Source organism: Equus przewalskii, chromosome 5 (assembly GCF_037783145.1).
Source record: "Equus przewalskii isolate Varuska chromosome 5, EquPr2, whole genome shotgun sequence".
NCBI classification, from domain to species: Eukaryota; Metazoa; Chordata; class Mammalia; order Perissodactyla; family Equidae; genus Equus; species Equus przewalskii.
This window is the reverse complement of record NC_091835.1, coordinates 18,873,777-19,004,251: the sequence shown is the minus strand read 5'-3', so window position 1 is coordinate 19,004,251 and position 130,475 is coordinate 18,873,777. Positions and strand designations below refer to the sequence as shown.

The following is a 130,475-nucleotide window of genomic DNA, read 5'->3' as shown; positions in this document are numbered from 1 at the left end:
GCATTGAACCTCCAAGTCCAGGAGTGTCTCCTTGATTGACCGGGCATGGAAGAGAGCATGCTGGGAGGTCAAGCTGTCAAGGGCATCTACCCAGACGTGACACCTGAGATTTACATTCACACGTCATAGGCCAAAACAGGTCACGCCTGCGCTGATAGGCAGCTGCCACCCAAAGAGCTCTTTCATCGTGTGCTGTGCACTCTCTAGTAAATTCTATTTTATCTGATGCAAACATTATCAGCCCTCCTTGATTTTTATTTGTGCTTGATATCTTTGCCCAAGCTTTGCTTCTTTCCCTTTCTGTGTAATTTTTTAAATTTTGTTGTGTTTATGATGTATTAGATTAAAATATATGTAATTTGAGACATTTTGCCTTTTAATAAGGAAACCTAGATTGCTCACATTTATTGTCATTATTGCTTATGCTTGAGCCAACTTCTTCATCTGAATCTTGATTTCATGTTTTTTAAGGTTCTTTAATTTTTTTTGGCTTGTATTTTCTCATTTTATTTTATGATCTATCTTAGTTTCTTAACACGGAAAAGTATAAAGATGAAAACAGAAATTAACTATACTTATACCACACACATAACCCCGTGTTGACTAAAAATTAAAATACAAGTAATACACATTTATGGTAGGAAAATTCAGATAGTTCAGAGTTACAAAATAAAAAAGGGAAGTCTCGGGGTGAGTGGTTAAGTTTGCACACTCTGCTGCGGCGGCCCAGGGTTCAGATCCCGGGCGCGGACATGGCACCGCTCGTTAGGCCACGTTGAGGCGTAGTCCCACATCCCACAACTAGAGGGACCTGCAACTATGATATACAACTATGTACCAGGGCAGGGGTGGGGGGCGGTTGGGAAATAAAGCAGAAAAAAAAAAAAAAAAGATTAGCAACAGTTGTTAGCTCAGGTGCCAATCCTTAAGGAAAAAAAAAAAAAGGAAGTCTCATCTCCTGCCTTCCATAATTCCTCTCTGCAAAGCTTAACAAGTGTTGAGTCTTTTTAAAGAACAGTTTTATTGAGATACAATTCACATACTAAGGTGTACAATTCAATAATTTTTAGTATATTCCAAAAAGTGTGCATCCGTTAACCATTTTTTTAACTGAGGCCATAATAGTTTGTAACATTGTGAATTTCAGTTGTACATTACTATTTGTCAGTCACCATATAAGTGCACTCCTTCACCCCTTGTGTCCACTGCCCCCTCCCCTTGGTAACCACTGAACTGTTCTCTTTGTCCCCGTGTTTATCTTCCACATATGAGTGAAATCATACAGTGTTTGTCTTTCTCTGTCTGGCTTATTTTGCTTAACATAATACCTTCTAGGTCCATCCATGTTGTTGCAAATGGGACAATTTTGTCTTTTTTATGGCTGAGTAGTATTCCATTGTATATATATACCACATCTTCTTTATCCAATCATCAGTCAATGGGCACTTGGGTTGCTTCCATATCTTGGTTATTGTGAATAATGCTGCAATGAACATAGGTGTGCATGAGTCTCTTTCAATTGTTGATTTCAAGTTCTTTGGATAAATACCCAGTAGTGGGATAGCTGCATCATATGGTATTTCTATTTTTAGATTTTTGAGAAATCTCCACACTGTTTTCCACAGTGGCTGCACTAGTTTGCATTCCCACCAGCAGTGTATGACGGTTCCCTTTTCCCCACATCCTCTCTAACATTTGTTGTTTTTCGCCTTCATGCTTATAGCCATTCTAACAGGTATAAGGTGACATCTTAGTGTAGTTTTGATTTGCATTTCTAAGGTTCTTTAATTTTTTTGTTCCTTTTTATTTAAATTTTTTTTCTGTAGACTGTTGCGCTTACTTTTATCTTCTGCAGTGATTTGGAAAGTGGACATCCTGCATTTAATTCTGTTAGAGGTTCCATTTTGCTTTTCATGAAAATTATTAAACCCACATTTATATTATTATCAAAATCAAAATCACAAACAACAACTTCCGGCTCCTTCCCAAGGAAAACAAAGAATTTAGTCCATTTGCTTCAGCCCCTGCATCGTCTGCCCTTCCTGGGTCTCGCTTAACGTAATCTGAGAACACTCTCATTAGCTGGACCGTTAAAATCACGAAGACCTCCTCTCCCCCAAATTCCTTTAGCTTTCTTTTCGTTGCCCCATTTCCATCAGATATTTAGACTTTCGACTCTAACCCTCTCCCGCAGACGGGGCCCCGTGGCACACTTATCTCCTAATCTGGGCTGGTTTGCCTGCCCACCCGCAGGCCCGGGGTTTGGATTTCAGCCCCAGTGTGTGGTGTGTGCGCGTGTGGGGTGGGTGTGCAGGGCGGTGTAGGGGCGGTTGGGGCGCTGCGCATCGTACCGGGCGGCAGAGGCCGCGCTTCCTCGCCGGAGATGTCGACACCCCGCTTTCCCGAGCGGTGGAGCCGGCACCGGGTCTGCGCCACGTCCCCGGGAGGAACACGCAGCTGCCGCGCGTGGCTCCTCTGGCCCAGGAAGCGCAGATCCGGAGCTGGAGAACAGACTCGTCATCTCCGCGGCTGGCGGGCTCTCCGAGGCCTCCCTCCGGGGTCTCCACTCCCTTCATCTCATCTGCTGGGGAGCTCCGTGACGCCTTGAGGCTTCTGGTGTGAGCAGGACAAAACAGGGTTCCAGCTGTCCTGTTTGTATGGTCAAGCGGGGTCAGAGAAGGCGCTCCACACCCGGATGGACACTAGGGGGCGCCACGGCTCGGGAAGGAGCAAGGGATCCCCTGGGACAAAGGCAGGCCAGGCGGAGGATGCCGGCGAGAAAGGCAGGGCATCCAGGTCCCGTGGAGCGCCCGTGTATGAGGGCATGGACCCCAGGCGTGGGTGCTCAGGGCGGTGGAGGATCCCGGGTGGGCTTTGAGCCCTCAGAAGCGCTGGGGGCTCCCTCTCCTGGCTTGGTGCTCTGGTCAGTTGGTCTGTGGACACAGCCTGGGCGTCCTTCCTGGACACTGAAGGCCCAGTGCTGGGGTGAATCCGGGGTGTGAGTAAAGAGGGCCAAGGTAGGCTGGCTGCAGCAGCGGCCCCCGGGCTCCGACAGCGGAGACAGCCTGGGGGCCTCCGGACAGCGTCTGAGGACGGCAGGGCGGCTGCTCAGGTCCTCCTCTCCGAGGCCTGAAGCGGGGATGCGCAAACCCGTGGGCTCGAGTGCCCCGTCAGTAAGAACTCGGGTATAGTTATTTATTTGTACGTTATACACATGTCCTTCTGTGTGAATAAAATATAAATTTCGTTAAATATAAGCAATGCTGTGTTAATAAAATTCTAAGATTTTATGTATATGTATATTCATACTTTCTTCCCAGACCCTGGAATAGATTACAGCCCCGCATGCAGAGGGCCGGCAGAAGAGCCCGCAGGCCTTTCCACGGGAGGCCGGTCAGGGGGATGTCAGCCTCCTCCGTGATCCACATCTGCGAGAAGGGACGGGAGAGGAGGAGCTAAACTGAGGGAAAAGGTTTAGATCATCTTTTGAGGCTGGAAATGGGGTGACATCTGGCAGGATGTTTGCCAAATGGTGATAGCTATTATGTCTAGATGTGGGATTTCAAGTTGCTCTGACTTTTTATTTTTTGTACTTTTTGGTTGTACTTGCATTGTTTGCAATGAAGAGATAGTATATATATATGTATATGTATGTATGTATATATGTGTGTGTGTATATGTATGTACATGTATATATGTGTGTATGTACATGTATTTATGTGTGCATACACACACACACACACACACACACACACACAAATGTCCATAGCAGCATTATTCATAGCAACCAAAAAGTGGTAACAACCCAAATGTCCATCACCTGGAGAATGGAGAAATAAAATGTGGTCTGTCCACACAACAGAATATTATTTGGCAATAAGAAGAAATGACGTACTGATACGTGCTACGACATAGATGGAACTTCAAAACATTCTGCTAAGTGAAAGAAGCTAGACACGAAAGGTCACATACTGTATTGTCCCATTGACGTGAAAGATCCCAAGCAGGCTAATCTGTAGAGACAGAAAGTGCGTCCTGAGTGGTTGCGGGGGCTGGAGTGGGAGGTGAGGGGACCGGGTGGTGATTGTGAACAGGGATGGGATTTCTTTGGGGTTAGGAAGACAGTCTTTACTTGATTTTGGCGATGGTTGCACAACTCTGTGAGTAAACTGAAAACTGTTGAAGTGTACACTTTAAATGGGCGAAGTGCATGGTATGTGAATTATATCTCAATAAATCTATTTAAAAAACAATAAGGTTATTCCAAAAGAGAGAAGAATTTCAAAATTTCAAGAAAGAAGACTCTTACAGGAGACAACGTGTGTCAGGGTCTGCTCTTGGCCCCTGGCACATGGAGAGCGAGGAGTCTATAAGACGAGGTGCCTGCACACCCGCCGCCTGAGCACCCAGGCTTCCCCAACTGTGGACGAAACCCCATCATTGGCGGTGATGCCCGGGTGACCACAGCCCGTAGCCTCCTGCCGCCCACAGTAGTCATCCTGCTCATTTCAGGGAAACTCCAGAGGCACCACACGCTTTCTTCCCTTTTCCTCCAGGTTGACAGTCGATGGCTCACAAGTCCTCAGAGGGGACACTGGCCACTGCCACACTGTCAATGCCCCCCAGGGACAGTGCTCTGCTGGGCCCTGAGCTCTCTGGGTGCCCACGTCTATGGCTGGGGTGGGAGAGGCTCTGCATCCCGAAGCGGGGCTGCGGGGCCAGATCCAGGTCTGTGAGCTGCCCTGGCAGCTGCTGCCACCAGCCGCCCTGGCCTGTGGGCCTTGAAGCCAATCCATGGCGGGAAGAGGGCAGAGGCAGAGGGTGACAGATGGCCCCAGACATTCCTCCCTTCCTTAACTTACCATGATGCATCCTTTGCATTGTCCTTATAGCCCACCCAACACCTCCAACACACCCTCAAAACTCTTTCTTCCTCCTTCAGCCAAGCAGCAAACGACTTTGTGCTGATCGACACCTACTAGACGGCCAGAAGGGCCATTAGCCCCTGGGGCCGTAGGAGCCATCCCCCTGGAGCAGAGCCAAGATGCTGTGTTATCCGAAAGGGCAGAGATGGCGTCTCTGTTGTTTCTATGTTCCCAGCATCTAGCCCAGTTACTGGCACATCCTAGATCCTCGACGAAAGTTTGTGGGAGCAGAGGGCCCCCTGGAGGCTCCAGTGCTGATCCCTGCATGTGGGAAGTTGGGCGACTCTCGCTGGCGAGACCCCTGGGGTGATTCTTAGGGGCCACTCCCGGAAGGGACAGGAGGCCGTGAGCAGGCCACGTTCTGTTATCTGCAAGTGAAGCAAAAGGGGCTGGCTGGGGGGTTGGCTTCTGTCCCTTGAGATGGTCTCAGAAACAGAGCGTGCCCAGGGCAGCTCTCAGCTGAGGCACGTGAGTAAGGAGAGCCCCGCCAGGAAGTGCTCCGTCTCAGCTCCGGGCTCCCTCTCTGCACATCTCTGTGCTCCAAGGCAGCAGAGAAGGCTGCTCAGTGTGTTACCGCCCGTGTCAACGTTCTAAGACTTCCTTTACGACCCTGCGAAGCCCATTTTCCCCGGTGCACGGTCTCCATCTGTCTTCTGGCACCATTTCCGTTTTGCGGGCTTTTCCTGTGATGAGAAAGTCTCTCTGACCCTTCGCACTTCAGACATCTTAGGACATGTGTGGTTAAACAGTATCTTTGCCCCTCTGAGCCTCAGTTCCTTATCTGCAAAATGGGGATGACACCTAATTCAGAAGGCTGTGGGGAGGATCAGATGGCCCAGTGAGGCTCTTAGCTGTTGGAACAGTTAATAAACAGCAAGAAGGATAAAGTGTGCATGGCTACCCTGGCAAAGGGCACTGAATACAGGGGTGGATATGCAGCTCCTGGGTTATACTTATTTCAAGTGAAAACATATTTCCCAGAAACAGAATTCTAAGGAAGATACCTGAAAACATCTAAGTAGAACGGTTTTAACTCTAATGTAATGCAGAAGCAAAAGCTGCCTACCTGACCTTCCAAGCACATCCTGGGTCTGACCACATCATGCCTCTTTTCTGCTCCCATCCTGCTCAGGCCACCTCCGTCTTGTGCCTGGACAACCACCAGAGACTCCTCATGGGGCTCCCTGCTTCCAGTCTTACTCCTCTCTCTTCTCCACTTGGAAGCCCAAGTAGCTGTTCCCACCACGGGGCCTTTGCACTTGCTGTTCTCTCTGCTGGACATTATTTCCCCAGATAGTTTCATGGTGCATTCACTTCCCCAACCATCTTATTTGGAACACCTTCCACCTTGCCATCCCACACACCGGGAACCCCCTTTATTTTTTTTCTGACATTATGTGCTTATTTGTTTACTGCTTGCCTTTCCCATTAAAATGTAAATTTTATCAGGGCAGGATTTTGCCTTGTTTAACTGGAAGTCCAGCATCTAGACTCTAGAACACGAGTGCTCAATAGAGATTTGTCAAATGAATAATTCATCATGTGTACAGCTGAGTCTTGCATAAGCACTCAGTTACAAGCAAGTTAAAAAAACACATGAGTTGGGGCCACCCGGTGGCATAGCGGTTAAGTTCATGCCCTCCACTTCAGGGGCCCGGGGTTTGCCATTCAGACCTCTGCACTGCTTATCCAGCCATGCTGTGGCAGGCGTCCCACATATAAAGAGGGGAAGATGGCCACAGATGTTAGCTCAGGGCCAATCTCTCTCTCTCAAAAAAAAAGTAATTTAATGGTAGTAACTTTTAGCCAGTTCTGAAAATCTAATCTGTCCTTTTAAATGTGCATCCTGTTAAAAACCCTGCAAAGTCCTGTGAACAGGAAGAGCGGCCTGGCTATATCAGGGAGGTGTCTGGAAACTTCCAAAGCTACTCAGAGACACCGATGAGGTCTGAGTTGTTCTTAGAAAAGGGAGCTCAGGGCCATGAAGGAGAAAGTCAAAGGCTCCTGGGAGGCGGCAGGAAGCCAGATCCACCCAGTCAGTCCTGGACCCTGGTCCTTCTCTGGCAAGCTCTCAGGAAGCCCCAAAGGGCACCTCTAAGAAGGCCTTCCTCGCCTGGAGCCCTCTGTTCTGAGGTCAAGGTCGAGGCCCTCGTGTGCCAGAACAGCAGCCAAACCCTGTGTTTGAGGGGGGCAGAAAGAGAGGCAAATAACTGGCTCTGTTACAAGTTTCATTTTTTCAAAGTCAGTGGGGTGGTGCCTACGTTTGTCAAGATCCATTGAAGTTCAAACTCATCGAACACTTCCAATGGGTACACTTAATATGTTTAAATTATACCTCACTACAGTTGATTGGAAAATAACAACATGAAAGGTAACCAGAGGGAGGGGTGTTGCTGACGACAGCGGGGCTCTCAGCTCAGGTGACCCTCCGCGGAGAGAGAGGTCAGGGGCTGTAGGAGAATCAAAAGGAGGGAAGGGCTCACGTGGAGCTGTGTCCTGCTTCTTATAGAATATAAATGTTTTTTATTTTGTATTACAATTTATGTTTTATTATAATATTAAACATTATAATAGAATATATTACATTAATATAAACATTATACTTATATAAGTTATTTTAATAGGAGACAATCTTTGTTGCTGACCCCAATGCTTTGACACTTTATGTTCCAAACAAAACAGGCACTGGGGGTCAAAGTTAAGCAAGGACTAGGACGTCAGCACAATTTGGTCCAAACGCGGCGGCATTTAAGTTTAGCCACTAATTCCCAGCATACCGTCAGTCATTCTTTATTAAGAAAAAAGAGCGGGGTGGGCGTCTAGCGAGGGCTTCTCATCTGCCGCACCTGCAGGTCCTTAGAGAATCTGACAGCGGAGGCCACAGGGGAAAACCACAGCCCGCTGGTGCCCTCTGGTGGTAAGGGGGCAGGACTGCATGGGATTCCGAAGGTTAAAGCCGGTGGTTTCGGACCCAGAGCTCTGTCGGATCTCTCAGAACACAGCGCCTGGGCCCCATCCCCAGTTTCTAATTTGGAAAGTCCGAGGTGGGGCCTGAGAATATGCATTTCTAGCAAGTTCCCAGGTGCCGCTGCTGCTGCTGCTGTTCTTGAGGCCATGCTTTGAGAATCACTGGTTTAGGTTTATCTACCCCACCACCTTGCTTCTCTCATATTAGACTGGACGCTAGGAAATTAATTAAAACAAGCATTTTTCTATATCTCAACAGTAGTTTATGGGAGACTTTTTTGATCTTGCAAATTCTGCAATGTGGTTATAAATTTTTTTTTTTACTTGAGGAAGATTAGCCCTGAGCTAACATCTATGCCTATCTTCCTGTTTTGTATGTGGGTCGCTGCCACAGCACGGCCACTGATGAGTGGTGTAGGTCCACGTGGGGGGCCACTGAAGCAGAGACTGCAGAACTTAACCACTACTCTACCAGCCAGCCCCTAGCTTTTTTTTTTTTAGCAAAACAAAAAGACCCAAAGCACATCCACTCTTGTTGGAGAATTGTCACCACAGTGCCCTTCCAAGAGGCAGGCACAGCCCACCTTTGTGAAGATGGACTGGGCACTTCAGACTGGGGCCCTCCTTTGCCTTTTTAATAGCCTTCCATCTGAGGTCCTGTTCTTGCACGGGAAGGATGTGGGCTGTGCCCTGACCCCGCAGGGCTGGCTCCCCAAATACAAGCTGGGCCCTGGAGGAGCCACCTCTCCTCCCTCTGGGCTGGTGCTCTCGCCTTCTGCTGGGGGGACTCCAGACCCACTCCTCTTCCGCCCCCAGCAGGCCCTTGTTCTGCGTTTCTTCAGGCTGCTCCTCCAGGAGCTCTTGAGACCCAGGCCCAGCCCCCGCCCCACCTGTCTACTGCTGGGTCAGACTGGGGGCTGCAGATGAGGACACGTGGCTCCCACTGGCTTTGCAGAAAGGAGAACTCCCAGACACCTCAGGGGCTGGAGAAGACAGGCTGGGGGGTGGGGACAAGGGCTTGGAATCAGCATTGCCAAGACCGCAGGGACTTTCTCTGCATCAACTCTCTGGCTCTCTCTGAGGGTCAGCTGGGTTCTCTTAGACCTGAGAGAACCGTGAACTTGGCAGTTCCCACACATCCCCCTTCCAGCTCTATCATCAGAAAGGACTGGGGGCTGGGGGACACTCTGGAAAGAAAAATCCCAAGGATGGACCCCAGTTGCCCTAGCTGGGGTCAAGGACCCACACTGAGCCAACTGACTGTGGCCAGAGTCCAGGCGGCTTGTGTTAGGCACCCCCTCCCCATGAGGACCACTTGCACTTGGTTGGCTGGGAGCAGGACTCACCCTCCCAAAGGGAGCTGGGCAGAAAGTGCTGCGTGGGAATGGGACACCATTCCCCTGGCTCCTAGGGGTTGGAGCTTGAATCCAGTCCCAAGGCAATGCCCACGGTGGCCCAGGTTCCCTCTGTGGCCGGCTCTCCCTCCTGCTGTGGCTGACATAACCCATCTGGGCTCTGCACATGGCTGCGCTGCCCCTTCCTGGACAGGTAGGGGCGCTAGAGAACAGGGATGCCTCCTGTTCAGAGCTCCCCACCCCTGACCAGAGCAGAGTGCCCCTCCCCCTGCAGGTGCTGGCAGGGTGGACTCTCCTGCTGGAGGACAGGGCTCCTGGAGGGCCTCAGGTGGCCAAAAGGTGGAACCGTCTCCCATCCCTACCCCTTCCTCACCGGAGGCCACAGACACCTTCCCACCTCTGCTGAAACTGGGGAGGTGAGGGAACCCCTGCTCTGGCTGATGCCAGGAGGTGGGCCTCCTGCCCATGAGGGCTGGGCCCTGACTGGAGGCATCTCTGGGCCTGCCGGTGACTAGTTCACAAAGGCGCATGCACCTGCTGGGGGCCCTGCCCAAGCTGCACGCAGCCCCAGACTGACACCCTATTCTGAGTCTCAGCCCCCAGCTTTCTCTCTCGGATGCTTGGTGGTTCCGGCCTCCTCCCCAGACAGAAGTGGTCGTGAAGGTGGAGCACTGTGCATCTTTGCCAAGCAGCCCAGCCCACAAGGCCCAGCCCGCAACCCAGCCCAAGACCTCCCCATGCACATGGTTCTTGCCCATAGATACTTTGCTGGGCCCCAGTGACCCACAAGCCAACCCCCCAGCTCACTGGAGAGCAGATCGAGAGGCAGGCACTGGCCTTGCCCACTACCCACAGCCCCCCAGTGGCTCCTGGAAAACCCCCGCTCTCCCTTTGAGCCCAGGCTGGGCCACGACTAGGTCTGGCCTTGCCTGCACGCTGGGCCCTGGACAGCTACACGGGCTGCTTGGAAGAACTCTGGCCTCTGGAAGCTGAGGAGCGGCCACACTAAGTGCAATTAATCACGGGCCCTCCCCAAGATCTGGGTCCCAAATGCAACTGACTGTTTTTGGAGATGGGTGGAGTGGCTGTAGACAGCTCCAGACTCTCCCGTCATTTCCAGATTTTCTCGGCAGCCCAACCATGTATGGGAGGCAGAATAACGATCTCCCAAAGAAGTCCACATCCTAATCCTGGAACCTGTGAATGTGTCACCTTACATAGCAAAAGAGACTTTGCAGGTGTAGTCACACCTCAAGGGGCCAGACCTTGAGATGGGGAAATGACCTTGGATTATCTGGTGGGCCCAATGTGATCACAGGGGTCCTTAAAAGGGGAGGAGGGAGGCAGATGAGTCCGTCGGGGGAGAGGTGGCTATGAAGGAAGGCACAGAGATGCAGCGTTGCTGGCTTTGAAGATGGAAGAAGCAGCCGTGGGAGGAAAAGTGGGTGGACTCCAGAAGCTGGAAAAGTCAAGGACACAGATTTTCCCCAAGAACCTCCAGAAAGGAACACAGCCCTGCCAACACCTTGATTCGAGCCCAGTGTGACCCAGGCTGGACTTCTAACCTGCCGAACCGTAAGATAAATGCGTGTGGTTTTAAGCCACTAAGTGTTGGTAACTTGTTACAGCAGCCGTAGGAATCGAATATGCTGTGACAGCCTGGAAAGTCTCTGAGCTGCCACAGAATTTAAAAACTTTTTCTAACAGTTTTACTGAGTTATCATACAATTCACCATTTAAAGTGTACAATTCACTGTAAATTTTAAGGATGGGTTTACAACCTCTGGAAATGGTCTCCATTTAACCTCTTTTTAACCTCTGAAACATTCTCCATTAACAAACTCCAAATACATTTCCAGAGGCTTCTATAAAGTATGATTGCATCTTATCAGTGGTTATTAAATAAATGGCTGAAATCAAACAGCTCACCCTTGTCCAGTCACGCGTCCTGAGGCCGAGGTTCAAGTCGAGTGAGAGGAAGCGAACTTGTTCTCAGCTTAACAGCCGGCAGCAGACACCATCTGGGTTGAGGAGCTGTCTTTCTATAGGAAAGCAACTGGACCCGTCGGGGGAGATAGAGAACATGGAAGCTGACGGGCATCCAGTCAGCAGAGCTGGCTGAGTGGTTCTGTCTGAGACAAGGAGGGGACTTGCTTTGCTCCAGAGATGGGGAGAGAGTGAGGACAGAGGGGACAGAAGCTGAGGGGAGGGGATGGCAGGATGGCGAGAGCTGGAGGATCACCTGGGCCAGCAAAGGAGGAGGTGGGACATCAACACAAAGGGGCAGCTCAGGGTCAGTTTGAAGCCGTGTTTGCTGAGACGTCAATCCTCCTCCCTTGTGGGTGGGCTCTTTGGAGGGAGGGGGAATCAGGGGAGGCCTGAGCCTTCCACTTTGACCCCTGCTTGCAGCGCAGCGTCCACACTCAGGAGTGACCTGGGGAAAGCAGGCCCACTGGATGCTGCGGGAACCTGCTGCAAGACTCCTTGGAAACTCCTCAGGGCATGAAATGGGCCCCGGGCCGAGCTTTTATTAAGTTCAAGGGGCCAGAGACACGCCCACCCGACGGACAGACACACACACACATAAACACACACACACACACACCCCCGAAGCTTACATGTACTTGTATACAGGTGGGGAAAGGTCTATAACATTCTAGGTGTGTCACACAGGTTTTTGCCATACTTGAGCCAATAATTAATGTCCACTTCAAAAAAATACAGTGTTTTAAATCACCAAGTAACCAGTGTCCTCGCTGCTCCCTTCCATGTCCCGGTTCAGCGGACAGATGTGGGGTCCCCGCCCCCAACCATGGACTCCCCCATGTGATCTCTGAGACTCTCAGGGCTGGGCCATGGTTGGGGTTGAGCACTGCTGCCTGGGGAAGGTTCCGCTTGGATGGAATCCCGGAACAGGTGAAACTCACCTACAGTGACGGACAGCAGATTAGCGGTTCCCTGAGTCACACCCGATGCTGGGAGGAGGGGATTTGGGGAAAGGTCGACCATAAAGGGGCAGAAGGAACCTTCTGGCGAGATGGAAAATTCTACATTTTGACTGGGTTGATGGTTACAAGAGTGTATACATTTGCTAAAACTCATCTAATTATACACTTAAAATGCATTAATTATATTGTATGTAAATTATACTTCAATTAAAAAATCTGATAAAGCAAGTCTCCTCCTTATTTCATTGCTGTTTCCAAAAATTGCTTTTCTATACTTATATAACTACTCATCCAGGTGAATTTTAGAATACCCTTATAAAATGTTAAAAAATTTTGTTGGGCTCTTGATAGGAATTGTGTTAAATTTATTTATTAATTTGCGGTAGAACTGACACTTTCATATCATTAAGACTTTTCATCCACAAAGAGGATGTATCTCTTTATTTATTTAAGCCTTCTCTGGTAAATTTTTATCATTTTGGTAAAAGTTTGTCATGCACAGGATATGTGTGCCATATACATTTCTTATGAAGTTATCTTAGGATGTATTTTATATATGGTTGCTATTGTTAAAGGATTCTTTTAAAAATCATATTTCCTAACTCATTTCAGATATATGAAAAAGCTCTTGATTTTTGTTTATTTGCCTTGTATCTGGCCATATTACATAAGTTTCTTAGTGTTTAGAGTTAGTACTCTATTAAGCTGATTTTATTTTTTAGGCAGATAATCATATTATCTGGACATCGTCATGGGTTGTCTTTTATTTTCCAATTTATACCTTGACTTCCTTTTTCTTATCTGATTTCATCATCTGAAACATCTAGAGCTTTTGAATAGTTGCAATGATAGTGGGCCTTTCTGTTTTGTTCTCAGGTTAATGAGGTTGCCTCTGTTTTTCCTTTGTGAAGTACAATGTTTGCTGTTGGTTTCTGATAAATATTTTTAAGCACGCTAACGAATTACCCTCCTGTTTTTAGGGTTTTTAGCTTTTTGGTCAGAAATGGATGTTGAATTACATCCGATGTCTTTTTAGCATGTACCTAGGTCTGTGGCTCTCAATACTGGCTTCACATTAGAATCACCCAAAATCTTTAAAAAATACTGTTGCTTGTGTGCCCTGTCACCTGGCTTCTGATTTAACGGGTCCAGAGTGGCGCCTAGGCATCACCACTTTTGGACGCTCTCCTGGTCACTTTACCATCCACCCAGGGTAAGAACCATTGAGCTAGAGCTTCCCTTCTAGACTTCAAGGTGCCTGTGAATCACCTGGGGATCCTGCTAACATGCAGCTTGTGATTCAGGAGGTCTGGGGCTTGAGAGTCTGCATTTCTTGTTACTACAAGTGGGGTCTTTAGGCCATCAGCATTGGCAGCACCCAAGAGCTTGTTAGAAATGCACACACTGAGCCCCAGCCCAGACGTACTGAGTCAGAATCTGCATTTTTACAGGAGCCCCAGATGATTCTTATATGCGTGAAAGTTTGGAAGCACTGAAGATAATTACATATAAGGTTTTTTGACTTTTATCCTATTAATGTGATAAATTACAAGACCAAGTTTCCCAAATTTTCAACAACTCTTGCACTCCAATAATAAGACTGAGGCTAAATATACTCATGAATCCCATTCGCTAATATTGTCTTTAGGATTTTTACGTCAATATTCAGAAGTAAGGAAGATTGCTCCACATTGTCTTTTCGTGCAGATCTGTCAGGTTTTGGTATCAGGGGTGATTTCTCTATCTTCAGACCTAATTATGTGTACTTTTTCTTTGTAAAACTTGCCAGGAAGTTTCATCATTTGTTGATGTTTTCAAGGAATGACCTCTATTTTTCCTCTTTATTCTATGTTGACTCCCTATGTATCCTAAGGTATATTTTTGAAAAAACTAATGCGTTGGAACTGTCTCTTTTTTGACCATTTCACACTGTTTTAATTATTATAGCTCTGTGAAGCATTTTAATATCTCTTACCCAGAGATTTTGGTAAACCCATTGAGTCTCTAAAACTTCCCTTTTCTCTCTGACTTCCTTGCTCCCTCCAGGCTCCTGGTAGAACGTCAGGAGATAATGACATCACTTCGGAAAGGTTTCACTCAGTGCCATCACTTAGTGGCTGGCAGCTGCTTGCTGTGTAGGTATGTGGGCCTTCAATCTGTCAGGCCTGAAACGCATTTACCTTAATAAATGTCTTTACCACATGCTGAGAAATCCTGAAAAGGAGCCTGGGACTCTGGGACCGACCCAGCCAAGAACACTCTGTTCCATCTTCCATCTTAATAATGAAATGCTGACTGCCTGCTAAAAGATGCACAATTTATTTTAAATATATGAATAGGATGATTGTTTAAAAAGAACTCCAGCTGGTTAAATTTAGGTTCCTGCTATAAAACTCTCCTCCGGCACATTCTCTGGCTTTGGGCCCCGGAGGGCTGCAGGTTCTCCCGACGGATGGGAGGCTGTGGCTGGCGTCTTCAGCTTTTCCGGTGGTGGTTTTGATGTCCTGAATCAGGGCGTCAGGAACTGCACTGGCCTCAAGAGGATTCCTCCACGGTTTGAGCGGTCCACGTCTAGACAGCTCTTGCCAGTTAGGAGAAGTTTTATTCGGTAAAATATTTTCAGTGAACCACTGGATAAAAAAATGGGTGGCTAGTTTCCTCTGTCGTGATCAGGCAGGTCCTCTCTCCCTCTCTCCTTTGAATGCGTTGACTTCTTGATGTCCACCTGCCAGGAGCAGAAGGGCCTTCAAGTGCTCTAGGCCACCAGCAGGTGTCCCGTCAGGGCTTTATCAGGCCTCCTTCGCAGGCTCTCAGGTTCAGTGAGCAAACTCGGCCTGACATCCAGGTCAGCCTTCTCAAAGCCCCGAGGCTGCCTGGCCTCTTCCCTTTGTCTCTCTCGCCCCTTTGAGGGTTTTTTCTCAGCTTCCATCATCCCCTCCGCTGTGCCTGGAGTCACCCAGGTCCTGTTAACATAAGGAGGGGCCAGGGAGAGTGCCCAGAGGTGGCTGGGGGATGACGCAGGGCAGCCAGGCCTGCACGTCAGAGGGATCTGTTAGGAGCAGGTAGGGCTGTGCCAGACACTTATTCTAACACAGAAGGATGGAGGGGCAGGGCCCCAGGGTGAGGGGGAGTGTGAGAGTGAGGAAGCATCGCTGGGTCTCTGCTTTCTCTGACAGTCTGTCTTCAGACAAAGGAGGGATGAGTGGAACTGGGTTGGTTGTCTTCAAGACATTTGGGGCTCAATTAGGTGAAGTAGAGAAGATGGGGTAGGAACACACATATGGTTTAAGTGTGGCTAGAATGGAAGGTAGGTAAAGAGAGGAAGAGGGAGATGACGTTGGAGAACTGGTTGCCGTTCAGGTGAGAAGAGCCTTCACTGCAGGGCCAAGGAGAGTGGACTTAGTCCTCCAGGCCCTGGGGAACAGGAGGGATTTAAGAAGTCTCTCCAGGCAGCAGCTTGCGGGATGTCTGGAGCCACAGGCTCTGCAGTTCACACTGTGCTCATCCTTTGAGTTTGAGCACATTGTGTTCAGTAGGTTCCTGCTGAGTCGTGCTGGGTAACAAACGCTCAGAAATCTCAGTGGCTTAGAGCAGCAATCATCTATTTCACATTCACAGGACTGCAGGCCGTCCGGAGCAGCCCTACTGCAGGCTCTGGGTTGCATTCAGTTCTCTTCCACGTCTCTCTGGCACCAGTGGCCACCTGGGGTACGTTCTTCCTATGGTGAGTAGCAGAAAGTGCAAGGGGGGCGGGTAGCAATACAGATGCTCTTTGGAACTGGTACACTGTCACTTCTGCCCATATTCCAGTGGTCAAAGCAAGTCACACAGCAAACCCAACATCCACAGAGCTGAGAATTACACTCTGCCTGCTCTGCTGGGAGGCAAGTCAGCATCTCACCAAAAAGGGTGTGGACATAAGACTGGAAACAAAGATTTGATTACCGCCGTCACCAACCTACCTTCTTCAACAGCTTTAGCTCCTGGCTCATGAGTGGCCATGTGGTATAACAAAAGGAGTGCTGAAGATCTGGAGTCCTGGGTTCTGACTCCAACTCCGCGAGTCATTTCATCTTCAAGACCCTCAATTTCCCTCTTCCTCCACATAAGACGGTTGTTTTGGCTGGTTCCCAAGGGCTCCTCCAGCTCTAGCCATCATGAGTCTTCATGTCTGATGGCTTTGGAAGGGATAGCGACCAGAGGCAGGAGACCGGTGAGATGAGCATACAGGAGAGCAGGCAGGGAATGGAAAGAGGGAAGTGAGTTTGCAAAGAATAAAGCTGGGTGGTGAGGAGATTCTGGTGTTAAGCAAAGGTTATATATTTGATTCCTTTTCCATGGGCCACTTTGCCATATTCTGCCTGACAGATCTGGTGATTCCTTATTGGGATTATGGGTCACGTGGAAGGTTTTTAGGGAGACAGCAGGCCTAAGTGATCCCTTTTAAGCATTCTAATCAGACGAACAAGAATCAGAATACAAACACAAGTTCTGTGACCTTGTCATTCTTCTTCAGCCTTCCATCTGGGTTCCAACTCGTGGGTCAGGAGCTGTTTTGAAACAAGTAGTGGTCTTCATACCCTTTAATCTGTCAGAGCTGTGCAACTGAACAGCTCTCAGTGGAATTCAACAAATGACTGTCAGTCAGAGGTCTCTGGTTGCAAGCAAGAGAGTCTGTGACTCTGGCAGCTGGAAATATAGGAAGGCTATTGGGTAACTCAGTAGGCTCATCAGAAGGTGGAAGAAATGAGCTCAGAACCAGGGCAAGGACCAGGCTGGTGCTGCAACTTCAGTGAGCCAACATTCACCCTTTTCTTCTCTGTCCTGTGTTTCTCTACTTGCCCTGGTATCTCAGAATCCCAGGGGAGTCTGATGGATCATTGGTTCTGTGCCCCCAGGACTCATGGGCAGTCTGAGTTCTGTGATGGGCTCTGAAGACCTGTTTGGTTTCTTCAGCAACGAGGTTAGGAATTTCCTGATCTACTGCTCCCCAGTGACTGCAGCCAGTGGGATAGGGGCAAACCCCCCAAAAGAGATCAGAGGATGTTCAAAAGGGCAATGAACATCTGATGGCCATAAAACAAGAGCCCAAGACAAATGAGGGGAAGATCACTGAACTCTGTAATTGCAGTGGTGGAAGATGACAGTTTACAGAATCACTCTGAGCCATGATGTTCAGAGAGGACTAAGACCCACAGGGAGATGCCAGGGGTATGTTTGCATGTCCCAGACCAGGCAGCCTCATGGCATTCCTTTCTGGGCCTTTCTCTGGAATGGCCCAAATGGCTAAGGCTGTTATCCAACAAAACATCAAGCAACTCCTTTCTTGTCTTCTACTTCACAATAAAAACAGCTGGTATTTATTAAGCAGTTACTATGTGCCAGGCACTGTGCCAATAATTAACATAAATCATCTCATTTAATCCTCACAAGGATCCTATGAGGTGATTACTGTACTTATTTCCATTTTACAGATGAGAACACCAAGGCATAGGCCCGAGCTCACAGCTAGTGAGAAGTAGAATGGGGATTCAAACCCGGACCGTCTTGGATGGAATCATCTAGCCCTTCCATGAACAGTCCTTCTTCAAAGAGGGTGCCATGGGTACAGGGCTCGCTGTAGGAACTTAGGACAAATAATCAGGGCTCTTAATCAGGGGAAACTGGGACTGTTTCGCAGATGTCTGGAACAGGAAGTAACCATGACACCGAAGGAGGAAAAAGAGATTGGGAGAAGGCAGTTTTTAAAATTCATAAAATAAAACAAAAAGGTGGGAAGCTTTAAAACCCTTGCAGATTTCTCTAAGTGTTGAGCTTTGGAGAGCTGGAAGGGCTGCTAATCTCACTGCGTTCCTACTGCAGCTCCCACCTGGCCAGGGACTTGCGTTTCCTGTGGGTTCCCGGGATGGTTTCTATTCCATTCCTGACTCGTCTCTCACGCGGACTGGCCCGTGTGTGGAGCCAGGTGTGAGACTGAGCACAGCTGGCTCTAATTTGAGATGACCATTTTAAGATGACCTCACCCCATTCCCTTGACTTTTTAAATATGCAATTCACGCCACTTTTCTAAAATTTGGGTAATGATTTATTGGCTTTTTTTCCTTGCATTATCCTGCAGTGTGAGGTTTTTTGTTTCTTTAGGGGCTTGATAACTCTTCCTGGTAGAGGGTTTGTAAATGTATCTACTAAAGGAGTGATCAAAAAATAACACTTTTGCACAACCAGAAGGACCTACAACTAGAATATACAACTATGTTCTCCCCAAATATAAGACTGGGGAGAAGAGAAAACAAAAGAAGATTGGCAACAGATGTTAATTCAGGTGCCAATCTTTAAAAAATATATATAAATAAAAAAATAACACTTTATTTACACCATTCTGGCCATATTTTAGTCTTGGCCAAAGGACTTCCCAACCTCCTGTGTCTCCCACATCTACCTTTGGTAGGCCGGTGCAGAATAAGGGGCTGAGGGTTAAGCGGCTTTGGCATGAGCAGACCTGGGTTTGAAACTTGCCTCCAACACTTAACAGGGGATGGGACGACATGGTCAGTCCCAGGAGCAGAGGGAGCCCCATTCTCAGGGGAGTCCCACTCCCTTGGTCCTTTCTGAAAGAGGCAGTTCCTAGTCAGGGTGGCCATGTTCTGGACTACCCTGGCCACAGCTGGTTGGTCAGGGTGGGCATCTGACCTAAGTGTGCCTGGCATGAAAGGAGAGTGGAAGTTAACTAGGCCAATCGAATTCCCTTTCAGAACTCTGAACTGGGAAAATTAAGGAGCAAATCACACAGTTGAAGAGGGGTGGGCTGGGGAGGCGCTGGGGAGAAGCTGGGTCTCAGTAGACAGCGATGAAGCCTGGTGGAGAAGCCCTGGGTTGTCTTATGAACAGACCACAGAATACCTGGTCCTGGTGCCGCCTTGAATCCACAACAGCTCATCTCCACGGGGCAGGCACACTGTGGTACTTGTGCTTGGACTGCTGCAGGACCCCTCTCCGTCCTGTCATAAAAGCAAACAGGTGACTTTGGCCACGTTTGCCTGGGGTTGGGGAGGGGAATGAAGGAGGCTGCCCAATTCCTATCAGTGGGGAAGGAAATCTTTACACAGCTCTCCTCATTGAGGGGGCCTGTGGGGCAGGGAGAAGGAAAAGCAGGAAGGGTAATGCTCTCTGGCAGTCCTTCAGCGCTTCCGAATGGTGGGATGAGAGCCTTCTGTGAAGCAGAGAATATGATTGGGGTTGGGGGTGCCCAGGGAGGCCCAGCACCCAGTGTGGAGGGGAGTTAAACTGCTCGGCGTAATGAGGAGCTGAGTTTGAAGGAGGCAAAGGGAGGACCCCCAGATGGAATCAGGGCATGTTGGGGGTTGGTGGGGGGGGCGCCCTCCTGATGGTCAAGAGAGGTAGGTATAGGGGAAGTTCCTGGTGGTGGAGACCCAGAGGATTTTTAAGACTGTAAAAATATTCACAATGAAACATTTTGCGTCACTGTGAGGTACAAACAACTTCTTCTTCTTCCCAGGACTTCACTTCCCAGCCTCCTTTGCAGCTGGGTATGGCCATAAGACTGAATTCCAGTCAATAGAACGTGGGCAGAAGTGACATGTGCCACTTCCAGGCCTGGCCCATGAAAAGCTCCTGTGTGTCATCCTCATGCTCTTTGCCCCTCGGTCAGCTTGATGTGGACGAGCATGGTGACCCTAGAAGTGACATGCTAAAGGTAGCAGAGCTGTAAGATGGCAAGATACTGGGTCCAAGATCCAGTGCTTACAAGAAAGCCAGCCTGCAAGCACAACACCCACTTTGGACTTTCCATCGTGATTGAGCCCTATATATTTGACTTTATTTGTTACAGCAGCTAGCATTACCTTAAGTAAAGCCAGTTGGAACATATATTTGACCATTAGAGAAAATGTCATTCTGTTCCAAAACTTCTAAACTTAGATGTGTTTGTGGTAAATATCTGTTTCCTTTCTTAAAGCTTCCCAAATGAAACTGATTTTGCAAAATGCTGAAAATTAATATATGCTGCTAAGTGCATGGAGAGGAATAGCATGACCAGCTTCACCAGCTTAGCATACAAAGGGAGTCACATCTCTTTGAATTTCTAATTACATCTCCAGACGCTTCTATTAGCAGGAAGTTCAGTGTTTCCATTTGAGGCCTCCCTGACGCACACCCCACACCAGGCAAAGAGAATCAGCTGCCATCTTTGCCTCTGACGCTGCCACACTGTGTCACTGCTGAAAATGGGTCCTAAAGTCTGCCGGAGGCTGTGGACCACTTCAGGGATGTCCCTACTGGTCCTGACCCCAGGTACCCCTCTTTTGGGCTCCAAGGCCTCAGTTTCCTTGGGTCATCTTCACGAGCTTTGGTTTCTCCCCAAACCTCCATGCCAGCTGGGGGACTGAGCCTGGGGACTCCCAGCCTCAGGCCACATTTGCCAGGAGCAGCACAGCCCTTTCAGCCAGGACACCTTGTCCAGAGCCTACTAGATGACCCCACAGGCCTCCCTAACTTCAGATCTCAGGGAGAAGGGGCTGGGGTCTCGGTTCTCACCTCCTAGGAGGCTTGTGCCAGAACTCTGCACCCCAGAGAGGTCGGCTCCTGCTAAGCCTGCTCTTCACTGACCCCCACCTGGAAAATGGGAGCCCACTCTCCTTCCAGTGTACAACAAAGGGGCCACCAGTGACTCTCAGCAGACCCAGATCTACTCCAAGATGTCCTTCAGTCTTGGCTTGTTCAAAAAAGCAGCTGGGAGCTTTCTCTTCTCTGTTAAAAAAATTGCTCCATATTACACTGAGTTGAGAGGAATAGAGGATGAGCCCCTGAGAAGATATTAATTTCCATTTTGTTACAAAAACATACCAGCAGACTGCTGAGAATCTGATCCCCTCATTTTGCTTGTAAAACATGTTTTGTATTAGTTCATTCTTTTTCCCAGAGTATATTAATTTGCATTTGCTCCTTTTTACAATTTGGCTAATGGCTTATTAATTATTTTAAGACTGACTGTAAGGGAACTTTCCCTTCAAATAAACATAATGTTAAATCCTCTAAAAAGTCAGCCCAGGGGCTGGCCCTGTGGCCAAGTGGTTAAGTTCTCATGCTCTGCTCTAGCGGCCCGAGGTTTGCTGGTTTGGATTCTGGGCGTGGACCTAGTGCTGCTGATCTGGCCATGCTGTGGCAGCATCCCACAGAGAAGAACTAGAATGACTTACAACTAGCACATACAACTATGTACTGCGGCTTTGTGGAGAAAAAAAGGAAGATTGGCAAGAAATGTTAGCTCAGGGCCAATCTTCCTCATCAAAAAGCATACCAAAAAATAAAGGAAAAAAAAAGTCAGCCCAAAAGGAACTTGCAAGCCCAGCATAGCCAGTCTGCCCTCCCTGTGCCCACACTGGTCACCTGTGGCCCCACGACACCCAGCCTGAGGTGTCTGATCTCCAGATGCTCTGGCCCGAGGGCAGGCAAAACCAAGGACTTGACCTTTTCTCCATCAGGGTGAAATGTAAAAAATAATGTTCTTTTGTATTAAAAACAAACAAGACAGAGGGAAAGGAAGATGCTATAAGCAGTGTAGGACCAGATGGATTTACACAGTACAGGTGTGGGCCCCAGGAGAGGGTGCGTTCACTGCTTGCCTTAAGCTTTGCACCCTCCTCTCCATGGATTTGGGGTCTGCTGGGTGCTTCCTGATTTGGAGCATTCTCTATCCCATCCCAAGTACTTCCTGGGTTCTGGTTTTGGCAAGAACTCCAGTCAGGAGTCCATGGCCAGTAGGTGACCATGGGTCCCAAGCCCACTTGCCTCAAGGTATCTGATGGGAAGGAAGAGCCTGGCTGCCTGGCAGGACCTGGGCCCCTTCCTCCATCCTGTCCCTCTTTGCCCTGCTCTGCAGAAGGGCCATTTCCTCCCACGAGCTATTGATTAAGTTTATCAATTCTCTTTCTTCTTCCTCCATTTTCTTTAAATTTATTACTTCCTTTTTCTCCTTTCTCTTGGTTTGTAACTTAAAGGGAACAAAGTTCATCAGGTACTGACTTGATTTATTGTTTCTCTCTTTTTTCCCCCTAATATAAGCGCTGGGAGCAATAAATCTCCTCTAAGTACTGCATTGGCAGCATCCCAGAAATCGAGATATGTTACTTTCATGTTTTTGTCCTTTAAATATTCTGTGGAGTCCTAAATGTCTTCCGTAACGAAAGGCTTATTTAAGAAAGGATCTGCTCTGCCAAACGCAATAAAAAACAGCTGAAAAAGAGATTCAACTAGAGGAAGGAAAAGGAAGGAGATAAAATTATCACTTGTCGATAATGTGATTTTATTCCTAAGATAATTAAATGAAAAATTTTTAGGGCTAATGAGAGTTTAGTTAAAGTGAATGGATACAAAGTCAACATTCACAAATCACTTCCTTTCCTATATACCAAGAATTAGAAAATAAAAGGATGGAGGAAGACCCCCATAGCAACTGTGAAAATAAAGTATCCTAGAAATTAGTTTAACAGTAAACATGCAGAAACTATACGAAAACTGAGTTACAAAAGAAAACAGGAAAGTAAAGACACATCTCATGCTCATGGTAAGACTCAAGGTTGTAACTATGTCACTTCTTTTCAAATCAATGTATACTTTTAAAGTGATGTCAATCAGAATCTTAATGGAAATTTTTGGGAACTGTGTCCAAATGATTCTGAAGCACAGGAAAAATAAAGAGACAAAGAGACATAATTTTGCTGGGGAGGTGGAGGTCTGGGCTGGATGAGGGGGCATAGATGGCGGTGGACAGTGGGCTGGCCACCACCGGGGCCTTGTGGTCCCTGAGCTTTTGAAGTAGTCCCAGGGCAACTCCCAGACAAGACTTCTGGCATTTCCCACCGAGGACGATGCGAGTTCATTTCAGTCGTTCAACAAATAGTCACTAAGCATCAGGCAGGATTGTAGGAATCAGGGATGGAGCACTGGACAAGACGAAGTCCCTGCCCCGAGGAACTGACGTTAGGGAGGCAGACAATAGACAAGGAATCCTGTTATCACAGCAAGGTGCTGCGAGGACTGACGCAGAGCAGGCTTTCAGCCAGAGCCAGGAGGCAGGGGAGCCCTCGCAGGAGACGGGATGGTTGCTGTGGGATCCTGCGGGGTGAGGGCATGCATCTCCAGAACTAGATCCCCGGGAAGAAGGGGGAGGTGCCAGGCAGGGAGAGGCCAGGCTGAACCCCAGACGCCATCACTTCCTCGCGCCTGCACTCCCTTTTTTGGTGAAGCCTTCCTGCCCCAGAGGGTGTAGCTCCGCGTGGCCCCGCCTGGTTAGCGAGAGACACCTGACTTGAGACAGTCGGGAAGTTTCTCTCTCCAGGAGTTTGAAATCCGGACACACAGCAGAGTTCTTGAGTAAAGGGGCACTGAGCGGTGGGGGCGGGAGGGCCAAGGAATGAGGCTGGGGGGTCACTGGGCAGGTTGAACCCACCTGCCAACTGGACTGGAGAGTTGAGTGCAGGAGCCCAGTTACAGAGAGGAGCCGGGGCAAGAGGGGAGAGAGGGGCAGGGATTTGACTGTCCCTGGGAGACAGAGACACAGAGAGACAGAGACAGAGAAGGATAGAGACAGAGAGACAGGGGGACAGAGAGAGACAGAGAAGGGCAGAGACACAGATAGAGACAAAGACAGACAGAGATGGAGACAGACACAGAGAGACAAGAGAGAGAAACTGCCCACGACTTTCCAGGCCCCTGACACCCAGCTGTGGTTCTCACAATAGATTCCATGAGAATCCATTATCTTTTATCTTTTGGTCCCCAAAAGGCCAATTCGACAAACTTAGTTACTACACTGATTTTCCAAGCACCGTTTTAGGGAATATGCTTTTTTAATATTTAATATTCTTCTAAAATATCTTACCAGCATTTTACTAGAAGGTCAATTTAGCCTTTTTAACTGCACTCTTTATATGATGACATTCCCAATTTACATTTCATATAAGAATTCTCAGTTTATACTGATTTTTCTTGAATTCTTTTAAAAGTCATTTTCTGTTTTGCCAACATTTAGCATTTTTAGGATTCTTTTACCAGTTTCTCTGAATGACCAATCTGATGAATTTAGCAAATGTACAAATGTACCAGACTCATTGCTTCTCACTGTTTATAAACTGACACAAGCAATCTGTATTTTCTGGAATGGTTTTAAAAGAATTCGAAAGCAGTTTCGATCTCGTTTTCAGACGGCGTTTTTAGGAATATTCAGTTTGCCTCTGTCTCGGAGCTACAGAGAGAAGCGGAGAAAACAGAAAGGAGAATCGGCACCCAGCACAGCCCAATTCCAAGAAGGGAGGCTGGGGAAGGAGCCGGGGAGAAGAGCAGCTAGCACGGAAGAAAGGGGCGATGGACATTAGGTGCTCCGTGAAGGCTGTCAGGAGCAAGCGGAGGTTAGAGCAGATACACAAAGGAAGCGGAGCGGCCATCGGCGAGACCTGCAGGAAGCCCAGGGAGGAAGGGCAGAGGCCCAGGGCGGCTGGGCCCGGGCCCGCTTCCTGTCCCAGGCTTCAGTCCCCTTGCAACAAACTCCACGTGAGTCTTTCTTCCTTGCAATTGGGAAAACCAAAGTAGGGCACCAGTAAATGAAGTATTTACCTAACGCCACACACATGTATAATTAGGTTGTTTTTGCTTTTTTTCCTAGTATAATCATACTATATTAAATATAATTGGGCTTTTACCATGTTTAGAATTATCTTCCTAGGATAAAATGCCTAGAACTAGTGGGTCAGAAAGGTAAAACACCAATGTTCCTGCCGAAGGACTTCCCCATGTGGGGGAGAGGGATTTTACGAGTTTATAGCAGCAAGGTCTGAGAGAGCCTGTTGGCCTCTACCGTCAGTGCCCAGTGAGTCTTTGCTCTTTAAAATAGCCTATGGTTTAATGATCTACAGCTGCAAACCATGGGAGACTAGTTTCAATTTTGCTCTTGAAACATATATCACGGCCTAGTGCCAACGCATAGCCCCTCCTGTCACTCAGTCACTGATTCTAAACGAGTGAAGGAGCTGTCTTCCAGCAGCACTGCTGCTGCAAATGCTGAACCTGGAGATCTGCATCCAAAAAAAGGCAGTGACTGTGGCAACTGTGTGCCATCAACATTCTCAAGCAGCAGACGGACCAGAAGAGGGCCTCCCATCGTGGGGGGAGAAGATGTAGTGGGAGAACCCCACAGTATATTTTCAAAACTGGAAAGTCTGGGCGGGGAACAAAATCCTTATGAACATTTATTTTGAAAGTGAACAGAGTGGATGGAAGACCTTCAGGTTAGCTTTCCTCTGTTGATTCTACTCTTCTCTTTTCTGTGCTGAAGAGGAGCAGGTCTGTGCAGGTGGTGGTGGCCTGAGTAGGGTTGACAGGTGGGCTGGGCGGGCGCCTCCGTGTGGACTCTGATGTCTTAGTACGAATGAAGCAAATGATGGACAAGTTCAGAAGCCATGTTAACTCTCAATTTAAAAGTTGACAGTTTTCTGCTTTGAAATACTCTTAATTTAGTGATCCTATATAAAGATGTAAATTCTTTCAGAAAACAGTTTTTGTCTGAAGCAAGTACTAAAATTGTAGGTTTTTAATGGTTGCTAGGAGAATTGCTACCTCCAAATCCTGGATTTCACACTCACCACCCCCTCTCAGTAGTTGAAGAAAATGCTCGAGGAAAAGCTTTTGACTTCATGCTGGCCCAAAGTGAGAAACCGTTGTCAACATCTGGGCAGAAAATCCCAATATCCTGCAGGTCCAAGCCCCTGGTCCCAAGGTCCCTGTTGGGATCCTTGGGCTGAATGACATGGGCTTTGTTCCTGGGTCTGGGCAGACTGCCCACACACTGACAGTCGACTGTTTGGAAATCCCTAGGCATCAGGGCAGACTCTGTGTGAGAGCAAGGGGCTTCGGAGGACAAGATTCCCAGAGTGGGCAACAAGGTCTCTCTGCTGGGCCCAGACCTGAGCCCCCAGGGTTCTACCAGGGCCCCCAAACCTCTGGAGAGGCCTTGTCCACCAACCCAGGCTCGCCCTCCCAGAGGCTCTGTCCCTCCTGGTCCCACCTGTCCTCTGAGACAGCAGAGTCCTGGAGGAAAGGCCAGGAACAGGAGGTGAGGAGGCCAGAGCTCAGAGGCTGGGGGATCACAGTGCCCTAGGGAGGAGCTGGCATTTTGTTCCTTGAACCCAGACAGGGAATTTTTGCTCTGCAGAAGGAAGGGATTCACTCATTCACTCACTCATTCATTCATGCAGCACGTACTACGCATCAGAAGCTCTGTTAGGTTGTCGTATAGGGTAAATACGAATCTAACTTAAAAATTAATTTTAGATTTCCCTGATGCCAAAGGCAAAGAGAACTTCCCTCCTCTTTGGCATTCACTTTAGAAAACGTGAAATTGGAATGCTTTTTCTGTCTTTTGAGATGCATGTAAATCTTTTTAAAAGCCGGATGAGCCTCTAGCTAGTTTTGCAGTCCCAGGAATTCCTTTTTGGGGGCCCTGAAGCCATCTCTTTGAGATGTGAACATCGAGAAGGGTGGCCCCTTCTCTCTGTCTCTGTGGGAGTCGTAGCCTAGGTGTGCGGCTCCAGATGTGACTTCCTGCTTGTCGAAGAGACTCAGGGTGTTTCATCCTCCCTCTGGATACAGATGGTGAACACGTATGTAATGGGTTGCATCTGCCTGGCCACACAGACGGGTGAGATTTCTGTCTGTCTTTGCAGTCTCTTTGGCGGATTGCCTGGAATGTGCACGACAGCCTGGTTCAATGTTCATTCAATAATAAAACTGTTTTCTTTCTCTTGTACCTTTGTGGAGAGGTTTTCTGGGTTGGCAGATGTCTTGTTATATCGGGCTGCTATAACAAAATACCACAGACGGGGGGCTTAAACAACAGAAACTTATTTCTTACAGTTCTCGGGGCTGGAAGTCCGAGATCAGGGGCAGCAGGGCGGGCTCTAGGGAGGGCCCTCTTCCAGTTTGCAGACTTCTCACTGTGTCTTCACCTGGTAGAAGGGTTGAGCTAGCGCTCCCGGGTCTCTTTTGTGAGGGCTCTGCCCTCATGACATAATCACCTCCTAAAACCGTCACCTTGGGGGTTAGGTTTCAACGTATGAATTTTGGGAGGTCACAAACACTCAGACCATAGCAGCAGGAGAGTTTATTTTTAATTACTTCTCCAACAATTGGGCTGTAGCAGTGAACGAGGCAAAAATGGTCCATGTGCTTAGAAGCGTACAATCTGTCAGTTAGAGGCAAGATGCAGGCAATGTTTAACACAAAGTGAATATAGAGTCAGGGATGGGGATAACCCTGAACAGTAGGGGGTTCTCTCTCTCCAGGCGATCAGGGCCCCTTTTCCTAGGGGAGAAGGACAGGGAGGCCTGTTCCGCCCGAGGCTTCTCCTGGGTTATTAGCAGATCGGCATTGGAAGTGTTACCCAGAACACAGGTAGACAGGAGGCAGAAAGACCCAAAGAAAACTTAATTGAGTAAACCCTGCTAACAGAAGGAATATACCAAGAAGCACAGGAAGAAATCACAAAGGAAAACATGAACAGATGTGATTATACAGGAATTTACAAGTTCTACAGGTTTTTCTTTTACCCTACCACAATAATAAGGCTTATCCAAGTATGGAAAATATTCACATTAATGTTCTATAAAGGGTTCCTAAAGGTTGATAAAAACACTAAGGCCTTAAAGATAAATGGGCAAGGGGTAAAAATGGGCCCTTCTCAGAGAAAACACAAGTATAGGGAATATAGTCCACTTAGAAATAAAAGCATCTGCAACTTAAACCAACAATGAGGGACCATCGCTCGCCTCTTATCAAATTGAGCACCTATGAAGGGCAGTGGGTAGAGGTAATACAGAGTCTCTAGGAGCCTAGAATCCAGAGCGGGGTGGACAAGGGCTCCAAGAAGAGCTGTCTAACATTTTCGGTAAGTGAGAGGCCCCTGGAATGGGTGTAGGGGTGAGGTAGGGAAGGAGAGAGGCATTGGGTGGAGGTTAGGTTCTGAGGAGAAGTCTCATGGAGCACTTGGCTTTGAAGGAAGGTGAGCCTGGACAGGGAAGTCTGGCAGCAGGAGGGAGAACCAGAGGACAGGAGAATATTCACTTGAGCTAAAGTGTTGTGAGAGATGCTGCTGGGGGCGGGGGTGCTGGGGGGAGGGAGTTGGCCATACTGCAGGGCACACACTTACACTGGGGGTGGGGCAGAGGGTAAGAGGGGTCAAGCTCACACCCTGGCCCCAGTTCCCAATGAAACAACCCTGCCCTGTTACACAAAGGTGCCTCAGACCTCAGACATGCCACATGCCACTCCCCAAAAGTAAGTCCTGCCCTATGTAGGCCTCCACTTGGTAGCCTGAACACCAGCCCCCCCCCCCCCTCAGGAGACAGTTGAAAAGAAGAATCATTGTTTTAGAAACATATTATTTCTAAAGGAATTTAGCTAAGAAAGGAGTGCATTCTTGGTGAAAGTTAGGCTAGTTTGTTTTTGTAGCAGTGTTTGATTCTCCTGTTTGTATTGGAGGGCCATACATCTTATAAGAGCCATGAAAAGAAAGCTTGAGTGCTAGATAATAAACTTTTGTTGTGTCATTAGGTGACAAAGATAAGGAAGTTTTTCCATGACAGTGTTACAGTATAAGTGGGGTATAATATACACACATAAATTATGGCTGAGGCCAGGTTTATTTTTTTCTAGGGTTATGTATGGATGAGAAAAAGGGTGTTAGCACTTTTATGAGGTCACAAAATGTCAGGGCTGACTCATGTCTCTGAATAAGTATCTCATGCATGGTATTGAATCCTCTCCCAGTTGCCTCTTAAAGGAAAGCCCAGCTGGGTGGACAGCCACCCACAGTCTGCCATTCTTGTGTTAGAATACTTTTGGAAAAGTTTACTTTCCAATGTGGAGGCCCTTGAACTCACTCCTCATGGCACAGAATGACTGATAATCACCCTCCTGTCCCTGTGGGATGCTTGACCAAATAGTCAGAAGTGCACACACTTGTGAGCACATCCACTGATTTTGTAGGATTATACAGCCATGTGCTGTATAATGGCATTTTGGTCAATGACAGACCACATATACAACAGTGGTCCCATAAGATTAGTACCACAGAGCCCAGGTGTGTAGTAGGCTGTACCATCTAGGTTTGTGTAAGTACCCTCTGTGATGTTGGCACAACAATGAAATGGCCCAATGACACATCTCCCAGAACGTACCACTATTATTAAATGATACATGACTTTAGGCACATTTCAGGTCCCATACCCAGAGGCCCTGCTATAGTCCTAGATTAGTTATAGATTAGTGTTTTATGGCACTCCTTGGGGCTTACAATAAGGCTTTTCCCAACTACCCAAGAATGTGGAAGATGGGGGAAAAAAGATTGCCCTCCAAGAGTTATCAAAAAGAGCCTGGAGAGGAGTGATGTCAGCATCAGGGCAGAGTGAGCTCCCCCCTTAAACTCACCCCTCTAAGATACAAAAAAAAAAAAAAAATTTCATATACCAATAGAAGACATCCACACAACAAAACAGATGTCTGAGAGACCCATGCAGCCATACGTCTGAAGGTAGAGGTGCTGGAACCACCAGAAGAAGTGGAAGGAGGTAAGGAAATCTCCTCTACATCCCAAGTGGCAGCAACCCTGGGACTGTGTGCAGCTTGGAGAGGAAATGGGAGAGGGGCAGCCCTCCATGGGAACACCATCCCTCTCTGAGGTCCCTCACAGCCAGAGGGGAAGCCCCAATCAGAGGTGACTAGCTATCAGGGGGGTGTCTTCAGCAAGCTTGCACCCCAGGAGAGCAGATAGCAAGGGCAGAGTGAGAAGCCCCCAGCATCATGCAGGTGAAAGAAAGTGCCCCTCCCCCTGCCTGGCATCCAAGTTCAGCCAATCCAGAAAAGCCATGGCTGTGAGGTGAGCTGCGGATCATGGAGAGAGAAGAATACACAACTCTTGACCCCCACCCAGTGGTGGTAGGTGGAAGCTGTGACCACATATTACCACTATGTGGAGACACAAATGCATGCTGTAAAGCAATATGAAAAAATATATTAAATCTCCAGACCAGAAGGAAAATGACAAGTACCCAGAAATCAATCCTGAAGGCACAGAAATCTATCATCTAAATGATGGAGAATTCAAAATAGCTAACATTAAAAAATGGAACAAGTTACAAGAAAATACAGATAGACAGTTCAATGAAATCAGAAACTTCTTCACAAAAGAGACTGAAACTATAAAGAAGAACCAATCAGAAATATTGGAGATGAAAAACACAATAGATGAGATTAAGAAAAATATGGATTCCCTGAACAATAGAGCTGATATTATGGAGGAATGCATCAGCAATCTTGAAGACAGAAATATAGAAATGCTTCAGATGGAGGAGGAGAGAGAACTAAGAATAAAAAGAAATGAAGAAATTCTCTGAGAAATATCCAACTTAATTAGGAAACACAACATAAGGATTATAGGTATTCCAGAGGGAGAAGAGGAGAATGGAACAGAAACCTTGTTCAAAGAAATAACAGCTGAGAACTTCCCAAAACCTGGGGATGGAGCTGGAAATACAAGTGACAGAAGCCAATAGATCTCCTAACTATATCAATGTAAAAAGACCTCAAAGGCATATAGTAGTAAAGCTGGCAAAAGTCAATGACAAAGAAAAAGTATTAAGGGCAAGAAGGCAAAAGAAAATAACTTACAAAGGAACCCTTATCAGGTTTTCAGCAGATTTCTCAGCAGAAACCTTACAGGATAGGAGAGAGTGGAATGATACATTCAAAATCCTGAAAGACAAAAACTTACAGTCAAGAATATGCTATCCAGTGAAAATATCCTTCATATATGATGGAGATATAAAAACTTTCCCAGGTAAACAAAAGCTAAAGGAGTTCATTGCCACAAGACCCCCTCACCCAAGAAATCTTCAAGCAGGCCCTCATATCCGAAAAAGAAAGAAAGAAAGAAAGGGGTTACAAAGTCCTGTAAAGGAGATAAATAAGTAGACAAAATCAGAAAATTGCAGCTCTCCATCAGAACAGGTTAGCAAACACTTTATTATAACATTAAAGATAAAGGGAAGGAAAACACCAAAAATAAATATAATCTTGTCATTTTAACCACAAACTCACAACACATGATGGAATAAGATGTGACACTAACAACTTAGAAGGGGTAGAGGAAAGGGATGGAGTTGGCTTAGTCTAAGGAAATAAGAGGCTATCAGAAAATGGACTACCTCATCTATGAGATTTTTTTATACAAACCTTATGGTAACCACTAAACAAATTATTAGAACAGAGACACAAATGATAAATAAGAAGACTAAGAAAACTATCATAGAAAACTACCTAACTGAATTGGTTGTTTGAAATACACAGGACGAGAAACAAAGGAAATGCAGAAGAACCAGAAAACAAGTGATAAAATGGCAGCATTAAGCCCTCATATATCAATAATCACTCTAAATGTAAATAGATTGATTCTCCAATCAAAAGATACAAAGTGGTGGGATGAATTACAATACAAGATCCAACAATATGCTGCCTCCAGGAAACACATCTCAGCTCCAAAGAAAAATGCAGGCTCAGAGTGAAGGGATGGAAGATGGTACTCGAAGCTAATGGCAAACAAAAGAAAGCAGGTGTTGCTATACTTATAGCAAAAAAAAGTAGAATTCAAGATAAAACAGGTAAAGAGAGACAAAGAAGGGCAGTATATAATGATAAAAGGGACACTGCACCAAGAAGACATAACACTTATAAATATTTATGAACTCAACACAGGAGCACCAAAGTACATAAAGTAACCATTAATTGACCTAAAAGGAGGTATTAACAACAACACAATAATAGTAGGGGACCTCAACACCCCACTTACATCAATGGATAGATCATCCAGACAGAAAGTTGACAAGAAAATAGTGGAATTAAACAAAAAACTAGACCAGGTGGACTTAATAGATATACTAAGATATATATATTAAGATATATATAGAACACTCCATCCAAAAACAGCAGAATACAAATCCTTCTCAAGTATGCATGGAATATCCTCAAGGATAGACTATATATTGGGAAACAAGGCAAGCCTCAATAAATTCAAGAAGATTGAAATAATATCAAGCATCTTTTCTGACCATAATGCAATGACACTAGAAATCAACTACAAGAAAAAAGCTAGGAAAGGGACAAAGAAGTGGAGACTAAACAATACGCTACTGAACAACCAATGGATCATTGAAGAAATTAAAGGAGAAATCAAAAAATATTTGGAGACAAATGAAAATGAAAACACACCATACCAACTCATATGGGATGCAGTAAAAGTAGTCCTAAGAAGGAAATTCATTGTAATATAGGCTCACCTTAACAAACAAGAGAAAGTTCAAATAAGCAATCTCAAAGTACACCTAACAGAATTAGAAAAAGAACAAACAAGGCCCAAAGTCAGCAGAAGGAGGGAAATAATAAAAATTAGAGCAGAAATAGATGAAATTGAAACAACAAAAAACAGTAGAAAGGATCAATGAAACAAAAAGCTGGTTCTTTGAGAAGATAAATAAAATTGACAAACCCTTTGCCAGACTCACTAAGAAAAAAAAGAGAAAAAGCTCAAATAAATAAAATTAGAAATGAAAGAGGAGAAATTACAACAGATACCACAGATATACAAAAGATTATAAGAGAATACTATGAAAAACCATATGGCAACAAATTGGACAATCCAGAGAAATAGGTAAATTATTAGACTCTTACAACCTCCTAGAAATGAATCAAGAAGAAATAGAGAATCTGAATAGAGCAATCACAAATAAAGAGATTGAAACAGTAATCAAAAACCTCCCCCCAAATAAAAGACCAGGACCAGATGGCTTCTCTTGAGAATTGTACCAAACATTCATAGAATACTTATTACCTATCCTTCTCAAACTATTCCAAAAAATTGAGGAAGACAGAACACTTCCTAACACGTATTCTATGAGGCCAACATCACCCTGATATGAAAGCCAGACAAGGACAGCACAAAGAAGGAAAATTACAGGCCAATATCACTGATGAGCATAGATGCAAAGATACTCAACAAAATATTGGCAAACCGAATACAGCAATACATTAAAAAGATCATACACCATGATCAAGTGGGATTCATACCAGGGACATAGGGAGGGTTCAACATCCACAAATCAATCAATGTGATATACCACATTAACAAAATGAAGAATAAAAACCACATGATCATCTCGATAGATGCAGAGAAAGCATTTGACAAGATCCAACATCCATTTGTGATAGAATCTCTCAAAACGGGTATAGAAGGAAAGTACCTCAACATAATAAAGGGCCATATATGACAAATCCACAGCCAACAATTATACTCAATGAGAACAGGAACAAGACAAGGGTGCCCACTCTCACCACTCTTATTCAACATAGCACTGGAAGTTTCTGCCAGAGCAATTAGGCTAGAAAAAGAAATAAAAGGAATCCAAATAGGCAATGAAGAAGTGAAACTCTTGCTGTTTGCAGATGACATGATCTTACATACAGAAAACCCTAAAGAGTTCATCAGAAAACTATTAGAAATAATCAACAACTACAGCAAAGTTGCAGGGTACAAAATCAACTTTCAAAAATCAGTTGCATTTCTATACTCTAATAATGAACTAACAGAAAGAGAACTGAAGAATACATCCCATTTACAATTGCAACAAAAAGAATAAAATATCTAAGAATATTTTTAACCAAGGAGGTGAAAGACCTATACAATGAAAACTATAAGACATTACTGAAAGAAATCAAAGATGGCATAAAGAAATTGAAAGATATTCCATGCACATGGATTGGAAGAATAAACATAGTTAAAATGTCCATGCTACCTAAAGCAATCTACAGATTCAATGCAATCCCAATCAGAATCCCAATAACTTTCTTCACGGAAATAGAACAAAGAATCCTAAAATTCATGCGGGGTAGCAAAAGATCTCAAATAGCTAAAGCAATACTGAGAATAAAGAACAAAGCTGGAGGCATCACAATCCCTGAATTCAAAATGTACTACAAAGCTATGGTAATCAAAGCAGCATGGTACAAGTACAAAAACAGACACAAAGATCAACGGACCAGAATTGAAAGCCCAAAAATAAAACCACACATCTACAGATGGCTAATCTTTGGCAAAGGTGTTAAGAACATACAGTGGAGAAAGGAAAGTCTCTCCAATAAATGGTGTTGGGAAAACTGGACAGCCACATGCGAAAGAATGAAAGTAGACCATTGTCTTTCCCCATACACAAAAATAAACTCAAAATGGAGCAAAGACTTGAAGGTAATACCTGAAACCATAAAACTTCTAGAAGAACATATAGGCAGTATACTCTTTACATCAGTCTTAAAAGGATCTTTTCAAATACCATGTCTACTGGGACAAGGGAAACAAAAGAAAAAATAAACAAGTGCAACTTCATCAGACTAAAGAGCTTCAGAAAGGCAAAGGAAACCAGGATCAAAACAAGAAGAAAACCCACCAATTGGGAGAAAATGTTTGCAAATCATATATCTGACAAGGGGTTAATCTCCATAATATAAAAGAACTCATACAACTGAATAACAAAAAACCAAACAACTCGATCAAAAAATGGGCAGAGGATATGAACAGACACTTTTCCAAAGAAGATATACAGATGGCCAATAAGCACATGAAAAGATGTTCAACATCACTAATCATCAGGGCAATACAAATCAAAACTATACTAGGGTACCACCTTACACCCGTCAAAATGGCTATAATCACTAGGACAAAAAACAACAAATGTTGGAGAAGTTGTGGAGAAAAGGGAACACTCATATGCTGCTGGTGGGAATGCAAACTGGTGCAGCCACTATGGAAAACAGTACAGAGATTTCTAAAAAAAAATTAAAAATAGAAATACTATATGACCCAGCTCTCCCACTACTGAATATTTATCCAAAGAACTTGAAAGCAACAATACAAAGAGACTTATGCACCCCTGTGTTTATTGCAGCATTATTTACAATAGCCAAGACATGGAAGCCACCCAAGTGCCATGAACTGATGATTGGATAAAGATGTAGGATACACATACAATGGAATACTACTCAGCCATAAAAAAGACAAAATCATCCCATTCACAACCCTATGGATGGACTTTGAGGGTATTATGTTAAGCGAAATAAGCCAGACAGAGAAAGATAAACACCATATGATTTCATTCACATGTGGAAGATAAACAAACACACAGACAAAGAGAACAGTTCAGTGGTTACCAGATGGAAGGAGGTTGGGGAGTGGGCACAAAGGGTGAAGGGGAGCACTTACATGGTGACGGACAAATAATAATGTACAACTGAAATTCACAATTTTGTAAACTATTATGACCTCAACAAAAAAAAAAGAGCTTGGAAAGGATACGGCAGAGCTATTCAAGCCCATCTGAAAGATCTAGAATGGCTTTCTGGCCTCTAAGACTCTGCTAGGAGCTTCCCGGATGGATGAACATATCTCAAAAGAGACCATGTCCTCCAGAAGGACACAGACTACACAAAAGGAGCCACAGTGGGGTCTGTCCCACCAAAGTCTTGATGGGTAGTGGCTCTGCCTATGGCCTCTAGAGTTCTTGACCCATGAACAACACCGCCTATTCAAGAGATGGATGTGTCTGGCTACGACGCCATTAGTTGTTGACTTCATCAAGTTTCCCTGTCCTGATTCCATCTTCCCAAAACAATCTTCTGTTTGTGGTTTGCTTTTCCAAATGTGGGTCAGCAAGAGAGAAAGCAGTTTATAGATTGTAGGGCCAAGAGTTTTCCAATTCCTTTGGCAGTAACATTTCTCAAAAAAAATGAACTAAATTGGAATTCTTGGATTGATACATCTCATAAGTTTGACTAATGTGAGTCTGTCCTAGAGAGCAGATGGCCTGGTGTATGGACCCAATCAGGACTCTGCCTGACCCTGAGTGACCACCACCATCCTCAACAGAAATAATGACTAATGTTTGTGTACAGGTTTCTGTGTGGACTTAGGTTTTCCATTCTCTTGGGTATATACCCAGGAGTGGAATTGCTGGGTCAACTGATGGTTATATTTAACTTTTTGAATGCCCGACTATTTTCCAGTGGCTGCACCAATTTGTATTACCACCAGCAGTGTATGAGGGTTCAACTTTCTCCACATTCTTATCAAGTTATTTTTTTTTACTGATAATTGTTTTTTTATTGAGCTATAATTGACATATATATAAACTGTCTTTTTGATTATAGCCACTCTAGTGGGTGTAGTGTGGTATCTCATTGTGGTTTTGATTTGACTTTCCCTGATAAAAGATGTGAGCATATTTTCATGTGCTTATTGACCATTTGTAGATCTTCTCTCAAGAAATGTTAATTCAGATCCTTTGCCCATTTTTAAATTGGTGAGAGGTTTTTCCTCCTAACATCAAATACATGGTGTCTTTTCCAACCTCACTTCTCCAACTCCCCAACACCAACTGGGTGTCATAAAATTCAGTCCTATTCTGACAGTAAGCATCTGGAGTTAGCATCAGACTCCACAGCTTTAAGGGCTCAGTGCCGCAAGACTGTCCTCACTTCAAATGCCAGCCACAAGTATCAGGGCCCCAGTTTACCTATATTTCTCTTCAAGTTGGCTACAAAGTTGGGTGTTCCCACCCCCCACCACCAGTTTCAATAATTTGCTAAAATGACTCAAAGAGTCACGAGCACAGAAGCCTCTGTTCTTGTGGGGTTGGGGTGTGCCACCCTCCTGGCACATGGATGTGTTCCCCAATTCAGAAGCTCTCTGATCCCTGTCATTGAGGGGTTTTTTGGATTTTTATGGATGTATGGTTTTATGTATGCATGATTGTGCCATTGGTAATTAATTCAATCTCTAGCCCATCTCCCCTGCCTGGAGGTTTAGGGGGTGGGGCTGAAAATGTCAAGCTTCTAATTAAGGCTTCGAGGAACCAGCCCCCATTCCAAAGCTACCTAGAGGCGCACCAAGGGTCACTTCTCAGAATAAAAGACGCTCCTATCACCTTTCCACTCAAGAAATTCCAAGGGTTTTAGGAATTCTGTGCCAGGAATTGAAGACGAGGACCAAATATCTTTCTTATTATACCACTGTTGGCTTGTCTTTTTATTATCAAGTTGTAAGAGTTCTTTATATATTCTAGATACCAGTCCCTTATCAGATATACAATTTGTAAACCTTTTCTCCCATTTAGTGGGTTGTCTTTTAACTTTCTTGTTGGTGTCTTTTGAAGGACAAGTTTTCAGTTTTGAAGAAGTTCAATTTACCTATTTTTTTCTTGGTTTCTTGTGTTTTTTGGGTCATATCTAAGAAGGCATTACTAAACCCAAGATGTCAAAGATTTATTCCTGTTTTTTTCTAAGAATTTTATAATTTTAGCTCTTATATTTAGATCTATGATTCATTTGGGGTTAATTTTGTATCTGGTATGAGATAGGTATACAATTTGAATTTTTTTTGCTCGTGGATATCCAGTTGCCTCGGCATCATTTGTTGAAAACGCTATTCTTTCCCTCATTGATTGTCTTGGAACCTGTGTCAAAGTCAATTGACTGCAAACGTGAGGTTTATTTATGGATCTGAATTCTACTCCAGTGATCTATATGTCTATCCTTATGCCACCACCACTGTCTTAATTACTGTGGCTTTTTAGTAAGTTTTGAAATCGGGAAGTCTTCCAACTTTATTCTTTTTCAAGACTGTTTTGGCTGTTCTGGGCCTCTTCAGTTTCCATATGAATTTTAGGATCAGTTTGTCAGTTTTTGCAAAGAAGCCAGTAAGAATTCTGAGAGGGATTACATTGAGTCTGCAGATCAGTTTCGGGACTATCACCATTTTAATAATATTAAGTCTTTTGATCCATGAACATAACATATCTTTCCATTTATTCGGAATTTTTAAATTTCCTTAAAAAATATTTTGTAGTTTTAAGAGTATAAGTCTTATAACTTCTGTTGTCAAATTTATTCCTAAGCATTTAATTCTTTTAGATGTTATTGTGAATGAAACTGTTTACTTAATTTCATTTTCAGATTGTTCATTGCAAGTTTATAGAAATACAATTGATTTTTGTATATTGATCTTGTATCCTGCAACCTTGCTGAACCTGTATATTACAGTAGTCCCCCCTTATCCATGGTTTTGCTTTCTTCAGTTTCAGTTATCCATGGTCAACTGTGGTCTGAAAATACTAAATAGAAAATTCCAGAAGTAAACAATTCATAAGTTTTAAATTGCACATCATTCTGAGCAGCATGATGAAATCTCCCACCGTTCTGCTCCATCCCACCTGGGACCTGACTCCTTCCTTTGTCCATCATATCCAGGCTGTATACACTGCCCGCCGGTTAGTCACTTAGTAGCCATCTCTGTTATTAGATCAACTGTTAGGGTATCACAGTGCTTGTGTTCAAGTAACCCTTATTTTCCTTAATAATGGCCCCAAAGCACAAGAAGAGTGATGGGGCAATTTGAATGTGCGAAAGGGAGCCATAAACTGCTTCAGATGAAAAGGTGAAAGCTCTCGACTTAATAAGGAAAGAAAAAAAATCATATGCTGAGGTTGCTAAGATCTACTCTAAGAATGAATCTTCTATCTGTGAAATTGTGAAGAAGGAAAAAGAAATTTGTGCTAGTTTTGCTGTTGCACCTCAAATATGTATGTATAGGAAAAAACACAGGATATATAGGGTTCTATCTGTGGTTTCAGGCATCCACTGAGGGTTTTGGAACATATCCCCCAGGGATAAGGGGGTGACTATGTAGTTCCAATAGTTTGCCATATATTTTTTTTTTTTACACTATATGAAAACAACAGGAGAAGTTAGGAAAGTTTTCTCAACTCCCTTCATTCTGAAAGTTCAAGGGAACTAGTGTTGCATGTAAGTATCAAAATTGAACTAAAGTATCAATGTCAAATCCCATTCAAACTGTCTGTAAGAAAAAAAGAGAATAAGAAGCAGAATAACATCCACACAGACAACGAGCAAAACTATACCAACTATTCCAGCCAAGAAAAAGATATTAGAAACATCAGGATTAGAAAAATTCAGAAATAAGATGACAGCCCTTAGGACAGATTTAGAAATAAAAGAAAAGGGGCTGACCCGTGGCCAAGTGGTTATGTTCCCACGCTCCGCTTCAGCAGCCGGAGGTTTCACTGGTTCAGATCCTGGGCGCAGACATGGCACCGCTCATCAAGCCATGCTGAGGTGGCGTCCCATGTGCCACAACCAGAAGGACCCACAACTATAATATACAACTATGTACTGTGGGGCTTTGGGGAGAAGAGGAAAAAGAAGAGGGAGGAGAAGGAGAAGAAGAGGAGGAAGAAGAAGAAGAAAGATTGGCAACAGATGTTAGCTCAGGGGCCAATCTTTAAAAAAACAAAAAAAAAAGAAAAGAAAAAATAATTTCAGGTACAAAGATTAAACTGGAAGAAACAAGAGCAAGTGAGATGATGCCTCATGAAAAATAGAATGTGAAAAGCAGGAAAAATTTTAAATCAAAAAGAAAAGAATGCATTAAAAGGGTTCAAGAGAAAATGGCAAGTATTGGAGATAGACAAAGTCTCTGAAAATGAAATTTGTAGCAAGGGAACAGAACAAATACTAAAACTAAAATTTGAGGAAGTTTTCCTGAAATTAAAAAAAGGAAAAAAGAAGATTTGATACATTGCACTAGTCAGGATCCATCTAGAAGGGAGAAACCACAAAGTAATTTGAAGAGTGAACGTTTCACATAAAGAATTACTAACCACAACGTGGGGTTGGGGTAATGGGTGGGAGGAACGCCCAGTAAGGAGTAAAAGGAAATCTAAAGAACACAGTAAGGCAGAAGCCTCCACACCTACCGCTGAGACAGAGGAACCAAGAAAAGGACCCCCACCCCCAGCGCTGAGATGAAGATGTTGTCAGAGAGGCCACAGCTGTGACTCACTGGAAAGTGGAAAAGTTTGCTGACGCTGTGGGGCCACCTAAGGTGGGCACAAGGGACACTCTCCAAGGGGAAGGGCCCTGTGCTGCTGACCACCAGGTGCTGCTGGAACGAAGCACTGCAGAGGCCGCATGCACGGCACGAGCCTGGTGCGTGAGGCCCGCTGGAATCAAGAAGGGAAACCCCCTCCTCCTCTGGCGCCCCTACAGCGCCCTCTATAGACAACAGCGTTGCCTTGTGCCAGAAGAAAGCGCTGTGACCTATTGAAAGGGGCAAAAGGGTGAGCCAAGGATTTTACATCCAGGAAAACTGACGTTCAAGTATAAAAGGTACAAACTGTTATCAGTGTACAAGAACTCAGGGAATATTGTTCTCATGAGCACTTCCTGAAGAATTTACTAGAAAACAAGCCTCAGACTGCTAAAATCTCTAGACATCAGCATAAGAACTAGCAGAGAGCCTTAAATACACAGTTCCTTGTAGAACCAAAACTATATGAAGCTTAAAAGGAGGAGAACATGGTGTCGGAGGGCTATACGCTCTATCGATGTAGATATAGAACAGCTATAAAAGGTGGGGTGAGAACTTCTCAACTATCTGAGTTATCATGCTGGTGGCAGCAGCATTAGCACTGTGATTCCCTGTGGTGTGTGTAATGTTGCCTGAAATAAATGAGTAATTATGGGATATATTAACTATCATCCCCTGTGTCCTAAAAAATCAGGATTCTCAGTGTGGAAGAAAGGAGGTACAGCTGTAATTTTTTTAAAGATTAAATAAAAAATCTGTAGCCCTGATATTTAATTGGAAATAACAGTATGAACTTATGAGGTATTTATCTATCCTTCTACCTATATCTGTTAACTCTTTCCACTGAAAAGGCTCAGAAAAAATGACCAACCCAGTAAGAGCGAGCATCTCTGGAGTCCACATTGTGGTCACGAGATGCCATTTCCCACTAAAAGTCAGGGCTGTGTGGAGAGATGACTGAGAGCAGGTCTGAGGAGGAAAAGTACAAAAGGAGTCTGGAACGTCTTGACATAAACGACAGCATGGAATCCATCACTGATAGGCTATGCGTAGGTGGGGTAGTGTCAAAAGAACACACGAGCCAACCCACAGAGGTTGCCAGTGGGCAAAGACAGCACAATTTGAGCTTTGATCCTAGTCAGAATTGCAACAAATTGAAACTCACCAAATTTATGTAAATCCACGAATTCATAATATATTGTAAAAATGAATTGGTCACTTCCAGAGGATAATAAAAAACTAGTTTGTTATTTTGCAAACTGGTAAATATAGGGGAAGAAGGACACATTTATCCTGCCTCTCCTATATGAGCTATATCACTGGGTAACTTCGTGGTAGATGAAAGGAAGCATCTGTTTATAGAGAATTCCAGCAAGTAAATGAAAAAGAAATGATGGAATTAAAATATCATTTTGTAGCGGTGGCAGCTGTGGTTCTTTTCATTATCTTATGTAAAACACTGGAACAGTCTCATCAATGTTGCCATCATCTGTTTAACACTCTCAGTATATTTTCTCAAAGCCTATTTACTTATAAATTGTGTGGAATGACAAAATTAATAAGCAATAAAATTTGAATCACAGCACAATGAAAACAATATATGTCACTATTTTGGACCCCCAGTGAGTTAATGGATCTAGGGACCGAGCATCCATGGCTATGAACACCACAGAAGGAGAGGCAGCCCAACAGTATGTGGCCCCTGATGAAGGAAAACATCACCACCATGAGTCCTGTGTAAGAGACAGAAGCTGAGTCTGATCAAGCTTCTAGATCCAGCTGACCATGAGCAGTGGAGTCCATCAAACTGTCCCATGAGTGGGCAGCAAGCAAACTCCAGACTGTGGGAAACCCACAGTCAAAGAGCCTGGATTCTTCAACACATGAAATGAAAAAAAAAGGGATGAAGTGAGAAGCTATAGATTAAAAGAGAGGTAAAAGATACAGTTTTAAGGTGGGCAAGACTGAGCTGTAGTTTCTAGGGATGCACACTTGGATGATAAACTATAAAGAAATGCCAGGAAGTGATTACTGTAGAAGCCAGGTAGTGGTTACTCTTGCGGGGGGTGAGGGGGGGGATGCGATTGGGACAGGGAACAGGAAGGAGCTGCTGGGGTGGCTGCAACATCCTATCTCTTGGGTTACAAGAGCTTTTGGGTGTTTGCCTTACACTACTTCATTAAATTCTGTTTGTTTTGTGTATTTTTCTGTATCTCTATTTTATTTTACTGTAAAAAAAGATTTTTTAAAAAGGAATGCTTAAAAACTGATGCAGGGGCCGGCCCTGTGGCTGAATGGTTAAGTTTGCGTGCTCCACTTTGGCGGCCCAGGGTTTCGCCAGTTCGGATCCTGGGCGCGGACATGGCACCACTCATCAAGCCGTGCTGAGGCGGCATCCCACATGCCACAACTAGAGGGACCCACAACTAAAAATATACAACTATATACCAGGGAGTTTTGGGGAAAAAAAGGAAAAACAAAATCTTTGAAAAAAAAATGATGCATATCTATTAAAATAAGTCACATACTGCATATTCATATTCATATTCATATAGCACGTGTGTGCTATTCATATGTGACTAGCATATATTCATATTGACTAGCATATATTCATATAGCACATATGAATAGCACACTTTGGGAAACATTGACCTTTGCCATAAACCTGAGTATAACTGGGAACCAGAAGCCACCTTGCCCCAGGAAAGTCTCTCTCTAAAGCCCTCTGTGCCCACTTGGAGTGGATGGACTTCAAGGTCGGGGGTGGGGAGGAGTACAGCAGGAAACTAGTGTCTGTATTGGACAGCTTGAGGATACAAGAGACAGCCAGTGGGCATGGTGTGGGTGGAGGAGCTCCTATCTAAATACATCCCAAGTCCTACCCAACATATGCGGCTGAAACCCGGGACCGTTTCAACCATAGCATCTCCTCGGCAGCCCACTTTGGCCCCTGCAGAACTGCGCGAGGCCAGTGGGGATGGCCAGAGATGCCACAGCTAGATTAACTTCCTGAGGTACACAGAAACCTGCAGCAGAAGTGTCTTGGAGGCAAAAGCCATGAGTGTGGTAGAGACCTCGGGGGGTACCTGTCCAGCTGTCACCTCTCCACATCAAGAACTGTACCCACAACCCAGTAGACATGCCTGTACTATGTGATCCTGTCCTCCTGGTCCTAGCTGATTTGACCAGGGAGGGACACAAAACCCCTGCTGGAGGTAGTGGACACATGTGCTTTACTGCCCAGCATCTATTTCCCCTCCCTCTGCTAAGAGCACCTCAAATTTCTTTTCAGACACCTCCCTTCTCCCATGTGGTCAGGGTGGGATAACCCCATCTGCAGTTTGAGACTGGATTAAGCCAACAAATTAAGCCTATTGCCAGGTGTTCATGGAGGGGTTAGGAGTCCAGGCATGTGCCACTGTATCTTGTTCCCTTGGCCCGTGATTGGTTGAGGGATGAGCACTTGACTCAGGCTGGTCCAATCAGAATGAACCTTACAACTCCTATAGGGAATGAGACACTCCATTCCCCCGCCCCGCCCCCCCCCCCCCCAACTCCCTATCTTCTGCATGGTGTAGGGTGAGGATGAAAGGTCTGGAACTACCACAGCCACTATTGGGAACTTGAGGGAAGGTGCCCTGAGAATAAAGCTGGAACTCAGAGGTGTGCAGAGCGATGGACATTGCAGAGAAATGGAGCAAGTTCTCTGAAGACATTCTGAACCTCTGGGGCCAGTTCAGTCATTCCTTTGGGTTTCATTACATGAACCAATATTCCTCCTCTTCCTTTTTTTTTCTTTTAATTGAACCAGTTTGCATCAAGTTTTCTGCACCTTGCAACTGGACATGTTAGGAACCATGTGGCTGCAGGTAACAGAAATCTCTACTAACAATGACTTAATCAAATATAGGTATACTTTTTACACAAAATATGAAGTCGGAAAGGTGATGGTCCAGAACTGCTCCCGTAGCTCAGTGGTGTCACGCACACACATGAATGCATGTATGAACGAATGTCATGGCATCCAAATAAGGCCTGGATTGTACCAATGTCAATTTCCTGGTTAAGATACTGTACTAAAGTTACAGGAGATGTTACCATTGGGGAAAACTAGGTAAAAAGTACACGGGGCCTATCTATTATTTTTGCAACAATTTCTGAATCTATAATTATTTCAAAATTAAACATTTTAAAAAAGAAGATATGTAAGTGCATGGACAATTCTGCACATGATTTCAGGGACTTCACAACTTCCTGGGGCTCATCTAGCTTGCTAGGATGAAAGGAGGCCAGGGCAGTATTCACAGGTCCTCCCACACACAACCCCACACCCCACCATCACCACCCAGGCCCTCCCTATTAAGCTGCTTCAATTTCCCAGTGAGACTGAGAACAAGGCAGCTCAAAGAGAGAGGTGAGCATACGTGAAAGCTTTTCAGCTACTTTTCTTGAGGGCGGGGTGGGCATTTGTGCATGCACACACACCCACCCCCGTACTCTGCAACAACCTGAGACTCATGCAGTGCCACAATACGAAAAGTGCCCTCCATCTAAGGGCTCCCGGAGGTCTCCTATCAGAATTCAGTTACCACTCTGGGACCTACACTCTCGACCTTTCAAAGTCATCTTCTTGTTCCTAGCCCATACATAGACTTTCAGACAAATAACTCAGTTGGGAGAGGAAATTATGCACCTTCTCGGCTCTAAGTTCCCCTGAGTCCACTGGTGCCAACGCCCCAGGGCCCCGGCTCTGCCTTTGTCCAAAACGTCTTGTTGAGATTCAGGTTCCAGCACAGCCCCTCAGCACCCTGATGCTCTGCTGCCCTCTGCTGCTGGCTTCTCAGCAGTACTTGGAAACCCGAAGAAAAAAGCCGGAGCCACAGTGGAAAAATGAGTACAGGACAAGAACAAGAAAGACAGAAAAGAAGAAATGCAATGGGATAATAAGCTCATGAAAAAGATTTACTCTCACTGCTAATTAAAGAAGTGCACACTATAACAGCAAGGAGGTACTATCCCCCCTCAATCAGATTCATGATAAGCGAAAAGAATGACGTCTCGGGCTGGGGACTTGGCTTGTCACAACAAGGCATGCACAGAAAGTGATCACCTCAGCCGGGCACCCCCTGTAACCCACCCGGGCTCTGGCGCCCCAGTACCCCATTGGGATTGCACAGCTGGAGTGAGGGTAAGTCGGCAAGGTCTTTTGGGGGAGCAGTTTGGTTCCATGTACCAATGACCTTTAAAATTCCAACCACTCTGAATCTCAAACATTCCACTTCTAGGAATTTTTCCTAAAGAAGTTATCAGACAATTGAGTGAAGAAGTTATAAGCAGAAGAGCCAATCTTCATACTGCCACGTTCTCAGACAAGATGCCCCCATCCTTCTCCCAGAAGCCAACCAAGCAGCCATTTCAAAATTTAGAACCAGGCTGGTGGTTCCTTTGAAGCTGACCGCCAAGAGGCCCTTTGTTACCTGAAACCTTTCCCCCACCCCCCTCCACAGTCACAGTAATGGGGCCAGTCTCCACCTGTTTTACTCTTTCCTTTATTGTCTATCTCCTCACTAGAACAAAAGCTGAATGGAGGCAGAGATGCCGTCCAGGAGTTCCAAGGGGTGGCCAGCAGCGGGGGAGTAAACAGGAGCCTGAGTAGCCCAATGAGCACTGAGGAGCTGCAGTTTAGAACTGGCCCAGGTGGACGTGGGACAATAGCCTGCCCTCCCAAACATGCTGGAGGAAGGTGACAACCTTCAAAAACAGGAGGCTGACATCTGTGTTACATCTGTGTAAACCTCTACATCAACATGGATATTTTTCACAGGGTTACTTATGATAAGAGAAAACATTGGATGACCAGCTGTAGGAGAATGGCTATACAAATTGATACATCCACATGATGGAATTCAAAGGGAGGGAGTGGCACTATTCCTACTGACATCTGTTCCAGTCTGCTAAAGCTCAGTAACAAGCCACTCCCAACCTTAGAGCTTAAATAAGAGCACCATTGATTTTCCTCACCAATCTGCAGTCTGGGAGGGCTGGCAGACAGAGCTTGTCTCTGCTCCATTTGGCACCTTGAAGGCCAGCCGCTGGAATCTCCTGAAGGCTCACTCACTCCCAGGTGGCACCTGGACTGTGAGGACTCCTTGGGCATCCCTCTCTCTCCCTTCTTCCCTCCCCTGTCCTGCCCCTGCCCCTCCTTGTGATCTCTCCAGCAGGGCAGCTTCAGCAAAGCTGAGGGATCCCATGGCATGCATGCCAAGAAAGACAGAGCTGGGTGGAGGCTGTATTGCCTTCTCTGATCTAGACTCAGAGGTCATTCAGCATCACTTCTGCCACGTTCTCTTCAATAGAAGTGTGTCACTTAGACCAGCTCATATTCAAGGGGAGGGGATTCAGGCTCTGTCTTTTGTGAGAGGAGTGTCAAAGAATTTGTAGACATAGAGTAAAACCACCACGTAGAAAGATGTTCACAATATATTAAGAGAAAAAAGCAAATTACAGAACAGTATGAACAGCCTGGCCAAGCTAGCAGCCCCTTTGCTATCCACCCACCCCCAGTACTGGGACCGGAAGGAACCTGGCCACCCCAGCCTCCCAGCGGTACAGCCATGTCTAAGCTCCAGGCGTAGGCTGAGTCACATCCGGATATAATCTCTGTTCCCCCAGACAGTAACTCAGAGTTGTTCCCTTAGTAGTAAAACCAGAGTTCTAATAGTACCCACCTTAGAGTTGTTGTGAGGATCCAGTGAGCTACCCAAGTGTTAACCCAGCACCTGGTACACAGTAAGCGCTCAGGTGCTAGCGGCTCCACCTGGACAAGCCTAGACCGGCACAGGCCTACACACTGGGAGCTAAGACCCTGGTGAACATTTTTGGCAGTGACTGGATGCTGTTCCACTAGTGTGAGTCCCACCACAGTGGAGTGTGACTCCAAATTCTGGAGCTCCGGGTAACCACAGCAGCCACTCTCCACCACACCTGGACCAGACTGTGCCTCTGCCAATTCCCACAGGACAGGCCTCCTGGGCTGGGCAAGGCCTTCCACATGCTGAGCGCCATGCAAGGCGCTGCAGACATGAGGAGAGGAGAGGACAGCCTCTGCTCTCAGGAACTCACACGCTAGTGGGAGGATAGAAGAATTAACAAGGACTGTAATGCAGGGAACAGGCAGGAACACAGAAAAAGGTGTGGGGTACCAAACAGTGCAGAGCGGGGGATTATCCCTCAATGGGAGATCAGAAAAGGGTTTCATGGATGAGCGTTTGCCAGGTGGACAAGGGGGAGGGAAGGGAGGAAACGCAGGCAGAGCAAACAGCAGTCAAAGGCAGAGGTCAGCTGGCCCAGATGGGCATAGCACTTTCTGAACCACAGCAGTTCAGGGAGACTGAAGTGAATGGGTGAGGACGGGCGCATGCGACAAGGTCTGGGTCCAGCATGAGGGGCTTCTCAAGCCCTGATAGACTTGGACTTTATGGAGGGGACACTGCTGGAGAGTCTGCAGTGGAGACTAATACTTAAAAGATAACGCAGGCGGCAGTGGGAGGTTACACTGATGGCAGGAGAGGCTGCTGCCATAGAGCAGGGAAGGATGGAGGGCTGCAGTGAAGCGACGAGGGCACAGGGGGAGGAACAAGCAGCATGGGGACAGAACACTGGGGTGTGGCAGATTTGGGCTTGCAGAGCTGTCAGCCTAATTCCTGGGGCCCATCTTGCTGACTCCACTCTATCCTGAAATGATCAAGCTAGAGGGTTCTGAAACAAAGTGTGCTGTGATCCTGACCACCAGTGGAATCCAAACATCTACAACAAAAATATGAACACCAGTAACAATTGCTGCAACTTATGCTCACAGCGAGTCTGGCTTTGCCTCCTGTAATCCTCACAACCCCTCTGGGAAGAGGGTGTTACTATTCTGCTCTCTTTCCAGAAGTGGAAGAGGCAAGAGGGGCGGGTCGCACTCCCTGCTGCAGGCCTCTCGCCCCTAACCATCAGGCAATACTGCCTCTCACTGGCCCTGCCTCACCCAAGACCCCAGCTGTTCAAGAAACTTGTCCATGGCTGGAGGTGCTCTCCTTGCCAGAACCATCAGTCCCTGCTCAAATTTACAACTCATTCTGAAAGGTCAGCAGCATAGCAAGATAAGTGCAATAAAAGCAAGACAAAAGATAAAGGAGTTCTTTAGCGGGAATACCTTGGTGTTTTTACTGAAATGTCAATGTGGTCACTGCATTTAAATACATATGACACTTCATCATGTTAAGGGAGCATCCTTTTCTTAGCTTCCTAAAAGATTTTATTAGGATTGTATGTCTAATTTTATAGAATTCTTTTCATCTACATTCATAAACAAGGTTACTTTAAAAGGGAAAAAAATCTTTGTTGCATTTTAGTAATAGGGCTCAACCAGAAACATTTTTTAAAACCGAGTTTTCCATTCCTTTTCTAAAACCTGGTCAGCTTACGATGAAAGGGAACCATTGAATCTTTTAATAACAAGAATCTACCAAGCGAACAAGATGAGAGAGCCTTTTTAGAGGTACACCTTCAGTAGCTTCCAAACTTCATTTCTTGATTTTTAGCCATTTCCATCATTTTATTTCTAATGAGTAAATTATGGTCATTCATATTTTTCCTGAAAATTGTCTATATCATTAAGAGTTTCAAATTGATAGTAGGTAACACCTTATATTTTTAAAATCATTAACTATTCTCTGTTATCTTTTATTAATTAGATTGCTAGGTATATTTTTTTCATTATTTAAAAAAAACCCTCTTAGACTTATGATTTTGATTTTGCCAGTTAATTTCTGCATTTATCTTTACCATTTCCTTCTATATACTTTTTTTTTCCTTTTTCTTTTTCCTAGGGAGATTAGCCCTGAGCTAACATCTGCCAATCCTCCTCTTTTTGCTGAGGAAGACTGGCCCTGAGCTAACATCCATGCCCATCTTCCTCTACTTTATATGTAGGACGCCTACCACAGCATGGCTTGCCACACTGTCCCATGCCCGCACCTGGGACCCGAACTGGCGAACCCCAGGCCGCCGAAGCAGAACGTGCGCACTTAACCGCTGCACCACTGGACCAGCCCCCTCTATCTACTTTTCTTAATCTTGTATTTTTTAACCTTCTTTGGCTGCATTCCAGCATATAATGGGTATCCAAAGCGTGTACTGGATGAATGAATGAATCCTGAAATGCTTGAAGTGGCTGAGGAAAGAAAAAGGATGAGTTCAAAAATAACAGAAGTAGAAGAGTCAGGATGTGCTGAATCAGATGCGGGGGAGGGAAGAGTTAAGGATGAACCCCAGCTTCTGGCTCAGGTAATTAAGTTTTATGGACTGAATTATGTCCTCCTAAAATTCCTATGTTGAAGCCCTAACCCCAGTGTGACTGTATTTGGGGATAGGGTCTTTCAAGAGGTGATTAAGGTTAAATGAAGTCATAAAGGCAGGGCCCTAATCCAATATGACTACTGTCCTTATAAGAAGAGGAAGAGGGGGCCGGCCCCATGGCTGACTGGTTAAGTTCACGCGCTCTGCTCCAGTGGCCCAGGGTTTCACCGGTTCGCATCCTGGGCGAGGACCTGGCACTGTTCATCAAGCCATGCTGAGGCAGTGTCCCACGTAGCACAACCAGAAGGGCCTACAACTAGAATACACAACTATGTACTGAGGGGCTTTAGGAAGAAGGAAAAATAAAAAAATTTAAAAAAAAAGAGGAAGAGACACCAGGGATGCACACGCAGAGAAAAGGCCATGTGAGGACACAGCAAGAAGGTGGGTATCTGTAAGCCAAGGAGAGGGCTTAGGAGACACCAAATCTGTGAACACCTTCATCTTGGACTTTCGATCCCCAGAATTCTGAGGAAATACATTTCTGTGTTTAAGCCTCCTAGTCTGTGGTACTTTGTTATGGCAGCCCTACAAAATAATACACTAGGTGAATGGTGGGCACCATTTACTGACTAGATGAGTAGATCTGGGAGATGGTAAGCAGAGATGCCCAATTGGCTGTTGACTCTACATATTGACAGAATGAACCAGAGATCGAGATTTGGGTGTTATAAATGGAAGTGGAACCATGGGAGTGAATCATATACCTATGGAGAATACATAGACATAAAATAAAAAGCTCACAATGGAACCCGAGCAAACACCTCCAACTGGACTCTAAAGGAAGAGATGCCCCTGAAGAAATTTTAGGAGAGGCAGGGAAACACAAGGTAAATTGACAGATTGGGACCATGAGAACTAAGAGAAGAACACTTGAAGTGGACTCAACAGTGCCAGTTGTAACATAAAGATCGAGCCAGATAAAGACTGAAAAGGTTAGCAAGTTGGAGATCAATGGTCTCCTTGACAGGAAAACCATCAGATGGCTGGCAGTAGAAGCTGTGTGGCAAAGAATTTAGGTGCGAACAGGGAGAAAGTAGGGTGGATAACTCAAGAAGCTTGTTTGTTGAAGAAAAAAAGGTGGTGGCTGGAGAGACATCGGTTTCAGGGAGAGTCTCCTTAATGTGTGAAATTCATCTCATACAGCCATTAGAGGAGGCTAAAGATGCAGAAGCGAAAACTCCTGGGAGAGAAGCTGAGGTGGATGGATACCACACAGGTGGACAAATTACACTCACATGGAAGGAGGGATGCCTTTTCCACCCTGATAAGAACAAAGGAGGTAAGGATGGATGTAGATGACTTTGTAGGTGGAAAACAAGAAACTGAGGGTTTTCCCATCTAATGTTCTCTATTTTCACTATGAAGTAGGAAAATACAGTCATCCACTGAGAGTGAGAGGGGTGTGATGGGGTAAACTATTCTAAGAGAATGATGAAGTTCTCTAAGAGCTGTAGGGGATGAGTGAAAACTAAGGACATGTGACAGATGGCCCAACAACTCCGAGGACCCAGTTAAGGTTAGTGACAACAAGTATGTAGTAGCACCACCATGTAGGAGCTGTATGAGGAGGAAAGGTAAGTAATGAGATGAATGCCCCCCTAGTGGGGTTTTTGCTAGGGAAAAGCAATGTAAGAATGGGCATAAATGAGTTGAGCTGCCTCCCATCTTTGCCTTCCCCTTCACTTACTTCCTTGTGTGATTCATCCTTAACCAAGGACAACAGTTCTCATCCTTAATAGTCCCAACATTCCCTTTTTATAATGGACACTTTGTTAACACCACCTTTACTGTCCTGAGGTCCAGTCATATATAACCTACCCAGAAGACGTAAGTTTAAAAAATCTATATAATGCCCTCAGGGTAATGCAAAGGAGATGTAAAGTGAAATTTATAATAAAATATCTGTTTCAATATGTAAATCTCAAGCATAACTACAAGGAAAGATTTAACGAAGCAGTCAGATGCTCATGTCTTACAAAGAATCCCCAGGAAGACTCGGGGACAGTCACAGACTGGCCAAAGTGTGCTACGCTTGAAACTCAATTACATGAGTAGTGCGACAGTCTTCCAGTAAAAGTTGACCAATTGCTGCATTTTTAAAAAATTGTTTGAAGTCTCAGGCTGTTAGCATAATGACTCCATTTACAAGAATGGGGATGTGATTTGGTTTCAGGAAACCCAGCCTATCAGAGAGAGAGAAAACAGCAAATACGTAAAATATCACGAGCAGTTGATCATATTAGGTTCTTTGCTCACTACCCCATTTTCTGAGACTCAAAAGTTTGGGGGGTAATCCTACTCTTTATGGTGGTCACCCCAGATTTGGAACACAAGAATGGCCTGTCCTGGGGACTTCTGACTATCTCCCTAATGTCACCCAAGTAGAAACCATAATGCTTCCATCTGGACAGACAGTAAAGACCAAAGAGGACCTCAGGAGGCAGACAGCTCAGAGTTCACGAAGGTGGCAGAGCCAGCCCACAGGCACTAGTACCAAGCTAAGTCTGTTTAATCCTGCAGCGTCTCCTTCCTGACCTAAGATGTTTCACTGTTCATGAGGACTCCTCTTCTGAATGTTCTATTTATATGCAAAATATCTACATACGTTTAAAATCCGAGCCTAGTCACAGCACACCAGATGGGAAACTGCAGAGCTCGGAGGCCAGGTCTCCTACCAGAGTCCCAACAGAGCAGTGAACATTCCAGCTATTCCCGCAATTCCTGGGGTCCCACCCCCATACTCTCTGCTTCCTTATAAAGTGGCTGGGTGGGTTTGAGAAGCAGAGGCTGGGGTGTATTTGGTATCAGTTTTAAAAGCAAGAGGAGCCCTCAGAGGAACAAGCAGGTAGAGTGATATCAACGGTCAGTTTGGAGAGCAGACTCTAAATGAGAATGTAACACAGATAAGATGGCAGGACACACAAGTCAGGAGATTCAGGAGTCTTCCTTTTGCCACTTACCACGGGGTCCTTTGAATCTCCAAGTTTCCATTTTCTCATATGCACAGTGAGAATGACTGTAAATAACACTTACCCTAACCGACCTCAGCGGACTGTTTGGGTGGAAGGGATTCAATGACTCACCATATGTGAAGACTTTGCAGAGCACTTTACAAATGCGTCACTATTGTCATTCCAATTTTAGGGAAACAGCAGAACCACTGAGAAGGTGACCCTAGAGATCCTGAGGGCTGTGGGCAAACAAGTGGTCACACAGGGTAGGTCAGGCCAGCTTCCTGGTCTACTCACCAGTGGGAAGGATAAGGATGAAGGATCACTTGCCGAGAGTGAGTGCCTGCCTGGGGTCTGGAAAGAATAGGTGGAAAACACCTATAAGGCTGGGAGGTGTTTTTGAGAAAGACAATGTTTCCAAAAATTTCCCCCAAATGTGTTCCACTAGATATTACCAAAAAGAATTTGATAGTGACATTCATGTGGGAACAGGCTTCCTCACCCAGGCCTTCTCTGAGACCATAATAATGAATTTCCGATGAGAATATGGGATGCAGGATGTACCAAATTTATTTAACAACAGAACCCCTTTTCCACAGAGCATCTGTCAATGAGACTCTCCAGTTGGGCATAATATTATATGGGCATATGGACCAGCTGCAAAGGGAAATGAGAATACTTTGTTAACACTTGATCGACGGTAGGCAGCTACTGGACAATTTGGAAGAAGGAGAAATCCGCTTTTTAACTATGGAAGTGAAACAGCATCACATTTCCCTGAACCGCCCTAATCCCAGCCCCTCAAGATCCCCCAGCTAGGCAACCCCGCACTCCAAAGTCAGATACAGTAAATCTACACTTTTATTTTTTGTTCTAAAATGTGCTTTTTCCCTCAACGAACTTTAATATCAGTCCAGGACCTCCACCTCCCCTTTAAAAAGACATAACACACACACACATACACACACGCCACCCTCCAACCAGGTGAAAAATCCCCGGCGATTAGTCTATAACAAATATTGACACAAAGGGGAAAAAAAGCATGTTGAAATGTATTAATCAGAACCTGTACAAAAAAAAAATTAAAATATAACCTGAAACTGTTCAAGTTCAGAAAGGCTAGTCAAGTCCTTTTCTCTTGCCAGGAGAATGCCATCATCAGAGGGCTCTGGGTCATCAGCCAGGAAGGGGTGGAAAGAGACAGAAGCAGCAACAGGTCCTTCACCAGATAGGGGGGCCTTGGCACCACCAGCCCCACCACGAATGCAGCCAGGAGGAATTAAAGATCTTGGGAGAGCAAACGTTGGCAGACAGCCCCAGTGTGCAGCTGGGGACTTCACACCGAAAACCAGTCTGAGTAGTCAGAAGCAGCAGGAAGCATGGCCAGCAGAGAACACCAAGCTGGAAGAAACTTCTGCCACCAGGCAGACCCACAGCACCCTTCACTGGTGCCAGGATACCAGATGTTAGCCAACCCAGTGCTCCCAACTGAGAGATCAGAGCTGGGCTTAAGAGGCTGAAAACCCGCAGGTTTAGTAAACATAGCCCAGCATCACATCCCTCCATGGCCTGATCGGAGCTGCCAACAAGGAACAAGGCAGGAGAGGGACAAGCATTTGATACCTGGCTAGAGATCGCCTGCACCCTTGTGGGTACTGTGGTACACGGGGCTGGAGGAGGAATACCCCCTCCTCATCAGAGAGGGGCCTCCTTCGCAGTCATCCCGGTGGGCCGGTTAAAGATGCCTCCGGCTTATGACCAGCCTGACACAATGACACGGAGCAAAAGAAAACTGGGAAGGAGACAAGCCCTTAAACAGAGACGAGATCCTCCTGGAGGGAAGCTGGGCAGTGTCTGACCCTGTTGGGATGGCATCAGTGGAGCCCCTGAGTCTGAAGGGAACAACTGGGAAGGAGGGAGTGGGCGAGGGAAAAAGAGTTAACGGTTCTTCTGGAACAGTACCAACAGGGTGGGGAGGTGCTGGTGAGGGGACGGGCAGGTCTGGAACTCACTGAAGGTAGAGAGGGGAGGAAATAGGCCCTTGGTGTCCCCTCCCCACCTGACCCAGGCCTGGTGAGTGCCAGCTGCCCCAGCCGGCCCTAGTGGCGGCTGGAGACCAGACCTTTCACTTTGGACATCTTCTTGGTGGGCTGCCTCTGCTCAGCATGAGGGGGACATTCCCGTTCGGCCAACTGTTGCTCCATCTCCTGTGCTGAGGAGGACGCGGTGGCTTTTAGTGTCTTCTTGATGTTGGTAACCTGGAGAGAGAGACAGAATTGGTGTGCTCAGCCTGTAAGCATGAGAAACTCACTGAGACCTGTTCTTACTATAAAGGGAGCCACCCAGGGAAGGAGCCAGAATACTCTGCAAGAAAATCTGAGATTATCTTCAGAAACCCAGATGAGGAGAAACAAGCAGGGGCTACTCCTGGAAGATACGTGGAAATAGGTCAAGCAAAAAAGTAAAACTAATGCCTCAGGGACCAGCCTAGTCACGTAGTGGTTAAGTTTGGCGTGCTCTGCTTTGGCGGCCTGGGGTTCACAGGTTCGGATCCCAGGCGCAGACCTACACGCTGCTTATCAAGTCATGTTGTGGTGGCATCCCACATACAAAATAGAGGAAGATGGGCACAGATATTAGCTCAGTGACAACCTTCCTCAAGCAAAAAGAGGGAGATTAGCAACAGATGTTAGCTCAGGGCCAATCTTCCTCAGCAAGTTAATTACTTACTTTAAAAATCTGAAAAACTAATGCTTTATTGGTTGAAAAGAGAGAACAACCCAAGTGGAAGTGGACCATTTTGCAAAGAGGTACAACACAGAACATGAAAGAAACACCGGTTAAAGCTGCCTTAGAAAAAGAAAGGGTGACCAAGAATGCTATGCTCAACTATCGTTGTTCATATATGAAACCACAGATTTTCACAACAACTTTGGGAATACAGCTCCATGAGCCCTTCTTGAATAAACTAGAGAAGGGACTTCAGCCAACTAAGTGACAAAGGACAAAAATGCAGTAAAAGAACTGGCAAAATTCAATCCCTCTACCGTTTCCAGTAGACCCTTCTTCACTTAACAAAGGAGGGGCTCAGAAATACTTAAGCATCTCCAGAATATTCTTCCATGTCCGAAGGCACATCCTCTGTAGCATCTGTACAATCCCATTAGGGATGTTCGACAATTTTTACATGGGTTGCCATCTGCTTTTCACTTACACACAGTGCTCCTAGGAACAGCCTTCTGTGCTTACCTTGTGTACTTTTGTGAACATCTGTGCAGGACATATTCCTAGAAGTGAGCTTTCCAGATCAAAGGGTTTGCACATTCCTTTTTAATAACTATGGCTCTACTGCCTTCTGAAAAGTGCTGGACCAACTCGTACTTCTACCAACTGTGTACTCTTGTGCCTGTTTATATATACATTCCCCAACCCAGTTCTAATGGGTCTTCTATGCCTTTGCCCATCAGCTAGCTGAGAGGAAGAAAAAAGGGATGAAAAAAACAGAAGAGAAAATATTAGCCTTTTTTTTTCTTTAATCATTAAAAGGAAGAAAGAAGATATGGCTGGTGCCGAGTAAGGTACATGTTTGTTGGTGAGAAAGGAAGGTGCTTCCATGTTTCCTGGGAAGCAGGTCTGGTTTTCTATAGAAACGAGAAGGGAGTCATCAGGGTCAAAAGTTCTCAGCAGTCAGAGCATCAGGAGCTGGAGCAGGAGAGAGTGCAACCGCAGAGATGAAACACCGTGAGAGTGAGACACACGTAGCTTGCTGGAGAGGATCTAACATCTGCAGAAGGAGTCTCAACTGGATTGTAGGTCATTTTTTATTCTGATTTTTGCTGTTTTGAGATATAGAACCGCCATGCCCCACCCTGCTGTCACTTCAATCAACACTATAACCTTTCTTAAAGGAGCACCGACAGAGTAGTGTGGGCTGTGAACCAAGAGGGCAGCCTGTCTGGTCAGGGTTTATCCAGCGTCCTGCCGGACGATGCGGCGCCGGCTTGGAACCCGGCGACCTCCTCCCGGTGGCTCAGTGATGCTTGTCTCTCTTGTTCGGTAGTTACTTGGTGAGACAGGGCATGAAGAATCTGGAGCAGTGGAGGGCTCGCCACGCTTTCTCTTATAAAAGAGATTTGTTATTGTTTGTTTTATTTCAAGGCATATTTTGACGGCCTTGGAGGAGATAAGAAATGTGATTTCTCAGTTTTCACTGCTGTATCAAATAACATTCCAAGGTTTCTCCAGTTTGACACGCTTTCTAGGTATTCTGAGAAAGATTAATTAAAATCTTAATAGGCGGTAACAGCATCACTTAAGTTTATTTCTTTGTATATCAATTACTTCTGACTCCCAATGTGTTAAAAGATCCTACAACTTAAAAACATATTAAGAAAATGAAAAAGACAAAGACCCATGCCTCATATTTTCAGTACCTGAGATGCACTGTCTAGGGAAATTTGTTTTAAGGCTTCCCTGAAAGCTGATAAAATTTTATTTTTAAGTAAAACATTAGAAAACTAATAAGTTTTTGTTACCAGGCCTGTATTTCCAAAAATGGCATTTTTTTTTTTTACTAAGGAAGATTCACCCTGAGCTAACAACTGTTGCGAATCTTCCTCTTTTTTTGCTTGAGGAAGATCTGCCCTGAGCTAACATCTGTGCCAATCTTCCTCTATTTTGTATGTGGGTCGCTGCCACAGTGTGGCTGACAAGTGGTGTAGGTCCAAGCCCGGGATCTGAACCCACGAACCTGGCCCACCAAAGTGGAGTGCACTGAACCCAACCACCACATCATGGGGCTGGCACCCCTAAAATGGTATCTTTCCAAGCAAATGATTACCTTTCCCATTTAGCAAGACAGCTTTATTAAAAATAAATTAAAAAGTATAGTTTCCTTAATTTTATCTTGGCTGATAAATACCATTTAACCTTATTTCCTCAAGTTCTTTGTGCAGTAATTTTTACTAATCAGCTTATACTACAAATGGTTTTCTATATCGATTCTTCCACTTAATGTATCTTTAGGTTTACTCAGTCTCATAATCCCTACATGAATAAGGAAAAAGTATTTAATCAATCCTCAAATAATGGTTCTAGTTTCAATCTCTTGCACCTAAGTTTCTGTAGAATAAGTCATTCAAGCCTAGCAGAAATTAGCTGGCATTTCTCTTTCTATCGTGGCCTCAGGTGACTTGGGCTAGCTTTGGAGTCGAGTATCTGTGGCTAAGCTGAGAAGCCAGTTCCCGACCTGCCAGCCCAAGGAGCAGACTAGAACCCCATGCACCCCATTCAGCCCACTCACCAAGGCAGAGCTCCCCTGTCGGCCTCTCAACAGCTGACCAGCTTACCTGACCCCAGTGCTTTGCTGTTTGACTCTTTTGCTGTGTATATTCTTTTTTTTCCCCTCAAAAAGTTCTGAAACTTCCTGCTCATCACCCTTCTCCATTCGCAGAAGGGCCTGTTCACACTCACATTCGGTCTATACCATCACTCCCCACCATGGTAATGCAGCCTCCCATCTCAGGGAGGCTCGATTCTATTTAAACACCTTTGATTCAGGATCCTGTCAAAAGCATTTGACCGAATAAATAGAAGCACGGACACCACGCCCTCATCATTCAAATGCTATGTATCGCAAGCAGTTTTCTCTTAAAGAAACCACGCTCCTAACAAGCTATCACTGTAGGTGCCCAGTGACCCTGGTGCACAAGGAAAAGGAATGAGACTTACCCCAAAGGAAAACTCGGTTCTTTCTCCAGTTCGGAAATGTCACTCAAGATCCTGTACCTCCTCACTCCTCCTTAGCACACGCCCTCCACTTGAGCCCTGCTAGTCTGGTGCACCATGCTCCGAGGGAGGCATTCCACTTACACCTTTTTGCCTTCCCTGCACCCTGTTACTCTAGCCTGGGCGAGCCTCCTCCTCAGCTAGCCACCCCCGACCCTTCCTGCAGACTCGAGCACCTCTGCCACAAACGTGTCCTGACCCTCCTAGGCCAAGCCCAGCTGCCTCCCCTCAACCTAGGCCTGCCTGGCAGTACCTCTCACTCTTAGACAGACGGCCTCATGTGCCACTTCACATCCAGCTTCCAGTCAGACTACTGACAAATGGAAGGCCTCCATAGTCGTGTAAACACCCCAGAGAGGAAAACAGGCCTTCCTGGGCAAGTGTCTCTTAGCCTAAGAAATGAGGCCCTTTATGCTCAACAAAGTCTCAGCCTGCACAGGAGTGACGTGGCCCTTACACTGGGTTCCACTACAGATGTGCCTTGCTCAAGCCAGCTTGATCACTAGCATTTTAAACACACAGAACTCACAGAGGAGACTGCTGGACCAATGGCAGACTCTCATAGTTGAGGGGGAGTTAAGAGAGAACTAGCATCTTGCAGTCTAACTGTAGATGGCTCCTTCTGGGACCCAAGAGTGGCTGCCCCAAGAGGTCCACCAATTAAACCTGTTTCGGCTTTGTGGAATATTCTTGAGAAGTCTAATTCCTTATTCACAGAGCCGCCCTTCAAATGATGACAAAAATCCCCACAAAACTGTCTTCTTTGGCCTAAATGTCCCTGGTTCTTTCCACTTTTCTTCCTTGAGTGGTCTGGCTTGCAGGCCATCTCTGTCCTACCTACTCCAGATGACCTATAGTTTGTCAAGCCCTTCAAAACACGGGCCTTGGGGATTTTCTGACAGGACTGCACTAGCTGACAAAACTGCAGCCTAGCTCTATCAGAGACCTTAAATATTCAGGCAAAAGGACAAAGAGGAGCCTCCTGGGGAAGGAAAACTTCCAGTTGTGAGGCAAGGCAAAGGTAAACAACAGGAAGTAGAGTCCACAGTTGGAGAAGTGCAACACAGACATGGAGAGCTGGGAGACGGAGAACAGCTCTCCGGGAGGAACCAGGAGGCACACGTTTTGCACTCTAACAGCCAACAAGCATCAAGATCTGTCACTTACTTAACTCCTGTGGGATTTCCTACATAATGGAAAACAGAGCTTACTTTGTCCAATTACGCTTTCTTACCTACATCACCGGAACACAGCCTATTTTGTGAATGTAGCAAGAGCTGTACATTGACATTGCACAGAACATCAGACATAAGCACACTCAAATACAAAGAAAAACACACTCCAAAATCAAATATAAATGAGGTGCTTTGCAATGCTTTGACTAATCACTGTCCCCCTCCAGAGTGACTGCTCAGAGATAATGAAACAGCTCATAATGTTATTGTTCTATCTCCCCCAGGTATGCTGGAATTCTAACTAATATGTGTTATTTCTGTGAAAGAGAGCATGTGATAGGGTGACTTCATTAAGAGGGAAGGCTCTTGAAGCTAATACTCACCAGAAAAAAGCTGCTGTTACAAGATTTTCGGGGAAAACATCATGGTTTTCCCTCTGAGAACAATCCAATTTAAGGACAATTAAAGAAAAGGTCAACTTAGTTGAGAAAATGGCTAGAAAAGTTAGGTCAAGGGTAACAGAAGCATAAATACAAGCAAAAGAAGACAGAATTACACCTTTGTTCTGTGTAGATTTGTTTTCAAGTCAACAGATACCTGGCAAGCCTTCTACTGCCTTAAGCTGGGCTGAGGATCAGCATCCTACACGTAGTAGCCAGATCATACATTCACAGAATGGAAAAACTGACAAGGCTCTAGGCTTTGACCACATGCCTTCTCTTCTCATACGGGTCTGTTTCAGATTTCTAGAAGATTATTAAGTCAGGAGAGTGCTTTAATTGGTGGCAGAGGTAGCCTTGGTCTTTTCCTCAAATTTCTTTCTCTCAACCTTATTCAAATCCTTACTGCCACCTGGTGGCAGCATCAGGCTCTGCCAGCAGGGGAAGCCATGGCTGTGTTTGCAAACAGTGGGCCATAGTAACAAACCCACGAGGGCTGGCTCTCTCTTGTCTTTAATAACCATAATCTGAAGAGCCTACACTATTGTCTAAGGATTGGTCATGCCTCAAGAGCAGTCAGTGCCTTCTTTTTTCAGATGCCATTTGTCACGGAAATACACTTGAACCATTCAAATTCCAAAAACTAGTATCATCCATCTTTGCTAACGACCACAAGCCAAGCCTATCACCTACCACACAGTGAGTGACAGTCCAGGTACCATGGGGCAGCCAGCAGGGATCAGGGTCCTCCTGGGCTACCCATCAGGTTAAAGACAGTTTGTTTCACGCAGGCCACCGCAGGTCAGGTGGGCATGTTTCGTCTCCAAACCTCAGTTGTTTCCAGGGTTTGATTTACAGGGAAGAATCAATGGAGAGGAGAGAGTGGTTAGCCGTTCCTACTTTGCTCAGACCTCAACCCCAGGTCAGAGAAGAGGCCACAATACTGAAGAGGGGGGTGACACAGCTTATTAGAGGAGCAGCAGGCTCACTTTCCTCACTGTATTTGTCTCTGGCTAACACTAAATGAAATGTCGGTCATAAACCTTTGGCTAGAAGTAGGGTTAGAAATTAACAACAGACTGAAAATTCACAGTGTAGGTATGTATATGTACACAGGGGTGGGGTGGGGGGTGTATATCCAAAATAAACCTGCTCTAGTCCACAAAAAGCAGAGTTCAGTAGTCCACTGACACACTTACAGGGTGTGCCAGAAACAGTACCTCAAACACTTGAGGACCTACTACGGGTAGGATGGGACAAGGAACTGGTCTAACAAAGACAAATACAACACAGGTTTTATTTTCAAGGAGTACATATAACAGAGGAGAAGAAATCTTCAAAGTTCACAAGTCCCCCTTTGAAAGGCACAGCTACTTATTTCTTACGTTCCTTAGCTGTAACCCTGGGCCCCAATCTGCCACACTCTAGGACACTTGATTTATAAAACTCATTAAATACCATTAACACATCAAGCCCCATCATGCTAGAAAAGGACTTCCAATGCTAACATCTTGATCTTAAGGGCTCCAAACAAATTCTGAGGCCACTCCACACGTGTCCAGGCTACAGGCACACAAACAAACCCCCATGCACTCAAGGCTGGGGCTGTGTCCCTCCAAGAGGCTAAAAGTGTCCTGAACACCCAGGTGCTCCTAAACCACAATCACACACATCATTTGCATTTTATCCATTGAATTTTTTCCCTTTCTTCTTTTTCAGTACAAGATACATCATACATTTTGAAAGGCTGTAACATATATGTACGGTTTAGAAAAGAAGAATAAAATGAAACTGTGCACCTACCACATGGCTTTAGAAGCAGAGCCATACCAGGGCCCTGAAGCCCCACATGCCTCTGCCCAACTGCACCCCTCTCCACCACGCCTGTGACCACCATCCTTCCATCTGTCTTTAACATCCATCCCCAAACTCATTTCTCTTGCTCTATAGATGCAGAGTGCATATGTGCTGAGGAATTACAACATTCTCTGCTCTTCAAGCCTGCTCCCCCGCTCCCAACCAGAATCAGAAAGGAGACAGGGAGCACCAAGAGCAGGGAGCATGTCCCAGTCATCTCTGGCCCAGCACCTAGCCCACTGCCTATCTGTTGGTGACTGTTTGCTTCATCGACACCAAGACTCACACGGCAAAGGAACAGACAGGGATACCCTGGAGTGGGGAACAAACACTCCCTTCCTTACCTCTGCCTCTACCTGCTGCTGAGTTCGGCTGTGGTTCTCCTTGTACTGATTGGCTCGCAGAACTTGCTGCTCGATGCCTAGCAGAACTGCTTCGCAGCCATCACACCTACAAAGGAGATAACCAGCCCTGAGCCACAGAAAGGCCTGGAAGCTCTCCTCCAGCCTCCGAAATCTCCCTCCCCGAGTCCTCCCAGGACTTCCTGAAACACCCCCTTGGCCAGGGCTCTTGCCCCTCCACTCCTTCCAAAAGACAAGTGTTTCTGAATACATAACACAGGGCACGTGGAGACAAACATGGAGGTTGTGGGGTATTCTTAGAATATACCTTTAATTTCCAAACTTTGTATCCCATGGGAAAGTTTTACAGAATGTGAGATGAAATGAATTAGGAAACTTTACGGGGGCGGGGGGGTGGGGGGCTGATTCACCACTTTTCCCAAGAGAAAACATTATTTTCTAAAAGCATCCTATTTTGGAGATCGCCCCTTCTCTCAGACACTTACGTTACTTCCTAATTGCCATCCCCCTCTTCATTATTTTATTTCCTCTTTTTACTTTGAAAATTTTAAAACCTAAGAAAAATCTGAAAGAACAGTACAATGGACACCTCCCTACCCTCCACTTAAGATCCAACAGTTGTGAACATTTTGCCATATTTACGGTACCACTCTACACACCAATTCTGTTTCAAATCTAACTCCCGCACCTAAACACAAGTTTTAAGAATCTGCACTAGTAAGCATCCTGGGATGGCACCTCTGGGTAGAAAGATGTTGGGGGCTAAAAAGTGGGAAGCCAGACTATGGACACAGTAAAAACTGTGTCAGCATCTCAAAAACAGAGTAAGAGAGCCCACTTTAGTAGAAGTGGAAGCCTAGATTCTACGCCAGACAATTTTCATGTCGGGGGTATTTTCTAAGTTTATTTCTCATTTATTCTGATTTAACAGTTTTATGATCTTTTGAAAGCTCCTGTTTGTGTTGGACATAAAGCGAAGGTGTTTGGGGCCAGACTTGGGAGAGAACTTGGGGAAAGGGGTGAACAATACATGTCCTTGGGACCAATAGTAGCTGAAGTGAGGGAAACTCAGGGGCGTTGGACCCCAGGGGATCAACACTGGGCCATACACCTCTGGATCTACTCCTCTTGGGGACAGGCCAGAGATTCCGTCTGTTTTAAAGAAAACAATTTCCCCAGCCCTCTGCACAAAGCTTGCCTGCTCTGCCTCATGACCCCCGACACACCAAGTGTCTGCCTGGAAACATACTCTCCTCACCTGCAATCATACTCTAACCCTGGACCTCCTTCAAAACTCACCTAAAACCTCTTTTACCCCTAAGCCCAGGTGGCTTCATAAGCCCCAAATCATTTAAGTAACTCCATAACAAATCTTTGCAGAACATGCGACAGCTCTTGCAAACATCAAATTCTATTAAAATAGAATACATGCAAACATTTCACTTCCTTTTATATACCAGAATGCGGTTATCAAATATTCTGCGTTTGAGTCTGTGTTCCAACTGAGAATAACCCATCCTTAACTTCAATATCCCTCACACTGTTTTACAAACACGAGTCCAACATGTTACTGACACTGAACACGGGTTCTCTTATCCAAGGAATCTTACCAACACTAACTTCCTGAGCTGGTTCAGACTCTGCGGCTGAGTTTGGAAAGCTTGGGATCAGCGACACACAGCTGGGCTTCAGAGGCTTCATGTGCCAACCCTGGGCATTTCACGGCCCACTATTAAGTAGCCCCCAGCTGGACTAGCACAAGAACTGTTTTACAACCAGGGCACTGGGAGACCTGAAATGATTCCTGTTGCCACACAGCTGTAGTCACAAATGCAGCGCCCATCTCTGGCTTCCTGTCGCAAGGCCCCAGCTCCCAGGCAGCACCAGCTGATACCTGGAGACCAGATTTCCCTAGGCAGATACACGAAGGGCATGCTAGATATCCCCCTCCCTAGAGAGAAGGGATCCCTCCTTCCTTCAGCCTCACCATTCATGCAAGGTCTTGACAATATTATTGATGTCCTTCTTTCGGATGTCACGGCCAATGCAGAAATCCACTTCCAGCAGCTGGTTTCGCTGGTCCAGCTTGCCTTGAATAATGTCAGTGTAGACAGCCTCGATGATGAGGTCTTCCAATTCCCGGAGATTCCGCATCTCCAGGTCCTTCAGCAGCACGGAGTAGGGGATACACTGTAGATAAGGCCATGTGGTATTTACAAAAACCACTGACAAACATTCAAGAAAATGCAGGCATTACCCACATAGCCAACAGCTGCCTCAGGGCTTTGAGAAATGCAGTTTAGTGGTAATTATCAACCTCTACGGCAACAAGAGATGGATAAATGAGCTGTGAGACCTGTGGGATCCAAACAAGACCACAGCACCTAGGAACGCATTCTCCTAGATTCTCTGCCTCCTGGACTTCACCCAGCCTTCAGCTTTCATGCTATGAAGCATACTCTTAGAGACCCTAAAGAATCCTTCCAGAGGAAAAAGGGAAATACTTGGTATATGCCACTCTACTGCCTTCTGAAAGCTTGCAGACTTTGCATAAAATGTCAGATCATCACAAAACACCAAACAATCTCAGACACTGGAGAGGCGAACTGCCTGCGGGCCCAGCAGAGCAAGCGAAACAACTTGCAGGGTAACATGTCACCCTACAGATGGCCAGTGGGAACTGCCAGCTCAGAGGTCATCCTCAAGTTTACATGGGTTTTCTCAGACTTGCAACCAACGCCAGTTCCCCGACAATAGTCCTTTATCGGGCTGTACCAACATTCTGCATGACTCCAAGACCACTGGATACCTAAACATCCAGTTCTCTGCAAATCCTCTGACACATCACTATTAGTTTGGAAATTAACAGAGCAATCAAATCTGCAGAGACAGGAGGAAGAGGTATACAGAGAAGAGAGTAACAGCAAATGTTCCTAGAGGGGTTTTTGATGACTAAACATCTTAAATCCCAGGGCAGTAAGTGCGCTGACAATGACAGGTTGCAGAAATGAGGAAAAAAACTTACTCCTATTCTTTGCTACACTTGAGAAGTCCATGATTTGAAAAAAGATCAGGTCCTCATTTCCTAACAAAATAAGCCTTCCACCCGAAATGCCAGGCTGAGAATGAGAAATCTGTAATTCAAGCAGGTACAATGATTTCAGCAACTGAAAGCGCAATCCAAGAATAAATATATCTCTCTCAAGTTCAATCACAGAGGGAAAGTGCAAATAGCCCCACAAAAACTTTTAGACACTTAGGCTGGGATTGGGCAGAGCGCCAAAATCAATTAAAAATCAACTGAACCTGGATCTTCTTTGTTAATGGCTATGAGCAGCTGGTCGCAAGGCTTCTTCTAAATCAAGTGGGGCAGAGAACTCAGAGAGATGTAGTGGAGTGGTATCCTACAGAAGTTAAGGTCTAAATTTAGCATATAAAGCAAAAATTCCGATCAGTATAATTAACCTTGAAAATCCCCAGAGGAAGGCAGCATATTAAAGATCTACATCTCAGTAAGTCTGATCTAGCAAGTTTTCTTCCAGCACTGGCACAGTTCACTGTGCACTGAGCAACAGATGAAGTGGTTAACTTGCCTTGAGACGCCCTGCTGTTAGGAAAACATGTATCTTTAAACATGTGTCTTTAAGCAGTCTCCCTTTAGGGTGGCAAAATGCTCACACCAAGTGAGGCACCACGGCATGCCAGAACTGAGACCTGCTGATTCACAATCCCTCCTGGGCATACTTTTCCTGAATGGAATGGTGAGTAATTGTCTACACTAATTTAATTATCTTTTTCTCTTTTGTCCTTTGCCAAGCAAATTTTACGCATTTGTGATGTGACTGCACTGTGTGTAGCTGGGAGCTCCCACACTGATGCAATGAGACACCTGCCTCTGGGTGAGGAGGTAGACAGGAAGGGGTTTGGGACTGACCTTCATTCTCGATGCCAAGCTCACGATGGTAAGGTGCTTCAGCTTGTTCTGCTGAGCTGTGCTCAGTTCTGGCAGGCTCTCCTTGCTGGCTGCTCAGTCCCACCCACCACAAAAATCAAGACACAAAATAAAATTAGGATTTCTTTATGGAATAAGCTAACTCCCCACACAAAACCTACTACCCCTGAATCACTGTCATGACTCTGAATAAGTGACTCACTTATTCATTATGCAAATGCTCCACGAGAAGCCCATGGTCTTCCAAAGAAGAATAGACTCAAGGAGCTTAGTCTCCTGAAGAGTCAGCCATGAATGCACAAAACGATTCGACAATTTTCTTAATAGAATACTATCTGTGCCCTTTGTGACATTCAATCAAGTTCAACACGTCTTTACTGAGCATCTGCTATGTGCAATGCACTGTCTTAAGTGATTCAGGGGAATCAGAGATAAATCAGATTGGCCTTGTCCAGGTTGCTATGCTACACAGCTCAAGGGGCAGCAACCACCCAGAGTTGTGCAACTCAATGGCCCTGGACTTGTCCTCAGTTTTACAATCAGATGTTTCAACAGTTACAAATGCAGGACAGAACTATCAGAAGAAAGGTACAAACTACCAGAAGAGAACAAAAGGGTGAGAAGGAAGAGGAGAGACAGAACGGGAGAAAGGGGGAAGGGAGAAAAAGAAAAAGGGGGAAAAAGAGAGAGCAAGTGAGTGCAATCACACTGGGGAAGTACAAGAGAGGAAAAGGAAGAATGATGGAGTTTGTGATAAGCCTTGAAGGATGGGAAAATTTTAGTAGTAACAATAACGATGATAGAAGCAATGGCAGCAGCCATGGGTAACATATACAACAAGCTTTACTTAGTGCAAATGCACACACAGATCCATGAGTACGCGCTCATCCAGCCAGCCCTCACAACAATCCCATGAGATAGATTCCAAATGTCTTCAAATCCTTATTCATAATCCTGGATTCCAAAAAGGGGAATCCAAACTAATGTTTTTCTCTTGAGCATGGTGCTGAAATTCACCTGGTGGCAACTCCTGACCTGATTTGAGGCAGGCTTTTCATCTCACTTGTGAATATTCACTTGTTTTGCTGCAAAATTATGAATGTGTTTAACAACAGGTGCTGCCCATATCCCTCGAGGGTGTTACATAAAAAGGTATATGCATCATATTACCTTTTTAAAGTCCCCAAATTCTAAATTCCAAAACTTCTAACCCAAAGAGTGCAGGTAAGGGACTGTGGACCTGTATTATTACTCCCATTTTACAGATAAGGAAACTGAGGTACAGAAGATTATTTAATTTGCCAAAGGACCCACAACTAGTGGAAGTGGAGGTGGAATATAATACAGGCAGTCTGGTTCCACAGTCTGTGCAATGCTGCTTCTTTAGTGAGGAGAGAAACAGAAGACACACTCGTTGGAACAAAGAGAAGGTCAGAAAGATTGGCAAGTGGCAAATTACTGAGTGTGAGAGCAGCGCAGAGTAAGTAGAAGTGACCAGTGAGAAAGAAAGGGAGGCAGAAGGGGAAGTCAGGGATGTAGCAGGGGAGGCCTTGAGTCATATCACTAAAATAAACTACCAGGCTTTTGTCAGACCACTAAAATAAACAAGGGAAGCCAGACAAAAACGGCTTGGGTGGAAGGTAAGTTAGCATTTGGACGTGCATGCACCTCATTCCTGATATTTAAGATTCTAATTTAAAATAACTCAAATGACCTACAAAATAGAATGGGTGAAATAGATTATGGAGTATTAGATTACGGACTAGTAAAAATGACTAAAAAGACTAAAAACATGGATAAATGCCAATGAAATAAGAGGAAAAAGCAAGATACAAAATTGTAGACATAATCTCATTACGCCTACATAATAGAAAGTGCAAGGGGAAAAGTCCAGCACCACAATCCTAACAGTGTTTAATGGTGGTACAACCATGAGTGACTTTTTATTTTCCAAATTTTCAATATAGTCATATTATTTAGATAATATTTTAAATGGCTTAATACTTTACAGGTGGGTATTCTGACATTTCACGGCACTCCAAGCGTTCTACAAATACCAGTCCTCAAGAATCTCATCTAAAAAATATACAGGGGCTACATTTACGGATGAGCACAAACACAGTACCCATTTTACCCAGAGGGAATAAAAGGTGAAAAGGGAAAGTCTTCCTGTGGGGTCACCTACAGCGCACAGTAAAATGGGAAGCAGCCAGGTCAAGAAGTGCCCACACTGTACTTTACGTCCCAGACCTTCGTGATCCTCATGGAGGGAACACATCAAAACAAGCAACATAATTAAGACAAATCTTTGGAGGATCTTAACCAACTCACCTATGTAATCTGGGTATGTTCCATAGGCAAACAGGTTCAGCAACTGCAAATAAGCAGCATTAGCTCCTTCTGCAAGCTGAGGAGGAAAAGAAAACAGTTCACAGGGGCTGGCCCCACAGCTGAGTGATTAAGTCTGCGCACTCCGCTTCAGTGGCCCAGGGTTTCACGGGTTCGAATCCCGGGTGTGGACATGGCACCGCTCACCAGGCCATGCTGAGATGGCATCCCACATGCCACAACTAGAAGGACCCATAACTAAAAATACACAACTATGTACCGGGGGGCTTTGGGGACAAAAAGGAAAAATAAAATCTTAAAAAAAAAAGGAAAGAAAACAGTTCACAGACCAAGCTGCTACCAAGCCCCGCAGGGTTCAAGCAGAGGGTTGGGGGTGCCATGCCTCTGTACAGCTTTATTAGTTGGTCCCTGAGGTCCCTTCTGATTCTTTGATTCTTTGGGAAAAAAATAAATACGATTATTATGGCCCCAAAATTAATTTTTCTCTCTCAGGAATACATATTTTACACTCCACATAGCACAACCAAGTAACTGCTTTTGTCACACTTGTGTGCACACAAAGCAGTAAGTATTGGAAGCAGTTTGTGTTTTCTCAGGATTCCCTGGCCATTAAAACGAAGACTGGAGCAGCCTTGTCTACACACCAGCCTGGCAGGTACAGCACAGCCACTGTCAATCCAAACAGAACAAAGCAGGGGTTGTTCCAAGTCTCAGGACTACGTGGGTACCACGAACGCTGGGAGAGATTAGCACAGCTTAAGGTGCAACAGAAAAGCCTGGTGGGGACAGGAACCCAGGATATCAGGCTGCCCCAAATAAAAATTTTCATTAAAATTACTTATTCTTCATTACTATTCCTTATTACTTACTCTTTGCTGATGGCAAAGAGCCATCTGTAGAAGAAAAACAAAAGAGATACTGTTTTCCTTTGAACTGCTCTGCTCTGCTGTCAGTTACCTTAACTGGTGTTTCTTTTACTCACAATTTACCAAACTTCATAGAGTCTAAATAGGAATATCCAAGTGTATTCTGTGGACATCAATAGTAATACTACTCAATTCTAACCATGTTTTTAAAAAAAGGTTCCAAGAACTACATCCATAATTTCAGACCACTGAAAGGCCACTAGCTTATTCCCAGCTCACAAGTGGAAAAAAACAAACTGTGGGGAGATAAAGGTGATTTGCTAAGCACCCCAGTGAGAACTCTGGCATCCGAATACGCAGTCTACCTTCTCAGGTTATCAAGAACCTCCTGAGGTCCTGAACCAGAGGTGGAAAGACATCAAATCTAGCCCCTACTTTTCAAACAGACAATGACAAAACTAGCCATATTGAGAATATCTTCTCGAGAGCAGATACTCCAAAATGTCTCCCACTGGCCTAAATCAATAAGGTCTTTCAGGCTTTAATTTTCATCCATCTCCTCTTAGCCAATCTTCCATCGTTAAAAAACAACTGCTTGGGAAATTCATTCAGGCTTTCATGAACCTGAAGGAACATATTACTCCTTGGTCATCTCTTCTGTTGAAAAATAAAGAGCTATCAAGCCATGAAAAGATGTGAAGGAAATTTAAATGCATATTACTAAGTGAAAGAAGCCAATCTGAAAAGGCTACATACTGTATGATTCCAACTACATAAATGACATTCTGGAAAAGCCAAAATTACAAAACAATGAAAAGATCAGTGGTTGCCAAGGATTAGAGGGGAAACAGGGATGAACAAGCAGAATACAGGGGATTTTTAGGGCAGTGAAACCACTCTGTATGATACTGTAATGGAGGATATATGTCACTATACATTTGTCCAAACCCACAGAACGTACAACCCCAGGCGTGAACCCTAACATAACTGTGGTCTTTGGGTGATACTGATGTGTCAGTGTAGGTTCCACTCTGGTGAAGGATGTTGATAATGGGGTAGGCTATAAATGTGTGAGGACAGAGGACATATAGGAAATCTCTGTTCCTTCCTCCAATTTTGCTGTGAATCTAAAACTGCTCTAAAAAATACAGTTTTTTTTTTAATGAACTCAGTTTTCTTATATTTTCCTCACAAGATTCCTTTTCCACCTGATATATCAAATTTTTACTGAAAGCCTACTGTGTGTCAGGCTACATGTTAAGCTCATGTAAAGAAACAATGGGGAGCACAGTAGATCTCACCCTCACAGAGCTTACAGTCTGGCAAGCAAGACTCACAATAAATAAAAATTCACAATTAAAAAATAAAAGTGGCTCTTTCTGTCTCCAGCAAAGGAGATGACGCCATGTCCACACATCTGCAACGGATAGTCATGGGGACCCGATCCAGTTTCCGGATCAAGAGGAATAAGCACACATACAACAGCAAGTCCAGTAACCTGAAGGCCCACAACTCCTGCTACAATGGGCTGATTCACCACCAAGCTGTGGGCATGGAGCCAGTAGCCAACAGCAAAGGTGTCCTAGTGGTCATGACGTGAAGAACCGGCCAGCAAAAGCCAGCCACCTCCCAGGGCCTGCCCAGTGGTGCAGCAGTTAAGTTTGCACACTCTGCTCCAGCGGCCCAGGGCTCGCCAGTTCAAATCCTGGGTGCGGATCTACACACTGCTTGTTAAGCCATGCCGTGGGAGGCGTCCCACATATAAAGTAGAGGAAGATGGGCACGGATGTTAGCTCAGGGCCAGTCTTCCTCAGCAAAAAGAGGAGAATTAGTGGCAGATGTTAGTTCAGGGCTAATCTTCCTCAAAAAAAAAAAAAAAAAAAAAAGCAAGCCACCTCCTAGGTGTGGATTACCATAAACAGGAACGCCCTGGCAGCCCTCAGCAGCATCATGCACATGATCCACAAGAACAAGTACCGCCTAGATCTGCAAATGGCAGCCATCTGCAGAGCCGGCACCCACCCACAGAGCCAGCACCATCCTGGACAGTCAGAAAGAAGCTGTGATGATGAAGAGGAAACCAACCTACCCCACCAAGAACCCCTGAGCACAACCACCAAAGTAATAAGATGTCACCAGACTTTTCAATCAATCAATATAGAAGTATCAATCAATACAAAAGTATCCAAAGTGGGAAGGAGGGGTTGCAAAAGTCTAGGTTTCTTTACATCTCTTTTTCCCACCTGGTCATTCTTCACCAGATCTCATTTTTAAGGCACAACAAACATAATCAGATACCTAAGGCTTTAACAACAACAAGCAAACAAAACAAAAAGGATTGCTTCCCAGCTAGTCACATCGTATCTTTTCCACACATCTACTTTAGCACATCACCCTTTTCCACAGGAATAACATATCCCCTACTCATACCCACTGCACGTCCAGGAGCAATCACTTTCTGCTATGGATGTACCTAACCAATCTTCCTTGTCTATATTTGCAATGGAGGTTTTTTGTCCCTAAGAATGCCTGAAACTACCCATTCAACATTAGTCCATGCTTATACTCTAATTTATCAGGTTCAATTAGATTTTTCTTTATTTTTCAAATTAGCAACCCAACCTAGTTTTACCCCAAGTTCCGATGAAAATATTGACTAGAAGGAACCTAGGACATCATCCTTGCTCTCCTCCCCTGCCCCACCAATCCCCAGCCCTCCCTCAACAGGGCACCTCACAGGTCCATAATGCTTCAGCCCTGGAACTCCTTGGAAACCTGGAGAATCAAAGGAAGGCTTAGAACAAAGAAGACAAACTGTTTGGAAAATGCTCTTACCTCCTGCACATTGGCCAGCTCCAGCAGTTCTCCAAAGACATACACTCCAGGAGCCTCCAAGACTTGGCTTATGAGAGCAGTGAGGGCTGAGCCACTGGTACCTTTGGCTAGTAAAATAAACTGTTCCAGGAGGTTACTTGAGGGTTTCTGTTCACCTGCCATTCTCCAGCCTTGAGATCTGTCCAAAAGAAAGCTTCAGTCATTCCTCCTTCTCCTCTACAAAGTCTATGCTTATTTAATGCTGGGTCAGACATCAGAATACTTTAACTTTATAGAACTCAAAAAGGAAAAACAGCTCCTGAGTTCGGATGCTATAACCACTTTGTGAGATGGGTAGGGTTCAACCTGGAGTTAAACAGATTTTGTCCTTATTCTGAGGTCTGAAACACACTTAGTAAAAGCCACTTCATCCCCATCTAGCCCTCTCCCAGAGGCAGCACCTTCTAAGCCCTTAAACCTAACCAGGAGCTAAAGAAACCACAGGAGTTTCTCAGTAGCCGTTTTATATCCACCTCATTTATAGACTCTAGTTAAGAAACAGAGAATCTCACCCATACACAGAGGCAGCAGGTGTGAGCAAAAGCAATCAGTTATAGCTTCCAGTGTGTCATTAGAATCTCACCTACAGCCAAGTACGGATAAGAAAAAGACACAAAAAGCAGACAAGAAAGACGTGAATTTAATCAAAGAACTTATTGAAGCATAGAAAAAGCGGAAAAATCATCTTGAAAGATAAGCAATAACATATTCAAACTAAGAAAATACATGCTGTCCACGAGGAAAATCCCTCTATTTGGCCTTCTACTGATATGCGACATTTTACCAAACATGACTTCAGAACTTGTAGAAAACCTCCAGAAGACAATAAAAAGACTTGAGAAAACAAGGAAGATACTCTTTTGCCATCCCGAAGACATTAGGTACATGAGGGTCCCTCCACTGTACCATCTAATTACATGCTGAGTGTATGTGAACACACACTGCCTACCTACTCTACAGGGATCCTGCATAAGAAAAGATTATTCCTCTAAAAATGATACATATTGGGGCAGCGTGACAAAATGAAGGAAAAGAGGTATAAGAGACTAAAACCGAGAACCATTCAAAGAAGGATAGTTGGGTGCAAGAGAAACTAAGTTTTCCTGTGGAGGCAGGCACACAGAGCGGCAGCCCTTTCACAGTATTAGAGAAACAAGCATGCCGCCTCACTTAGGGTTACCTAAGCTCTTATCAGAAACAGCAAAGCGAAGTGCTAGGGAATAAAGGTTGCTGAGGAGGGAAGGGGAAGGAGGAGAGAGAAGGAAGAGGGGGAGAGGGAGAAGGGGCGGAGGTGATGGTTAGGAGAGGAGGACCGAAAACCTCCCTTCCAAGTGGACACGTGTGAAGAGACTGAAGGGAAGGGCCTGGGGGTGGGGAGAGGGTACAGAAATGGACAGAAACTTCGGTCCCTCAAGATAATCTCGGCCTAAGGAGCAAAGTCCGTGGAGGCAAAGAGGTAAGGAGGCGCTGCTGGTCGCTTTCTTCTGGAGTGGGAGGGCCCGAGGAGAAGGCTAGGGACACAGGGAGATGGCTTCCCATCGTGGGGAGCGCTATTTTGATAACGGCAGAGGGGCAAAGAGGCAGTCTTCGGCAGTGCGGAAGGGAGAGCAGCCGCGGGGCGGGAGCTGAGGGTCGCTAGCCGTGGTGGACTCCAGGCAGGGAGCGTGCTCCCGGCAGGGCCGCGGACGCGGAGGGAGGCACCGCGGGGCGCGCTCCCCGGGGCGGGGGCGGGGCTGTGGGGCCGCGGGCTTTCCCGGCGGCGAGCGCGAAGTCGGACGGCTCGAACTAGGCTGGCGCGCCGGGCCCTGCCCTCTCGCCAGCCCCTACCTGTCCTCGCCGCCTCTCCGTCCTCTGGGTCGCTGGCTCAGCCTCCCGGCGCCTGCCCGCAGGTTGTCAAGCGTCCATGATCGGCCCGGCGTCCGACGCTTTTCTGCCTCCGCCGACCCGTTGCCCTTGCGGCTCCCCCGGAAGCCTCCCGCCGCTGCACTCGAGTTCCGCCCACACTAGGTTCCCCCGGGCGCGTTCGCAGTCTCAGACCTCCCGTGAGGCCCGGGCCGGGGACAGAGGGTCCGAGCCCGGGGTATAATCCAGGAGCAGGGTGGGGAGGGACCTGAGCAGAGCAATCCAACCTGGGCAGTACCGGGGCCCAAACCATCGCCATCACCATCCTGGGCCTGAAATCCACCCGTCTGGCGGAGCCTTACCCCTCAGGAGCTCCCTATGGCGACTGCCGCTGCCCTGGGGTCCAGAGACATATTAAGCCTATTAACAATACCGTTTATTGAGCGTTTTCCTATGCGACAGGTACTATACATTGCCTCGTCGAATTCTCATAACTCCTCTATGGCCTGTAATATTATTCCCATTTTTCAGGTGAGTTAACTAAACCTAAAAATCCAAAATCCACTAAGTGGCAAAGTCCGATTGGAACCCAGACTATCTGAAGCCAAAGACCACGTTCTCGCACTCTATTCAAAAAGCGTTTTAAAATAAACAAGAGGTGGGTTGAGCCAACTATGGTTCTGTGACCGAAATGACATTCGTGGGGTTGCATTTGGTAGTTACCGACTCCCTTGGAAGACGGCTAAAGAATGCTACATAAACTGAATGCCTAAGTTGATTCCTTTAAAGTATGCGCCACAGACTTTCAGGTCTTGGTGCCTTTTGTGCCTTAGAGTGCATATTTGCCTTTTGCCCATTAGAGTGCAGAAATCAGACAGATGCACAGGAGCCTGGCACCAACCTATTCATTTATTCAAAAAATCTCTTTAGCACCTGTTATGTTCTAGAAGTTTATATGAAGATAAGGTTCTTGCCCTCAGAAAGCTTCAATGTATTAAGTGCTAGGAGAGAGAGATGACAACACTTTGGAAGCACAGAAGAGAATACCGAAGAAGAGAAAAAAGGCATCTTCCAGGCAAAAAGGGGAAGAGAAGGGGGCAGTAACTATAATCACAGAGGCTTGCAGTGTGCAGCATATACTGATGTCGGAAAGAAACCCAGAGTGGCTGGAATCCTGTGTTCAGGGGTGAGAAACGAGGGCTACAGAGCTGGAGCCGGGTCATCAAGGGTCTTGGAGACCACATGCAAGTCACTATATCCAGTAAAAACCTAAATACAGCAAAGTTCCCACCTAGGAGAGCTCATAGCCCCCTGGGAGAGACAGGCCTGTCTGGCTACCACACACGCTAGGGGTACAGATAAGGCTCTCCTGACTGTGCCCTGGGGAGAGGTGATTTAAGGCAGACTTCTGGAGACGAGTCTCGAGTTGAGCCTGGAAGAATGAGCAAGCAGATCATAAAGGGCGTAAGCCACGTAAAGGAGTTTTTATTTCATTTTAAGAGCACTGGGGAGCTATGTAGGGTTTTTAAGGTTTGGAGAGGTATGAATAATTGCCATTTTAGAATGATCACATTGACTGCTCTAGGAATGGATTGGATGTGGAGAGTAGTGGAAGCAGGGACCTCTGGAGGTGACTGATATACTCCAGATAAGAGATTGAGAGGTCTTGAGCAAAGGTAGCGGCAGTTGTGCATGAAAAAGAAGGGACACTTTGGAGACATTTAGACCATAGAATCTGTCAGACTTGGTGACCAGTTGAATGCAGGACTAGGGAAGGAGGATGTCACCCGGGATTCTGGCTGGGGAGGCCAGAGCTGTCTGGAGGTGGTGTGAACAGGGCTGTGGAGGAAAAGAGGCAAATTTGGTGGCGGAAGGAAGACAACTAAGTTCTATTTGAATTCATAAATATTCTGGCAGAGCCTCCACTTCCTCCAGAATAATGTCCAGGCTCAAGACTGCAGTTAAAGCCCTTCTCAGTATGCCTCCCTCTTGCCCTTCCAGCTTTGTTTCACCCTAGCTTGTTTACAGCCGGAACTCCACGCCTTCCCATGCCCAACATGATTTACACCCTCCCTCTCTGATCCCAGGGTCTATGCTCAAGCTTGCTCTCTCTTCTTTTTTGCAATGCTCTTCTCTCATATTTGCCTGTTAAAATCCTACTAACCCTGTAGGCAAAGGTTTCTTAAACTCGATGCAAAAAGCACTGATCAAGGGGCTGGCCCCGTGGCCGAGTGGTTAAGTTCGCGCGCTCTGCTGCAGGCGGCCCAGTGTTTCGTCGGTTCGAATCCTGGGCGCGGACATGGCACTGCTCGTCAGACCACGCTGAGGCAGCGTCCCACATGCCACAACTAGAGGAACCCACAACGAAGAATACACAACTATGGACCGGGGGGCTTTGGGGAGAAAAAGGAAAAAATAAAATCTTTAAAAAAAAAAATAAATAAATAAATAAAAAAGCACTGATCAAAAAAGAAACACCGAACTATTGGACTACATTAAAATTAAGAGTTTATGTATATCAAAAGACACCAGGAGGAGACTGAAGAGATAAGCCACACACTCGGAAAAGATATTTGCAAATCATGTATCAGACAAAGAATTCTATATCCAGACTATATAAAGAACTGCAAATCAGTAAGAAGACCAACAGCCCAATTTAAAAAGTGGGCAAAAGACTTAACAAGCACTTCACAAAAAGAGGACATTCAAATAGCCAGTAAGCATATGAAAAGGTGCTCAACACCAGAGACAATGTAAATAAACTATAATGAAATACCACATCTAGCCAAAATGGCTAAAATTAAAAGGCTGACAATACCCTCTATTGACAAGGATAAGAGTCAACTAGAACTCTCTTACATTGCCGATGAAGGCGAAGATTGGTACAAACACTTTGGAAAACTGGCAATATCTACTATTGCTGATCATATGCACACCATACAAGCCAGCAACTCCTCTCCTAGAAATGAGTCCACGAGTCCACAAGAAGCAACATATAAGAATTCATTGCAGCTTTGTTAATGAAAGCCAAAAATTGATAACTGATAACCTAAATGCCCATCAACAATAGAATAGATAAACAGTGCTATGTGCATACAATGGAATACTACTCAGCAATTTAAAAAAATAAGCTACTGCTACATACCACATGGATGAATTTCACAAAAATATTGATGAATGAAAAAAGCCAGACATACTGTACATATTGTATGATTACATTTAAATGAAATTCAAGAACAGACAAAACTGAGCTGTGGTAATAGAAGTCGGAAGAGTGTTACTGGGTGGGAGGATGCAGTACTGATTGGAAAGAAGCACAAGGGGTGCTGGAAAGGTTCTGTATCTTGATTGGGGGGCAGTGACACAGGTGTATACATATGCAAATATTGTGCCCTTACTGTATGTGTTATACCTCATTAACAAAAAAATGTAAAGATAAAATTTTTTAACAGAGAAAAAAATCCTACCCATCCTTCAAGTTTAAATGCCACCTCCTCCATCAATATGTGGAATAAATCTCTCCATCAGAGCCTCTGTAGCATTCTGATGGCCTTTTTTAAAATGACATTTATCACAGTCCATCTTGAATCTCAGTTGAGTCTCCTTATTTCCCTAAATAGATGGTTATCTTCCTGGCAGCAATGACCATGACTTTCATCTTTTACCCAGAGAGAGCCTGGCAAATAACGACAGCTGAAAAAGCTGTTTGTTGAATTACACGGAAGGAAACATTGGGTGGGTGCCCAGAGGGGTAAAAGGGGGACAGGAAGAGGAAGGCAGGCCTAGGAAAAGAGATAGAACATCTCCCAGGAAACCTTAGCTTACACTGCAATATTACCTAGTTCCTGAAATCACATGAAATGTCACCTTGAGCAACAAACAAAGAACAAACCCAAACACCAAGTCCTACCTAGACTGAAGATAAACATCACACTCCTTCACTTGGAGGAAATCCACCAAATAAATGCTTACCTAACCTCTGGGTGTTTCAACCTGGTTGGGGAAACTTTACCAGGAAGAATAAAAATCACGTAGCCATGCTGCTAAAAATATCGCCACCCTAGTGTGGTGCAAAGAGTCCAGACTGCGGGTCAGCAGACTGAGGGCTGAATTCTAACTTCATGGACAATCTCTTCGCCTCTCGGGGCCTCAGTTTCCTCATATGTAAAACAACAGGAGTTTGATTAGCAAATTCTCTAAAGTCCCTTCCTGTACTGATATTCTGAGTACACTATTGATATCTCTCCCAGCCCAACGCAGAAGCACACCAAAAACCCCTGCAAAACACTAAAAGACGCCCCACACGAACAAACAACCACGACTTGAAGGAGTCATTTTTTTAATATTATCTTTCATGGTTTAATTAGTGTTTTTGTTTGGTGTTTGCAGGCTTACCATGATTTGCAGGAGACTTCTGAGTTCCATGTAAACAGAAGTTACCTCTCTGTGGGCTGTCATCTTCTTTTGAGGGTGAAGAGGGTCTTCCCGCCTGGTTTCAAGTCCCGGGATTCACAAACTACCAAACCTGAGGTAAGGTTTACGAATTTGCGCACACTGCGCGGCACACTGGAGTCTAAGTTACAGAGGACTAGGTTGCAGGGAATGCTGGGATTTGTAGTCCCTGGGCCTTTTTGTTGCGTGCTGGGATCTGTGGTCCCCCGAGCAATCCCCTAGAATGCTGGGAAATGTAGTCTCCACCACATCGCACGGTGCAACCCGCTGTCATCTCAGAGCCCTTGTGTGCCCAGCAGCAGAATCGGGCCCCTCGAGCCTCTGCAGATCCGAAGCCAACCCTCCGCTGGGGCAAACTCTAGGCAACAACACCGAATGAAAAATTTGTCCTACGGGACTTCCAGGGGAGGGCCCTTCCCATTGACGCTCCTCGTCTCCCTTCGAAGCCGCTGAGTGTTTCTATTGGCTGGTCAGGATGCCAATCGCAAAGACGGGCTTTCCATTGGCTTCGGGGCGGGCGCTCCGAGGCTAGAGGGAAGGAGAAGGGATCAGGAGCGGGAGCTGAAGGGAGAGAGAGGCCAGTCCGGGTCTGGCCGCTACCGCTGCTCGCCCGAGGTCTTCAGGCCGGGTTGCAGCTCTATCCACGACTCCTGGGCACCGTTTACGAGGCTCCTCCGGGCCAGCGTGGGAGAGCCGCAGGCGGCGGCCGCCGCATCATGTCAGCCAAGGACGAGCGGGCCAGGGAGATCCTGAGGGGCTTCAAACTGTATCCGCCCGGGAGCGGGGCGGGGCCGGGAGGACTTGGGAGGTGGCCGCTCGTGGAGTACACGGGCCAGGGACGGGGGCCGCGCCAGGTGGGTGCCGAGGAGAGGGCGGGCGGAGGAGAAGGAAGGAGCGGCGTCCCGGGCCCCTGGCGGGACCGGGTTCTGACGGCGGGGAAGGGGGCGTCCTGAGGCATGAAGGGGACGTTGACGGGAGCGCCGGGGGTGCAAGCGGCGGAGCCCCGGAATCGGTCAGGGAGAGGCGCCGGGCGTGGGAAACGGGTGGCAGGGAGGCCAGCGTGGGTCCGAGCTCCGGCCCGCACGCGGAAGCCGGGAAGGGGCTGCGGCCCGCGGGGAAGGGCCGAGGGGGCGCGGTGGGCTGGCCTTGAAGCCCAGCAGCCTCTTGGGCGGGAAGCCCTCCGCTGGAGCAGGGAAAAGTGGCTTGGAGCGAGTGACCTTGTGTGGGACAAACGCAAATGCTTGTGTTAAACTCTCTCGGGTGCCCGCATGTCATCCCATCCCACCCCACCCCCGTCTTGTTTCTGCAACTTCTCTTCCTCACTTGTGGCTCCTTCCAGGGCTGGAGCAGAGCAAGGTGGGGAGAGGGAAGTCCCAGATCGAACTCTCTTGGCCTTTTGAGGCATTGGAAGGTCGCTGCTTCTCCCTCCAGTTTTCTTTCCAGAGAAAATGAGGACCCCAAACTTTTGCGTGAGATGCCTTGAGGGGTTTTGGTCTTGTCCTGGAACTCTTGGCAAAGGGGTCTTTGCGTGCTCGCGTGTGTGGTTAACGCGTAGACGTGGTGGAGCTGTCCAGCAATTATTTGATTACATTGGGGGCACGATAGGATATAGAAATCATTGCCTTAGGCCTGTGTGGTGCCTCTTGTGCAAGCCTCTTAATGTAGTGAGGAAGTTTTGTGTTTTATTGGAGTGTTAATCTCTAACCATATGATGCGGATGAAAAAAATGCAATCTTGTGCATTCCAATTTTACATTTTCCTGCTGACCTTAATCTCTTCTTACATCCTCTGCGTACAATATGGAACATTCTTAAATTCCTCTCTCAGTGAAAATGTAGTCGTCCCTTTAGGGCTCCTCCCCTGGAGGTTTAGTAAAGCGCTGTTCTCCGAGCTGCCTGTGTGTGTTCACAATGCCCATTTCACCCCTGCACATTTTAATTGACTTCGTCATAATCAGACACCAAGTTGGCAGTCAGTTTTAGAACACAAAAGGCAAAAAAGTTCCAAGAAGTTTCGATGTACAAATGAGATTTTTCAAATGGAAGCTGACCTGCTGTGTATTTTTTTTTAAATGGACAGCATTATTGCCTTTGCATACTGCCATTCATGATATACTTTCAGTACTTTTATGCAGTGAAGTTTCATGACAGGCTCTTTTATAGCTCCCTGTACCTTTCCGTGTTGCTCTTCATAACGGTGCCTATAAGTAGATAGGGATGGCCGAAGTGTTTCAACAGCTGTGACATGGATTTTATTTTTCCCTTAAGTAATTTGTATTGTTACTTAGCATGTATGCTATAGACAGTAAACTGGAGACTATGGAGAATGGAGAGATTTCAGAAGTTTTTTGTCTGATTGGAATTAACATGTTGCTGAAAACAAGAAGGGGTCCTTTTAATGGCTTTTGAACAAAGCAGAAAGGGAAAGTTCGAGCTTCACACTTTTGGCTCTTGCACCTGTTGAGAAAGAGGCTAAGGGACAAATCTGGGAAAGAGTAGAAAGCAGAGCCTGTGTCAGCCCACTAGAAGGGAAGGTAAATGAACCAATTCAGTGATGACGTTAATGCATCAAGAAACGGGCTTTCAGTGAAAGTTTAACCTTAGCTGATTAAATCGCAGGGGAAGCCGCCACATAAAAGGTTAGCGTGGGAGCGATGGAATGCTTATCCTCTGATAGCCTTTATTGGCATCTGAGGATTATGACGGAAATGGAAGGGAGTTCTAGGATTTGCTGCTACCTTCAGGAAAAAAATAAAATTAATGTTTTAGGAAGAAATTACCTATTGTCTACCTTTTATTGGGTAAATTCTTTTTGTAAACTCTCAGAGTGTCTGTTTTAAGAAGTTTTTACTACAAAAGGAAAGCACTGTTATATTCTCTTATCAACAGTGTTGACAATACTGTTTCCATATTGACTATATCGATCTTTTTTATTTTTGCCAATTTGGACAACAAATGATGTCTTGTTTTACTTTGTATTTCCCTGGATCTCTAGATTGCAGGAGAGGTAATATAGCATAGCGGTTACGGGCTGTACTGGACTATAGAGCTCTACTGCCTGCATGGGAATCCCAGCCCTGCCTTCCTGGCTGTGTGTCCCTGAGCAACTTCTTTAACCTCTGCCTCAATTTCCTCGGTTGTAAATGGGGATAAAAACAGTACCTGTCTCATAGGGTTGTTGTGAAAATTAAATGAGTTGATATCTAAAGCGTTTCGAAAAGCACCTGATGCCTAGTAAGCATTATGTATTAACCTTTATTATTCTTGTTGTAAGAGAAGTTGCAAAATGTTCTTTTTGACCATTTCTTCTTGTTAATTTTGTTTTTACTCACTTCACTATTGAATTGTTTATTTTTCGTATTGCTTCGTAGGTGTTCTTTATTTTAATATCTATCCTTTGCCTGTTAAGTATCTTGCAAATATTTTCCCTCAATGTATTGCTTGTGTTCTTTTTTTGTCGAAAAGGAATTTTACATTATCATTTCAAATTCATCAGTATTTTCACTGTGGCTTCTGCATTTTGTGTCTTGTTTAAGAAAACCTTCCTTATCCCAAGATTAATTAAATATCCTCCTATGTTTTCTTCTCTTTTTAATGTTTAGCTCTCTAATCCGCCTGGAATGTGTTTACACATATGGTATGTGGTAGAAATCCAACTTCTTTTGCTGTTTGGATAGCCACTTGTCCCAGTACTATTTACTAAGTAGTTAGTCCATCCTTTCCCCGCTGTTTGGAAATGCTATCTTTGTCGTATACATACTTTACATAAAACATAAGTTTATTTTTGGAATATTTCTGTTTCATTGATCCATTTGTCTCTTCCCATGCCTGTACACATTGGTTTAATTATTATTGTTTTATGGTATGATTTAGCATAGTTAACAGTAGGATTGATATGTCATGAATAGAGTGTATATGTTTAAAGTCATGTTATAAGGTCCTTATAAATATTTGTATCCCTTTTATACACATAGAACCTTGCCCATATGCCCATAATAGATACTCAATAAGTATGAGTAACATACTTCATAAATCAGGGATAGTTTTTGTCTGAGAGAATTCAGTAAAAGCTTTTGTATTTCCCATAAGTTATTTCAAAAAAGAAATATTTGTAAGATTTCTTTCTCATATCACCTCCATTCTATCCCCTTTCAGCTCATACACATTGAGTCTTGCATTTTTTTTCTTCTTTGTTAAAAACATAACATTTCCTAATCGTAAATTAAAGTTATGAATGCAATATTACTTGGGAAACAAATGTGATTCTCCTTCAAAGTTTTTGAATTTGAATATTTTAAGTAGCTCATATAGATATTGTGTTTGTGAATCCCATGGTCCCCATTTCATTCATTCAACAAAGGTCTGTTGAGTGACTTTTTTTTTTTTTTGAGGAAGATTAGCCCTGAGCTAATATCTGCTGCCAATCCTCCTCTTTTTTTTTTTGCTGAGGAAGATTGGCCCTGAGCTAACATCCGTGCCCATCTTCCTCTACTTTATATTTGGAATGCCTGCCACAGCATGCCTTGATAAGCGGTGCACCTGGGTATGTGCACCCCCAGGCCACCAAAGCAGTGCGTGCAAACTTAACTGCTGCACCACCAGGCTGGCCCCTCTTGGGTGCCTTCTATACAGGGCACTGTGCACTTGGAGGATACAAAAATGAAGGAGTCGCAGTCCCTTCTTTCCAGAAGCTTAACCATCTTTATGTCTGTTTGGAAGAGGTATCTTCAAAGGCAATGATTTTTTTAAAATAGTATTTAATCTTTCTACTACAAACTCCAGCCACCCAGAAATGATGTTTGTTAATATTTAATATAGCTAATGTTTAATATATTTGCTTTTATAAAATGGAAGCATAAGTATTATTTTGTAACTTGCTTTTTTCACTTCACAAATCTACCATGTTCATAATTTCCAAAGATACTTTCAGTTGCTTTCAGTGACATAGATTTGTCACAGTCCTCTTATACTAGTTTTCTAGTATAGTCTGTAATGCACTGTTCTGCCTATTCGAATTACTTTTTCTTCAACATAAATATAGAACTTTATTAAACTGATATCAATGAAAAATGACAGACTGCCATAAGAAAGAATTATGCTTTTATGATTTCATTATTTTTAATCCATCCAGAATTTGCTTTAGTATGAAATAGTGATTTAATTTTTTTAAGATCAGCTAATTGTCCACATTTATTTATTTATCTATACTCCAGATGTTAATAAAAATGACTGCCCACAAATCAATAAGGTAAATATTTTAACTCAAAATGGACAAAGGAAGAAAGATACAGAAGAAAAACACAAATGACCAATGAATAAATTGAGATGGTCAACCTTATTAAAACAACAAACTAACTCTTTTTTCCCCAATTAATTGACAAAAATTAAAAAGATTGATAATGTTCAGTGTTGGTAGCTATTGGGGAAAAGGGACACTTCATTTCCTCTGTGTGTGTGTGTGTAGCCTTTGTGAGAGTCATTGGTGGCTATTAGAATTTACATGTAACTGCAGTAGAGCCTAGAGCAGAGGTTAAGAGTGTGGACTGTGGGTTCAGGCTTCCTGCCTCCACTGTGACCCTAGGCAGAGCACTCAGAGTCTGAATCTCCATGTCTGTATCATTTCCTCAGAGGGTGGTTATGAGGATTAAATGAGACTGCGTGTAAAATGCTTAGTACAGTGCCTGGCACATCATAAGTAATAAACATTAACTGCTGTTAGTATTTGTTTTATTAATAATTATTAAAGTTGTTAATAAGAGTAATGTTAATATTATTTAAAGCCACTTATTTTTCTGAGATGTAACCAATGCCTTCATGCTGTTATTCTCTTTTCTTACTGCAAAGCTATAATATTTCTATTTTGCCTCTTTGAAGGAATATTCAGTTAATAAGCATTGATGTAGACTTAGTGTTTGTCTTGTTTTCTAGGAACAAATCACATTCCACTTTATGGCAGGTTAGCAAAAAAAAAAAACTAATTTGGCTCCGAAGGTTTCTGAAAGCACCTCTCACTTGTGTTCTTGCATTTCCTCTCCCATAATTTGCTCCTGGATCCCCCATATCCTCTTTCTCATAGCACCTTCATCTTTGACTTGACTTCCAGTCAAAAATAGTTGGCTTTAAATCTTCTATTCACTTAGATTTTCTTATTAAGAGTAGTAGACTGTTGAACTTCTCTTAAATGTCAGTATTGCCTAATAGATGCCTTGGCTAAATGTTAAAAATGAGTTTGAGGTTTGTGATTTTCTAAAATGATAAGTTTTGTCTGTCAACCAAAGTTCTGGGAAAGCAACCAAAGCATTCCACCCATACAGCCAGTGAGCACTGTTGGTCACAAATTGTCTAGTGATGGACTTCGTGTAGACTGTGATTGGCAGTTTGTTTTCCAAGAGCCTCATGCATGGACTCTGAGACGTTGTTATTGTTATCCTGAATGGATTAAATAAATATAATGTCCTATTGACCGTGGTGTTTAGGATTTTTAAACCAGCTTTCCTGCTTTCACATTTTTGGGAGGAATTTGTAGTATGATTAGATACTTACAGACTTGTTCAGACCTTCTAAATTTCTTTCCAGGATTGTGTATGTGGTTTATAGTGAAACATGATAGTAACTTCTGGAGAAATGGAACATAACTCAGTAAGACTTTCATGGAAAATTCAGTTGTATCATCACAGTATTTGACAGAGGGCTGGCAGTGGTGCTGAGGTTTGGCAGCTCTAGGTTCTTGTTAGGATTGACCTCACTCTTGCCTCACAGGCCTCACTGTCAGCACTCTCCATGATAGAGGAGGACTTGACTTCTGAATATATGGACCTCTCCTTGTTCCTGAGCTTTAGCATCATAGGAGGGTATTTTAAAGACCATCTTGTCTAGTAATCTCACTGTTCAAACCATTGCTTGAATGCTTAAAACTCAAATTGTCAAGATTTTAGGAGAAGCATTCTTTTCTTGCTTTTGACCTGGTGATAATTTTGAAGGTGAAAGGAAAAGCAAATATATTTTCTTACAGTCCACCATCCATAAAGATCTGAGTGGATTGAACTAAAGAAGCACACTGTTTGTAGCAAAGAAGGTGATAATCCCACTATAAGAACACATGAGGAATTATTTAGTCTACAGTGAATTGGGGCACGGCAAAGTGGAGCTGGTCTAGAGGAGAAGCGCTTGAAACATGCCATACATACAATAACTGCAGAACTGAAGATGAAAAGAGTTGAGCAAGGGATGTGAGTGTTCTAACGTTTAAAAAACTGTTCTTAAGAGGAAGAATTAAATGTGTGCTGTGTGGCTATCAGAGTGAGTACAAAACTCAAGGGTAGAAGTTACAGGGGACAGAGTTTAGCCCAGTTTCTAACAATTAGAGTTACCTGGGGAAAAAAAAACCATTTTCCAGAAAGTATTTTAAGCAGCAGATAGATGGTTGTCCATCAAGTGTATTGCAGAGGGAAATTACGTATGCGTCAGATAAGACATTAGAGGAGGTGATCTCCAGAAGGACTCAAATCCTTTCTAACACTGCAGTTCTTGATTTGGTCACAACCTTCCTTAGTTAATCTTAGGATTCTTGTCAGCAAATATTTCTAATAAGATATGTGTTACACCTAAAATAGGCAAAACATTTTTTGTGATTTGATGTAATTAAAGTAAGATCTCACTTTCTTTTTGTTTTTCAGACGACTCTTTTCTTAGATACTCAGTATTGGTGAAGTAATTTGTTTAATGCATTGTGGATCCACTGATTCAGAGTCACACAGAGCAGTTATTGCCTCTGAATTTAGATAAAGTCTAGAGAACTAAACATAAATAACTCTAATATAAATAACACTATAAATATAGCCACCAGGATAAAAGGGGTGGCCTAATAATATCCGACATTCTTGTAGTCTTTTTCAGGTTTTCAAAGCACTTAGATACATTATTACATTATCACAACAATTCTGTACATTATTATCTCCACTTTATAGAAGGGGAATTAAGGATTGATGAGAATGTCGCTCAGATAAATGCAGAACCTTAATTTAAACCTTGGTTTGTCCTTCTATAAACTGCTGTTTTCTACAGTAAACCATAATGCCCATCTGGAGAATTTATTTTTTTGCTGTATCGCTGATTTTGAGTTTAAAATTTTTCCTCAGTGTTTAAGTCACGATTTGTCGTTCACTTGAAAATTATTCTCTTCCATTGTGGTCATATCCCCTATACTCTTCTTTGTTTTTCCTTAACTCTTGGATACAGAGGGCAAGGTTCAGACTGGGCTAAGGAAGAATTTCCTAACAATCAGAGTTACCTAAAAAACGGACATTTTCCAGAAAGTCTTAGTCTGCTAGAGCTGCTATAATAGAATACCCTAGACTGGGTGGCTTAAACAACAGACGTTTATTTCTCAACAGTTCTGGAGGGTGGGGAGTCCAAGATCCAGGGGCCAGCTGATTTGGTTCCTGGTGAGAGCTCAGTTCCTGGCTTGCAGATGGCCACCTTCTCCCTGTGTCCTCACATGGTGGAGAGAGAGTGGATGGGCAAATGGTAGGGGAGTCATAACTATACCATGTGTGGCACTGCTGCCTGGGTGACAGTTCTGTTGGGAACGGATGGTTCGTGGACAGGTCACTACTATCTTGAAAGATGAGTAGGTGTTGAGCAGTTTAATTTTTAAGATACTGGAGAGTAACAGTAAGGAAAGTGATGACATGAAAAATGAGGGAAGAGAGTGTTTCAGAGGGGAGTTGGGGTCAAGAATAAGGAAGAATGAGGATCAAAAAACACGTCCTTGGAATTTCTGGAAATTTCATTCATTCAACGAATATTTGAGACTACTGAGAGCCCCATGATACGTTTTAGATCAGAGGTGATCTTTTTGAGAAGAGAGGCTATTTGAGGAAACAAATTAACTATAATCTGCCAAGATTAGAAAATGGAATATAGATGAGAAAATAAAGTCACCAAGAATATATTACTCTTTCAAGAAACCTGGTGTTCTAGAGAAGCAGGCATTAGGGGTGTAGCTTGAGCAGGTAGAGAGATTTTATTAAAGAATGGAAATCACTTGTTTAAGCCGTCTAGCTTTGTGCAAGTTGCTTAACATCTATAAAACAAGGATAATGCTTTCTCTGTCAGCCTTACAGAGATCTTATGAAACATGAAAGAAATAATATATGCCAACTCACTTTAAAAACCATAGCTCTACAGAGCCATTATGTTTACTATGGCATTGTTACAATTATTTGTTTATCTTTGCTTTAAAGTTCAGGTTGCTTTCTATTTTGCAAATTTATAGGTTTCGTGTTTCAGGGTGTTGATAAAGCCAGAGTGTAAGTGATTCTTTTTTACTCCAGCTTAGATATCTGAAGCCTTTTTTCACACTTCTGGGAAGTAATGGTGGCTGTTGAGTGATAGCAAAGAAAGCCCTCTATATGACACATATGTCCCGTTTGAAAGCCAAATCATCTTTGGCTTTGCTTTTTATTTTTTAAAAATTTTTTAGAAGATTGGCCCTGAGCTAACATCTGTTGCCAGTCTTCCTCTCTTTTTTTTTCCTCCCCAAAGCCCCAGTACATAGTTGTACATCCTTGTTGCAAGTCAATCTACTTCCTCCATGTGGGATGCCACCACAACATGGCTTGATGAGCAGTCCTAGGTCCTCGCCCAGCATCGGAATCTGCAAACCCCAGGCTACTGAAGCAGAGTCCGTGAACTTAACCTCTCAACCACAGAGGCGGCCCCACCTTTTATTTTTGTAAGAGGGTTGTAACTTGAGGAAGTTGATTTCCCTCTTAATACTGTAGCATTTTTTTTAAAACTAGGTTAAATTCAGGGATCTCTGAATGTAGATTTTGATAGGATTCAAAGCAATATTTCTATGGGTCCGAATAACATATGTGAAACAGTGGCTGATCCTTTTGGGAATGTCCCCTTGGGAGAGGGCCTTGTATTATCTCTTCTTCGATCAGGAGGTTCTGGGAAGCAAATAAAAATGCAAAAGGAGTCTTTAAGAATCTCTTTGGCTATGTCTATTTTAGCTCGTTTCTGACCGGTTTCAGGCACATAACTGCACATACCAGTGGAATAATAGACCTAGTAGAAAAAGAAAAGTTTGTTTCATTGTTTGATTTTGCTAGTTAGAAGACTGTGTTATGTTTCAAATAGCGATCTTTTTCTCATTACTAAATTACTTGCCTCCACTGTTTCCCAGGCCAGTTTGAATTTGGATTGTGTGCTTTCCAAGCACAGTAGCTTTGCCAGCGCCAGAGTATTATTTTACAGGGATATCACCACTGATTACACTGCTGCATATTGTGTTTCAAGGATACTGAAGCCTGGTTTCTCAGGGCTCCATCTATATTTCCTCACCATGTTCCCCATAAATAGGAAAAATACCACAGGGAAAGTCACCGGGAAATTATTGGGCAGAGTAAGATGTTTAAATGTCCCTGAATTGGAATTGGTTCTTAAGGATGTACTAAAAGACAAGATGCTCTGTATGACCAATGCTGGTACAGAAGAAGCCTAGAAGGAGGGTTTTGACAGAAGTGATATTTAAGAAGTAATGAAGGTGGGAGTAAAAGAAGGAAGTGAGTTCAGAAAGTGAGTAAGGAGGAGAGAGTTTGAGAGGGGAGAGATCATAAAGGCAGAGTGTTAAAAGACAGAGAACAAGAAGAAAAAGAAAAAGTCACAACCAAAAACTAGGAAAGCAGAGCAAAGAAAGGCCTTGCTATGATGAAAATGCTCAGGATACCACTAAATACAAACTCCCTTTGTTTCCTGCTGGTCACTGCAGCTCTTCCACCCCCGAGGAATGAGAAGGGAGAGGTTTTCCTTATGCCCGTGACCTTGGTGTTGAAGCTTTGCCTCCCGTTGCTGTGGTCTGCCATGGTAGATATTAGCATACATCATTATGTGCTTAGTCAGCCATTTTGCCTGAAAATTTGACTTACCTTGAAATTCCTCAGACTACAGGTAATGAGCTGCATGTCTGTATATAATTTACAGGTACTCTGCCAAGTCATGAATTCAACTTATGCAGGATGGGCTTTTAAATTCTACTATGTTTTCACCTGCAATTTCGCTGACTGACTGAGCTGTTCTCCTTAGGGAGAATGGAGGTTTTTTTTGGTTTGTTTGCTTTTTGTTTTTTGCTGAGCTCCAGCTCTAAATTGCCCTTTCCATGGCCCGCTGAACCCTGAATGCGTAGCTCTCCTGCTTTGGTTCCTAGACGCTCTTCAATGAGCCTTGCTTTCTAGTTGCTCAGCCTGAAAGAAAATTCTAATAATCCCTCTGACTTGCTGTCATGCTCAGTGCGGTTCAGCACATATTTGAGTATCGATTATGTGCTGAGCACTGAGAAGAGAAGGACAAACAATCTAGTGCCAATGGAAGCTCACTTGTAAGCTTATATGCACAGTACATTCTGTGATGCAGGTGTAAACAAGTGTACAAGAGCACTGAGGAGGGATCCAATAGCTTTGCCTCGGGTGTATCAGGGGCCACGCTTAGAGGGGCGGTTAACAGCACTAGGTCTTTAAGGAGAGTACTGGAGGGGGATGCACATTCTAGGCAGAGTGGAGCAGCTGTGCTAAGGCACTGAAGCACAGGCATATAATGTCTGGGAAGTGCAGCAGCTAGGCACGGCCGGAGGATGGTGTGCATCTAGGGGCTGGTGTAGGAGGTGACCCTGGAGAGTGGAATGGATGCAGACACTAGACTCAGTGTCTTCCTCCCTCCAGTAGTTGCCTTCTTGACTTCTTCACCCCAGGCTTATAGCAGTTTATTATACCTGCTGCCTCCTGGTTGATTTCTTCAACCTTCCTACTGCCTGTTGATTTCCTGTTCTTTATCAAATTGTCCTTTCTGCTTGACACTACCTTCCTATCTCACCCTTCTCTATTGCTTTTTTTTAACTTACAACCCTTTTTTTAAAAAAGTCAGTATTCCCCAAACCTCTTTACAAAACCTGAACTTTATATGTTCCTTGGAAATGTGTATGTCTGAGGATGGAAGGACTTTTTTTATTGGACACACACATAGGATTAAACTGAGACGGAGTCCAAAGCAGAGAGCTTGTCTTTCTCTAGAACTGCGCTTATTCAACTATCACTGGTAAAGAACCAGGTCTTTACTTCTAATTTTTCAGATCGATGTTTTTATAAAATAAATAAAAACGAATTATTAGACAAATGACATATAAAATAAAAGTGAAAAAATTTATTATTAGAATCAACAAACAGATTACTCTGCTAAACTGCTATTAAAAAATTGGAATGTTTATCTTGTCACAGACTGGTAAAAAATGGATTCACAAACCAGCGCCATTCTGTGGACACATTTTGAGTAACCCCAGTACAACTTGTGCCTGATACACAGTAGAACTTCAGTGCATATTTGGGGAAAAAATATGTGAATTAGATGGTTAGCATGATTATAGTAGTAGGAAGGAAGAAATGATAGTAGCAGCTGTCTTTGGAGAATTGGGAGGAAATAATTAAGTGAGAAAGTAAATTGCACTACAATAATGTTACCCTCCATGTAAAACAAACTTTTTCACATCACTCTCTCTGAACATCGTTCCTTTGGCTCTCTAAACTTAAATGTTGGCAGAAAGATATCAACCTGCTTATCTGAACTAGCTCTTATGAGCAAATGTACAGTTGGCTAGGATTGATTTCAAATACTAACCCCGCTGTTTGAATCAAAGTGTTTCTCCATGTCGTGATAAGGACCATACTGCCAAATGCTCTCCTGGCCTGAGATTTTGTTTCCGTCTGTGTCTTCTCAGAAGATTAGCTGAATAGGGTAATAAGTCTTCTTATCAAAAACTTTGTAACAAACAAATAAGGCTTCCATGTCAATTAAGATAATTTCAGATTGCTTACAACACTGCAGATTTTCAGTTCTTAAAAGCAAATTGTAAGGTCTTGAATCCCCTTCAAATGAGAGGAATTCACAGAATCATTCAGGGGATAGGAAAATAGGAGTTCTGCTTTTCAACTTTCAAACACATAGCTGCATTTGAAGGAGAACATTATTTTGAAATATTTAAACTCAAATAATATTTGAATGCAACTTATAATATAGAAGTTTTATTACCATAAATAGAATTTTGTTTCCATCATGGATCAGTACAGCATCAGTAACTCAATACATCATCTCATTCTCTACTAAGCATATCCCAAGAGAACATTGTTCAGAAGCGCAAAAGGACCATTTCATGGTATATTTGGGGGTCTGCCTGCCTTGCTCTCCCTCTCTTCAGTTCCCTCAGCTCTTGTAGCTCTGGAGGGCTACAAAGATACCCAGGACCCTGCAGATGACTGAAGCCACTCTCTTTCCAAGAGTATGTAGGTTGGACAAACTCTGTCTGAATGCTATGTAATTTACTAGCTATGAGCTCCTGAGAAATGTATTTCACTTCTGAGAACACCGCTATTTCATGTGGGCGCCAGTATTAGGACTCAAAAATAAAAAAGAGAGGGGCTCTTAGTACAGCACTTAGCATGTGTATTGAATGTAGGTACTCAGATGTTAATTCTTTTACCCTGCCTCCTCTGTCTTTGAGGACTAGGTTTAAGCGATGAATGTACCAGATGCCAGAGAAACCTGGAAATATTGTTCACCTTTTCCCTGGCCTTATACTGTCTGCAATTATCAAGTTAAACAAGACTGTTAGGAAGCTAGCTCTGAAAAAGGCAAGAGTGAGGGCTTTATCTGTCTGCATTGATAATAAACCATAGATTAAGAATTATCCACCCTTACAGGCATTGTTAGGCTAATGCAATGAATGGGGTCTCCTTTAGCCTTTGGAGATTTTATAGAAACTCAGAAGAGACACCCGAACCTCAGACTGCGTCTATTCTCCTAATCCTGACTGGACTGGATTGTCTGGCCACATCTCTTGTCATTTAAAGGTGGAAGAGACCAACGCCTCAACTAGTACTAGATCTGCTACCCGGACGTGGTCATAGGACTTGACTTGACCATCCCAGAAGATGCTGCACACCAGGGAATTCTTAGCCATGTTTGGATTGCAACCTTTGTGTCCTATTGGAGGGAATTATTTTTCTAAACTTCCTCTTCAAATCCTGTCTCGATTTTATCTATTTTGATGTGATTCAGTAATTTCTGGAAAGTTTGCCTAAGCTAGAAAATAGTTTCTCTAGTCACGCAACACGTCCTCTTTGTAAGTATGTCTATCACACATCAAGGATATATAAAAGATCAAGAATTAGGGGGCCGGCCCCGTGGCTGAGTGGTTAAGTTCATGCACTCTGCTTCGGCAGCCCAGGGTTTCCCCAGTTCGGATCCTGGAGGCGGACATGGCACCGCTCATCAAGCCGTACTGAGGCAGCATCCCCATGCCCCAACTAGAAGGACCCACAACTAAAAATATACAACTGTGTACCAGGGGGCTTTGGGGAGAAGAAGGCAAAATAAAATCTTTAAAAAGTAATAGTAATAATGCTAATTTAAAAAAAAAAGAATCAGGGACCCCCAAAGTGAGTGAGTTCTAACCTGTGGAACACACTAGCAGCATAATCTGAACCGGTGTTCCATGACACCAAAGGCATCCTATGTCCTGCAGTATTTGGAGGTGCCTTTCTAGCCTCATGTCTTGGAAGGATTGCTTGTCCTGTACCCTGAGCTTAGGAATCATGACTCATTCATCTATCCCCTAGTCTTGAGGATAGCCTCTCCCTGGTACAAACTGGGTGTGTAGGATAGCTGATCATATCATATAAATGTTAAGAGCCTGGATGTTGAAATCAGGCAGTCAAAAACCAACTTTACCACTTAATTGGCTTCCTAAGCAAGGTACTTGCCATCCCTAAACCAGAGATTCCTCATCCATGTAAGGGCTCTAATAATAATGTCTATTTCATAGGCTTGTGAGGATTAATTTAGATATAGATAAAGCAGTTAGCTCATTATCTGGCACTCAGTACACGTTAGCCATCGTCATTATGCAGTAAAGAGGTGCTGGATGTAAAGATCAGTGGTGCTGTTATGATTGCGTATGTTTCTGCCAAAGATTCTTACACCTGAGAGATGTGTAACATGAATCATCTGATGACAGAATTCTTCCCATTTCTTGGTAAAATCTTCCCTTTAAGTTTTTTCTGTTCATTTATACAGAAATTTACTGGGGCTGGCCCCATGGCCGAATGGTTAAGTTCGCGCGCTCTGCTTCGGCAGCCCAGGGTTTTACCAGTTTGAATCCTGGGCGCGGACATGGCGCCACTCATCAGGCCATGCTGAGGCAGCATCCCACATGCCACTACTAGAAGGACCCACAACTAAAAGTACACAACTAGGTACTGGGGGGCTTTGGGAGAAAAAGGAAAAATAAAATCTTTAAAAAAAAAAGAAATTTACTTAGATATGGCCCATTTGATAAGGAATGTCAGATAAAGTGTGCCAGCTGATTCATATAATTGCTCCAGATAATTTTATTTGAAAGTTTTCCTATTTTACTGTCTTTAGAAATTATTTTGGAGGAATAACGATCTGGTAGTGACTTAGGAATATTTTTATATTAAATATTGAGTTTATCATTCTAAAAAATATACTAAACGTTTCCAACTTCTATGGAAAAGCCCTCAGGAAAAAAATGTTTTTCCCTTCTCTTTTTTGTTACAGCTCTAGTGAAGTTTAGAAATTTGAAGAAGGCTATTGTCAAGAAGCTGCAAAGGGAACCCAAGCTTGAGCTTCTTGACGTTCTTTCTGCGCACAAAGGGAAGCATTTGGGCATACAGTTCACTGTTTGTTGTTGGTTCCTAAAGCACTGCCAGGGGAGACTTAGACTCCTGGGGTCTCTTCTTAAGTCCCCAGCGGGGAGTTGATGGAAGATGGTTATTAATCTACACCAACTTCAGTTTATTAGCTGTGCTGGTTCTCAAACATGGTTTTGGCAGAGAAATGAATTCTTCAGATCCCCTTTCGGTGTTTCTCTATCCCTTTCCAGTACTGCAGCCAAGGGTTTCTTTTCTTCCTTAACAATTTTTAGACATTTGATCTTTTTCTCTCACTGCCCACCTCTCTTCTCCCCCATGCTAGCTTGCCCTTCTTTATGCACACAACATATATAAGCTCTAATGACTATTTTTCCCCTGAAAAATGTGTTGTTCCAGACTTTCAGTTCCCTAAAATCTTATTTCCTAGAAATAACTTTTAACTCCCAGTATCAGTTCTTTGTTCATCTACTGTAGACACCCTATGTCTAATTGGTGGTATAGAACATGGGCTTCAGTGGCTATAATTTTTTCTTTCTGTTCTTTAAAAGTTTTCATTCCCAGAACCCTAAAGCTACTCAAAGTATGGTCCCCAAGACTGTAGCCTTGGCATCACCCAGGAACTGGTTAGAAATGCAGAATCTCGGGTCCTACCCCAGACCTACTGAACCCGAATCTATATTTTAACAAGATCCCTGGGTGATTTGTATGCACGTGAAAGTTGAAGAAAGCATTGCTGTAAATTATGTTTTGCTCAAAACGGGGAAAACTCTGTCAAGTAATGGTTCTCAGCCCTGCTGTTCAGTGGAATCACCTGGGAAACTTTGAAAAATCCTGATGCTTGGGTTCTATCTGGAGATTCTGGTGTAATTGGTCTGAGGGGTGGTCCAGGCATTGGGAGTTTTAAACACTCCCTAGGTGATGCTAATATGCAGCCAAGGCTGAGAACCACTGTTGTACATAAATCTTTAATTTGTCCTATTTCTTAGAATATCATGTGTATTCTAATCAATGCAAGACTAATGACTAAAAACACTATATTTTTTACAATTCCGTTTAATGAGAGAGGAAGTATATATGCATAGAAAAAATTGGAAATATATACACCAAAACATTAAATGGTAATTATGGATTACAACTATTTGTTGTTTTTTGTCCTCTATTTTTCCAAGCTTTCTATAATAGCCATGAATTCTTTTGGTAAAGAATCTTCGTATGTGTATATATACTTTTTAATAAATGTGGTCACATCATCCATGCTTTGTAAACTGCTTTTTAAATTTTAAAAATTTTTATCCTTTTTCACCTATCAGTATATTAGAAATATTTTCTCCTACCATTAAATATCACTTACATAGGCCTTTTTATTGTTTAAAGTGAATCCTTACCCAAGATGACTGGATTTTTACCTTAAAACTTACGTTTGCATACTGACTGGGGTCTTTGAGAGACCGACCGTTTGACTCCTGGACACCTTTCGTGTTCGGAGGCTTCCCTTGTCCACGGAAGGGGAGGTGTTCAAGGAGCTGCTGAAACTGCAGTGAGGCAGAGCAGACCTTCCCAGAGGCTTTTGCAACTGTCGTCAGTTGAGTGCCAGCATTTCTTTGAGCTCCTAAACACATAGGAGTTGCCTTTACCGTCCTGGAAGAGGCTGCACCCCAGGGAATTCCTAACCATGTTTGGATTGCAACCTATGTGTCCTGGTGGAGGGAATTATCTTTCTAAACTTCCTCTTCAAATCCTTTTGGTTTAGTTGGAATTGTGCTTCAGGACAACTAATATCTCTTACATTTTGAGTTTCCTCTGCATTAATACGTACATTATGATAGGGAAAGCTGGAAAATCCTTAGAGCAACATCTTGAAAACCTCAGTGGTGTGTGGTTGGCCAAGCTCTGTTGTAATCAAAGAAAGTCAAGTAATCCTCTTTCCCAAACCTTGGGAGTAAATACCAGTCCTACAACTTCAAAAAAAATGATTCGCCTATAAAATTGTTCTGTTCTTGACCTGGTCCAGTTGCATTGTATGGAAAAAGAATAATTTTACTAATGGTTTCTTTACAATCAGGAGAAGGGAGACTTGTTTTGGAGTTGGAGAACCTCTCTAAAGACGCACAGTAGGTTACTCTGCAGGAGAAAAGCTGTTTCTCAACTTTTTACCTCGTTTAACCTTTTCTCTACCAGAACTTGTATATAAAAGTTTCAGAAATGGGTGGTTTTTAGTTTCAGAGAAGTAGCCTTAGTATTTTACTCACAGAATTGAAGTTCTAACTAAAAGAGCTTTTAAACTTAGCGTTTCTTCTCAGGAGAAGCATTCCAAGGCACTTCACAACCTAAAGACTTCAGGAGCTGTTCCTGTTGACTAAGGTCATGACAGGGTGGAGTTTGATCTGAGTTTGTGCCTTAACCTGAGATGGTAGCGCTATCGACCTTGGCTATCTTGTCTGCATATGCAAATCAGGAAGAGATGAGACCTCTGGGTGCGGCATGGTATTGAAAGGTGATACAGGTTAGTGAGTGGATATTCAGCTCTGGAGGCATGTTCTAGACACTGATACTTATCTTATCTCGCGAGACCTGATCACAAGCAAGCCAAAGATGGTACTTTGTACAAGCCTCCATTTATAGATTGTCCTTCTCACATTGCATTGTAATTATTCTTTTACCTGATGTTTTCCCTACGTGGAGGAGAACTATGGGAATCATGTCTTATTAATCATAGTCTATCCTAGCCCTGAGCCTAAGACTCACAAATGTTCGGTAAATGCTGGACGAATGAAATGTCCAATTTAGCCTTGTTATAATCCAAAACCCTTTGGTCATATTCAAATCTGGGTTAACGTGATATTTTTTAACCAATTGTAAGTTGATTGTTACTTAACACCAGTGTTTAACAACTGTAAAGCAGATGACTTCTGGACCTTCTGGAGGGAAAATAATTATGAAGACTTTTATCTAAAATTATAGCACAATTTGGGGATTCGATTTTTAGACCACATTTGTTTATGTTCAGAATGATACTGTGTTTTAGAGGATGTGTCTATACTGTACTGTCTGTTATCATAATGCCTTAACTCTTAAATAAGATATGATAATTCAAATTAAGGAAAGAATATTGCTCTGACCACTGATGTTAATGTATTAGGTAAATTAAACGGATGAGACACATGTTTGATTTTGGGATACCTAGCAAAGCTATTGCTCTGAAGCATTGTTTTGACTTCTTAACCCTTAGTCAAAAACTATTTGTAGTAGTCAGCTTGGAATCTGTTTATCCTGAGTAATAGTTTTTTGATTTTTAAAAATTGAAATATATGATTGAGATTAGTGTAAAATATATATTGTATATTAAACTGTGTTTCAGTATGTACCAAATGACTATTTTAAATGAGTTCCAAACACTATATATAAGAGAACATTCATCAAGAAAAAATTGTAATAAAATAAAGGAATATTCTACGCAAAAGAGCCATTTCTTTGTAAGTTAAAAAGTGGCTTAGTAGAAGAAAGATCTAGGTTCTGTTCCGTCTCACCAGCTGTGAGGCTTTAAGTAAGTCTGCTAATGTCTCTGAGGCGGTTTCTTCATCTTTAAATGGGGATAATACCTGCTTCAAGAGGGTCAGCTGAGATAATGTGTGCAAAAGTGATTTATAAACTTAAGGTGCTGTGCAAATGAATGATGGATTTTCACTGATGGCCTTAGTGGGGTTGATAGCCCAGTTCTGTATTTTTTGTTATTATTAGAGCAATGGTTTAGAAAACATGAGGGTGGAAGGTTTATTTGGGCCTGAGAAATAACTAGTATTGAGCTTTTCATATAAATGCAGAGGTCATGTGCAGACCAGACTCTTTTTTTATTATTATTTACACACTAAGACTGCAAACAAAGGTGGAACAGGTTGCGCTAGATTCTCCTTAGTGTTATTTTTTCCAAGTTTTATTGAGATGTAATTGACTTATAATGTGACTTTGTTTTTCATATGTTTGTTTTTCAGAATAGATCCAGACGAAGACAATATTTCATCTTTGTGCTGGATCCTTTCCATTCCTACAGACCCCTTTTTCACATGATTACCAAGTGTCTCTGATTCTTTTCTGGATTTTTGCTTTTGAAACATTTTGTGACCCTTTTGTTCATTTTGAAGGCCTGTTCTTGATATCTGTATAATTGTTATATATATATATATAAAAACATGGGCCAGCCCCCGTTGCCTAGTGGTTGAGTTTGGTGCACTCTGCTTTGGCAGCCTGAGGTTTGTTCCCAGGTGCAGACCTACACCACTCATCTGTCAGTGTCCATGCTATGGCAGTGGCTCACATGCAAAGTAGAGGAAGATGGCAACAGATGTTAGCTCAGGGTAAATCTTCCTCAGTGAAAAAGATGAAGATTGACAACAGATGTTAGCTCAGAGCTAATCTTCCTCAGCAAAAAAGAGGAAGATTGGCACAGATGTTAGCTCAGGGCTAATCTTCCTCAGCAAAACAAACAGCTTTATTGGGATATAATTCACCATAACATACAATTCACCCATTTAAAATATACTATTCAATGGTTATTAGTGTATTCACAATGTTGTGCAACCATCAGCACAATCACTTTTAGGACATTTCATCACCCCAAAAAGAAGCCCTGTACCCATCAGTAATCATTCTCTATTTCCCCTACCCTTCCACCCCAGCCCTAGGAAACCATTAATCTACTTTCTGTCTCTATAGATTTGCCTAGTCTTGATATTTCATATAAATGGAATCATAGAGTATGTTATGTGGTCTTTTGTGACTGATGCCTTTCACTTAAGATAATGTTTTCAGGGTTCATCTGTGTTGTAGCATGCATCAGAACTTAATTCCTTTTTATGGCCAAATAATAGTCCATCGTGTGGATATGCCAGTTTTTATTTATCCATTCATGAGTTGATGAACATTTGGGCTATTTCCACTTTTTTGGCTATTATGAATAATGCTGCTATGAACATTCATGCATAAGTTTTTGTGTGAACATATGTTTTCATTTCTCTTGGGCATATACCTAGGAGTAGAATAGCTGGGCCATATGGTGACTCTATGTTTAACCTTTTGAGGAACTGCCAGACTCTTTTCCAAAGTGGCTGCACCATTTTACATTTCCAACAGCAGTGTATGGGAGTTCTAATTTCTATACCTCCTCATCAACACTTATTATGTCTTTTTGGTAATAGCCATTCTAGAGGGTATAAAGTGATACCTCGTTGTGGCTTTAATTTGTATTTCCTGATGACTAATGATATTGAGCATCTTTTCACATGCTTATTGGCCATTTGTGTATCTTCTTTGGAGAAATGTCTGTTCAGATTCTTGCCCATTTTTTAATTAGGTTATTTGTCTTATAATTGAGTTGTAAGAATTCTTTATATATTCTGGATCCAATTCCCTTATCAGATCTATGATTTGCAAATATTTTCTCCCATTTTGTAGGGTTTTTCACTTTCTTGATAGTGTCCTTTGAAGCATAAGAGGTTTTAATTTTGATGAAGTCCAATTTGTTTTTTCTTTTCTCACTGTGTTTTTGTTGTCATATCTAAGAAGGCTTTGTCTAACTCAAGGTCGCAAAGATTACTCCTATATTTTTTTCTAAGAGTTTTATAATTTTAGCTCTTACATTTGGGGCTATGATCCATTTTGAGTTAATTTTTAAGTATTGTGTGAGAGTTGGGGGTCTGACTTTATTTTTTTGCATGTAGATATCTTGTTGTCCTAGCACCATTTTTTTGAAAAGACTATTCTTTCTCCCATTGAATTGTCTTGGCACCCTTGTCAAAAATCAATTGACCATAAATGTGAGATTTATTTATTGATTCTCAATTGATCTGTATGTCTGTCTTTATGCCAGTACCACACTGTCTTGATTACTGTAGCTTTGTAGTAAGTTTTGAAATCAGCAAGTGTGAGTTGTCCATCTTTGTTCTCCTAAGATTGTTCGGCTGCTCTGAGTTCCTTGATTTCCAGATGAATTTTAGGATCAGTTTGTCAATTTCCACAGAAAAGCCAGCTGGGATTTTGATAAAGATTAAGTTGAATCTGTAGATCAACTTGGGGAATATAGCCATCTTAACAGTATTAATTTGTTCAATCCATGTAATTCTTTTTTGACCTGTTTGAAAGAATAACAAAAAGCATTGTAAAGAAAGAAGTTCTTTGCTCTCTCTCCACAAGTAAAGAGCCTCTAGGGAGAGTTTGACAAGGGGATGAACAAAGGGGGAAACCTCAGACCGGCTGTTAGTCATCCATGAATCCCAGTCTCCCAGCTCAGGGAGTTGAATCTACAGAGCCTTCGAGAATCCACGTCCAGGGTTTCCAGAGGCTGGCAGCGCACTGGTCCCCTACTGATGGGGATGTATATTCCACTCCTAGTATCCTAGGTTGTTAGAGACAGTAGAGCCAGGGGTGGGGCCTGGGGCATACTTATTTCCTAAGTAGATGAACCTGTTGTTTTTGTAGCCTTTAAGCCTTTAACTTTCCTGACATGAGAAGTTTGCTTTCTGTTGTGTTGTTTTATGGCTGTTGGTTTCTTCTTCTTTTTTTTCTTAAAGATTGGCACCTGAGCTAACAACTGTTGCCAATCTTTTTTTTTTTTTCTGCTTTATCTCCCCAAATCCCCTCCGGTACATAGTTGTATATCTTAGTGGCAGGTTGTTCGTTTCTTTTGTTTGGCTATTTTGGAGTTCTTTTTTTTTCTCCTCTTCTTCTTCTCCCCAAGCCCCCCAGTACATAGTTGTAGATCCTTCTGGCTGTGTTATGTGGGACACCGCCTCAGCATGGCCTGATGAGCGGTGCCATGTGTGCGCCCAGGATCTGAACCAGTGAAACCTGGGCCACGAACGCAGAGTGCGCGAACTTAACCACTCGGCCACGGGGCAGCCCCTTGGAGGAGTTCTTTAAACTTCACCAGCCAAAATAGTTTGAGAGTTAGCAAGGTAAAATTTCCAGGTTTAGCTCAGAGGCCATGCTTTTTCACATCTGGAAACTATAGGCTCCTAAAGAGGCCTAATGTGTGATGATGCCACTGGAAATCAGTTTGTAAACATAATTATAATATCAGTTAATGGTTCATTTTTTTTTCATTTAATTCTTACCCCCCAAAAAATTCTACTTGTATGTGGTTGCACTCTCATGTAATAGATCAGAGTAAAGGATAAATACTAGTGGGGTCCATCCTTCCCATGCCTTTTAGGGTTTTGTCTTTCTGACTCTTAAGACTCACACTCTTTGGAATGTTACCTTTGGGAAAAGTTGGCCTCTTCTATACTCAGAAGACTTGGCTCCTTCCATTAAGAGCCTCCCCCTCCCCCCCACCCCCCAGAAAACTAAAGGAGGATAAAGGATGCTTTTTGCTAATGGAAACTTGGTTTTTGTTCTTGATGTCTGATGGCTTGATTTCTGACTGGAAATGATCTTCCTCTCTTAAAACAAAACATGGGGCCTCTAGTATGCTTTCTTTCTGAAAGTCAAAGGGTAACAGCAGTCCCTGGAGGAAAACACAGGTTCTGGCTGTTTGGGGAGTGATGTTGAAGCCACATCTAGTGACAGTGCTCAGTCCTTCCTGGGGGAAATCTCCAGGTAAGGGAAGAGCAGCAGAACTGGCTCATTAGGACTGCCTAGTGATCGTTTGTAGAAATCCTCGGCAACTTTCAATTTTAAAAATAGTAAATCAGTCAAAAAAACCACCTGCATCCTCATCCCACTAGTTACTAGCTGTTTAATATTAGGTAGAGCTTTTAATATCTCCAAACCTTAGTTTTCCCATCCCCAAAGTGAAGTAATAGAGATAACGAGACCTAACTCATGGGGTTTGTGTCTGTAAAGCACCTAATACAGGGCTCGGCTCACCAGTGTTACTGAAATGAAGTATATAAAGTATGAGGAAACAAGATCTAAGTATAAAAAGTTTAAATGTAAGAGATAAAATAACAGGGCACACAAACTATTACACGCTAGTAAGACTTTATACTCAGAGAAAAGAGTGTATTTGGACAATAATATTAATACTAATCTAGTGAGTACTTACTGTGTTCCAGGCACTGTATAATTTTACAGTAATTAATTTTCATTGAAACTTCACAAAAATCATCTGAGATAAGTAGTTATTACATTATGGAGATGAAGCAAACTAAGCCGTAAGAAGCTAAGCCCGAGTTCCCGAAACTGAAATGGCAGAGCCATGATCCGCACCAGGGCCATGAGACTCGGCGCTGTGCGTTACCCACACGGTCCACTGATGGGAGGAGCAACTGCGTGTGAAGGAATGCCCGCATATGGAGAGGCAGAAGGGAAAGAAAAGGGTGTTTCGGGGGGAAATCAGGCTTGGGAAAAGCAGGGAAATGATTTCGGGGGATGGTGTCACAGGTACAGGCAGGTCGGAGGGGTTGAACCACTTTCCCTGGAGCAGATGTTTTCTGAGGTGAACTGGAGACACCTCAGTTAACTCTGGATGTTGGACAAGGGTGTGTGTCTACGCTTGATCCAGTGACAGTGGAAGGCACTGAAAGGTTTTTGAGCTGGGAGGTGACACAATCCAAGTGATATTTTAGAAACAATAGTCTGGCAGTAGTGTACAGATTGGATTGAAAAAACCGTGAAGATGGAAGAAATAGCAGGCTTGGTGACTGACTGGAAAGGAAGGTCAGGGAAGGTCATGAGGTCGATGCCCAAAGAGACAAAGCCCTCAGGCAATTTTGGCACCAAAATAAATGTGTTGAAGTTGGAAACCTTGAGAATAGGCTATAAATGAGTCCATGACTCTGTTCCTGTGAACTTCCTGTACCTCCCAAAGTACAGGCTCCTCCAGGCACCAGTCCCTTCTGGGGGTCTCATCCCCTTGCTCCCCAACACCACCTGTCAGAAAGCCCTTTCCAGTCTGCACAAAGTCCCCTCCCTCTCACTGCTGCCTCACTGGAACCTGACCCTCCCCAGGGAGGTGGCTCCCTGGGGACCCTGGGGAGGACAGCTCTCTCCCTCAGCTACTCTAAGGGACCAGTTGAACAGGTGAACATTTGCATTTCTCCTGTGTTTTGCCTAGTGTTCTTTTGAAAGCGGATTATCTTTTTCTTATATAAGTGCGCCTCATAAAGACCTTGTCCCCTTGCTTGTCATAAATATTCTTCTAGTTTTTCAATTTGACTTTATCATGATTTTGCGATGTCGAAGATGTTCTGTTTTTACTTTCTGAAATACTTTTAAAATTAAATTTAATTAACTCAAATAATACACAAATACATTCTCCTTGTAAAAACTTAAAACAATTCGACTACGTGATTTCTGTCCTCACCCCTAGTCCCCTCCCCCTCCTGTTGAAACCACTCAGGTCCTGAACTTTTCCTACGGAATTGTATATACTTTAGTCTTTTTATGACTTCTCTTTTGCTTTTCTGCTTAGAGGCCTTCCTCATCCTTGGGTCATATAAATATTATTTTATTGATATCTAACTCTCGAGACCAGTTGGCGTATATTATAGTAACAGTGTGAGATATCCATTTTTCTTCACTGATTTGGAATTTGGCATATACAGAAGCCTTAATCTATGCAGGGGTCATGGTTAGGTTTTCTGGTGTATCAATTTGCCTATTTTTGTGCTAGTAGCATACTAATTGTAGCTTGAAGTAACTTTAGTGTACTTTCCACCACTACCACCTACATGTTCTACATTAGCTTTTTTTTTAATTTCATCCTTGAGGGTTTTGAAGGGCCTCCCTTGTTGGCATCCTCCTCCATCAGACTATTACCAACTCTTTTCCCCTCCTCTCTAAAATAAAATCAATTTTCTCTCTTGAATTCCTTAATTTTTATAAAGTACCATTATTTTTCTAGTGACTAGGTTCAGAACCACCGCCAGCTGTTTATAACTCAGCAGCTCTCTCCACGGCTATTAACTCCTCTGCATCCTTCCCTTCGCCCAAAGCCTGTAATTCTCAGGGTGAGAAATAAAACTCCAGTCAAAGGAGGACAGGAAACTCCTCCTGGTCCTTTCCAAAGTTTCTCTTGGATAGCCTCCCGGCCTCTCATTGCCTTATTTCCCTATTGAAAATTTTTGTTATATTACTGAGGAAAAAAATGAAGTGATAATGTTTAAACACAAGAAAACAACAATGGGATATTGAAGGCCATAAAGAAAAGCACAGCCTTAGAGTCTTAAATGTCTGAGAAACTAGTAGTGTGGATGTACATATGGGTGTCTAGTTCTTTATTTTTAAACTTCATTTTAAAATAATTTTAGCTCACAAGTTGCAAAAATAGTACAGTGACCTTTTCTATCCACTGCCCCTCAATGATAACATCTTACATAGCCAAGTATGTTATCAAAACCAGGAAATGGACATTGGTGCAATACCATTAACTACCGTTTTACCTGGATAACATACATTCTAGAATTGCCCTGAGAGTTCATCTTGTGAATAACTGTGCAAAAGAGTCGGGGACCCGGCTGCTTTCAGCTGTCTTATTTACAGTCACACTCAGCAATGTATATTAAAAGAAGTGAGAAGTTGAGCAAAGAAACAAAGGGTCACCAGGAACCTAGTGGACTTTCTGGTCAAAGCCACCTCTCCAGAGTTTCCTTTCGTTCCTTCCTCTGACAGACGTTTCCATGTTCCCCAAGTAGCCAACCTAGCAGATTACTCGTCCTGTTTGGTATGTTCCGTCTCCAGTTGCACCCTGTTTCCAGGGGAGGAGCCAGGAGCCAGGAGCCAGGTTAGGCAGGGGAGGGAATCCATAGCCTCTGCTGTTGTTACAAGTCAAAAGCAAACCCTGTAGCCCTCCCCTGTGGCCTCTGAGACAAAGGAAAATAATATGACAGGGGCACATTGACAGTGGCCACCTCTGCCTGCAATTCCTAACACAGCATAGAGTTTCAGGTTCTCTAGGTGGAGCAAAGCTAGTGCTGCCTTGGAAGTTGTTTCCCATACAAATCATTGGGGCTTGGCCCTTGCTTGAGGCAACATTGAAAGTGTATGGTTATTATAAGGTGGCATTAATATGACAGTGATGCATTTCAGGTTCTTTGGCTTTAAAAAAAGGAAAAAAAATGTAGCTTTATGAAGACATCAAAGGAATTTTCTTTTTTTAAAGAGAGGTCTTGTGCAGTAGGGAAAGATATATTACAATGGTGTGACAAATTAAGTTCTGGCTTTTTAGGGGGTTCAGTATCTGAAATATGAATGTATCTAAATGAGGTATAATCTTTAGAAATTGTTATCATCTAACATGACTGGAATTCTTCCCTATCACATGAAGACTTACCATGGACACACCCTGCCTTAAGAAATCACAGTAAACAGAAATTCACTTACAGCTCTCAAATTGGGGCTTTAAAGGTTAATAGGACAGAAAATTTGTTCCATTTATAAGATAACTCATTTGGAGCCTTTAAAAACAGTAAATTCCTACAGAGCTTTTAAAATTGTTTAATTTACAAAAAAAAATCTTCATTTTCACACAACTGTTTTAAATTGCTAAAATTAAATTCACCTGTATAAAAAGTGTTTTCTCTGTGCTCATACATTAAGGCATCTCACAGGATTTTTGATATGGTACCTTTTTCTAGTTAAATGTGTACATTCAACTGACCAGCAAGCAGACATACTCATTTATTTTCAAAAGCTAGCAAATCTCTAAAAATGGTATGAAAATATAAAGGAGACTCGTCATATTTTCTAAATTATTGTATTATTTATAATAATAATATCCCATTTAAAAGTAATTCTTTGCACTTGGTCGTTTCATGCTAATAGAGCTAATGATCTTTGTTTCTCTGGCACAGCTTTAGGAACGTGCCCCTATTTTGACTTTGGTAGCATCTTTAAAAGATTCCATTTTCCAAAGTTTATAATTCTAAAATGTTCTTAAACTGGCAGGAAAGCATTATTTCTAAAATTTGATTATTTTTTAAATAGATTGAAAATAAGAACCAAGTCCTAGATAAGAACTGTACAATAACTCTAAGATACTTGTTAATAAGTGCCATGAAAAAGAGAGAAATTTATTTGGACTTTACAAAGTAGAATAAAAATAAAATACTGATTAAGAAATTAGTCCTCTTTTTGCCTTAATTCAAACATAATTCTAAAATATTCTTCCTTAGAAAATGTACCCTATAAAAAATTAATATTGACTATTCTTATATAGAGTACCCCAAACCTAATAATCTGTAAGCAGCTTCTCCATTGCTCATTCTTCTTAGCCATATTACCCAAAAGAAAAATAAAATCTTTGCTAAGTACTTTTGGTACACTGGAAAGTTACTGATTGACGTAACCAAATGCCAGGAACTCACAGCCAAAGATTTCCGTTGTTTTGCTATCAACTCAACAAGAGGAAACACCTCTGCCCTCAAGAAGCCCATAATCAAATTAGGGGAACAGTAACTAGTAGACAAAACACCCACTAAAAGCACAAGGAGAGTTCAGAATAAAAGGAAGTGTAATTGGGAGCAAGTAGTGCTAGAAAATCAGACAGAGGAAGACAAGAGACAGGCATCGAGGAGGGGCCATCTGGCAAGTGGAAGCTGATTTTTAAATGTTGGTTCAGAGATGTAGGACTCTAGTGTCTGTTTTAGCCAGGAGGTACAAATGTGTGGCCTGGCAATTCTGCCCCTCTAAAGAAGCCACACACCTCTGCCTTTGGTGAGGGGAAATCAGCGAGATCAGAGTCGACATGGCAGAAGCTGCTGCAAAGATTGTCTCATCAAATTCAACAGATGCTGCTGGAATCCTCTCCTTCCACAGGAGGTTCCTGTATATGAGAGTAATGAGGAACCCAGGTCCGAATCATCACTAAAGAGAAAAGCTTCCAGTGAAAGAAGGAAATTCAGGTGACCTGGGGTATGAAAAACTAAGCCTGTCCTTTGGTTAATAATTAAGAGTTGATTGTTATCAAAGTTATTTATGCTTTTATTTTTAACTAATATACAGATTTAAAGTTTCTCAAACAGTATGAAAGGTTATACAGTGAACACTAAGTCTCCCCTAAGCAAAAATGTTTTTTCAGTTTAAAAGATGGACTATGTTTTTAAAAACATCAGGTGGAGGAATAAATTATATATTAAAGAAACAGGGAGCCTTTACAGGCTTTAAGTGGGAGGAATAAGACAATGACAGTGGCACTGAAGTAAGAGTCCTGGCAGTTGGCAGGTTTGGTCAGAGAAGGAAGAGACTGCCTACAAAGGCTTCTGGATTTTTTGCCATAGTAGACCTTTCCCACTGCTAGATTATAAAAAAGATTCCCACATTTTCCCTTAGTATTTTTCTGGTTTCTTTCTTTTTTTAATCTTTGATCTGCCTGAAATACATTTTAATGGAAAGAGTAAGGGAGAGATTTAATTTAATTTTTCTAGATGGCTACCCTTTTGTCCCAACACTATTTATTCAGTAGTCCATCTTTTTTGTCCCTGATTTAAAATGTCGCTATTGGGACCCACCCGGTGGCGCAGTGGTTAAGTGCCCACATTCCACTTTGACGGCCCAAGGTTCGCCGGTTCGGATCCCAAGTACAGACATGGCACCGCTTGGCAAGCTATGCTATGGTAGGCGTCCCACGTATAAATTAGAGGAAGACGGGCACGGATGTTAGCTCAGGGCCAATCTTCCTCAGCAAAAAGAGATAGATCAAGGCTAATCTTCCTCAGAAAAAAAAAAGTGTCGCTATTAACATATACTAAATTCTGTACGATTTTGTTTTCTTGGTGAACTTTCTATTCTGTTCCATTGAACTGTCTAGTCATATCCAGCACTACACACTATTTTAATTACTGTAGCTTTGTAAGTTTTAATATCTGGAGGATATGTTTCTTGTTGTTTGTTTCTTGTTACTCTTCAGAATTTTCACGGTGATTCTCATACTTTGCATACGAATTTTAGAATCAGTTTATCTGGTTTTAGAAAAATACTTGGCTTGCATTAAACTTACAGATGAATTTATGGAGTATTACATCTTTATGACATCAGGTTTTTTTCTATCCAAAATTAGGGTATTCTTTTCCATTTATTTAAGATTTCTTTTGTGTCCCTCAGTAGTATGTAAAATTTTTTTCTTATAGAGCTCACAAGTTTTATGATATATTTCCTCCTAAATATTTTAACTTTTTGTTGTTTCTGCCAATATTTTTTGTTCCATTACATTTTCTGATTTTTGTTAATATACAAGACATTTATTACTTTTTGTATATTAATTTTGAGCCACGCAGCCTTACTTATTTATTATTTACAATAGGTTTTCATTTGATTCTTTGGGGTTTTCTAGATATATAATCATTTCACTTTCAAAGAATGATAATTTTACTTTGTCTTTTCCAATTTTTATATTTCTTTCTCTTATATTATATTGTCTAGTACCTCCAGAATAATGTTAAATAATAGTGGTGCTGGGCGGTATCTCTGTCCTATTTCTGACTTTAAAGGGAGTGCTTCTGGTGTTCCTCCAGTAAGCGTGAATCATGGCTTACTTTATACATAGCATCTTTATTTCTCCTTACTCAACATTTCTTGACTCATTCTCTTCCCTGAATACAAATATTTCTTTTCACTCATTATTAAAACTTATATTCCTCTTCCATCACCTAATATTCATGTTCAACTCTATGTCATCCAAAGACCATAAAACTCAAGACATACAAGAATGAGCAAACTAAAGGAGACCTCAACTGCTACTGGTTGAAAGGATTAAAAGCGTATTTTACCTGTGAATCACTTTCATGAGCAATCAGCTTTGCCTAGAGTGGGAGCCTATGACTAAAATTAGAATTGCCATTGGTTTGAGCAGTTTGGTGTTTATAGAGACACTTAAGACTTAGTTTTCCTGAGTCTTTTTACAAATAAATTGTTTTTATCTCATTAAGAGAAAAACACGGTAATTTAAAAAGTTGTAATAGAACCAAGGGTGAATTTGGGAGTGGGAAGGGCGGGGGTGGGGTGGGGGTGGGGGTGTGTGTGTGAGCAAGATTGGCCCTCAGCCAACATCTGTGCCAGTCTTCCTCTATTTTGTGTGTAGGACACCACCACTGTGTGGAGTGATGAACGGTAGGTATGTAGATCCACACCTGGGATCGAAACCTGAAAACCCCGTGCTGCCAAAGCGGAGCATGCGAACTTAAGCACTACGCCACCAGGCTGGCCTCCCAAAGGTGAATTTTAATCTTTGGAGAAAAGGATAAGAAAGATGATGGCAGAGCACGAAGAATAAGATCTTTGTTTTGTCATTGCTTCATTGTTATGGGGAGGCAGCAGGGGATAGTGAAAGAAGCTTGAGCTTCAAAGTATGACCACCCTTCCAAATCCTGGGCTGCTACTGCCAGCTGTGTAACTTTGGTTACGGTCCTTAACAGCTCTGCTTCATTGCCTTTCTCTTAGTCTCATCACACAACGAAAATCTCTGCCATTCTTTGGAACAGATTTTGGTGCACAGTGTTTATGGCGTTACACAAAAAAGACAAAGGGCGTTTCCTTCTCTCAGCAGTGGAAGTGAAGACTGGTCACACTTGATGTATTTTAGAGAGATTTTCTTGGGGCTGTATGAATGGTACATCTGGGGCATTTATAGCTGACCTCTGCCAGTGATAATTACTGTGTCTTTGTTACTCCCATTTTCTCTGCCCGATTGCCTCCACAGGGGTCCTCTAAACTAAAGAAAGGTTTCTTCCCCCCTCCTTTTATCAGTTTGTCTGGTGTGGCCTTGTGCTGATCATAACACTTGACTAGGTCTCCAAAAGGCAACTCAACTCTTGATTTTGCTGGCTCCTCTTGTGAGATACTTCAGACAAGTGTCCAAGCCAACCAGAGAGCGTGGCGTGTGTGAGGGCAGAGTTTATTCCCTGTGCCTAGATGAGTGGGATGTAGGAAGGGAGACTGCGGAGATGTTTGGGCCACAATGTAAAGAACTTTAAATGCTAAGCTAAGAAGTTAGGAAATTTTCTCTGAACACTGAAAATCTTTTGAAGGTTTTTGAAGAAGTAATGACACGATCCAGCTTGTATTTTAGGAATGTAACTCTAATCACAGTGTATTAATTGTAAAGGCTAGACAAGAGGTACTTCAACTTCATTGCACATAAGAATTGCTTTTTAAAAGGAGCATTCCCAGGCCTCGCCTGGAGAGATTCTGATTAAGTAGGTCTGAAATGAGGCCTTGGAAATGGCATTTCTAACAAGATTATCAGACCACACTTTGAGAAACAATGCAACAGAGATTGAAGGAGAGAAATTAGTTGAGAGGCTATTTATCAACAATATAAAAGAGAAAAAATACCTTAAGAGAACCAGCTTAACAGCAAGTACCAAGAGTAGAAAAAAATCATTGTTTTCTAGTGATTTTTCTGAAAAAAATTCTACCTACCTCTTAATTTTAGTTAATCTATATCAGTCATGAGGTCTGTGTCAAATGTGGGTAAAGTAGAAAACCATAAGGAATTAAAGTTAGGTTGTATTTGAAGTTCTAAAACTAAGGGAGCCATCCCATCCTTTAATTTGTTTTCAGTTTAAGATACTCAAACCCCTCAAATACAGTTTCTACTCTCTTTATACCTAGTATTGAGGATATAAGTGTTTACAAGTGTAAAAATGGAATTAGGTCTTATCTGTACTCTTAGATGAAGATGGGAGAAGGGACGCTGATTAACATAGGAGCAACACAGGGACTACAGCAGATTTTCTAAGAATTATAAGATTTTAAGTGAATAAAACCAAAGTCAAACATTAATTAATACAACTAAGCTTTCAGTGAATTTTCTCTTAGTGAAGATTATCGAGGGTTTAAGATAATATGTGCTTTTATTAGAGAATTTGAAATAACTCATAAGAAGTTATTTCTGTAATTTTTTTTTGCTTTTTCCAATCCTGAATAATTAGAATGTAATAATGTCCTACAGTTGTATTATGTTTTATGATTTATAAACCATTTCTGTAGCCATTTCATATAACCCTGTGATAACCTTACAGCTTTGGTATTATCTGTAGTTTACAAACTAAAACATTTAACCTCAGGCAGGTAAAATGACTTATCTAAGATCACACAGCTATTATGTGGTAGAGACTGGACTCCAATCCAGGTGTGCTGCTCTAAACCAATTTTATTTTCCCCTCTCTCAGCTTTTTCTTTATTTTTTTTTTTTCCTTTTTCTCCCCAAAGTCCCCCGGTACATAGTTGTATCTTCTTCGTTGTGGGTCCTTCTAGTTGTGGCATGTGGGACGCTGCCTCGGCGTGGTTTGATGATCAGTGCCATGTCCACGCCCAGGATTCAAACCAACAAAACACTGGGCCACCTGCAGCGGAGCGCGCGAACTTAACCACTGGGCCACGGGGCCAGCCCTCAGCTTTTTCTTGTGACTATACTCTAATACACCCTGTGGTCTCTATCTGCTCCCCACAGCCCAGATGAATCCCTGAGACTTAGAGATGAGCATCTTAAATAAATATTTTTTTAAAAGATTTTTTTTTCCTTTTTCTCCCCAAAGCCCCCCAGTACATAGTTGTATATTTTTAGTTGTGGGTCCTTCTAGTTGTGGCATGTGGGATGCCACCTCAGCATGGCTTCATGAGTGGTGCTATGTCTGCACCCACGATCCGAACCAGTGAAACCCTGGGCTGCTGCAGCGGAGCACGCGAACTTAACCACTCGGCCACGGGGCCGGGCCCTAAATAAATATTCTTAAGCAGACTGGTTAACGTTGAAATATTTTCATATTGGAAATAAAAATTTAGGTATCGGAGCACAGTCATTTGATAAGAAAACAACTGGATTGATATAAATAAATAATTGAATTAAAAATAAATGGGAGAAGAGACAAATCTCCACCACATAATTCCAAATAATTCACATAGTTATTCTTCCCTCAAGGTGGTGGAACCTGACTCCCCATCCCTTAATTTGGGCTGCGTATAGTGACTTCCTTCCAAGAGTACAATGTGGAAAGGAGGGAGAAAGTGACAGTGGAGGAGCCTGACAGGCACTACCTCAGCCAGGTCATCGAGGTCAACATAACAGTGCTAAGTCATGTTAATAGTATGTACCCTTGACGTGATATAATCAAAACAACTGCCTCTGTGGTCTTCCTCCCAAAAACCCACACCCCCAGTCTAATCATGAGAAAATCATCAGACAAACCCCAATTCACCGACACCCAGAAAATCCCTGACCAGTACTCCTCGACTGTCAAGGTCGTTAAATCAAGGAAAGTCTGAGAAACTCACAGGCAAGAAGAACTTCAGGAGACATGACAACTAAATGTAATGTAGGATCCTGGTGACTTTAGTTAATGATAATGTATCAATATTGGTTCATTAGTTGTAACAAATGTAACATGTTTATAAATAGGGGAAACTGGTGTGGGGTATATGAGAACTCTACTATTTTACAACTTTTCTGTAAATCTAAAACTATTCTAAAATTTAAAGTTTATTTTTTAAAAAAGATTAGAATAACACCTGATAAACCAATTCCCTTCTTGATGAATTGTTATGAATTGAAATGTTGTAAATTTTCCAGCCCTAGATTAGTAATCAGGATTTGGGTTAATATCATTAGAGAATTATCTCAGTATCCTTGAGAATTATCCAGCTTGAGTATAAATTGTTTTGAAGGAGATGAGTAAATAAGTTACTTGGTTTTAAGCAGAGGAAACCCACAAAATTATCAGAAAAATGCCCAAATACTGTATAAGTTGACCCTGAATATAAGGTAATATCTTATCTTTCCAGTGAAAAAATATTTTTAAAAGAGATGTGGATAGAATAGACAAATATATATTTTCACATATATATTTAAGACCATAAATTTTATAAAATAATGTATGAATTTAGAAATACTGTCCCCCTTCACCTGTCACTTTTTCTGAAACAATATTGCCCAAATTTTTTACATGCAACTTTGATGTCAATACCTGACTCGTAGTAGGTTGTCAATAAGCACTTAGTGAATAAATGGTAGTTTGAGATCAGATAGATAGAGAGCCCTAGATCAGTCTGTGAGGATCCATTGAAGGTCTTTGGCCGGGAAAGTAACACACCAAATTGGAGTGTATTTAGGCTCTTCTCAGGGGAGATGGAGATATCACGAATTGCCTGCTTAGGGGAGGCCAGGGTGTGGCCAGTTGTTGGTGTGGGGGCACAATAGGAACCCTGACTTGGGAGTCAGGCAGATCTGGATCCAGAGACTGAAGTAGACTGAGTGGTCCCAAGAGCCTCTCTGAAAAGAAACCACTGAGGCCAGGAGCTGAGGGTATGGAGAGTAAGGGCCAGAACACTCGGTGGGCATCACAGGCGGAAGAGACTGGAGTGTGTTGGAGAGAGAGAAAGGCGTCCATGTGGCTAGAGCATAGTGACGGGGCCCGGTTGACCATGCAGAGGACTCAGAAAGGAAAACAGGGAGTGACACCTGACTTACAGTTTTAAGAAACCACTTCCTTTTGTGAGGAGAATGGATTGGAGGGAGAGTCAAGAAAGGAAGCAAGGAAAACCATCAGGAGGCTAAATAGGAGATGATAATGAATTAATAATAATAGTAATAGCCAACACTGCTTACTGAAAATGCCCAGGTGCTGTTGTAAGTAAGCACTAAACATGAACCAGCTCATTTAAGTGTGCTATGCAGTTAGCATCCGCTTTCATTCTCAGCAGTGCCACAGCTTGGATGACAAATTACAGAAAGCTATCAACCAACCAATTAACATTTTCAGAGGGACTTAACGGTTGGAGTGCTTGGTCTTCGTCCTCTACCGTCCATTTCAAGCCATTCTGTGACAGCCACTATCTAAGACAACCCTATAATCCAGTATTAAAGTAGGAAAAACTGTGGAATGTCATCTCCAGACATACGGAGCCTCTTCCTTTTTGCTCCCTTCTATCTTGACCCTGTCTCTTGGTTTTGAGTTATATGTGGGCATTTCTGTTTGTCTCTTTTTCTCAGTTTCATTTTTTCTTTCCCTCCCTCCCTTGGGTCTTTCTCTCTCTCCCTCTGTTTTTGTGTGTTTCTTTCCTCTTTCCACTCTTTGCCTTCCCCATTCCCTCTCTCTCTGCTCTTCCCTTCCCCTGATGTCCCGCATTCCTCCTTCCTCAACTGGCCAGGGAAGCACTGGCATGTACAGTGGATCTGTTCTGTTTAATATATAAAAATTGATGTTGACCATTTCCATTTAAAACTCATTAAGACTCTAAGAGCCAGTGTACTCATTCCAAAATGCTTCTATAGATGATTGTTACAAAAAGTTTTAAATCCTTTTATCCCAGTTCCTGCATTCACATCTCAAGGAAGTTTACCTAGTACCCCATTCATCTGACTGGTTTCTTCCAGTCCCCAAGCCTTCCCCTGCCACTCCCCCACCACCTCCCTGACCACCTTCTCCGTCTCAGGTCTGCCCCCGGCACCTGCAATGGCCTGCCCCCTAAATCCTTCCAGACCACATCACTTCTTTAAAGCATGAGGACCATGCATCCTTCCATGTTGAGCCAAGTGTCTCTCATTTTTCCATAATGTTTATCTCAGTTGATTTCCTTTGTTAGCTTTCCTAAGACTTGACACTTTACAAACTGTTGATTTGGCTCTGAAGCTTATTTTTAAGATGCTCCTACTTTTAAATATAAGAGTGCTTCTTTTGTCCTCCTGGTTCCAAGAAGAGGCTCCCAGGGACAGCTCTCCTCTGAGCAGAGGCTTCCCAGGGTCCAGGAGCATTCCTTTGTGCTCATCCTGGTATAGATCGCAAGGGAGCTTTTAACTGAGAAAAGACCTGGCTGACCCAGAAGGTGTGGTATTTATAAATAGTCCTCCAGCCCCCTCCTTAAAGCCTGTCCACCTAATCCTCTCCTCTCTCAAGATTGGAAGTGACTTAACCTTTGAGTCTTAAAACTCAGGCTCTTTTTCTCTGAAAACTCTGGTTAACAAAAAGCTGTTAAAACAAAAATATTTTCAGCCAGATGATGATCAGCCATCAAAACTTGCCTTTAATTTCCAACATTTTTAGCCAAACATGCTTCCTCTTTTGAGGACCAGCTTTTCTCTCTGTTACTATTTTAAGACACCTACCTCAATAATTTTTATTTCTTTTTACTAATAGGCTATCATAGATTTGTATTTTTATAATTTGTAAAGCTGTTCCCAAATGTCTGCATCTCTACCATGAACTAGGAACTTTCCTTTTCACCCCTAAAATTGCAGAACATGGAGGGGCTCTAGTAGCCTCCATCCCAGCCTCGTTGGATGGAGCTCTGTCTGTACGTCTCTAATTGTGTATCATTTATTGAGGACAGGATCTTACAGGTCTTGTTAGGATTATAAAATGAAGCATGTGATATAGACACTGATGGACAGTTTTCTAGATTAGAAGACTTGCAGGAAATGCCTAATCGTTGAACTGGCTAAAGATATTTTGAAAAAATATATTTTCCTAAAAGATAATTAAGTCCTTAACCTGATTATTTATAAAGACAAGAGACGCTTATGGGGGCCAGCCGGTGGCACAGCAGTTAAGCTCGCACATTCCTCTTCGCTGGCCCAGGGTTCACCGGTTTGGATCCCGGGTGTGGACATGGCACCACTTGGCAAACCATGCTGTGGTAGGCGTCCCACATATAAAGTAGAGGAGGATTGGCAGCAGATGTTAGCTCAGGGCTAATCTTCCTCAAGGAAAAAAAAAAGAGATGCTTATGTTAGGGAGATAAACCATGTATTTTTAGCAGGTTCTCTCCCTTGCTATAAAATGGAAGGATCTTAAATCCACTACCCGCTAACTATCACAAGGAACCCTCTAATTTAAGGCTTTTTTTCTTATTATCCCCCAACAGAATGAAGAGTAAGTCCTGGTCCCAGGCTTGTCTTTGCTGACCTGGGCCCGCGGCAGTAATGCTTTTTCTGGAAGCTGCTGGGTGTGATCCAGCTGTTGCTCTGTGAGTGGAGTCCCTTCTCCAATGCTTTTCTTGCAGTAGTTTTGCTAAAATGCCCCATTTGCTTGTGAGCTTAGAACTTTAGAAGTAATTTTAGTTTTGTTTGGTTTTGTTGTTTAACTTAAGAAGTCTGGTGTCCAATGTGGCTGTATTGGTACATAAGAGACTATGTGTAGAGAAGGAATGAAAAGTATGTACAGAGCAGATTGAATGAGTACTGTGTCTTCGGAAACCTTGGGTTTCAATATCTAAGGCAGTTCTGTGTAGATCTGAGTTCAGGGTGGACTTGCTAGAGCACTAGTATGTGTTGTTGTATTTCTCCAGTTGGGGAAGCGTTCTTTTAATATGTGGAGACCCGGGGCTGGCCCCATGGCCAAGTGGTTAAGTTCACGCGCTCCGCTGCATGCGGCCCAGTGTTTCGTTGGTTCGAATCCTGGGTGCAGACATGGCACTGCTCATCAAACCATGCTGAGGCAGCGTCCCACATACCACAACTAGAAGGACCCACAACAAAGAATATACAACTATGTACTGGGGGGCTTTGGGGAGAAAAAGGAAAAAATAAAATAAAATGTTTAATATGTGGAGACCCCCAGAATGGGTAAGGATATTTGTAGTAATTAGAATTTAAGACATGACCTAAGCAAGTATGTATACTTTTGACTTGCTTTTGAATTTAGTTATTAAAAAAAAAAAAGTGGTGAGGCTGGCCCCATGGCCTAGTGGTTGGGTTTGTGCACTCCACTTTGGCAGCCCAGGGTTTCACCAGTTCAAATCCTGGGCGTGGACATGGCACCACTCGTCAAACCATGCTGGGGCAGCGTCCCACATGCCATAACTGGAGGGACCCACAATTAAAAATGTACACAACTCTGTGCTGGGGGACTTTGGGGAGAAAAAGGAAAAATTAAGAAAGCTTGAGGAAAAAAAACAAGTAGAGTTTGGAAATATGAAGCAGAGGAGAGAGAACCACCTAATCAGTATCTGCCAATATACAGCCATGCGCCACATAGCAACGTTTCAGTTAATGACAGACTGAGCATACAACAGTGGTCCCATAAGATTAGCACCATATAGATGAGGTGTGTAGTAGGCTGTACCATCTAGATTTGCATAAGTTCAGTCTGCTGTTTGTACACAATGAAATCACCCAACGACGCGTGTCTCAGAACGTATCGCTGAGTAACGCATGACTGTAATGAGCATTCCAGGAGAGTTTATTAGGATTGCATACACAGAGGGGAGAGTAGCACAACCAACACAGCTTCAAAGCAGTGACAGGTCCATGCGTGGGGGAGGCAGTGCACAGGTTGAGGGCACAGGAAGCTAGGGTCCACATCACATCACAGGCCTCTACTGGAGAACCCTTGGGTATCTTTTGTGACTTCTTTTATGTAGCAGCAATCTCTCCAGAGGCTTAAATGTAGTACCATTGCACACACAACGATGTGAATCACCTGTGTTGCTCACGGTTCCCCACTGCAGGCTGCCCAACAGTGGGAGGGGCTCGCAGGCTCTCTGGGCCTTTCAGAACTGACTGGCGGTTGGAGGACCAGAGCCACTGACATGAAAGGAAGGGTCAGGTTGGCACTACCCACTGCCCTACCCTGAAGAACTGCTGACTTTTCCTCAAGGCGTTGTGTGACTACAGCTTCAGGGCCCCAGAATGAGGCACCCAGATGTCAAAGCCCAGGTCACATGCTTGCCCCCAGCTGTACCAGAATCGGGAGAGAAGGATCTGGATCATCTAGTTGCTATAGTGCAAAGCAGTCACTGCCTCCCATGGGGAAGCGAGGCTGCAGGGTGCTGTTGGGAAGAGGGTTTGGTTGCTAGACAGCAAAAAAAAAAAAAAAAAAAAAAAAAGACGCTTGTAAACTGTATCACCTGTATTTATATGAAGCTCAGTCTCTTTACAAATAATAACCATCTTTCTCAGACTTAGCCTCCATGCATGGATAATATTCACTTTCTTTTCCTTTAATGATTCATCCATTGTTTTAAAATTTTTTAGAACTTGGAACTATCTTTTTAAATTTTGTCTTTATTTTTATCACAGTTGTATGTGTACGTTGTTTGGAACCATAGTTCTACCGGTTTCTAATGAGGAGCAGCATTCCATGTCCTCCCACTCCTGTTTTCGCCCCAGAGAAAACTATTTTCAATTCTTTCTCGCTGATTTATTCAGTATTTATCTTGATATTTCTAAATGGTACACTGTGGCTATGTCTTCATATTGCCATTTTAGGCATTATTTATCTACTTCCTACTATGGAAAATGAACTTTGTTTTTCTCAACACTTTAGGCCTAACCGCACCTACGTGCTCTTCTCCTTCCCCCATCGCAGGATAATTGCATCGGCCCGTATTGTTATGACTATGTCAGCTCTGCTTGCGGTGAAGCCCGTGGTATACTGTGACTATTGCCTTCTTCCCGTACCACCTTTGATTCTTCCCTGATGTTAATTGTCTTGATTTTTTATTCATTTGCTTAGATTTTCTGTGCTTCTCACTAATTTAACCCCCAAATCTTCCCTAATTGTATAAATCTTCTTTCCATATAAACACATTAGATATTCTATGAATTTCACCTTTTTAAAGGAAATCTGTCCCTGAGCGTCTGACCTGCTCTTGTCTGGACCCCGGACCAGTTGCCCTCCAGGCCTGCTAAAGAGCTGTTGTTCTGGAGTCTCCTTCTCTGTCACTCCCAGGACCCCTTCAGCTGTGTCTTGTTTTGGATCCCTTGCTTCCTGGATCCCATGTCATCCTCTTCCTTGGTCTTCCCTGTCATTCTGAAAGAGCATATTATCATTAGTTTTGGAGATCATTTCCCTGAGAGTTTAAAGGCACTGCTCCATTTTTTTCTATCCTCCGGCGCCCCTATTGAAAAGTCTGATTCACTCTGATTTTTTTTCCCCATTCTACTTCTGACCTTTTATGTGAGAACTTGTTTTCCCTCTGGAAGCTTCTCTTTATCCTTAACATTCTGCAAGTTCACAATGATGTGGCGTGGGCGCTTGCTGTAGCCCTTCAATCGGGGACGTTTTCTTGAGTTAATTCACTGATGGCGTCCTCTCCCTGGTTTTTTCTGCTCTGTCTTTCTCGAACTCCTGTTAGCGAGATGTCGGACCTCTTGGACTAATGTCCAGTTTTCGTATCTTTCCTCTCCTATTTTCTTTCATTGTTATCTTTCTATTTTTCTTTCTGAAAGAGTTCAACTTTGTCTTCCAACCCTTGGATTGAGTTATTTGGTTCTGCCATCAAAATGTGTGTTTTCTGGAGTTCTTCTTTGTTCTCTGTTCTTTTTTTAAATTCGTATTATTGCCTCACATCTTGTATGATGAACAATACAGGACCTAGAAAGTAAAAATACTTAAGTTAGAGGTATTTTCTGACTGAAAGAGATTATCGACTCACCAGCCTCAAAAGTTTTAACCTTGAGCCAGAGAAAATCACCTAAAATACACAAAATTCAATTGTATATAATTTTTACTGTCTGTAAGGGTTATGTTGTCTCTGATTGTTTGTTTGTTTATAATGCTCCTTTTTAAAAGTGTGTCTTCCTCAGTAGTCTCTTTTTTCCTCTCAGTTGCTTTTTTCTCTTTGTCTTGGTCTGTCTTTCATGGTAAATGCTTTCTTGGGTTTCTGGCGATGCTTGGCTGTCTTCTCACATTCAAGAGCAGACCACTAACAAGCTACAGGAGAGCTCTGGGCGTGTGGGTGAAGCTCCTGGACTATGATCTTCACTGTAGGGCGATCTGCCTGGGTCGTTTCCTGGGATGCCTCTCAAGTCCGTTTCTTTAGGTCTTTTATCTTGGCTGGTCAGATTCTGTTGGAAATTTTTAAATTTTGCACTGTTCATTTTCTCCCTCTTTCTTACCATTTCTAGATGTGTACAGTCTTTGGGTTCTTATGTCGTACACAAAAATATCTCCTCTGGGTCTCTGCTTCTTCCTCTAGCTGCCTTTTGGACTCTCCTACACATTCTTATTCACTTTCATGGCACTTAGCAGTTAGACTGACTTACTGAAAAGTAAACAAGAGTTGGTAGGAGCAAATCTGAGACACCTAGAGTACAAAGTAGGAGTCACTTTGAGTGCCTTGTTTTTCCTTAATATATTTGATCAGAAATTGGATGAACCTTCGGGATGCTGAGACAGGGAAGATACTCTGGCAAGGAACAGAAGACCTGTCCATCCCTGGAGTGGAGCATGAAGGTATTCCCCACCCCTTTGTCTGTCTGCACTGGGCAGTCGGAGCAGGACCTAGGCGTCAGGGAGCTGAGTTAATGCAGACCTCACAGGGGGCAAGCTCCTGGAGACACAACATGTTGGTCCACATGGTGTTGAGATTTCCGGTTCCTTTCTTTGTTTCTTTCTCCCACTTCCCAAAACCCACTTTGTGCTGAAATTTTAGCATTAGAACATACCCAAATATATAAACTAAGATCTCAACTTTCTTTTCCAAAAGAAAATTTGCATTTTTATCTCCCTGCAATAAAAGAAAAACTAAGGAGTTAAAACCAACAGAGCAGAGTAAAGAGAAGGTGCCCATTCAGCCCCCTTCCTGATGAGAGTAGGTAGGTAGGGCTCTGAGACGCACTAAATCGGGCAGACCTCGAACACTGCGCTCAAATGCACTCGACCACGTGGGGACCTCTGCCTTTAACTAAAAATTCTGTAATTCTATTACCAAGGCATTCTCTGAAATTTAACGTAGATAATGTGCTCTCTAAATCAGCTCTCAGAAGCTCCCAGAAACTTGAAGCACCACAGGCATGGGGTTTTCATTTAGAATGACTTCGATATTTCTTTTTCTTTACCAGCCCGTGTTCCCAAGAAAATCCTCAAGTGTAAGGCAGTGTCTCGAGAATTGAACTTCTCTTCAGCAGAGCAAATGGAAAAATTCCGCTTGGAACAAAAAGTTTACTTCAAAGGGCAATGCCTAGAAGGTATTCTGCTGCCTGCGTGCCTGAAATCTGGGCTTAGGTCACAGGGACAAAAGGCACGTCCCAAGGGACCAAAGCACTGCTTCGGTAACATTCATTTTGCAACTCAGTTTGTGATAGGATTCCTACGCCCTGTGAGATTGGGACCCCCAGCGAAAACAAACAGAAACAACGCTGACAGCTACAAGGGGCTTTGAGCCCAACAAAAGGGTTTCTGACACTGGTGGGCCTGGGGTTGGTGCCTCCTTTGTCAGTGACATGTTATTGTAACATGGTCACAAGGCAGCTGCTGACTAGGGCCTGGTACGGTGCTCTCCATACGGTCTCCTACAGATTGACCAACAAGGCCACTCTGCACTGAGTTTTCAGCACAAGTGTAAGAGTGCACATGTGTGTCTCAGAGCTGAAATTCCAAGTCAAAGGGCCTATTCTGTACTTCTCTTTATACTTTACATCCAGCCTACTTCTAAGAAAGTGTTGCTTGTACTGTATCCTCCTACTGGTTCTTGTCCTTTAGACCCCAGAGCATAGGGAGCAGGCCCCTCATGTGGTTCAAAGGACAGGCTGAAGGGGGCTTCCGTGTCCTTTCTTATGCCTCTGGCCTGGGAGGTTTCTGATGGGTTCTTTGCGGGTTCTCCAGGTAGGAAGAGGTTCCCTCTAAATAAGGGGGACAAGGAGCCCTGAAACTCTGGGGTGCCCTCTCACCTGCTTTTCCTTCTTCCTTCAGAATGGTTCTTCGAGTTTGGCTTTGTGATCCCTAATTCCACAAACACCTGGCAGTCCCTGATAGAGGCAGCACCCGAGTCCCAGATGATGCCAGCCAGCGTGCTAACGTGAGTGACAGGCCACGGGAATTGTGGAGTATGTCTAGAAGCAGGCATTCCAGGCAGGTGGGACTCGTGGTCCCATTTAGCAGGAAGGCAACCTAGGCTGAACATAAGAATAAAAGAGTATCCAGGGGAATCCGGGTTACCGGTTACTGACATTGTCATGTGAAGAAGACAGTGTGATGGAATGGAGAGAGTGAAAAGATTTAGATTAGACTTTTAGACTAAATTCCTGATTAACCCTCACTAGCTGTATAATCTGGGACAATGTACTTTACCTCTCTGGGCCTTATTCTTCTCCTTTCTAAACAGAGAATTAATAATTCTCTTTCGCCAAGGTGTAGTGAGGATAAAATGAGATGATACAGAAAGAAACTGGTATATAATATATATTAAATCTATGCTAATTTGCTCCCTTTCCTGACTACCAAACTTTTGGTACTCTATACTTTGTTTGGATGGCCTTTAATGGAATCTGGCAAAGTCCTAATTCTGTTTCAGAGGACAATGTTTGGTTGCAGTTTTTCAGAGACTAGCATAGCTTAGCTATGCTTCCTGCTCAAAGAATAGTTTGTCCATTGTCCAAAAATAGTCAATAACTGCCCACCTACCATTTTTTCTTGGGAAAAGATATCAGTCTTTCAAAGGTTTTGGTCATAGTGCCTAGTAATAAGTTATTCACACAGATAATTGTGTAGTATTGGCCCATCTCTTTAAACAGGTCCTTTAGGAAAACCACATTGAAATTTATACACAGAGGTTATTTACTTTATAAGTCTTTAATAGATTTTTCATTACAATAGTGGGTATTTTTATATTCTATCAATCAGTCAGATCTTGAGTTCCTTATCTATTTTATAACTAATTACTAAAAAAAAGTATCTGCTGGCTATTAATTACCCTGGGAAAGTACAGTATAGTATGTAGAAGGGCATTTTTTAGGTTTCATTAAACTTCGTTTGACTTCTTCTTGGCCAGGCCTGATTTCTTTCAGGTACTAAAACCGGTAAGTCTGATAACATACTTAGGTTAAGTCCTGTCTTGCTTTTTAGAACCCAAAACAGTGCCTCTCTTGCCCTTATCATGATTCAAGTGTGGTTTGGTTTGGAAACCCTGAGATACCCACCAAGAAAAATGAAATCCCACTCTGCACAATACAGCTGTGCCGTTTGGTTTCTTTGGTTGAAGCCACAGAAACTGACTCTGGCTAACGTGACAGAGTTGAAAGGGTAGGGCTAAGACCTGGGCAACTAGAAAGATGGAGCAACGTGGGGGTGGTCTCCTCCTCAAGGAGCAACCATAGGAAGGATCCTGCTCAGGAGAGAGAGTCTGATTGGCCCAAATTCCATCCTGTGCCCACCCCTTTGCCAGGTGAGGGAGGGACCACTTGATTGACCCAAGGACTGGCGATGGGGTGGTTCCCCAAAAGAAGAGCAAGTGAGGAGAGCAGATGCAGGACAGGCCAACCCACAGCTGTCGACTGACATGGGCGTTGGAGGGACAGCTACCCTCTGAGTTCTGCAGGCTTCCATGTGTATCAGGAGGCCAGCCGTATCCTAAGCACCTCTGTGTGCAGAGCACCCTGCTAAGGGCCATAAGTGTACCAAGGATTAAGACGTGCTCTCTCTTCTGATTTCTGAACTCGAGGAGGACACACCTAGTCACGTAAGTTAAATGTCATGTTAGACTTCTAACCCCATATGGACACAGATTTAATGTCCTCGAGCCAAGGTTCTAGATGGGTGCACGTCCGTGGGCCCAGCAGACCCAGATTGAAACCACTTTGCGCCAATGAAATTGGTTGCCTAACATGCTCGCTCTTTCGCCCTCTCTTCTTCCTTATAGTGGGAATGTTATCATAGAGACAAAGTTTTTTGACGACGACCTTCTTGTAAGCACATCCAGAGTGAGACTTTTCTACGTTTGAGAGAAGAATGTGTGTGCATTTCAAGAATTTGGGGTTTTTTGGGGGAAGGAGGAAATGGTTTACTTTTTTCCTCCACACTTTTGATTTTTGACACTTCTACCCCTAATTCCCTCTATGGCAAAACCCACCTGCAGCCACCAGGGGACCAGCTCTGTGTAGGTAGCCAGATGGCTTTTTTCTCTCAAGCTGCCATCTTCCACCCACCAGACTAAATTCCCAACCCCAGACCGGGGCAGAGGACGTGCCTCGACTCCTCCCAGAGTAAACCTGGGGACGAACACATACCACGAGCTGATGCTGTTCCTGTCACCCTCCCTACCTCCTCCTTGGGCCCGGTAGGCAACATGTCTTCCTTTGGCCCCCCGTTTTGGAAAACTTCACGTTCGTGACCCATGTTTAGTTTTTTCCTACCATTTCTATTTCATACATTCTCATACATTTAACTTGTAAAATAGACTGTGATATTATTATTATGTACTGAATTAAAACATGAATTAAAACATTCCTACAGTCTTTAGCATGGCACTGCTTTCATCTCTCCTTTTTCTGGAACGTGAACCTCGCTCCATGACGAGAAGGAAGATTTATCAGACCGTCGGATCACAACTATATTGTACTCCGGAGATCAACTGATAGATCTTGCGATTCCTGAGCGCTTCAGTTGCTGCTTTCCAAGAATGTACAACGAACCCGAACAAGACCCATGACCTTAACATTTGTCTTCAGGCAGCATAGTCAGTGGTTCTCTTCCACAACATACATGCACCCTTGTGTTTGTTCATTGTCATTGTTTTTAACTTTTTCCATTCCTTTATAATGTGCATTTGTTCAAGAGGTTTCCAGAAAGTGTAGAAGTGCTAAGCTGGTAGAGTAGGGACTAAGTGAGAGAATAGAAGTTACAAAATGAAGAAAAGATCTCCTGAACTTACCTGGAGGACGATGGGCAAGCATTGGGATGGGGCGGGATGCTGGGAGGCCTTACAAACCGTGGTCAGAGGAAGCCAGTGTGGGGGAGCAGTGATTACATCTGCAGTGCTCTCAAGTCTGGCATAAGAGAGAAAAATAAAAAGCGTTCTGTTTTAGGAACTTACCTCTGAACTACCAGGAGCCTTCACTGTCCTTTATAAAATACCAACAATTAAAAGTTTTTTGGTTCCCAAAGTAGTAAGATCTGAGCCAGAGGAGAGCAGAATACACCAAGAGATGGGCCTTCTTTGGTGTGCCCCTGCTCTGGTTCCTGCTCTCCTCTGTTGTTCCTGAAGTGTCTGTTTGCATCTGTGCGGGGGGAGGAGAAGCAGTATATTTAAGCATCCTCTCGCCACCTTTCCCTGATGATTCTGTTCCTCACGTTAGATCTCTTGTCTTCAAAAGCTGATTTTTTTTCCTTTTTTTTCTGCTTTATCTCCCCAAACCCCCCCTGTACACAGTTGTATATCTTAGTTGCATGTCCGTCTAGTTGTGGGATATGGGGCACCGCCTCAACGTGGCCTGACGAGCGGTGCCATGTCCGCGCCCAGGATCCGAACCCTGGGCCGCCGCAGCGGAGCGCGCAAACTTAACCACTCGGCCACGGAGCCGGCCCAAAAGCTGATTTTTAAATACCAAAGATTGGATTTAAAAAAACAAGGTAAAAATGAGTCAAGGATTCCTTTTGCGTTCTAAAAATGCCATCAATATTCTCAGAGTGAACCCATCTCCTTCCCATTTCCTGAACCATATCTGCTCCCCAGAATTCCATCAGGGAAGGCTCTCAGAGCACGGGACACATTCTCATGGAGAAAGGGCTTCCCAGCGAATTCTCCACCTGCTTAGAGCCTCCTTCACTGTCTTCTCCACTTGCTCACCCAGCCCGGACGGTCAGGGACACACTGCTTTGCTAGCTGCTCTGAGAACACAGAATTATAGCCCAATTGTAGTTAGAAGCTTACCATCTCTCTGGGTAACAATACATATGCTCAGGAAATATTTATCATTTTATTATGAAATGAGCAAGGCAAAAAGTGTGTGCTCCAGGGACAGCACTGATCAAGGGGTTCTGTAAGCTGTGCAGGTGGGATCTGAGCTGGCAGAGGGGACGGCTGAACGCTACGGTGGGAGCACAAGGGAAGTGGTACAGGCCGGGGTGAACACAAGCAAGAGGAGAGGACACAGGAGCTGTGGGGACGAAGACCCTTGGTAGGTCCAGGGTGGCCCCTGTAGGGTGGGTGCAAGTGCAGATGCCTGCGTCTGGGGTTTTTGTGGATACATCGAGGGCCACAGAATGTTATTGGAAGCAGCAGCATGCAGACCGGGCCTGGCACGGTGTACAGCCACTGGTTCTCAAACATTGATGGGCACCTGCCGCACCCCAGCGATTCTGATTCAGTAGATATGGGGCCCAGAAATCTGCCTGTGAAAGCACCCAGGTTTTGATGCAGGTGGCCTGTGGACCATATTTGGAGAAACACTGGTCGAGGCACTTAGTGAATGTTAGAGACGTACGTACAAGCGCGATGGCCATAAAATAAACAGGTCTCCGAGCAGCATGCTCAAGGAACAAAGTGTGGGCCCAGTCCTGCCCTGTGAGGCTGAGGGGAAGCGTTCAGCCGCTCAGGGCAACAAGAAGACGTTTAGAGTCCGTGTGGGGAGGAGAGGACAGAAGAATCAGGAAGCACAGCCCTGCAGAGGGATTTGGGAGAACTTAGAGACTCTTTCAAACATAGATTTCTATTTCAAGAATCGTGGTTAACCTCTGCCATGTGCATCCATCTCCCCATCTGTGTTACTTGGCAGTATTTTGAGAGTTGGACTTGTGTGGTGGGGCGTGTGGTGAAGCACTGAGTCTGACCCTCTTTGGGCATGAGGGGGTAGCAGGAAGCGAAGTCTACCAAAGGGGATCTAGCCACACTCCGGCCACACTCACAGGCCTATTGTCTGTATCAACAAGATGTCGTGTGAGGCACAGGGCTGCCTTGACGGAGCTTCCTCTCCAGCAGAGGGATATGACAAGTAATTAGAAATGCCTGCCAGCAGGGAAGTACAAGGTGGGAGTTTAAAGGAAAAAGAGATTACACACAATTCAGAAAAATCAGGAAAGCCCTCTCTTCTCTGGATCCTTCAACTCTGAGCCTACAAAACATGTTCAAGATACCCTAAAAAATAAATTTTTAAAAATAAGGCTTTCCTTCAATCCTGCATCGCCTTCAGACCCTGCTCCATCCTCTTTCTCTACAGATCCAAACTTCTTGGGATTGTCTCCACTCCCTACCTCTCATTTGCTCCTCAAGCCCGTGCTGTCTGGCTCCGGCCAGTGTTCTCCTCCACTGGGGTGCATCAACGAACTCCACTGATCTACCCCTTCCAGTCCTCCTTGCTTAATCTGCTGCATTCCGTTCTTGCGCCATCTCCTGGAAATTCTCTTCTTGGATTCTGGGAGCCCCTTTCCTGGGTGTTCTCCTTGCTCCTTTGCAGGCTCTTTATTTTCTTCCAGCTGCCTTGTCCCTAAAATATTTGTTGGTGGATTTTGGATTTTTTTTCTAGCTGTTGTATATTGAGAACGTGCTATGTACAAATTCTTGAAGCATTATACATTCCCTCCATGCACATTTATTGAGCACTTTTTATGTACCAGACGTTGTTCTAAATGATGGAGATACTTGCTGGACAAGATGAGTGAAGTTCCTACCGTTAGATTCTAACGAGAGGAGACAGAAAGCAAACCATTTCAGGTGGTAATCAACACTCTGAAGAAACAGCACAGCACAATGGCAGCATCAGTCTGGAGTGAGGAGGTGAAAAAACAGAGAGAAGTCAGGATTCAGCTTTTGACCACCAAAACAGGAGGGACAGTCCCCAGCATGTCAGTAGTCTGGAAAGCCACATTTTACTTGAAAGAAAAGATTTTTTAAATCCCTTAAACCATCATCAACAATGCAAGAATCAGGCGTGCCACCCCCCTTTGTCTCCTTTACTACAAAGAACCCAGGATGTGACAGGATAGGCCTGCCTTGTGGGAGGAGTGAAGGTTGCCCCTCCAGCCTGGTGCAGGTTAGAGAGGAGAAATGAGGAAGACGAGGGGCAAAGAGGTCAGGTGCTGATGTCCTGCTTCCTTCACCCCCCAGGCTTGGCCGGGAGGGGTAGATAGAAACAACCACCCAGGTGTGGGAGAAAGATGAGAACTTCCTGCAGGTTAGAGGGGAGAATGGGCTGCCCCACAATCCAGTAGACGGAGGCCTATTGACTGAGCTTCAGGAACATCTCCCCCATTGTGTCCTCCATCCCCACTGCCCCGGCGCACTTCCTATAACCATCTGGGGCCAGTCCAGCCAATGAATGGCACTGCCTCCCCTTCTGATTTATCCTTCACATCACAAGAGAGAGCCCCAAGATGTGCATCTGGTCACCAATCCCTTGGTACTGTCAAGTTTATTTTCAGAACTTGATAGTGCCCTGGTAATTGTTTTGCAGCATTCAAAATGCACTGTTACAATGGCCCTCAAAGTGAAGACATAATCTGCTTTAGCAGTTCTTTTGGTGCTTTTATTTGGTCTGAAACAGTGGCTTCGACTGTAGCTTTGAATAAACTGAGGCGCAGAGTACAATGGAGTAAGAAGCAGAGATTTGGTGGATACATTTGGTTCTCAAACTGTACATCAAGGCACCCCAGGGCACTGCAGCAAAGTCACAGGGGTGCCTCAGGATCTTTTAATTTTCAAAGGAAACACAGCAATACGAGACATCTGTCGCACGCTGCTCAAACCATTAGCTTGAGATAGTTCGGTTTCAACATTAGACCACACTACATTCTTTTTGATGAACTATCTTTGGGAAACCTGATTTTTGAAGGTTTTGGTGACAAAAAGCAAGTACCCTTCAAAAGTCACTGTGAACAGGAAGTGAGGATGGTGGTGTCCAATCTGATTCCAAGGTCTGAGAAGCTGTGCAGTGCCCAACAGGCACACTCACTCCATTAGTAAGTCATTGTGATTATAAATGAAATAAAAGTATTTTTCCTCTCAATTGATGTGGCTTTTCTTTCTCCAAAATAATACAACAGCTACTAAGATATAAGTACTTAATAAAGAGAATTGTTATTTATTTTGGTCAACTTGCACTGTGAAAAAGTTACTAAGACACTAAGTATGCTGGAACAGAGAAAGTTTGGAGAACTCTGGTAAGCCCTTAGTTTTAAAATATGCCTTTCAGAGGGTTAGAAATGTTACTGCACACAAAATTGGGGTTCTCCTACCCAATGCACATAAAAAAGCCAGCTAATTATGGCATCAGCTTTTGGGAAAAGAAATCAGCTTTATTTTGCGAGGTTGATCTGCAAGGAGATAGAGGGTGTGTCCCCCCAGATCTCTCTCCTTGATCCTGGGTATGGGGCAATTTATGGGATGAAGGGCAGGGTGGTCTGAAGTGTGGAGATAGATGATGGGAGGTGAGGAGAGGTGAGGTAATTGATGATCTGTGCAAGCACAGTCAAGCTTCATGCCTCTTCTAGGACGCATGGTTACAAAATGGCGTGCTACCATGACAGAGGGTGGAGTTTAGCTCCTTGATGTCAATAATATTGAGCATTTGCACAGGCCCAGTTGATGGCTTGGTGGTCTCAACTGGCCTGAACTGGACAAGGGGTCTCAGTTCCTGAGAAAACCACTCTGAATTTCTCTGTTGACAAGATGGGGTCAGTTGAACTGGTTGTGGAGGGCCTGCGCTTATAGAAACATACATCACTGATGGCAGCAACAACAAGTGGGTATTGACCACTGTGGAGGATCAGAACTAGCCACCCCAAAATGTGTCTCTTTAGCTTGATTATTTTGAGAGACAAAAGACTCTGAAAGAAACGTTGACCTTCCCCCTAATTGCCTAAAAGAATTTAAGATAGAAGGCCTGTTCCAGGAAGTAGCTAATACAATAAGATAGCCCTAGCATAATATAAACTAGGTGTGGTGCAGGAGGAGACTAGCAAGCCCGTTTTTATCAAAGTTCTCTGCTCTCATTGTCTATAGAGGCCCAGCAAACTTTTGTTTACCAAACATTTGCTTTTCCATCTCCATATAAATTGCCTTCCTCCCCTTTGAAGTCCCAAACCACTACCCCCAACATCCTCCTTTGTCTTTAGCTAAAGATGGTATTTAAGGTGGTGGCTTTGGCTGTTTTGGAGAGTTACTCAAGTTTTCCTGGGTTTCACCCATGTATACGTGTTATTAAACTTTTATTTCCTCCTGTTATTCTGCCTCATGTCGATTTAAGTCTCAGACCAGCCAGAAGGACCCAGAGGGCACAGGAATAGTTCCTCCTCCCCTGCAGCACCCGCTTCTGAACTCTGAGACAGCTCTTGGTTCCAGGGAATGCTTTTGAATTCTTGTACTTATTAAAGAAATGCATTCAAAGAAAGAGAATGCATTTACTCAAATTTCCTAGAATGACTTTTTAAGTGACTTGATTTATTCAAATCATCCCCCACATAGCTCTTCTCAATTATTAGAGGATAAGCAAAATTATTGTCACTTGGATGTTTCATTTATATTATAATCATTACTTTGATTTTGGGCTAAACTATGTGCATGAGAGCTAAACATTATGGCATCTGAATATTTGTGGTACACAGGGCACCCCTAT

At 43.7% G+C, this 130,475-nt stretch overlaps 2 protein-coding genes and 1 pseudogene across 14 annotated transcripts; 2 read left to right on the top strand and 1 right to left on the bottom strand.

Annotated features, from left to right (window-relative positions):
* Positions 1-53,445: 53,445 nt before the first annotated feature.
* Positions 53,446-78,792, bottom strand: COPS7B (COP9 signalosome subunit 7B). 5 transcript variants are annotated; one of them, XR_011540207.1, is made up of 7 exons: positions 78,502-78,720; positions 72,226-72,403; positions 68,507-68,582; positions 66,158-66,246; positions 64,211-64,413; positions 60,698-62,311; positions 53,446-54,860 (listed from the first exon to the last, which is right to left on the bottom strand). XR_011540207.1 is itself a non-coding variant. In XM_008526107.2 (7 exons), the coding sequence occupies exons 2-7, from the start codon at positions 72,385-72,387 to the stop codon at positions 54,702-54,704; spliced, it is 795 nt and encodes a 264-aa protein (XP_008524329.1). In that variant the 5' UTR covers positions 72,388-72,403; positions 78,502-78,792; the 3' UTR covers positions 53,446-54,701. The 5 variants fall into 5 exon arrangements, 3 of the variants coding, with proteins under 3 accessions (XP_008524329.1, XP_008524328.1, XP_070476255.1); XM_008526107.2 differs by having other exon boundaries at positions 62,206-62,311; positions 78,502-78,792; XM_008526106.2 differs by lacking the exon at positions 78,502-78,720 and adding an exon at positions 74,092-74,385 and having other exon boundaries at positions 62,206-62,311.
* LOC139083474 (large ribosomal subunit protein eL28-like) lies at positions 70,796-71,603 on the top strand (annotated as a pseudogene).
* Positions 78,793-79,088: 296 nt separating the features above from the next.
* Positions 79,089-124,374, top strand: PDE6D (phosphodiesterase 6D). Of its 9 annotated transcripts, none has more exons than XM_070620156.1 (7): positions 79,183-79,324; positions 96,697-96,785; positions 116,072-116,173; positions 120,296-120,384; positions 120,993-121,118; positions 121,843-121,948; positions 123,788-124,374. In XM_070620156.1, exons 3-7 carry the CDS (start codon positions 116,130-116,132, stop codon positions 123,867-123,869), a joined length of 447 nt encoding a protein of 148 aa, XP_070476257.1. In that variant the 5' UTR covers positions 79,183-79,324; positions 96,697-96,785; positions 116,072-116,129; the 3' UTR covers positions 123,870-124,374. The 9 variants fall into 9 exon arrangements, with proteins under 9 accessions (XP_008524347.2, XP_070476259.1, XP_070476257.1 ...); XM_070620163.1 differs by lacking the exon at positions 116,072-116,173 and adding an exon at positions 98,272-98,309; XM_070620158.1 differs by lacking the exon at positions 96,697-96,785 and having other exon boundaries at positions 79,139-82,194.
* Positions 124,375-130,475: the final 6,101 nt, after the last annotated feature.

Coding starts and splice junctions, on each gene's coding strand:
- PDE6D (XM_008526125.2), top strand. CDS start 79,275: ATGTCAGCCAAGGACGAGCGGGCCAGGGAGATCCTGAGGGGCTTCAAA. Junction 120,385..120,992: donor CCCTGGAGTGGAGCATGAAG/GTATTCCCCACC, acceptor TTTCTTTACCAG/CCCGTGTTCCCAAGAAAATC. Junction 121,949..123,787: donor ATGCCAGCCAGCGTGCTAAC/GTGAGTGACAGG, acceptor TCTTCCTTATAG/TGGGAATGTTATCATAGAGA.
- COPS7B (XM_008526107.2), bottom strand. CDS start 72,387: ATGGCAGGTGAACAGAAACCCTCAAGTAACCTCCTGGAACAGTTTATT. Junction 66,247..68,506: donor AACATACCCAGATTACATAG/GTGAGTTGGTTA, acceptor GGGACTGAGCAG/CCAGCAAGGAGAGCCTGCCA. Junction 54,861..62,205: donor AGCAGCAGGTAGAGGCAGAG/GTAAGGAAGGGA, acceptor CTCTCTCTCCAG/GTTACCAACATCAAGAAGAC.